Source organism: Thalassophryne amazonica, chromosome 7 (genome assembly GCF_902500255.1).
Source record: "Thalassophryne amazonica chromosome 7, fThaAma1.1, whole genome shotgun sequence".
Classification (NCBI taxonomy): domain Eukaryota; kingdom Metazoa; phylum Chordata; class Actinopteri; order Batrachoidiformes; family Batrachoididae; genus Thalassophryne; species Thalassophryne amazonica.
Window position 1 is genome coordinate 38,555,872 of NC_047109.1, and position 129,629 is coordinate 38,685,500.

At 40.8% G+C, this 129,629-nt stretch overlaps 2 protein-coding genes and 1 long non-coding RNA gene across 4 annotated transcripts; all 3 read right to left on the reverse strand.

Annotated features, from left to right (window-relative positions):
* Nucleotides 1–33,346: 33,346 nt before the first annotated feature.
* On the reverse strand, nt 33,347–35,258 carry LOC117513424. The gene has a single exon (XM_034173609.1). The coding sequence runs from the start codon at nt 34,880–34,882 to the stop codon at nt 33,347–33,349; it is 1,536 nt and encodes a 511-aa protein (XP_034029500.1). The 5' UTR covers nt 34,883–35,258.
* A 3,142-nt stretch (nt 35,259–38,400) lies between these two features.
* On the reverse strand, nt 38,401–38,701 carry LOC117513261. The gene is made up of 2 exons (XR_004561519.1): nt 38,651–38,701; nt 38,401–38,522 (listed from the first exon to the last, which is right to left on the reverse strand). It is a non-coding gene; the product is annotated as an uncharacterized LOC117513261 (long non-coding RNA).
* A 20,049-nt stretch (nt 38,702–58,750) lies between these two features.
* On the reverse strand, nt 58,751–118,949 carry si:ch211-79k12.1 (uncharacterized protein LOC568891 homolog). 2 transcript variants are annotated; one of them, XM_034174033.1, is made up of 7 exons: nt 118,796–118,948; nt 115,920–116,041; nt 112,982–113,180; nt 107,305–107,450; nt 105,326–105,470; nt 89,798–89,942; nt 58,751–59,548 (listed from the first exon to the last, which is right to left on the reverse strand). In XM_034174033.1, exons 1-7 carry the CDS (start codon nt 118,842–118,844, stop codon nt 59,461–59,463), a joined length of 894 nt encoding a protein of 297 aa, XP_034029924.1. In that variant the 5' UTR covers nt 118,845–118,948; the 3' UTR covers nt 58,751–59,460. The 2 variants fall into 2 exon arrangements, with proteins under 2 accessions (XP_034029924.1, XP_034029923.1); XM_034174032.1 differs by lacking the exon at nt 58,751–59,548 and adding an exon at nt 84,624–85,352 and having other exon boundaries at nt 118,796–118,949.
* Between the last annotated feature and the right edge of the window lie 10,680 nt (nt 118,950–129,629).

Consider the following 129,629-nt stretch of genomic DNA (forward strand, 5'->3'; position numbering starts at 1 on the left):
AATGGTAAATGGACTGCATTTATGTAGTGCTTTTCCATCTATATCAGAAGCTCGAAGCACTTTACAGTAATGCCTCACATACACACACCGATATCAGGGTGCTGCCATGCAAGGCGCTCACTACACACCGGGAGCAACTCTGGGAATTAAGGACCTTTCCCAAGAGCCTTTAGTGACTTTCTAGTTAGGTGGGGATTGAACCACTAGACCATCATCTCACCTAACCAAATCCTGATTTATTATCAAAAAAATCCAGCCTGGAATTCTTAATGTACGCAAGATGAAAAAGGGGAACTTTACCCTTCTTCTTCATCTCCACCCTCCATCCCTCAATGCCATGGGCCCCATCTCTCCCAGCCCCTGTCAGTGTGGCTAGATTAATGACAGTGATCAGTGAGTAGCCCCCAGCAGAGGCTCCCTGTAACTCAGGCAAAAAACAGTTCTGCAAGCAGCACACACACGCTCCATATGCACACAATACAGAATTACATGTAATACCAGTGTGGCAAATCCAGCAAACTCCAATCTGTCTAACATAGGAATGCCTGCACACTCAAGCATATAAATGCACAACTGCACACATGCAACCGCACACAGGGCAAAGAATCAATACTCTGTGATAAGGTTGGCTGTATCAGTGCAGCTTGGACAAGGGCTACAGGATAAGGAATGCTCCCTATATACAGGAAGCTAGCAGTGCCGGTCCATACCATATTATGTTTTAAACACCTGGTGGTATCGGGCATTTAAAACGCCAACTGAAATTTGAGAGCAGTATGATGGATTAGTGGTTAGCACTGTTGCCTCACAACAAGAAGGTCATGGGATTGATTCCCACCTGTTGCCTTTTTGTGTAGCGTTTGCATGTTCTCTCCGTGTTTGCGTGGGTTCCCTGTGGGTGCTCCCACATGCAAAGATATGCACGTTAGGTGGATTGGAAATTGGAAACACAAGATTGTGTGCCAGTGCGCAAATTTGTGCAAGTGTCAAGGTGCCTTAAGGAACCCCCTAGGGTCCTGGATGGCAACCACCCAGGCAGACAACTGGTCCATCCCTACCTATAAAAAGTGCAAGTGATATTCCTCATCTTAATCTCCTAAATACCTGTTCAGTTGACACAATGTCATTCCAGCGGTACCCAAGGAACCTCCAAAGACACTGAGTACCAAAGACATCCTTTGGCTCTATTCTTAGGCCCATCCTCTTCTCTTTATACATGCTCCCTCTTGGTTTAATTTTTAAAAAACATGGCATCTCCTACCATTTTTATGTGGATGACTCCCAAATTTACTTGTACCTTAAGAAAAATGACAAGAGCTCCCTAATGCCCTTACTAGAGTGTCTAAAGGACATCAAGGCATGGATGGTTTTTAATTTTTTAAATTTAAATGAAGAAAAAACCGAGGTCATGGTGTTAGGACCCAATCGAGCCTGTGATGTCTCTTCTATAGAACTGGGCTCCTTGCTCCCATATGTAAAACCCCTTGTCACAAACCTTGGTGTTAAAATGGACAGTGATTTTAAACTTGAAAAACAGATAAACTCAGTAGTTCATTCATTCACCTTCTACCGCTTAGTCCAATTAAGGGTTGCGGGGGGCTGGAGCCTATCCCAGCAGTCGTAGGGCGCAAGGTGGAGTACACCCAGGACAGGACCCCAGTCTGTCGCAGGGCCAAACTCAGTAGTTAAAACCAGTTTTTATCATCTGAGGCTTTTATCTAAAATTAAATCTGTTGTATTTTTTAATGATTTTGAGTGTTTGATTCATGCTTTTATCTCGACCCTTTTGGACTACTGTAATGCACTGTACACTGGCATTAGTCAGGCCTCCATTGCCCGCTTACAGTTAAACCAAAACGTGGCTGCTCCTCTTTTAACAGGTACTCATGAGCATGATTCCATCACCCCCATTCTCGCCTCTCTCCACTGGCTCCTTGTCCGTTTTAGAATAAATTTTAAGATTTTATTGTTTGTTTTTAAGTCACTAAATGGCCTGGCACCTCAGTATATTGCTGATCTTATACATATCTATGCCCCCACGAGAGTACTGAGAGCCGTTGATCAGCTACGTCTTGTGCCAAAAAGCAGACAAAAGACCGGGGGGGAACCAAGCTTTTTCAGTGGTGGCTCCTAAATTATGGAATGTGCTGCCCACTCATATCAAAATGGCCCCCATCCTGGATACGTTTAAATCTCATTTAAAAACTTGTTTTTTATTCTATGGCATTTAATACTGAATGGTCTTCTGTCTCTGTTTTTATTGTATTTTTATCTTGTATTGTTTGATCTTACCTGATATCTTCCTTTTGTTTTTATATGTTTTTAATCTACTGTATTTTAACTTCATTTTATTTTTTTATATTTTATCTGTTGTGCAGCACTTTGGTAAGCTTGTTTCTTAAAATGTGCTATACAAATAAAGATGGATTGGATTGGATTGGATTGGACATCCAGTCATTGCCTTTGGTCTAAAACCACACAGTAAGACAGGAAGCAAAAGGACTATAAATACTTGGACTTTTTTCTCTTGTAAAGATATCAGCATTTCCAAACACCTCTGTCCAGCCACTTCAGCACTCCATAAGTTCTTTGTGAAGTGGACAAAGTTAATTTTATGGCAGAATCATCAAGTGTTACCAAGGGCATATTTAACAATTCTGATCAATTGGCCACTTGAAAAGCTGGATGTGAGAAACCAATTTTCCCATGGTGATTTTTCATGTTTATTTGCTCTGTTTTTGTAATTGCTTCATGTTGAATCTGATAACTTCAAAAATTACAAAGCAGTGTTTCTTCTTCATTGTTCATTTGTTGTTTAAATGTAATATCAAGGCTCTGTTATGACATTAAAGTCCAATTCATGATAATAAATTATTTTTGTACATCTATTATTCTTTCTTTGAGATGACAAGGTTTTTTATTTACATACTACTACATACTAAAGGTTTGAGGTTGAGAGAGGAGTGATGTCAGGAAATAAAACAATTTTTGCCTTTATTCTGGTATAATTTTACAAGAAACAAGGTTCTGTTCGACTTCCCATTATGACAGCAACTCATCTCCAATTCAAATTAATATTACCTTACTCATTCTGAAGACTTTAGCCATGAAAATTACATTGTTATATGGGAGAAACTTAACAGTTTGCGTTGGTGGCCAACTTAAAAAATAGCCGACGTCTTGGATTTTTGAGTGCCTAGTCGATCCACTTTGTCATGAACATCAATTATGCCAAATTTGGTGCTTTTATCCACATTTGCATGATTCTTCTGTTATCTGCTGCACTATCTTCCCAAGTATCTCACAGAATGAATGGCACCATCAAGATAAGTATGCTACAAACTGTGAATGCAAAATGTGAACTGGTATACGGCCCACCACTACAAGTGGCACCATCACCGCAGCACAGGTCCGACCGTGACAACAACATGCCGAGCATTTAATTCCGTCACTGCTTCAGGACAATATCAACAATGGCGCACTCGTACATTTATGTACAGCAGTGGTGTCAAACTGGTGCCCTGAATGATTGTGGCCTCATCCTTTATCATTAAATACAGCTCAATTAAAGGTCATAAAAGCAACTGTTGGCGATATGCCACACTGATTGGATCATCCCGTGGCAGCTTTGAGCTCAGCTAATCAAGGCTAACAACAGCGATTGTGAGGAAAGACTGAAATTGTGGATAATTTGGCAAAAACCAGAAGAGGAAATACTCAATCATTCTGTTGGATATATCTGTGGATTTATTTTGTTTGTTTTTTTTCATTTTGTAAGTAATCGCTTTACTTAAAGGATCATATCGTCACCTTCCTAAAATAATGGCCTAAATCATGTTTTGGAAAATATGACTTATTTTAGGAAGGTGACAATATATTTTTACGAGTCTGTTATCTGCTTAAACATGCATGTAGAACTGGATTTAACTGGTTTTTGCGCTTAGAGCAAAGAGAATCCAATGAACATAAGTTTTGTCTTTGCACAGGTTTTGGGCACGGGTTTGGACCTCCCTCTATGCCCGCGGGAGACCAGTAAGAGAAGGATTTGCAAAATAAAGTCCTCCTTTTTGTCACGCCCATATTGTGTTTTATAAAAACTGTTTCAGTTTCTTTGTTCAGCGTTCTGGATGAGTGGATCTCCTGCGAGAGAGAAGTTCAGGCCTGTTTCTCACCGTGACTTTGAATGAATTTAATCTGAGAAATAGTTTAACTTAGGGGAGCGCCCAGCCACCCTAAGATCCTCTGGGTGAGGAGCTCCACTCGGGAGGAGCTCGGAGTCGAGCCTCTGCTCCTCCACGTCGAAAGGACTCAGTTGAGGTGGCTTGGGCATCTTTTCCGGATGCCCCCTGGACGCCTCGCTGGAGAGGTGTTCCGGGCACATCCCATTGGGAGCAGGCCCCGGGGAAGACCCAGGACACGCTGGAGGGACTACATCTCTCGGCTGGCTTGGGAACACCTTGGGGTTCCCCCGGAGGAGCTGGGGGAGGTGTGTGTGGATCGGGAGGTCTGGGCAGCTTTGCTTGAGCTGCTGCCCCCGCGACCCGACTCCGGATAAAGCGGAAGAAAATGGATGGACGGATGGATGGATAGTTTGACTTTGCACTTTATAAGGACAGTATAACAAAAAGGACCGAGGTAAAACTAACAATTCTATCAGCAACACTCAGCAAAAAAAAAAAAAAAAATGCTTCAACCATCATGTCAGTCAGCATCACCTGTTTTGTGCTTTTTGGGAGAAAATTCATGCAGAAATATATGGTACTTATAGTTTCATAGAGTGGTTGCTTCTTTTTGCTTTTCTTTGTGCAACTGAGAGCAACCAAACCTGCAGCTGCCCACATATCCTTGCACACAGGTGAAATGATGACAGCACAACACTTTTTTTTGTATATCTGAACAACCAAGAAGCCCAGATGATCTACAGCATATACTGATCAGCAAAATGTTTATGACTGATTGGTACATAATAAAATCACCAGTGTAAAACTCACACTGATAGTGTTAAATTAACACTATGTGGTCCTACTCTGGTCAGAGTGGGACCATTTGTTCACTGTCCGTGTTCATTTAACATTGGTGATATTGCTGTGTATGGAATCATGCAGAAGTCATATGATGAAGTCATACATTGTCAACAACACCATTACAGACATATATGTGTATTTACTTGTACATTTATGTTGTAGTGTGCAGAGAGGGCAGAGTGTACATTACTAGATACATAAGCTCTCTGATGCCTGTCATTTGAGTTTGAAACACAGAACCTACAGCTGCTCCATCAGTGCCATCATCATTCATAGTGCGCAGACACAACACGGCAGCTTTGGTTCAAAATGAACTGAACCAACGCAGACTGCGCACCACACCACAGCCGAGCCAACTCCTCGCGTCCAAAACGCACGATCTCTACGCGGGACAATCCCGCCGTGAGCGTGCGTGCACTCCGAGGAGGCTCACTTTCGGTTGTTCAGTGTGTGTGTGTGTGTGAGGGAGAGAGAGAGAGCGAGAGACAGAGAGAGACAGAGACAGGTCCTGTGGAGTGTCAGGCTGCTGTGTGACACTGCGGGCTTTCTTCAATGTGTCACAGTGAATCCCCCAAAAAACAACAACAAAATCCGTGACGGAGAGGTGGGGGGGGTCAACAGTGCAGCAGCTATGAATCCATAAAATATGTGCGTGTGGACAAAAGTGACCCAGCCAGTGCGTGCTTTCACTTTTCATTGCGCATGAGGTCTTTTCCCAGCTTCCCACTTTCGATAAGTACAACAATAACACACTCAACACGCACGGAGGAGAGCTATGCGCAAAGGGCTCCAAGTCCACTGTGTTCCACAACCCGACGCACGTACACCAAAAAGCAGTGCGCACGGCGGCGCATCGGCACGTGTGCCCTCCTGCACCTTCTTGCCGCCACGGGGACTCTTCAACAAACTTGCACACGCGCGCACACACACACACACACTCCTTCACGTCACACTCATCACCCGGTGCCGCACGCACAGCGCCTTACCGGTGCGCGCGAGGCAGGCGACGGTGACGATGGCGAGAGGGACGCGGTAGCTCCACACGGCGGCGAAAGCCATGGCTGATTATTCCCCCACCGGGCGATCGCTTCCTCGGTATTCCTCTTCCTCGGAGAAATCACAGTGACATGAACCCGCAGGTTCACTCCTCCGACGAGCGTGTTCAAGTGCGTGTGGACGAGTGCGCGTTTAACCAAGCGCGCTCAGCGCAGCAGCAGCAGCAGTAACGCGCTGTTTCTGTTTGTCTCTCTCTCTGTCGCTCTCTTTCTGTCTCACACACAGGCACGCGCGCGCGCGTGCACACGCCTTGTGAATGCAATGACGGTTTGGCCGGTTTTTCTTGGTTACTTTACATTGTAAATATATTTAAAAGCTTGCCAGCAGGGGCGCGTCTGCGCGCCTTCTGGCCAATTGCAGAGCGCAGGAGCAGGCGGAGGGTGTGCGGAATCGAACGGGGAGGGAGGGGGGAGGCTTTAAATGAGAGAACCGGCAGGACGGCGAGGAAGGGAGACGGGACGCGTCCCGTTCAGTCAGATCAAGTCTGTCTAAATGTGATTGATAACCGACATCATTTCGACTGCAGCTGAATAGAACGTCCGCCGAATGGCACAAGCATAAAGATGGAAGAAAAAAAAAGCAGATGTTCACTGCGTGAGGGGACAGTGATCACTGAAATGATCACGAAAAATAATGTGCTGATGTTTTATCTTCTGTTATTTTTTTATTCGATTGGTTTTGGCAATATAAGTTACATGTACACATTCTGCCAACTCCGCAACTTTTTTTACCTTGTAAGAAATTTCAAGGTCAAAGTCCTGTTAGAAGTGGGTTTTCATAAGCTCAATTAGATTTGTTCAAATGTCAGGAGTGTGTATTAGTTCATGCACCTGATATTTTTTCTTTTTTGTGGTGGTGTCGGTTTTTTTGTTTGCTTGTTTTCTTATTTTTCGGTTTCTGAATTCTTTGTCAGTTTTCACAGAACATTGGTTATCTCTGCTATGCGCAATATCTCATTGCTTTTTGGCACTTGGTTTCTGACTGATTACTGGGAGACTGCCAAACAAGTGTAAAATTGGAACCTCCATTAAATTTTGGTGGTGTAGGTAAATGCATAACAGAAAAATGAGAGTGATTGAGGCAGTTTTGATTGAGATAATGCAAAATTGTACACCAGTTCCAGATCAAACGTTGTCAAGCAATAGTGAGTGCCAGTCTGCACCTCACTTTCAAATATGAGAGTGATTGGGGCATGTCATAATGTATAATAGAGCACCGCGCTCATACAGTGCAAACCTCCGCCAACACTAGTTTCCAATTCCACAAATGTTTAGCTTGGAAAAAAAAATTCAAGGTCAAAGTCCTGCTAGAAGTGTCTCTTCATCAGATAAAATATAATACCAAATATAGATTAAAGGGGCTTTTCAATGTTAAAATCAAAAATCCGTTAAATCCGCAATATGGAGCCGGTGCAGATCAAACTTAGTCTATTCACTGAGAGGGCCAGTTTGCACCTCATTGTCACAAATGAGAGTGATTGAGGCACTTTTGAATTATACTCAACAAAAATATAAACGCAACACTTTTGGTTTTGCTCCCATTTTATATGAGATGCACTCAAAGATCTAAAACTTTTTCCACATACACAATATCACCATTTCCCTCAAATATTGTTCACAAACCAGTCGAAATCTGTGATAGTGAGCACTTCTCCTTTGCTGAGATAATCCATCCCACCTCACAGGTGTGCCATATCAAGATGCTGATTAGACACCATGATTAGTGCACAGGTGTGCCTTAGACTGTCCACAATAAAAGACCACTCTGAAAGGTGCAGTTTTGTTTTATTGGGGGGGGGGATACCAGTCAGTATCTGGTGTGACCACCATTTGCCTCATGCAGTGCAACACATCTCCTTCGCATCATCCGTGAAGAGAACACCTCTCCAACGTGCCAAATGCCAGCGAATGTGAGCATTTGCCCACTCAAGTCGGTTATGACGACGAACTGGAGTCAGGTCGAGACCCCGATGAGGACGACGAGCATGCAGATGAGCTTCCCCGAGACGGTTTCTGACAGTTTGTGCAGAAATTCTTTGGTTATGCAAACCGATTGTTTCAGCAGCTGTCCGAGTGGCTGGTCTCAGACGATCTTGGAGGTGAACATGCTGGATGTGGAGGTCCTGGGCTGGTGTGGTTACACGTGGTCTGCGGTTGTGAGGCCGGTTGGATGTACTGCCAAATTCTCTGAAACGACTTTGGAGACGGCTTATGGTAGAGAAATGAACATTCAATACACGAGCAACAGCTCTGGTTGACATTCTTGCTGTCAGCATGCCAATTGCACGCTCCCTCAAATCTTGCGACATCTGTGGCATTGTGCTGTGTGATAAAACTGCACCTTTCAGAGTGGCCTTTTATTGTGGGCAGTCTAAGGCACACCTGTGCACTAATCATGGTGTCTAATCAGCATCTTGATATGGCACACCTGTGAGGTGGGATGGATTATCTCAGCAAAGGAGAAGTGCTCACTATCACAGATTTAGACTGGTTTGTGAACAATATTGGAGAGAAATGGTGATATTTTGTATGTGGAAAAAGTTTTAGATCTTTGAGTTCATCTCATACAAAATGGGAGCAAAACCAAAAGTGTTGCGTTTATATTTTTGTTGAGTGTAGATATAATGCAAAATGTACACCAAATAGGCCTTTCAGTATTGAATTCAAATGTCCGCAAAATTCCACAATCCGGATAAGATCTGGATTAAAGTTTGTCAAGTGATTCTGAGTGCAAGTCTGCAACTCACTTTCAAATAGAGTGATTGAGAGCAATTTTCAAACATGAGAGTGATGGAGGCATGTTTGATTAAGATATAATGTAAAATATACATCAAATGGGGTTTTCAATGTTAAATTAAAATGGCGACAAAATCTGTAATCTGGGTCAGATCTGCAACATTGTCATTCAATAAAGGATACCATCCTACATAACACTCTCAAATATGAAAGACATTTGATCCTATTTGACAGAGTTATTAATTTTTGAAAATTTATTCAATAATAAAGGATAGATTTTTCTAATTTTCCAAGATTTTTCCTTTGACCTTTGACTTATGACCTTGAAAATCAGATCAGTTCTTGCGTATCAGGATATGAATCCTCTGTAAAAATGTCATAATGACATATGAAAAAATGTGGGCTACAGGCTGTTCACAAACAAACAAAACAGGGGCGAAAACATAACCTCCACCCAACTTCGTTGGCGGGGGTAATGAGCCATTGTCATGACGGAAGTGAGAGCAAGAGTCTGAAATTGTATTACAAGATTCTTCCAGACATGAATATGGGAAATATACTGTAATTCGTATTTATGATTACAGGTTAAGAAGGATATACAAAGGATTTGGAATCCTCACCCTTCAAACTGTTATACCGCCTGTAATTCAAACCAAGAATCTCATAATACCTGGTGCACTAGCTTGCTAACATGGGCACAATTTGGTGGGGGATAGGGCGGACATGTCACCCCCACCTTTTCAACCAGGGGGGACAGAATATGGTGTGTCCCCCCCACCTTCTGACATATATGTGTGTACTTGAAACATGCTATGTCAGTCTTATGCGCAAAACCATGTCAGAATAGTATCTTTGTTTCTGCAAGTTTGTATTTTTAGCAGCATTGACTTGTTTACGACACCTGTTTCTTGTTTGTCACATTCGGAATTTTCTGGGACTGCATTTGCCCAGATTTGAAACCAAAAATAGTTGCCTCTAGGGACTAGTGTCTACACATAAGTATCAATATGGACCATATGCTAATTTACTAAATTATGAAAGTTAGAAAAGGAAATCAGAAAAGCTATCTGGGACCTCAGAAAGCACATCTGCAATTATTTCTTGATCTCCAAAATCAGTCTATGCATGCAAAATTACGTTCAGTATGAGTGTTGTCATTAGTGCCACTTCGAAAATTAAATTCATGATAAGTAATTTATCCTAAACTTATGATCTGTTGTTTTTTCAAACTTATGCAAAAACAAATGTTGAGAAAAAAATACAGTATGCGATAGTTAATAATTATTAAGAGCCTGTTCTTTCATATTTATGAATACATTTTACCACATTGCAGTTGTCTTTTTGACTTCTACACATGTGGTGATACCTTATTTACACCAGGATGTTAATAAAATCAATGCTGTCTATTCTCAGAATAAAATACTTATATCCACAGTTTCAAATTGCATAAGTCAGATGGTGTCCACTTTATGGTCTTCTCAAAACATTAAAATTACTGTTCTGGATGCTCAGAATGCATCTGAGCTTATCTAGAAACTGTTGGCTTCTGGGGGCCTAAAGTGGCCCCCAGGCCCCCGGCCTATGGGCTTCGGCCCTGTGGACCTCGCACTTTGTCCCCCCAATTTCTAGTTCTAAATTGCGCCCTTTCTTGCTAAGAAAGAAAATAAATATCAATCCAAATTCAAATAGTCTTCATTTTGAGGTCACTTAATAGTGAGGTCACGTGATTGTTAAGTGGCTGCTTGGGATAACGTTTTATTGCTCACCTTGTCACGTCGTCACTGACAGCTGTTACAGCTGCTCCACTGGCTGTTTGGGAAACTGAGGGCCATGTGTTTCCTGATGTTATGCTTTGCTTGGTAATTTTGATGATCTTCAAAGACAGGGTTTGATTGTTATAATGTCATATTACATGATAACTCTGACAATTAATTTATGTTATACAATACAAATATGCCCCAAACCACATTGTTGGCTTGCTACCTTTAGCCAGATATGAGATTAAATCATGGTTAAATTAATGTTTTCCCTCACTTTCCTTCTTTTTGATTTTTTCATTTTAGTACTTTGATTTCACTTTCATGTAGAAAGATACAGTCATATATTTGGATGGTGATGCAGTTTTCTAATGTTGGCTCTGTATACCTTCCAGTGTTCAAATGAACCAATCAAGATGCTTTAAATTGAGGAGTTAATTCAAGCATTATCCAGAAAGGAATTAAATTTTGGCTACAGTTGGCCAGAAATTGCATGGGAGATTCCCACAGAAGTGTATAAATTCCTTCACAGCTGTTTTGGGCTTCTTGGTGGCTTCCCTCACTGTCTCCTTCTTGCACTGTCACTTAGTTTTTGAGAACTACCTATTCCAGACAGATTTGCTGGGCACTACCATTGTGTTTGTATTTCTTGTAAAGAGCCAGGCTTTAGCTTCATTGATAACTGGCCTTCTTTTGGGGGTCACCGTGGCACGCTGATGCTGGACAGCTTTCACCCTACCAGGGAAGGCACAGCCATCTTATCTGCCAATATAGATTGAGCTCTACAGGGAGGGTAACATTAGGACTCTACAACAGACCACGGAGCAGGTGATTAGAGAACCTGCAGAGCTTACAACTAATGTGGACGTGAAATCCATTATCTTAGTGGGGAAATTAGCACAGAAAACCCACTATAATGATAGTGCAGTTTATGTGGCAGGGAGGGAAATTCGTCAAGTTGAGACTGGCCTGTTTCTGCAGACGTGCCCATAAAAAGCATAGAGCGATATGTTTTGCAAACTTAACACCCATTAATAAATTGGATGACATTAAACTTGAGGATGCCGCACTGGCTGTTCCCGCAACATCAAATATTTTGTGTCTGCAACCTACAACCTGTGTGGTACTTCTTAAACCTAAACCTAATTTTAGGCATCTGGAACCACCCCCAAATCCCATAGTCCAGTTGTCAACCTCACTGAGGTCCTTAGTTTGGGTCTCATTAACATAAGGTCACTGTCCTCAAAGTCACTGTTGATAAGCAATCTAATTATGGAACGCTACTCAGATATGATTGGTGTATGTGAAACCTGGCTTAAACCGACTGCTGTCCTACCCTGATGCCTGCCCACTTGCATACACATTTAGTCACATCCCTCGTGATATGAAGCAAGGTGAGGGTGTTGCTGTAATGTATAAATCTGGGTTTAGTTTACAAGCTATGTATAGCATAGGTCAGAAGAATAAAAATCAACTATTTTGTCAATGTATATAGGCTCCCGGGTCCATATTCTGAATTCTTAGATGAATTTGGTGAGTTTATCTCTAACTTGGCAACCCATACAGAGAACATTCTGATTGTTGGTTACTTCAACAGTCATATAAATAAGCCTTCTGATCCCCTCTGCAAATCATTTATGAACATTATGGATGTATTCGGATTCCAGCAATGCCTTTAGGGTTCGATACACATTAGAGGAAATACCCTGGATTTGGTCCTTGTTCAAAGTATCACTGTCACAAATATGGACATCACACCTCTTGCGTCAGTAGTCTCCGATCACTTTACTTATTAAGTTTATAGTCTCTTTACCCTCTTTACTGGAACAAGAACCTTATTTACCATTTCTGTGACACATCAACTCTACAATCAAACTTGGAACCAGACTATCTGATATTTTAGCGTCACTTTTGGAAAATGACCATTCAGTAGACAGTCTTGTGAACATCTTAAACTCAGTGCATGATGCTATCTTAGACTATAAGCATGCACTACTGGCTAGAAAGCGGACTTATTACTCTGATTTGATTAACAAAAACAAGCATAATTCAAAGTTCTTGTTTGACACAGTGGCAACACTTATTCATCATGAACCTCCTGTAAGTCGGTCTCCTTTTACAGCCCAAGTTTTTTAGATTACTTTGAGAAGAAAATAGACGACATTAGGTTAAATATATCCCAGCATGCCTTAATCCAGCCACTACACCCTGTTATTGAGGTGGGTGCCATCACTGAGGTATTACCCAGATTTATCGAATTTGATAGTATCTCACTGGGTACGGTGTCGAAACTTGTAACGTCTGCAAAAAGCATAACCTGTTTATTTGATTCTATACCAACAAAACTGTTTAAGGACCTGTGGCCCACTCTTGGGCCAACTGTGCTGGAAATTATTATTCTCTCATTAACCTCTGGCTCTGTTCCTAAATGTTTCAAATCTGCAGTGATTAAACCATTACTTAAGAAATCTAATCTTGACTCTAATGTATTGAAAGACTATAGGCTGATCATTTTGCTCTAAAATTCTGGAAAAAGTGGTTTCATAGCAGCTTGTGGACCACCTTACGGATAATAATCTCTTTGAGCCACTGCAGTCTGCTTTTAGAAAATATCATTCCATGGAGACAGCCCTCACTAAAGTGGTGAATGATCTTCTGATTGCAATGGATTCAGACACCACTGTGGTTCTGGTGCTGTTGGATCTCAGTGTTGCGTTTGATACCGTGGATCATCATATTCTACTTGATAGGCTGGAGAATCATTTTGGGATTACTGGGAGTGCCCTTGCGTGGTTGGCGTCATACCTGACCAGTCGTTCTCACTGTGTTTTGTACAATAACATGACCTCTAACCTTAGTGACATGAAATTTGGTGTTCCACAGGGGACCATCTTAGTCCCCCTGCTTTTCTCCCTTTATATAGCACCCCTTGGGCACATATTACAGCATTTTGGGATTACCTTTCACTGCTATGCTGATGATACTCAGTTATACATGCTGGTAACTGCTGGTAATCTCATCCACATAAAATCCTTAGAAGATTGCCTTGCATCAGTGAAAAGCTGGATGTCTAGCAACGTCTTACTTTTAAACTCTGATGAGACTGAAATGATGGTTCTTGGTCCAGTGTGACATCAGCATCAATTTGACCAGCTAACGCTTAGCCTCGGCTCAGGTGTCCTACATCACACTGACAAAGTGAGGAACCCAACCCAGTATCATGGCATGTCGTGATTCAGCAGCACGAAATATACATTAATCTATTGCTTTGTGATATTGTCATGAAAAGCGTCAAATTTTTGTCACATCAGCACAAATTCATTCTAATTCATTCCATGATGGCTGCACAAAATTAAAAGTGAAGTGGGGGTCGATGTGGTTATGGTTAGGGTTGGGGGAAGGAGTAGGGTTAGGCTATGGTTAAGGTTAGGGTTGGGGGTAGGAGTAGAGTTAGTAATAGTGAATTTTAAAAAACAGCCCGTCATGAAAATTTGACTCATTATATGACGAGACCATGAACAAAAAAACGTGAGACTGGGCTGAGGAACCTTGGGGTAATTTTTGATCCTATGTTGTCCTTTGACCTCCACATTAGAGATATTATGTGCAGAAAGTTCTCCGGATTCTCTGAATCTTATGCAGCGCCGCCGTTCGGCATAAGCAGACTACGCAGCCTGCGTGGGGCACCAACCATGTTGCATTAGTTTGCAGGGCCTCCAATTGACTGAAAAATGTGTTGAAATTATTACATTATTACATTTCAAAATCAATATGAATTATTTATGAATAGGCCCATCGTTTTTGTCTTTAAACATTGTGTAGGCCCCTACCCCATTACTTAATTGGGGCAAATTAACAGTTTTTTTGCCTAATATAAAGCCCCCATCCACCCCCGCCCCGATTCCCTGAAATGGTACAGCCCTGTTTGTGTCTATCTCTGTTCGCTGTGCCGCCTAACCAGGGTTGCCAGATGTGACGATTTCCAGTCCAATAAATGAGAGAGTAGAGTGCACTGTAGAGTGCTCCATTCCCCCTTAGGGTAAGGAAAGGGTGACACCTGCTGGTAAACTTTAGCATTTGTTGTGGTTGTGTATGGTTTCACAATGCGAGATATCGGCATCAATTTGATCAGCTAGCATTTAGCTTAGGTCCGTGTGTTATACATCATACGGATAAAGTGAGGAACCTTGGAGTAATTTTTGATCCTGCGTTGTCCTTTGATCTCCACATTAGAGACATTACAAGGACTGCCTTCTTCCATTTGCGAAATATAGCGAGGATTCGTCCTGTTCTGTCTATGGCTGATGCTGAGACTTTGATTCATGCGTTTGTCTCTTCTAGATTGGACTATTGTAATGCTCTATTCTCTGGCTTACCGCAGTCCAGGATCAGGGGTCTTCAATTGGTTCAGAATGCTGCCGCCAGACTTTTGACACGGAGCAGAAAGTTTGACCACATTACGCCAATCTTGACGTCCCTGCACTGGCATCCTGTTTCTGCAAGATCGGATTTTAAAGTACTGATTTTAGTTTATAAAATTGTTCATGGACTTGCACCTCCCTATCTGGCTGACTTGATAAGCCCCTATGTACCAGCTCGGGCCCTGTGTTCTCAGGGTGCAGGACTTCTGTGTGTTCCCAGGGTGAATAAAAAGTCTGCCGGTCACAGAGCTTTTTCCTATCGTGCCCCAGCTCTGTGGAACGATCTGCCGGCACACATTCGGCAGTCGGACACTGTGGAGACCTTTAAATCACGTTTAAAGACTCATTTATTTTCCCTGTTTTATCATTAGTGTTATGAAGTGTTTTTAATCTTCTATTCTTTTACTGCTGTCTTTCTTTTATGGTTGTTTTTATTGTGTTTTAAATTTTTCATTGTTTTTTATGTTGTGAAGCGCCTTGAGACGATGTTGTCGTGAATTGGCGCTATATAAATTAATACATTTAAATTTGAAATTTGAATGCCACCACTGTTTTGCTTGATGTGTAGTATTAAGCATTTTAATATTTAGGTATTTTTCTATGTGTCCATAATTTAATATAATATAATGGTTTCATGTAGTTTTCCTATCATTCCCATACACCGGATACTAGATAACATAATATAATGAAGTGTTTTACAGTTAAACAGAAAACCTAAACTGATGCATATTTTATGCACTTGTTATCCTATTATGAACAATGGTACAACATGGTATTTTGTTAAAAAAAAATTGTCAAAAAATCTTAATGTTTTGGTATTTTTGTTTAGCATTACTAATGATTTTTTTATTTAAAACATTAAATAGTAACGGTTTGAGTAGAACTTGTGTGTGGGGGGGGGCCTCCCTGACCAGTTATGCTTAGGGCCTCCAAAACCTTAGCAGCGGCCCTGATCTTCTGATTATATTATGAACTGTAGATGATGGAATCTATAAATTCCTTGCAATTGAATGTTGAGAAACATTGTTCTTAAACTGCTGGACTATTTTTTCATGCAGTTGTTCACAAAGTGGTGATCCTCACCCCATCTTTGCTTTTGAACGACTGAGCCTTTTGGGAATGTTTCTTTTATACCCAATCATGACACTCACAATTAGTGTCCTCAGTTCCCAAACACTTATTGAGTGTTGTTAGAAGGAAAGGTAATGTAGGTAAGGTAACTGTCCCAGCTTTTTTGAAACGTGTTGCAGACATCCATTTCAAAATGATCAAATATTTGCACAAAAACAATAAAGTTTATCAGTTTGAACATTAAATATCTTGTCTTGAATTGAATATAGGTTGGGAGGTGATCTGGATCCCAATTATGGATCAAGATTTCCCTTTATATAGGCTTTGAAGGATTACGTCAAAACTAATTCACGGATTCTCACCAAATTTGCACCACAGATAGATATTAAGGCATGGCTGACTCCACTGAATTTTGGATGGTGATCCAGATCTGGATCAAGACTTCACTTTATATAGGCTTTGAAGGATTACGTCAAAATTACTTCACGGATTCTCACCAAATTTGCACCACAGATAAATATTAGGTCATGGAAGAGTCCACTGAATTTTGGAGGCGAGGCAGATCCAGATTGGCAGACGTCATAAATATTTGATTACTCTTGTTCATAAATGTGAATATTTTTTGTCAAAATTAAGCTATATAACCAAGCTAGCTGGGTTAGTGACATTGCTTAGTAAGACATCATATTGACTGAATATGCTAGTTAGCTTCCTAGCAAGCTCCATTACCTTGTGAATCATATTTTAACAATTGCGCAAAATCTAATTTTTCCTTTCCTTGTGTTTGTTTTGAGCTATTTTGAGCTATACACAGCATCAGGCCAAAACACGGAAGATGACAGCATGCAAAAATGTGTATACATTTCAGTTTTCTGAAGAAACTTTTTTGTTTTAACCTTAACCTTCCTGTACATTTTGAAGTTAAAAAGTTTAATACATGGGAAAACTTTTAATTAAAATAGTTTTAAGTAAAAAAAAATATATTCTTCATAAATCTTTGTTCATCTGTTGTTGTTTTAGATGAGATAATTTTTTGATTGATTAACATCATAAGGACATTTATTTTTAGACAAATAAAAATCGCATGAAAAGTAATGTGTACATTTTTTTATTTAACCTTTATTTAACCAGGAAAGTTCCATTGAGATTACCAATCTCTTTTTCAAGGGAGTCCTGGCCAAGACAGAGGCACAGATCACAACAATTCAGGACATTACAAGCAATTTCATAACAATTTCATAAGACTATTTAAAAACACTTACAAACCATGGCTTTCATTTCCAAACCTTTGAGCAAAAGTTTAAACTGGCCTATTGAAACTAGTTCCTTTAATTTCCAGTCTTTTTATAAATTGTTCCATGTTGTGGCGGCAGAATACTGAAATGTCACCTTACCAGCTTCTGTACGGACACTTGGTACAGACAATAGCAGTGCATCTTGTGAGCGCAAAGACTACAGTCCAACCGCTTTTGGTTGAATATATTCACACAAATATGAAGCAGGCACAGAATACCCTTATAAATGAAGACATACCAGTGAGTGAGTATACGATTCTCCAATGTTGGCCAGCCCACACATGCGAAAAGTCCACAGGGGCAGCGCCGTATATAGGAATGTGAAAGGGGGGGTTCAAATCCTTGAGCTGGGGGTCCAGTGGGCTGCAGGGCCCCTGGTGGGGTCAAGGGGCAACGCCCTTGTGGGGGGCTCAGGGGGGCAAAGCCCCCCAAAGCAGAAGCTTTTTGAGGATTTCAAGGGGTAAAAAGCTACATAAATTTCATTTGAAACCCAAAATGTATCATTTTAGGAAATACATTTTTATATACAAATAGTCCTTGCTTGGGATTGGATCAGTTGCCATAAGAACCACCCAGGAAGAACCAAGATAACATTAATGCAAACTTTATACCTGCCTGTCGGTTGCGAATGACGCAACCGACAGGCGTGAAAAAACTCACGCATGCGCACGAAGGTTCAAGCTTGGCTGATGCAAGCGTACATGATTCAAATCCATATAGTTTTTGCAAAAAATAAAAAGGTCGGATAGTTTTCTAACAGACCTCGTATGTGTTTGAACTTTTGCTGCTGTTCCATTGTTGCCTCACTCCTAACAGCACCTCTGCCTCACAGACAGTATTTAGCGGTATTAATATTCGCGTTTACATTATGAATATGTACGTTATGTATTAAAATAGCGGTATTTAATTTGGCGACCTTGTTTAACTCGTGAAATTCGCATAATAAATCCCACGCGAATATTTGCACCTTTACAGTATTTGCAACAGGAAGGAGAAGCTCCTTTTATTTCTCAGATTATACATACAAACATGTTTTTACAAACCAGACAAGTGTAATTGTGTGTCTACATGGGTATTTACAAGCCTACTAATCTGTTTGATATCAGAGGAGGATAGGGACCAGGGAGCAAAAATTCTCAACCCCCATGGGAAAAGTTTATCTAGCAGTTTCCCTTTTCATCACTTAAGGGATTACTCTGGCAGAGGAAATTGAAACTTGAGGGTGTGTGATAATAGCTGTGTAACAGTTAGTGCTTGTTGCTTATTATCAATGAAAAGAAGATACACAACATTGATATCCAGATCAGAAAAAAATCAGCAGAAAAAAATCAGCAGAATTCTCGGGGGGGAGGTTCGGTTGAACCCCCTGAACCCCCTCTATATACGGGCATGAGGGGTGTGTGCGAGGTTTACAATTTGTAATAAACCGCAATGAAGCATGATGAACAGAATCCAGTAATTTCAATACTTGAATTGGGGCATTCATATAAATGAGGTCACCATAATCCAGAATGGGTAAAAATGTTGCAGCGACAAGTTTCTTTTTTGCATTGAAGGAAAAACAGCCTATTTCTGAAGTAAAAAACAATTTTCAGCCTCAGTTTCCTAACCAAATGTTCAACATGTCCTTTAAAGCTAAGATTGTCATCAATTAAAATACCGAAATATTTAAAAGATTTAACTCTTTCAATTTCTGTTCCTTGAAGAGTGACAATTGGAGGACTTATCAGCAGATTGCTTTTTGTTTTTGAAAATAGCATCAACTTGCTCTTATTTGCATTTAAAGAAAGATCCAGTTGTAAAAACATGTTTTGAACTATGTTAAAAGCATTTAGTAATGTAAAGACACAAGCACTAAGAGTTTTTGCAAAACTGTAGATAACCATATCATCAGTGTAAAAATGGTAATTGGTGTCCACAAGATCCTGGCCAACATTGTTCACATAGATAGTAAATAGGAGTGGCCCCAAAAGAGAGCATTGGGGCACTCCTTTAGTTAATGAAATAATATTAGAACAAATATTATCTGATTTCACACATTGGGACCTGTCAATGAAATAATTACAGATCCATCCAGCTGCCTTTTCAGACAGTCCATTTTTAAGTCTGGTAGATTTCATTCATTCATATCTGCATTTCAACCAGGAAAAAAGACACCATAAATAAATATAGATATTTATTATAAACACAACAGGAGACGATGTAACAATGACTGCAGTGTGTCTGTTAATTGGCATTTCTCAATGTGACATAAACCTCATGATATAATTTTTTAATTAGTCAACATTTAATTACGTCCCTGTTGACTCTGTGATTACGTTTAATGTTGTAATCAGGACAGAGCAATTAACCGGAAAGGCGGTTAAAGATGAGTGAGTGAGTGAGTGAGATGTTTGTCTGCCGTCGGTTTGTGGCTTTTTACGACAACGGTTTGTGGCTTTTTCCCCACTGGGGAGATTTTTTGTGCCATTTCCGGTTTGTACCTCCGTCTACCATAGAGCGAGCCTCGCGCTGCTGCGTAGCGCTCCGCTTGTATAAATGAGTATCATCAGCATAGCAATGAAAGGTAATTCCAAAATGCCGCAATATGTGCCCAAGGGGTGCTATATATAGGTAGAACAGCAAGGGGCATAAGACGGACCCCTGTGGAATCCCAAATTTCATGTCACCAAGGTTAGAGGTAGTGTTATTGTGCAAAACACAGTGAGAATGACTGGTCATGTATAATGTCAACCATGCAAGGGCATTCCCAGTCATCCCAAAATGATTCTGCAGCCTACGAGCAGAATACAGTGATCCACTGTATCAAATGTAGCACTGAGATCTAACAGCAACAGAAACCATAGTGGTGTCCAAATCCATTGCAAGCAGAAGATCATTCACCACTTTAGTGAGAGCTGTGTCTATGGAATGATATTTTCTAAAAGCAGACTGCAGTGGCTCAACAAGCTTATTCTCAGTAAGGTGGTCCACAAGCTGCCATGAAACCACTTTTTCCAGAATTTTAGAGCAAAATGATAGATTTGGTATCAGCCTATAGTTTTTCAAGATTAGATTTCTTAAGTAATTGTTTAATCACTGCAGATTTGAAACATTTAGGAACAGATCCAGAGGTTAATCACAGATTAATAATTTCCAGAACAGTCGGCCCAAGAGTGGGCCACAGGTCCTTAAACAGTTTTGTTGATGTTGTCATGATTCACAGGTAGGCTGGGCACAGCAAGTGGTAGGGAGCAAAATGCAGACACACAGGCAGGTGGTGGATTAGGAAAAAGGCTTTATCGATAATTCAGGCAGGGTCAGGTACACAGAATGGCAGTCAGCATTGCGGAGGTACAGGCAGGTGATAAGCAGAGGCGTTGTCAAAAACAGGCAAGGTTCAATACCACAGAAAACAATGTAACATGGGCAAAGACAAAATCCAGATCCAGAATACACGTGAGGTCGAGAAGAATGTGAGAGCAAAAAACTGTGACGAGACGGCCAGGATGAAGATAATGAAATCAACGAGCAAGCGAAGGAAAAGAAAACATGCAGGACTTAAACACAGAGTTAATTAGGAAGTGATATGGAGCAGGCCTGATGTGCAGGCAGGAGGAGGGCGTGAACTAACAGAGAGGAGAGGCTGTGAGACAAGAGAAGGCTGTGATAGGTGGACAAGGAAGTGACACAAACAAAACTGTGCATGGCCAACAGAGCTGAGAAGGTGATGGACAAGAGTGGAGTGATCCGAGGACGTGACTGTGATCCAAATGAAACTGGATGTGAAAATATGAGAACTGAGACAAAGGAGTGCAGTGACGAGATGAACATGACAAAAGATACTAAAATATTCAAGACAGCAGAGAAACTAAACATGAACAGAATTGGGTTGGACAACAAGAAAATCAAAAGCTAAAACTAGAACGGAACTGACATGAATAATATAACTGAAGACAAATGTGGTAAAACTGACAAATAAACTTAGTGACACAAGTAATCAAAAGCAATCAAAAACAGTGGATCAAAACTAAACTAAACCAGAACAGAACTCAACATGTGACTGAAGTGTGGTGAACAGAAAACAAGCTGTGACAAAAGCAGTGATGAACAAAAATCAAATATGGTGGTTCAAAGACTAAAATAAACTAGAACGGAACTCAAGATGAGGCAATGGTGTGATGAACAGCAAACAAGTAGCTGTGACAAAAGCACAACTAGAAGCACTCAGAGAGTGCAAACCTCCGCCAAGGCCATGGGGTCACTGACGCCATAACATCTACACGCGGTGGAATCACTGAACCTAAAAAAGTCTAACAATGATATTTGCTCAGTAGTAAAAAAGTTTCTTCTGCTATGACTGGATAGCATGTATCCTTAGCGCTTGGCATCACAGTTTATTGCAACTTGCACCTTTCCCAGAAGCTACTGTCATCTGAGCACTGATATTGATATTGCATGTGCTTATAGACAAAAACAAATAAGAGACAAAATTCAATTTATTATTCAACTAAAATGCAAATATATGAATTTTTTAACATTTATGAAACACTTCTCTACACAAGGCCATAGGGTCACTGACCCTAAAGAGATTCCCTCCTTGGCACAGTGATCTAGTCAACAATTCAGTGTTACAACCAAAACTATGATACATACACTTTTCTTTCCTTTATATTTGACATCCTTGACCATGAAAACATACCACTAGAACTTGGAATCACTTTTATGTCTTTATTAGTTCAAAAGTTATTGTATAAAAACTATTTTTCAGTAATGGCGGTTTTCTTCTGGATCTAGCTCCATAACATTTGAAGCTACATCAAATCTGATGACACCTTACTGAATCAGTACAGATTCAGCTACAATTTGGTGTTAGTTGTGCATCTCTAGCTTCATTTGCCACCTCACACTGACACATTTTCTATTTTCCCTATATTTTTGCATATTCTGAATCACCAGATCCGGAATCCGGATCCGATCATCACCAAACTTTGTTGTTTGATAGAGTATTTGACCATGTTACACCCTAATTTTTTTTCAAGCCTTTCTGCCTTGTTTTTGTGGAGTTAGAAACTAGAATGTCAAAATTCTCCCTATCCCGCAATGGTGAAGAATCCTTTAAAAAAATCCTGGATCCAGATCGTGATCCGGATCACCACTAAAATTTAATCACTTGTTCCTGTTGTCATTTCCAACCACTCCACAAAATTTCAACAAAATCCGTTCAAAACTTTTTGAGTTATCCTGCTGACAAACAGACAGACAAACAAACAAACGCGACCGAAAACATAACCTCCTTGGCGGAGGTAATAACCAGATTGTCAAAAAACCAGACAAAAGGAAATCAATAAAGAGACTGACAACAAACATAATGGATGAGGACCGAGCAGGGGCAAGACCTGACAGATATGGGATCAAATAAGCAGGTTGTGCTTTTTGTAGCTTCGTCAGCACACCTAGTGAGATACTATCAAATTCTGTAAAACTAGGAAATACCTCAGTGAAGGCGCCCACCTCAATAGCAGGGTGTAGTGGCTGGGTTAAGGCATGCTGGGATGTGTTTATCCTAATGTCGTCTACTTTATTGTCTAAGTAATCCAAGAAAACCTGTGCTGTAAAAGGAGAAGGATTTACAGGTGGCTTGTTGGTTTTAGTTCAGTGGAACTTTTTCTTCTTCCAGGTGGGCTTCATCTGAGACCATTTAAGCTGCCAGCATGTTACAACTTGTAACCAAGCTATCAGTCCATTGAAACACAAGATAATATCAAAAATGTTACAACTTGTATTATAGAAACAGAAATGTAATCGAAAACAAATGTGAAAATTCTCTCTTGGTTACACAAAAGTTATCCCAATCTGTTACATACTAAGAACTATGATATTATTTTTGACTTTAGTTCGTAATCACTCCAGAAAGTACAACTGTAGTGAGCATTTAGTTGAGTCAAACCACACTGGTTTTGTCCGAATGTTAGCTTTCTTATATGAATATTATCTTATTTTCTGACAATGGTAAATCCAGAAGACCATGTTTTGCTACTTCAGCATATATTAGAAACACTGTGGACATCACACATCATATTTATCCAGTGCCAAATCATTATCAGATGATAAAATGATGGATACATTTATAATATCCATTTGATGTGTTATTTCCTGAGATCGAGAAAAACCACAAAGTCATAATGTTGATCAATTTCTCTTGACATTACACTCATTTGGCACATACACAGTGGCACCTATAAAGGCTGATGGACATTTCATTGTCTCATAATAAAAGACCCTTAATTTCTTTCCGTATAATTTGCTGTGATCTGTAGATGTATGCATATCTAACCCAGGAGGCAGGATGTTTGTTCAAGCAATCCCTATGAAAATGTCACAAATTCTGTTTTGTAGGCATCCATTTCAAAATGAGCACATATTTGACCCAAAACAAAAAGGGCCATCAGTTTGAACATTAAATATCTTGTCTTTGTGGTGTATTCAATTGAATATATGTAGAAGAGGATTTGCAAATCAATGTATTCTGTTTTTATTTACATTTCACACAACGTCCCAACTTCATTGGAATTGGGGTTGTATTAAAATATGAATTTGCCTATTTTAGTGATTGTGAATGCTTTGAAATTGTGTGTAGTAGGGGCGGGGCAAATGTCTTTTTGACTGAACTTTGACTTCATGGACATGTTTAATGTTTCATTCATTTTTAATTTAACGTTAAAATGTAAAAGGAAACAGTATTTTTTCAAATGATAAAATAGTTGCTCTTTAAAGAGCCTTGGTTTTATTTAGAAGTGTAGCAGCAGGTGTTGGTTTTCAGAGACAACTGGTGAGCTGGACCCTCAGGACATTTAACCAGATGAAGCTCTCCTCCACAACTCCAACCTCTTGGTGAAGTGATGGAGGCACTTTCCTCACATTTTGAAGAGCAGAGATGTCCTCTTTTTCCTTCTGGAATTCAGATTTTGGTGTTCAGCTCCATCACTGGAAGTTTACGAAGTGTATATGCAGTGGTGGGCACAGCTACCCAAAAAGTTAGCTTTGATATCTGCTAATCAACTAACTGAAAAGTCAACTTTTATAATGCTAAACCGATAAACCACTAAAAACTTAGCGAAAGCTACAGCTAACCAATAACTTTCAGTATTGTCTCCCATATACTCAGCTACTGACAGGCCGGTTTTGAGTTTAAACACCACCAATGCTTCTGATCAAAATCAAAGACGATCACAAAACAAACACGACCAACGAGCCAGCGCTTCCAGCCCAGTTCAAGGTTTTTTCATCCTCCTGTTACAAAATGATTCAAATTGTCGTGACGGGGTTTTTTTTAACTCACTATTACTAACCCTACTCCTACCCCGAACCCTAACCTGAACCATAACCTAACCCTACTCCTTCCCCTAACCATAACCATAACCACCCGGACCCCCCCCCCCCCCCCCTACACATATAATTACGTGCAGCCATTACAGAATGAATTAGAATGAATTAGTGCTCCCATGACAAAAATTTGGCACTTTTCGTGACAGTATGACAAACTAATAGATTAATGTATATTTTGTGCTGCTGAATCACAACAATCTGTGAGACTGGGTTGGCGTTTCAGTCTTTTTGCTCACTGCTCACTGCTCACTGCTGTAAGGACGCATCATTTCCATTCACAGGATACAGCAGTTTAGCCGTGAGGCCGAAGTCCTTTCCTTCCTTCCTTTCCTCAAAAGGAAAGCAGGTTTGACTTATGGTTTTGATTTATAAACCAAATTAATTCAGATAGTTTAACTACATTATTGTCAAGTCAATGTAAATGAGTCCACCCACCACTTTAATCATATCTTAGATCTTGGTCTGACTTATGGTATGGAAATTGAAGACTTAACAGTACTCCCTGAAAACTCCCTTCTGTCTGATCATTTCTTAATAACATTTACATTTACTCTGATGGACTACCCAGCAGTGGGGAATAAGTTTCATTACACTAGAAGTCTTTCAGAAAGCGCTGTAACTAGGTTTAAGGATATGTTTCCTTCTTTATGTTCCCTAATGCCATATACCAACACAGTGCAGAGTAGCTACCTAAACTCTGTAAGTGAGATAGAGTATCTCGTCAATAGTTTTACATCCTCAATGAAGACAACTTTGGATGCTGTAGCTCCTCTGAAAAAGAGAGCTTTAAATCAGAAGTGCCTGACTCCGTGGTATAACTCACAAACTCGCAGCTTAAAGCAGATAAGCCGTAAGTTGGAGAGGAAATGGCGTCTCACTAATTTAGAAGATCGTCACTTAGCCTGGAAAAAGAGTCTGTTGCTCTATAAAAAAGCCCTCCGTAAAGCTAGGACATCTTACTACTCATCACTAATTGAAGAAAATAAGAACAACCACAGGTTTCTTTTCAGCACTGTAGCCAGGCTGACAAAGAGTCAGAGCTCTATTGAGCCGAGTATTCCTTTAACTTTAACTAGTAATGACTTCATGACTTTCTTTGCTAATAAAATTTTAACTATTAGAGAAAAAATTACTCATAACCATCCCAAAGACGTATCGTTATCTTTGGCTGCTTTCAGTGATGCCGGTATTTGGTTAGACTCTTTCTCTCCGATTGTTCTGTCTGAGTTATTTTCATTAGTTACTTCATCCAAACCATCAACATGTCTATTAGACCCCATTCCTACCAGGCTGCTCAAGGAAGCCCTACCATTATTTAATGCTTCGATCTTAAATATGATCAATCTATCTTTATTAGTTGGCTATGTACCACAGGCTTTTAAGGTGGCAGTAATTAAACCATTACTTAAAAAGCCATCACTTGACCCAGCTATCTTAGCTAATTATAGACCAATCTCCAACCTTCCTTTTCTCTCAAAAATTCTTGAAAGGGTAGTTGTAAAACAGCTAACTGATCATCTGCAGAGGAATGGTCTATTTGAAGAGTTTCAGTCAGGTTTTAGAATTCATCATAGTACAGAAACAGCATTAGTGAAGGTTACAAATGATCTTCTTATGGCCTCAGACAGTGGACTCATCTCTGTGCTTGTTCTGTTAGACCTCAGTGCTGCTTTTGATACTGTTGACCATAAAATTTTATTACAGAGATTACAGCATGCCATAAGTATTAAAGGCACTGCGCTGCGGTGGTTTGAATCATATTTATCTAATAGATTACAATTTGTTCATGTAAATGGGGAATCTTCTTCACAGACTAAGGTTAATTATGGAGTTCCACAAGGTTCTGTGCTAGGACCAATTTTATTCACTTTATACATGTTTCCCTTAGGCAGTATTATTAGACAGCATTGCTTAAATTTTCATTGTTACACAGATGATACCCAGCTTTATCTATCCATGAAGCCAGAGGACACACACCAATTAGCTAAACTGCAGGATTGTCTTAGAGACATAAAGACATGGATGACTTCTAATTTCCTGCTTTTAAACTCAGATAAAACTGAAATTATTGTACTTGGCCCCACAAATCTTAGAAACATGGTGTCTAACCAGATCCTTACTCTGGATGGCATTACCCTGACCTCTAGTAATATTGTGAGAAATCTTGGAGTCATTTTTGATCAGGATATGTCATTCAAAGCGCATATTAAACAAATATGTCAGACTGCTTTTTTGCATTTACGCAATATCTCTAAAATTAGAAAGGTCTTGTCTCAGAGTGATGCTGAAAAACTGATTCATGCATTTATTTCCTCTAGGCTGGACTATTGTAATTCATTATTATCAGGTTGTCCTAAAAGTTCCCTGAAAAGCCTTCAGTTAATTCAAAATGCTGCAGCTAGAGTACTGACGGGGACTAGAAGGAGAGAGCATATGTCACCCATATTGGCCTCTCTTCATTTGCTTCCTGTTAATTCTAGAATAGAATTTAAAATTCTTCTTCTTACTTATAAGGTTTTGAATAATCAGGTCCCTTCTTATCTTAGGGACCTCATAGTACCATATCATCCCAATAGAGCGCTTCGCTCTCAGACTGCAGGCTTACTTGTAGTTCCTAGGGTTTGTAAGAGTAGAATGGGAGGCAGAGCCTTCAGCTTTCAGGCTCCTCTCCTGTGGAACCAGCTCCCAATTCGGATCAGGGAGACAGACACCCTCTCTACTTTTAAGATTAGGCTTAAAACTTTCCTTTTTGCTAAAGCTTATAGTTAGGGCTGGATCAGGTGACCCTGAACCATCCCTTAGTTATGCTGCTATAGACTTAGACTGCTGGGGGGTTCCCATAATGCACTGAGTGTTTCTTTCTCTTTTTGCTCTGTATGCACCACTCTGCATTTAATCATTAGTGATTGATCTCTGCTCCCCTCCACAGCATGTCTTTTTCCTGGTTCTCTCCCTCAGCCCCAACCAGTCCCAGCAGAAGACTGCCCCTCCCTGAGCCTGGTTCTGCTGGAGGTTTCTTCCTGTTAAAAGGGAGTTTTTCCTTCCCACTGTCGCCAAGTGCTTGCTCACAGGGGGTCGTTTTGACCATTGGGGTTTTTACGTAATTATTGTATGGCCTTGCCTTACAATATAAAGCGCCTTGGGGCAACTGTTTGTTGTGATTTGGTGCTATATAAATAAAATTGATTGATTGATTTGAACAAAGTGAAATTATAACACACATCTTTTAATTTTAAAATAGTGCACTAATTCTGAACTTTTGAACATTAACACACAGATGCCAAACTGCATTATGGATAAACTGAGCCTCAATTTCAATTCAATTTATTCACTTGATATAGCTCCAAATCACAACAGTGTTGCCTCAAGGCACTTCACACAAAACAATTCAGAAAACAAAATAAAATGAACTAAAAGATTAAAAAGCATAGTAAAAGAGTAAAAAAAGTAAAACGCATAGTAACATAATATGCCAGTATGTAATATGCCATCCAGTAGATGGGTCAAAATGCATGATGCCCGGTTATATCATACGGTTGTTGCTGCCTGAATTACAACTTAAACAGAATTTTCAGTTTTGCAAATGCCTTTTTTTAACAAATGAAAAAAAATGACATATTTTCCCAATACACATTTATTTGGAGAAACCAACACACACGTTAAGTTGTGTGTGTGTTGTTGTTTTTTTTTTTTTACATATAATGAATCAACAAATCAGTGATCAGTGAATCAGTTTACCCATAATGTGGTTTGGCATCTGTGTGTGTTAATGTTCAAAAGTTCAGAATTAGTGCATTATTTTAAAATTAAAATATATGTGTTATATTTTCACTTTGTACAAATGACAGACTTGACATTAATGTCATTAAACTATCTAAATTAGTTTGGTTTATAAATGAAAACCATAAGTCAAACCTGCTTTCCTTTTGAGGACTTCGGCCTCGCAGCTAGACCACTGCATGTTGTGAAGGGTAATGACTTTTGTTTTTTGTTTTTTTTTCCTTTTGAAGCGCTCTGGCAGCCAGGCTCCGTTTGATGGGGTTTAGTTGAACTCAGCTCTTCTCAGCTGCCTCACTGCTGCAAAATATGTAGCAGACTGGAGCTAACAGAGTTTAAAATGTTTTTCAGCATTACTAACTATGTAAATAAACATCAGTGGTTTAAAAGTTATTGGAACAAAATTTATTGGAAGCTAATTGGTCTGCTGATGGTTTTTGAAGTTAGCTAAAAAGCTAATCTGCTAACAAAAAAGTTAGCTTTGATAATTAGTGGTTAGTGGATGAGGGGAACTGTGCTCACCACTGTCTATATGTATTAAGATTCTCTGCACAGCAAATGTTCAAATGTTCCTGATGTGGGACAAGTGAAGAAATATATTTTTTAAAATGTAAAGAAACACAAAACAGTGCTGTTCTATTTTCCTTAAGGTTGAATTACTAGCTGGTTTTAAAAAATTAATCTAAAAAAATTTAACTTATTTAAAGTTGAGACTTTTCTTGCAGTCACAGCAGTAATTATTAAAAAAGGCAGTGGATATTCATCCGAGGCAGTAATAGGACTTACGTTTGTATTTGGGGAGGTGATGGTCTAATGGTTGTGCTTGAGGCCAAAGGATTCTCGGTTCAAACCCCATGCCTGACTGGAAAATCATTAAGGGCCCTTGGGCAAGGTCCTTAATCGCCAAGTTGCTCCCGGTGTGTAGTGAGCGCATTGTATAGCAGCACCAACAATGACAATGGGGTGAATGTGAGGCATTATTGTAAAGCGCTTTGACTGTCTGAACCAGATGGAAAAGGGCTATATAAATGTAGTCCATTCATTTTCTATTCTGTAGCTCTTTTACACAAGCAAGTAGATGTAATCATCCTTATGAACTAAAGTACCGATGGACACAGCGGACATCCACATTCTCATCACAACATGCAAATGCTATGTTTGCATGTTTCAAATTCATTTACAGTACAAACCACTGAAGGACCACTGAAATGAAACAAGGAACAATGTCAGTAATTTCTAAGTTTTAAAATAAAAATATATTATTCAAACAGTAATCTATCAATGAATAGCTCACGAAAGTGGCTCACGTGGGTCATCGGGTGACGTCATCTCAACCAGTCACAGCGATGTGATGATGTCATTGTGCTTGACCAATTACAACGTGTCCCAGCTCGAACAATCACAGTGTATTCAGGAGAAATAACACAAGAAAGTCCTCTTCCTGGCTCAGACAAATATCCACTGTGTTGTAGGCAATTATAGGCGCTTTATTAAAAAAATACACAGAGCAGATCACCATGCTTCGCAGGTTGCACTGTAAAACCCAATAACTTAATTTAGTTTAAAACAATATCCACTGCAATTAAAAATCTGTGTAGCTTTATTTGGTAAAAATAGACTGAACAATTTACAAATATAAAACATACGCTCAGCTCAACTAAGTGATTCTGCAGCTAAAGACTATAAAGCTAACCTAACATTAGCTGATAAATCTTCAGTACTGCACTATGTCACATTTTATTTTCAATTACTCACTCACCTCAGACAAATTTGCAGAAGCTCCGTTGCTCAAACTGGGTGTGTGTATATATCCAAAAGTGAAGAATTTCAGATTGAGTGTGTCTGCTTGATCAAACTGTCTGCTGTGTCTCACTCTGCCTGGGTCTGTGGCCTGAACACTGGTCACTTTAGCTCTGCCTCACTCTGACCAGTCGCTGAAAAAAGCTTCTCCCAGCAGGGTGATGTCCATTACGCTTTCTTCTGCTTTTTTCTCTTAACATTGTTGTTATGACTGGCAGACTGAGTGTTCTGTTTTTTCTTGTCGCAAATCCATGATGACTGTTATCCATGTTGTTCACCGGGCCCTCGAACAGCCAGATAGTGATGTAGAAATCTCCAACCACTCTGCGTGTCATTGCCGCGTCCAATGCTTCCAACACGTTCAACACAAGCGAAGGCATCATAATGATCATCCAAAGCATTCAATATGAAAGACCCTTTCCCTCTTTTTTCAAAAATGTCAGCTGTATCAAGACAGCTTTTTTGGGGGGGGGGGGGCTGTATGTGAAAGTTCATCAAAATAGAATTTGTGACATTTTCGTACGGATTGCTTGAACAAACATCCTGCCTCCTGGGTTAGATATGCATACATCTACAGATCACAGCAAATTATATGGAAGGAAATTAAGGGTCTTTTATTATGAAACAATGAAATGTCCATCAGCCTTTATAGGTGCCACTGTGTATGTGCCAAATGAGTTTAATGTCAAGAGAAATTGATCAACATTACAACCTTATGTTTTTTCTTGATCTCAGGGAATAACACATCACATGGATATTATAAATGTATCCATCATTTTATCATCTGATAATGATTTGGCACTGGATAAATATGAAGTGTGATGTCCACAGTGTTTCTAATATATGCTGAAGTAGCAAAACATGGTCTTCTGGATTTACCATTGTCAGAAAATGAGAAGATAATATTCATATAAGAAAGCTAACATTCGGACAAAACCAGTGTGGTTTGAGTCAACTAAAGGCTAACTGAAGTCAAATATAAATGTACATTTGGTCACTACAGTTGTACTTTCTGGAGTGATTACGAACTAAAGTCAGAGATAATATCAAAGTTCTTAGTATGTAACAGATTGGGATAACTTTTGTGTAACCAAGAGAGAATTTTCACATTTGTTATCGATTAAATTTCTGTTTCCATAATGCAAGTTGTATCATTTTTGATATTATCTTGTGTTTCAATGGACTGATAGCTTGGTTACAAGTTGTAACATGCTGGCAGCTTAAATGGTCTCAGATGAAGCCCACCTGGAAGAAGAAAAAGTTCCACTGAACTAAAACCTCCAAGCCACCTGTAAGTCACTCTCCTTTTATAGCACAAGTTTTCTTGGATTACTTGGATTACTTAGACAAGAAAATAGACAACATTAGGTTAAACATATCCCAGCATGCCTTAACCCAGCCACTACACCCTGCTATTGAGGTGGGTGCCATCACTGAGGTATTACCTAGATTTACAGAATTTGATAGTATCTCACTAGGTGTGCTGACGAAACTCGTAACGTCTACAAAAAGCACAACCTGCTTATTTGATCCTATACTAACTAAACTTTTTAAGAACCTGTGGCCCACTATTGGGCCGATTGTGCTGGAAATTATTAATCTGTCATTAACCTCTGGATTGGTTCCTAAATGTTTCAAATCTGCAGTGATTAAACCATTACTTAAGAAATCTAATTTTGACCCTAATGTATTGAAAAACTATAGGCTAATATCAAATCTATCATTTTGCTCTAAAATTCTGGAAAAGGTGGTTTCACAGCAGCTCGTGGACCACCTTACTGAGAATAATCTTGTTGAGCCACTGCAGTGTGCTTTTAGAAAATATCATTCCACAGAGACGGCGCTCACTTAAGTGGTGAAAAGATCTTCTGCTTGCAACAAATCCAGACACCACTACAGTTGTGGTACTGTTAGATCTCAGTGTTGCGTTTGATACCGTGGATCATCATATTCTACTTGATAGGCTGGAGAATAATTTTGGGATTACTGGGAATGCCCTTGCATGGTTGACATCATACCTGACCAGTCGTTCTCACTGTGACTTGTACAGTAACACTACCTCTGACCTCAGTGACATGTAATTTGGGGTTCCACAGGGGTCTGTCTTACGCCCCCTGCTTCTCTCCCTTTATATAGCACCCCTTGGGCACATATTGCGGCATTTTGGGATTGCCTTTCATTGCTATGCTGATGATTCTCAATTATACGAGTGGAGTGCCACGCAAGGCTTGGTCTACGGTAGAAGGAGGCACAAACTGGAAATGGCACAAAAAATCTCCCCAGTGGGGAAAAAGCCACAAACTGTTGTCGTAAAAAGACACAAACCGATGGTAGATCAACATAGAAATAATAAAGAGGAGTAGACGCCACATTGGTTGCTGTGGCGCAAGAAATGCAGCCGCCATCACAAGGCACAGTGAAGGTTTGATTTTATAATCTTTTCTTTTTAATCTTTCTAGCATAATATGTGTGAAATACCAAGTGTTCCAGTACTTTTGGAGGGCACTCTATTAGGGGTTGGTGTTAGCACAAATATTGTGAAATACCCCATTTAAAATATGGAGATGGTCATTATGAACCAGAAAATACAAACTATTGTCCAAATGATTGATTCTAACCCCCCTGTACATACCCCCTGAAATCACAAACCGCCAAATTTTACATTTTTCAATCAAAAATGCTGTCCGGCAATAATATAAGGGCCTGTAAACCAACATGAAATTTTTTTAGTAACATTTTCTTTAATAACACAAAAAATACTAATACAGCAATGCTTTGGTTCAAATAATAATCAACATTTAAGGGTGAGTCCATGGAAATTTGAAGTCCCACAGCTAGTCTCGGTCAGCCAGAATTGTATCCATGGCTTTACTAAAGTCATCCAAAGTCACATCTGCATTTGAGGTAATGTTTTTGAGGTACAGTTTCAGATTCACTGCATATGTGTTCATGGGCAGCTTCTTGTGGTCCTTCATGAGGCGAAAGAGGTCAAAGTCGTGATTGACAAGTCATGTCATGCAGTCAAGAGCTTGTTCAGTGACACTAGTTGCTATTTGTTGTTGCATTGACAAGGAAGTTCGAGTAGATCTTGTCTCTACCCAGTGTGTTCTCTATTTCAGCCCACTGCTTGGTGATGACCCGGTTGAACATCAGAGTTGGATGTACATTGCAGAAAAGGTGGTCTGGGATGTGCTCGGATTCTAGACTCTCTGCTACCAGCTCGTCCACATGGATATTGTGTGCTGTCTGATCTGTTATCACAAAGTCAATTTTCTCGAACAGACTTTTGGATGGGACACCACTTGCTGCCTCCAGAATCTCAAGGACTGCCAATTTGAGAGCTGCTAAGTTTTTCCTGGACTCCGAAGCAATGCTCATGGTGGGTAGTGCCCTGTATGTTCCATTGATCATGATTCCCTGCACAGAAAATGACCCAGCACCCTGTTTTTTTGAGCCATCATCAGAGTAGGTCACCACAACTTGTTCATCAGAGTTCATGATCTCCTTGACAATCTCATCTAGTGCCAGAACTTCAATGCTCTTGCAGGCTTCCCTGATACTCTTGGATTCTGGCAGAGTGTCTAGATCAATTACTTCTGGCTCATCATGTGGCTTCCAGTTTCGTCCAAACATCCGGTTACCGACCGTTATGACAGATGCTTCAGCCTGGGCTTTGGACATGTGATAACAGCTCTTCAGTTTATCAATAGTCTCATAAAACTCTGGCCTAACTTTTCTTATGCTCTCACGGATGTGCTGGTATTTTAGAGGCAGTTCGTCTCCTGGTTGAGTGAGAGTGACTGTGGAAGACAACCTGCGCTTCTTTGTCTGAGTCTCCTCAGTCTCAGCTGCACTGGAGCATTCATCACAGGATGAGAAGGCCGCATCTATGTCCATACTGTGGTCACCTTCCTCTGACTGGTCACTGTCCTCAAAATAGGCAACTGGCTTGCTCAGCTCCTTTTCTTTTTCAGCGTCTTCTCTCATTTGATCAATGGCTTGCATCTCCTTTTGCCTGCGCTCCATTGTCTTCATCCATTTGCGGTCAACAAAGTCTTCACAGTACATTTTCCTTTCAGCTCTCTGATCACTGAGAAAGTTCCACTCCATGTCACTCATCTTTACACCATGCTTCAGCTCCAGTTTCCTGCGTATTACAGGGTCCTGACAGAAGATGTCAAACACCTCCAGTGTTCGACTGTTGAATGTCTCTGCTCTTTTGGAGAAACTATCATTTTGTCGCTGTTTTCGTGTCTGAACCAGAGTCAGAAAGTCACCATACAGCTTCAAAATGTGCTTCTTTATGTGCCTGGTGTGGATGGTGTACAGGTTGCAAAACAGCCAGTGTTCCTGGACCAGTTCAGCAAGCAGCTGAGCTGCTGCATCCCTTGATCGTTGGGCCTGGCCGGCCCGCTTTGGCCGCAAAAGATACAGCATGTTCTGTATGATGTCCTTGCCTGTTGGAAGCATTCCACTTGGAAACTCTGCCTTCTCTATGTAGTCCACACCACAAAGTGTCTTTTTGGCCTGTGATCTTGTAAAGGGTGTACTACTACTACTACTACTACTAGAAGCCATTTTTTCACTTGCGACAAGTTGAAATGTTCAAGATCTGAAATAGGGAAATGATATTATTGATAAACTATTATTACTGTTTATGCCTGGGTTTCAATTCTGCAAATTGTGCTGAAAATGAAAATGAATCTGTGCATACAACTTATATTTAAAGTTATAACCACACTTTTCAACAGTTTTCTGTACTGAATATATCCGCAAAAAGGATAAAAATCATATTTTTGGCATTTTTTGAGGGTACTCACATTCACAAGGTATGTACATGGGGGTTAGGTTGGATAAATTTGTCACAACTTAATACTTTCATGTTCAGAAGATCTGTCCCCATATTTTTAAGGGGGTAATACACCACAATCTTTAATTTTGCAAAATAGTACCACCCCCTAACTCTATCCTAACCTTATGATGAGTGCAAAATGTGTGGTATTATTTCGGTTTTGTTTAAGAATGTTTAATTTTTACTGTTGCTGCACTTGTGTAAAATCATATTCATATCGTATATCATATTGATATGACAATATTGCGATATGATAACGTGGCCATATTGTAGGCAAAAGTAAATAAATAAATAAAAATTAAAAGGCACCTTTCACCTTCTGGCAGAAGGTGAAAGGCAAAAATAAATAAATAAATAAAATAAAAGGCCGGGGGTCTGGGGGGTGATGTCATACATCACAAAGTGAGGAATCTTGGGATAATTTTTGATCCTACATTGTCCTTTGACCTCCACATGAGAAATATTACAAGGACTGCTTTCTTCCACCTGCAAAATATAGCGAAGATTCGTCTCATCCTGTCTATGGCTGATGCTGAGACCATAATTCATGTGTTTGTGTCTTCTCGATTGGATTACTGCAGTGTTCTGTTTTCTCCAATTGGTTCAAAAGGCTGCAGCTAGACATTTGACAGGAAGCAGAATATTTGACCACATTACACCCATTTTGGCATCCCTTCACTGGCTTCCTGTCCCAGTGAGATCAGATTTTGAGGTTCTGCTACTAACCTATAAAACTGTTCACGGACTGGCACCTCCCTACCTAGCTGACCTAATTAAACCCTACATACCGGCCCGGGCTTTGCCTTCTCAGGGTGCAGGACTACTTTGTGTCCCGAGGGTGAATAAAAAGTCTGCGGGTTACAGAGTTTTCTCTTATTGTGCCCCTGTTCTGTGGAATGATCTCCCTGCTTCAATAAAACAGTCAGATTCTGTGGAGACTTTCAAGTCCAGACTTAAGACGCACTTATTTTCCCTTTCGTATGGCTGACATACTGGCATAGTATTTTACTATGCTTTCTACCCTTTTAAATTAATTTCATTAGTAAACAGAGCGGGCCGCGGCCTCAACTTTATTTAAAGTCTGGGTCTTTTAGTGAAGCTTAGGGCTAGTGGCCGGCGATCACCTTAGTATTTCTTCTGTTTTTCTTGTTGCTTAATGCTGACAAATTATACTGTATTTATTGTCTTTCTGCTGCCTCATTCTGTTTTTTTCTCTCTGTTTGAGGTACGGCTCCATCGAGAGATGGGAGGGGTGTGTCCTTCTGCAGGCCTCCTGTCCTGTGCACCAGCATGGACTCCTAAAATTTCCCCAAATTTCCTTTATATTTGTGTTGTCAATTATGTCAGTAGCATGGCCCAAGCAGAGGGTCACCTCTTTGAGTCTGGTCTGCTCGAGGTTTCTTCCTCAAATCATCAGAGGGAGTTTTTCCTGACGACTGTCACCTGTGTGCTTGCTCTAGGGGGTGGGTAAGGTTAGGCTTTACTTGTGTGAAGCACCTTGAGGCAACTTTGTTGTGATTTGGTGCTATATAAATTAAATAAATTAAAATTGAATTGAGGCTGGCTCTAAATGCAAACAGGTTCCATTCAAGTCTATGGTAAAATGTCCATCTTAAGAGCAGAAATAAAAATGTTTACATCCTGGTACAAAAAACAGTTTGGGTCTCTATTTTTCTCCTCTATGACAACTGTACGTATGGGTTTTTTTCTTCTAACTGCATAGCTTAAGATGTTTTGAGCCATAAAGCTATGTATCATTTGGGCAGTGGTGGGCACAGTTCCGATAACCAATAATTATCGAAGATAATGTTTTCATTATCGGATTATGTTTTTAGATAACTTTAAAAATCATTATCAGACTAATTATCTTGTGATAAATTTTTGTCCGATAATTTTTAGACCGATATGTGGTAAATAAAGCTGAACAGCTACAAATATTTATAAAACTTAAAATCAGTTGAGCACCTGCCTGTTAAATGTTGCAAAACAGAGAAGAGCTGCTTTAAGAAGAAACTGCTCTACCCTCTGCATCAAAGGAGAACTGGTCCCAAAGAAAACACTAATTTCTTTTAACCCCATACTGATATGAGGGCAATATCACCCAAGTCATCCAGAGGCATACATTTTTAACTTATGGTTCAACTTTTAACCAAACTAATGTCGGACAAGTTATTTAAATTAATGTCATGTCTGAAGTTTTATAAAGTGAAAATATCAGATATATGTTTTAGTTTTAAAGTAATGCGCTAATTTTTAAGGTTTTAGAGTGTATATATGTGCTGTGCCCAGCAGTGCAGTATGGGTAGGATAGGGTAATCTCAGTACATTCACGACATGAGAAATACATTTGAAACACTCTGATCAGGCTCTATGGACAACAGCATTAAACTCTAGTGCCTAAAACTCTAAAACTAAAACTGAATATATTCTCTATGTTTACAGACATTGTTGTTGTGTCTGCATTTATTAAATTCCATGCATCTGAAAAGTAGCAGACACGGATTATCTGGAATTTTGTTTTGGCAAGTTTTCAAGGTCTCTACTGCCATCTACTGGTCAGTAGTGTTCATTCGCCCTATTGATGTATCCCATAATCCCTTGCATGCCAGAGAGTCGCTGCAGTCAAGCAATATAGAGAATCAACACGATGACAGTTGGAAATTAATATTATACTACAAAAATGTATTTTTTATGCTTTTCATCACGTTAATAAGAGACTGCTCCATGATACCCTGAAAACTTGCTAAAACAATTATAACAAATAATCCGTGTCTGTTACGTTTAATCTGTGTGGAATTTAATAAACGCAAACCGAATTTCAGACATATTATATATATTAGTCTGGAACAAAGAGAACAAACAGTGTTGTAAAGAACAATAATCAAAACGTTAAAGAGCAAACTTCACTTTCTTCCAGAACAACATGATCAAGAAGTGAGCGTAGCTCACAGCAGCTCCCATTGAAAATAACAGAGAGACAGCCTGTGATTCTCGCATGTTTACATAAAATAAACACAATAACAACGTCTATAAACCCAGAGAATATATTTACGAGAGTTTTAGGCACAGTATAAAAATAGTTTTACCGTATTTTTCAGACTATATGTTGCACTTTTTCACATGTTTTGGCCAGGGGTGCGACCTATACTCCAGAGCGACTTATAAATGAAAAATATACCGGTAGATTCTCAATTAATTTACAGTAATAAAACAATTTTACATGACAGAGTCGCTCTATGTTTTAAAATGGCCACCGGAAACGGAAATGCAATGCATCATGGGCACTGTAGTATGGCGGCTGCCCTATAGGTCACACTGGTCGTGATAACCAATCAGAGAACAGAACATTGGACGCATATTCCTCACCTCACACAGACAATGATTGTGAAACAGCGTGTGAAGCAGACGAACACGGTGCTTGCTGTTATTCCGGGAGGGCTAACAAAAGAGCTTCAACCCTTGGAAATCAGTGTGAGCAGAGTGTTTAGGTTGACGCTGAGAGCTGTGTGGGAGCACTGGGTGAGCGACGGCGGAGGATTAGCGTCTGCACCTGGAAGGAGCTGACGTCGACACCATGGGGAGGTCATGAGCTGCGCAGGTAGGTGCTGCACAAACATCGGCAGCTGACACCTGGTGTGTACTATGGTCCACAGCGGGTAATATGCTAGAAAAGGCCAATCTCCAACCTTCCTTTTCTCTCAAAAATTCTTCAAAGGGTAGTTGTAAAACAGCTAACTGATCATCTGCAGAGGAATGGTCTATTTGAATAGTTTCAGTCAGGGTTTAGAATTCATCATAGTACAGAAACAGCATTAGTGAAGGTTACAAATGATCTTCTTATGGCCTCAGACAGTGGACTCATCTCTGTGCTTGTTCTGTTAGACCTCAGTGCTGCTTTTGATACTGTTGACCATAAAATTTTATTACAGAGATTAGAGCATGCCATAGGTATTAAAGGCACTGCGCTGCGGTGGTTTGAATCATATTTATCTAATAGATTACAATTTGTTCATGTAAATGGGGAATCTTCTTCACAGACTAAGGTTAATTATGGAGTTCCACAAGGTTCTGTGCTAGGACCAATTTTATTCACTTTATACATGCTTCCCTTAGGCAGTATTATTAGACAGCATTGCTTAAATTTTCATTGTTACGCAGATGACACCCAGCTTTATCTATCTATGAAGCCAGAGGACACACACCAATTAGCTAAACTGCAGGATTGTCTTACAGACATAAAGACATGGATGACCTCTAATTTCCTGCTTTTAAACTCAGATAAAACTGAAGTTATTGTACTTGGCCCCACAAATCTTAGAAACATGGTGTCTAACCAGATCCTTACTCTGGATGGCATTACCCTGACCTCTAGTAATACTGTGAGAAATCTTGGAGTCATTTTTGATCAGGATATGTCATTCAATGCGCATATTAAACAAATATGTAGGACTGCTTTTTTGCATTTATGCAATATCTCTAAAATTAGAAAGGTCTTGTCTCAGAGTGATGCTGAAAAACTAATTCTTGCATTTATTTCCTCTAGGCTGGACTATTGTAATTCATTATTATCAGGTTGTCCTAAAAGTTCCCTGAAAAGCCTTCAGTTAATTCAAAATGCTGCAGCTAGAGTACTGACAGGGACTAGAAGGAGAGAGCATATTTCACCCATATTGGCCTCTCTTCATTGGATTCCTGTTAATTCTAGAATAGAATTTAAAATTCTTCTTCTTACTTATAAGGTTTTGAATAATCAGGTCCCATCTTATCTTAGGGACCTCATAGTACCATATCACCCCAATAGAGCGCTTCGCTCTCAGACTGCAGGCTTACTTGTAGTTCCTAGGGTTTGTAAGAGTAGAATGGGAGGCAGAGCCTTCAGCTTTCAGGCTCCTCTCCTCTGGAACCAGCTCCCAATTCGGATCAGGGAGACAGACACCCTCTCTACTTTTAAGATTAGGCTTAAAACTGGGCTGGATCAGGTGACCCTGAACCATCCCTTAGTTATGCTGCTATAGACGTAGACTGCTGGAGGGTTCCCACGATGCACTGTTTCTTTCTCTTTTGCTCTGTATGCACCACTCTGCATTTAATCATTAGTGATTGATCTCTGCTTCCCTCCACAGCATGTCTTTTTCCTGGTTCTCTCCCTCAGCCCCAACCAGTCCCAGCAGAAGACTGCCCCTCCCTGAGCCTGGTTCTGCTGGAGGTTTCTTCCTGTTAAAAGGGAGTTTTTCCTTCCCACTGTCGCCAAGTGCTTGCTCACAGGAGGTCGTTTTGACCGTTGGGGTTTTTCCGTAATTATTGTATGGCTTTGCCTTACAATATAAAGCGCCTTGGGGCAACTGTTTGTTGTGATTTGGCGCTATATAAATAAAATTGATTTGATTTGAATTGATTTGAAAAGAACCGTTTAGCGATGGTGCGGGTTATGGTTCGGCTCGCAATGTGGTCTGCAAAATACAAACATATCCGTAGGTAAAATGCAGCTCACGAGAGGGCACTAAGGCTTGTGTGACTGTTCCTGCGACTTCTGACTACCACAGAAAAATAAAAATTTCAACATTACTGATAACTTAACAAGACAATGGAGAAGGCCTGAAAAAATGCCACCAAAAAGAAAATCATACTCTGCAGATTACAAGTTGCGACTGGTGAAATATGCATCCAAAAACGGTAGCCATCACAATATTATTATCTGAACTTTTCATGTTAAGTTAACATACCTGTATGTCCATGCGAGTTATAGTCCAGTGCGACTTATTTATGGTTTATTTTTCGTTATAATGGATAAAGTGGCTGGTGCGACTTATACGCCGGTGCGACTTATAGTCTGGAAAATATGGTATGTTGCGATGATAATGGTGTTGTCTGTGTGCAGCGGTTAGTGCAGCATGATCAGAGCATCTCAATGCAGTAGTTCTCAATGTTACTGAGATCTCGCAGAGCGGCGACCTCTCCGAGGTTTCGCAGGATTTGAAACATCAATAGGGCGAATAGTCAACATTTAAGTCTCAAGACAATATTGAGTGTATGTTTTACAATATAATAAAACGTGCGCACAACATCATAAAACGTGCGCACATCATAAAATGTGCACACAATATAATAAAATTAACTCCACATGCAAAACATTTTGTGATGACACTTCTAGGGCTCCATAAAAATGCCTGTTTTTACAAATAAAAAAAAATGGAAATTTTACAAAAGTACATTTATCTGTAAACACCAACACATGACACACGTCACATTAACGTGTTGGTTTACATAATGAATGACTGAACCAATCCGTGTTTAGCAGAGGCACATTTTACCAAGAATCCTTTACGATCTGTCTGTGTTTGTTACAAAACCTCAGAATTAGTGCAATAGTCAACATTAAAACATAGATGTTATATTTTAACTTTGTACAAATGACAGAATTGATATTAATGGAATTATTCTATCGCTATTAATGTTACTTAAAAAATCAAAACCATAAGTCAGCACTGCTTTATTTTCCAAGACCTCCGCCTGACCGGAGCGTTGTGATTGGGTAGAGAGCTGGGCTTTGTGGCTGCTTTTAGCTTAGCTGGAAGCCTTGTAGTAAACAAGAGCTTCCAGCAGAGGGCAAGATCTTCAAAGACAGAAGTGTGGGCTCATTGTTTGGGTCTGTTGTCACTATGGATGCGACCAGAAGCGATTGTGGTGTTAAAACTCAAATTCAGTTTGTTAGTAGTTGCAGATGTACCAGAGACAATACTGGAATTTATCGGTTATCGGTTATCTGTAACTTCCGATACATTTTTGGGTGTTTTATCTTTGGTTGTCCATTCAGCTGCTCACGTTTTGTGTTCGGGGTCACCACAGCGGATACAAAGAAAAATTTTCAGTTATCTGATTATCTGTTATCGAAGTTAATTTTTTGGTTATCTGTGCCCACCACTGCCTTTGGGGCATGGTTGCTTTGAGTGACAGCTGCTGAGCAAAGCTCTGCCTGCCTTAGAGTATGTAACACAAAGAACAATCAATGTAGCCACCAGCTGTTGTGAAGGGCTGTCTTTCAATTTAAGCAATTTCTAACAAATACCTAAAATAATATGGCTTGTTGTGTGGTGAAATTGTTATGTGTCGACGCGGGTTGAGGAGCGAACCTGCGTCTGATGGAACCCAGCGCTAAAATAACCAGAAAGCGGTTCCAATAACAAAAACAATTTATTTTTTCACCCTCTGGTGCATAATAAAGTGTAGAAACTAAAACAGCATCATTCTGGTGGAGTGAAGGCTGGCACGCTCTCCAGCGCCCAAAAGGATCGAAGCCCGGCGCTTCTGGACTCACTGTTACCGCCAAACACCCCCCAGGTGGACATGACAAACCGACTCTCTGCGAAGGATAGAAGAGGTGAGGTAAGTCAGCAGTTACAACCAATATCCTTCAAAAGACACACACCATCAGCAACACATTCAGGTCTGTATTTTAAGCTTTATGCAAATGAGCAGCTTCTCACAACAGGTGGAGGATCACCGGTCCGCACGCCACGGCAGTGAGAAGCGAGCTGCACAATTCTCATCACAATTCAAATATACTGCGTAACAAAATACCAAGTTACTATCAACAATTAGTCAAATAATTAATCACCTCTGATGTGTGCTGACAGCATGTGTCCCTCACCCTTCTTCCCTCAGAGGCACGATGTGTCAAACCCAGGCGCGGTCCTCAGCGTCTCACAAACGAACATCACAAGGTCGAGTTCCCGGCAATTCTGCTTGAATCACACATGGCTTAAATGCAGAACGCCATCTAATTATCTGCTTCAGCTGAAAGTCTTTAAGGTTGCATGTGAGCACCATCCACAGGTGCTGCACATAATGTTGATGAGGGTGAAGGATTCTTCAGCCAGCACCTTCTCCACAGACAAATCAGTTTTCATACCACCTGGAGAGCAAAGAAAAGAAAAGAACACCAAAATGTCCAGCCACACCCCCCCAACACACAACAGAAATGTCCTAAGGGATCATCCCTACGGCAATGTTCACACTCAGTGAAATTCACTGTCTTATTTAATGCTGTTAGCAGCTATTGGTAGGTTGATCTGATGCATCACTCTTCATACACATTTTAAAAATATGATTTATTAGCTAGTTTGGATTCGAAAATAGCAACCGCCAACATGGTGATGCCCAGATACAAACTGTATCAGCTCTTCTGGGTTGCTATAGAAAACCTGTGGCTGACATCACACAGGGTTTGTCCAGTAAATATACAATTTATACCTTGAGTACCTTAAGTCTCTGGATGTTGTGGGACTGTCTTGGCTGACACGCCTCTGCAACATCGCATGGCGATCGGGGAGAGTACCTCTGGATTGGCAGACCGGGGTGGTGGTCCCTCTGTTTAAGAAGGGGGACCAGAGGGTGTGTTCCAACTATAGGGGGATCACACTCCTCAGCCTCCCCGGTAAGGTCTATTCCAGAGTACTGGAGAGGAGAATTCAACCGATGGTCGAACCTCGGATTCAGGAGGAGCAGTGTGGTTTTCATCCTGGTCACGGCACACTGGACCAGCTCTACATGCTCCATCGGGTGCTCAAGGGTTCATGGGAGTTCGCCCAACCAGTCCACATGTGTTTTTTGGATCTGGAGAAGGTGTTCGACCGTGTCCCTTGGGGCACCCTGTGGGGAGTGCTCCAGGAGTACGGGGTCCGGGGTCCTTTGCTAAGGGCTATCCGGTCCCTGTATGACCGCAGCAGGAGCTTGGTTCGCATTGCCGGTAGTAAGTCAAACCTGTTTCCAGTGCACGTTGGCCTCTGCCAGGGCTGCCCTTTGTCACCGGTTCTGTTCATTATTTTTATGGACAGAATTTCTAGGCGCAGCCAGGGTGTACAGGGGGTGTGGTTTGGGAACCACAGAATCTCGTCTCTGCTGTTTGCGGATGATGTGGTTCTGTTGGCGTTGTCAAATCAGGACCTTCAGCGTGCACTGGGGTGATTTGCAGCCGAGTGTGAAGCATCCGGGATGAAAATCAGCACCTCCAAATCCAAGGCCATGGTTCTCGACCGGAAAAAGCTGCTTTGCCCTCTTCAGGTCGGTGGAGTGTCCTTGCCTCAAGTGGAGGAGTTTAAGTATCTTGGGGTCTTGTTCACGAGTGAGGGACGGATGGAGCGTGAGATCGATAGACGGATCGGTGCAGCATCTGCAGTGATGCGGTCGCTGTATCGGACCGTCATGGTGAAGAGAGAGCTGAGTAGAGGGGCAAAGCTCTCGATTTACCGATCGATCTACGTTCCAATCCTCACCTATGGTCATGAGATTTGGCTCATGACCGAAAGAACGAGATCGCGAGTACAAGCGGCCGAGATGAGTTTCCTCTGCAGAGTGGCTGGGCGCTCCCTTAGAGATAGGGTGAGAAGCTCGGTCACTCGGGAGGAGCTCGGAGTTGAGCCGCTGCTCCTCCACGTCGAAAGGAGTCAGTTGAGGTGGGTCGGGCATCTTTTCCGGATGCCCCCTGGACGCCTCGCTGGAGAGGTGTTCCGGGCACATCTCATTGGGCGGAGGCCCCAGGGAAGGCCCAGGACACGCTGGAGGGACTACATCTCTCGGCTGGTTTGGGAACGCCTTGGGGTTTCCCCGGAGGAGCTGGGAGAGGTGTGTGTGGATCGGGAGGTCTGGGCAGCTTTGCTTGAGCTGCTGCCCCCGCGACCCGAGTCCGGATAAAGTGGAAGAAAATGGATGGATGGATGGATGGATGGATGGATGGATATACAATTTATGCTTGGATTGGTGATTTCTGACAGCCACTCAATATGAGGCAGGGGAGGGTGGGAGGGGACAAGCAGTTTTGGTGCAGATATATTTCCACAACAATTTATGGCTTTTCAAAAAGAGATCAAGAATGCCTTCTGGGCTGTCTATCTTTGGCTGAGGCAGAAACATTGATGCCTGTTTTATTTTATCAAGCACTGACAAATGTAATGTATTTTGCCACAAACAAGTACCAAAAGTCTTCATTTGGTTAAGAATACTGCTGATAGAGTTATAACCAGGACAAAAATGTAATCACAGTTCTACCCCAAATGTAGTGTCACTTCATTGACTTTCTGCTGATATGAGGTCATATTATTTTAAAGTTTTGTTGCTGTCTTAAAAAAATGTAAATGCTCTAATGGCTGGTTATCTGGTAGATCTTGTAAAACCTTACAGTTTTTTAAAAAATCATACACTGTGATTTCCGGATTTTTTTTTTAGATTATGTCTCTCACAGTGGACATGCACCTAAGATGGGCTCAGGAACACTTCAGAAAATCAAAGAAAAGAGGAAAAAGACCATCCAGACTGTTACCAGCACAAAGTTCAAAAGCCAGCATCTGTGATGGTATGGGGGTGTGTTAGTGCCCATGGCATGGGCAACTTACACATCTGTGATGGCACCATCAATCCTGAAAGGTACATCCAGGTTTTGGAGCAACACATGCTCCCATCCAAGCAACGTCTTTTTCAGGGACGTCCCTGCTTATTTCAGCAAGACAATGCCAAGCCACATTCTGCACGTGTTACAACAGCGTGGCTTCATAGTAAAAGAGTGCAGGTACTAGACTGGCCTGCCTACAGTCCAGACCTGTCGCCCATTGCAAATGTGTGGTGCATTATGAAGTGCAAAACACGACAACGGAGACCCCAGACTGTTGAACAACTGAAGTCGTACATCAAGCAGAAATGGGAAAGAATTCCACCTACAAAGCTTCAAAAATTTGTGTCTTCAGTTTCCAAACGCTTATTGAGTGTTGTTAGAAGGAAAGGTGATGTAACACAGTGGTAAACATACCACTGTCCCAGCTTTTTTGAAACATGTTGCAGGTTGTGTGTATGTAAGTTTCATCGTGTGACATGATGGCTGTTTATGGTTAGTTTTTTTTTTTTTTTTTTTTTTTTGTCTTATGCTATTCATTTTAATTGTAATATTTATATTTATACTGTTTATTGTTAGATTATATCTGTGCTAAGTCCTTATTTTATGTTAGTTATCAACTATTTGCTTTTGCTATTTGATTGGAAGTCTCTTGAATTTGGTTTAACTTTTAAACATAAGAGTTAAGTTGTACTTCCATCATTTATGTCTTTTAGATACAGGGAGGGCTCCCCCTATCTGTGACATCCAGTAACATTAGAAATGTGAGACTAAACTACCCCCTTTGTAAATGCACACATTGTATAAAAAGTGTTGTATGACCCACTTTCTGGGCATATCACAATTTCCAGATCCAGTTTTCTTTGTGACCTGTAATAAATCCAAAATGAGGAATACAATGGTTTGGTTCTTCGAAAGGGGCAGTAAATTACATAAAGGGCCAACAGAAATTACAACCCCTGGCAAAAATTATGGAATCACCGGCCTCGGAGGATGTTCATTCAGTTGTTTAATTTTGTAGAAAAAAAGCAGATCACAGACATGACACAAAACTAAAGTAATTTCAAATGGCAACTTTCTGGCTTTAAGAAACACTATAAGAATTCAGGAAAAAAAATTGTGGCAGTCAGTAACGGTTAATTTTTTAGACCAAGCAGAGGGAAAAAAATATGGACTCACTCAATTCTGAGGAATAAATTATGGAATCACCGTGTAAATTTTCATCCCCAAAACTCACACCAGCATCAAATCAGAGCTACTCGTTAGTCTGCATCTAAAAAGGAGTGATCACACCTTGGAGAGCTGTTGCACCAAGTGGACTGACATGAATCATGGCTCCAACACAAGAGATGTCAATTGAAACAAAGGAGAGGATTATCAAACTCTTAAAAGAGGGTAAATCATCATGCAATGTTGCAAAAGAAGGTTGGTTGTTCACAGTCAGCTGTGTCTAAACTCTGGACCAAATACAAACAACATGGGAAGGTTGTTAAAGGCAAACATACTGGTAGACCAAGGAAGACATCAAAGCGTCAAGACAGAAAACTTAAAGCAATATGTCTCAAAAATCGAAAATGCACAACAAAACAAATGAGGAACGAATGGGAGGAAACTGGAGTCACCGTCTGTGACCGAACTGTAAGAAACCGCCTAAAGGAAATGGGATTTACATACAGAAAAGCTAAACGAAAGCCACCATTAACACTTAAACAGAAAAAACAACGTTACGATGGGCTAAGGAAAAACAATCGTGGACTGTGGATGACTGGATGAAAGTCATATTCAGTCATGAAGCTCGAATCTACATTGGGCAAGGTGATGATGCTGGAACTTTTGTTTGGTGCCGTTCCAATGAGATTTATAAAGATGACTGCCTGAAGAGAACATGTAAATTTCCACAGTCATTGATGATATGGGGCTGCATGTCAGGTAAAGGCACTGGGGAGATGGCTGTCATTACATCATCAATAAATGCACAAGTTTACGTTGATATTTTGGACACTTTTCTTATCCCATCAACTGAAAGGATGTTTGGGGATGATGAAATCATTTTTCAAGATGATAATGCATCTTGCCATAGAGCAAAAACTGTGAAAACATTCCTTGCAAAAAGACACATAGGGTCAATGTCATGGCCTGCAAATAGTCCGGAATTTAATCCAATTGAAAATCTTTGGTGGAAGTTGAAGAAAATGGTCCATGACAAGGCTCCAACCTGCAAAGCTGATCTGGCAACAGCAATCAGAGAAAGTTGGAGCCAGATTGATGAAGAGTACTGTTTGTCACTCATTAAGTCCATGCCTCAGAGACTGCAAGCTGTTATAAAAGCCAGAGGTGGTGCAACAAAATACTAGTGATGTGTTGGAGCGTTCTTTCGTTTTTCATGATTCCATAATTCTTTCCTCAGAATTGAGTGATTCCATATTTTTTTCCCTCTGCTTGGTCTAAAAAAGTAACCATTACTGACTGCCACAATTTTTTTTCCTGATTTCTTATAGTGTTTCTTACAGTCAGAAAGTTGCCATTTGAAATTACTTTAGTTTTGTGTCATGTCTGTGATCTGCTTTTTTTCTACAAAATTAAACAACTGAATGAACATCCTCCGAGACCGGTGATTCCATAATTGTTGCCAGGGGTTGTACATTATGATATATAAATAACTTTGAAATTCGCCATAGGTGTGCGTGCAGGTGTGGATGTGTTTGTCTATCTATATGTGGCCCTACGAGAGACTGGCATCCTGTCCAGGGTGTACCTTGCCTCACCACACTATGACTCCTGGGATAGACTCCAACACCCCCCCCCCCCCCCCCCCCCCCCAGCATGATATTGGACCCTTAAGTGGAGTAAGCAGGTATAGAAAATGGATGGATGATGTGTAAATGTTCCTTTCAGGGGTACATAACACCAACAAGCTAGTTATGACCTTGGGCAGTGTCTGGGACGGTACTTCTCTGTAGCTTACCTGTTTTTTTTTCCAGTAGCTATGTCCCTTCTCGGCTTAGTTGGGGGTGCAATATGTATGTAACACATTACGGTCCCCAAAGATGGAGCAGAGTTGCTGAAGTTGGTGAGTGGGCTAAGATGGTAATACTCTGGGTCCCAATGCACTGCAAGGTGCATTTGAAGGATATTTATGGCATTTATGATGTGTAAATGTTCATGCAAAGCACTTTGAAATGTACAGAAGAAGGGTCTTTATTGTTATTGCACATACATACAATGAAATGTGTCCTCTGCATTTAACCCATCCTAATGGAATTCAACTTCTAGGAGCAGTGAGCAGCCATAGTCCAGTCCCAGGGATCAATTCCAGATGTAGAGACACTGCCTTGGTGAAGGACAGAGAAAGAAGCAGACCCTAAATAAGCATGTTTTTGATTGGTGGGGGGACAAATTCCACACAGAAAAGACCATATGGAAAGCAATTCCAGGACCTTCTTGCTATGAGGCAGTAGTGTTAATCACTAAGCCACCTTGCTGCCTATAAGATGAACTGAAAGTACACCACAAATAAATATATTATTATTACTGATATTATTATTACTACCTTATTGCCGTGGGGGTTCACAAGCTCTAGATTGGGTAGTGTTTATAAAATAGGTAGCTGAATATGATGAGTTGGAATGGCATGTGAGTCCAGAATGTTTTTAGAACTTTAGGCCTGAGACGTCAACAGTTTTTAGAAGAAGAATTCAAGCATTTTATTTCTTGTTAATTACGTAACTTTTTAATGTTAATTTATTGGCTTAATGTATTTATAAATTGTTTAGGTTCTTGTTATCATAAACACAATTTTATCGTTATCATGATTATTATTGTTATCAGTATTAATATTATTATTATTATTACTTCTATTTTGTCAACTGATTTTTAAATGGACCACAAGGAAAATCAGTGTTTTCACTTTCTTGTGTCATCCATGTATTTTTAATGTATTTACAATTATATTATGTACTTACATTAAACATACTAAATAAAATCATGCATTCATGTATGCACTCACACACTCATGCTTTTAATATAAAGATAATTTACCGCCTCCTGCAGGAGTGGCGTGAGTCCAGAATGTAGTTAGCAATGCCCATTGTCCAATGTTGTAAGGTAATATCCGTAGTTTCTTCAAAAATATTAGTCCTATGAAAGGTCCATTTTGATGGTGTTCATCCTTGACCCAAAATACATAAATGGCAAATGTCAGCTCTCCACAGTTAGTTTGTGATTTAAGTTACACGCATGCACGCACGCATGTGCAGCTTTTTGTCTCTTCTGCATTCGGCTGCAAGCAGGTGCTTTTAATTTTACACACCTTCAAATAGAAATGGTGGTGGAAGACATCAAACGCAGTACAGTTTTCATTCATGGCAATGGCAACATGACACTTAACTCACTCATGGTAACTCCAACATTCCACTTAACTAAACTGACTAAACTAACTGAACTACGAAAACACAATAAATCAATAACACTAACAACACTGTTAAACTAACATGAACCACAATAACAACACTTAAAACCCCAAAACCCCAAACTCCCATGGTGCACTGCAGCACAATGTCCATTGTTCACTGTTGTTTACCTCATATCACTAATTTCTCCAAAAATATTAGTCCTATCAACTTTCCATTTTCGTAGCATTGATCCTTAACCCAAACAAATAAGCATACAAAATGGCAAATGTCAGCTCTCCCCAGTTTCTCCTTGATCAAAGCCATACATACGCACACACGCATACACACACACAGAGGCCACTTAATAATATAAAAGACTGCCAGCAATTTTGCAATGTTTTGGCCTACTTGGTGTTCAAAAGAATCAAGGTTATATTTTTACGCATTTTTCACTGCAGGACTCGCCAAGGAGAGCAGGGCTTGAGTGTGTTGGGTGAAATCACCATTCAGAATGATAGTAATGGCCTGGAACAAAAACTTGCACTTTGGACAGCCCAGTGTTCCTGCTCATCAGTAGTCTGGGCCTATTAAGTCCCAGTAAAGGAGCATTTAAATTTACCCTCATGCTGTGGTCACAGTTTGCCCATAATTGTGTTTTCCAGTCAGGGAGCACTACTCCATTATGAAAATTGTTTCTCTTTCTACAACTCTTTTTTTCCCCCCCTTAATGTAGTGTTCGACCATGGCTTTGCAGCCTCCAAGGCTTGAAGGCATCCCTTTGGAAACTGTTTCTTTGCTGCCTCCCTCAGGTATTACAGGGGATAACATTATATGTGTCAAACAAACACGCTGAACATTTTCATGTCTTCAGTCCCTTCAGGAACATTAGTCAGTTTGATTGAAATATCCACTTATTCATCACAGCAGCTTCTGCATCTACAAATGTTAATTTGAACTAATCCAACTACATCTGACCTCTACAGACTTTTATTTAAAAAATCAGCTCCAGAATATTCCTTCTCAGTGATTTTCTGCATGATCAGTTTTAAACTTGTTGTTGTGGTGAGGATAGTATCTGCCCCACTCATTCCCCAAATCCCATCCCATTATTCCCTGTCAGCCTCTCTGTGATTGTTTGTTCCCCAGTTGGCAGGGAAAACAGTGGTTGCAGCCTCCTCCACCAGATGGGGCATTGTCAGGAAGTAATGAGGGGGAAACACCTGCTTCTCCGGGAAACTTCACTCCATCTTCAGCCGTTTGACACAACATATGCACGATTCACATAGAAAACCAAGTGAGCGTGAAGTGAACAGCAGTGGGTGATGGCATGCAGTTATAAATGCTTGGCTCTGTGGTGTGTTGGTCAATTAGGTGTCATGTTTTGTATACTGCAACTTTACAGGTTGGCTAATACTCTGGGAGCTGGCCCGACCGCATGCTGAGAAGTCTACTGCAAAAATGTCCGTCCATCTGAGCCAGCCTGCCGCGTAGACAATAAATCAAAAACAATAAATAATATAATCACAGACAACATATTCAAAACTGATCAACTCTGATGCACCAGATCAATATAAAAGCTAATTTGTTTAGCCTATGTCCAGTCACACACTGAGACAGAACACAAACTTTTCACTGATGGTTTTGTGCCATCTTCTCGAGTCTGTATCATTTGCAACTTTCTCCACAATCATTCATGGCTGCTGATACGTTGCTTTATTAGTGCTTGGTCAGTTATCTTCCATAAGTCTTTATTACATCTGCCAAGAATGTAATAAAATCATCAGCATTCATTTATTTGTCTGTCTGTTTGTCCAAGATTCCCATACTGTTTGTATTTCTTCATAGATGATGTCCAAAACATATTTTGTGGCAGCTTTATCATCAGAGAAAATAAAGAGCTTCATCCACAACTACCACAAAAGACTCCAAGCTGTCGTTGATGTTAAAGGGGGCAATGCACGGTATTAAGGACTGGTGTATGTAAACCTTTGATCAGGGACATTTGGGTAGTTTCTGTTGTCATTATGATTTAAAAAGAGTAAACACAGTTGTTTGACAATAAATGGCTTCACACAATTTTGTGTTATTATTCATATTTGCTGAAAAATGGGGGGAAAAAATCTAAAATTCTGCCAGGGTATGTAAACGTATGAGCACAACTGTATGGAATGTGAGTTGAATCCACCTATTGGTAAACACCGAATAGAGCAAAAAGACCTTTTGAGAAGACTTGTCAGTGTATCACTGACATTTTATTTGTGTGATTGTTTGTTTAAAAAAATTCCCTTCATATTATATTGTTGTCATGATGAGTTTGGTGTCTTGATATGGATGCAAGTTGGAATTCCACCATATGGGCAATAGAAGATGTGTGCATGCTTATTTTTTCATGTACATTGCTTTGTGTTATGTTAATGAGCATGACTTGGATTTTTCTTGATTGTGTTGGAACATATCGTCCTGGGATGTTGGCAGTTTGGCTGTAAGGGTTTAAATGTGTGAAGGCCTGAGGTTCAGTCTACATCTTTTTGGTCATGAGCACAATAAAAGAAATCAATTTGTTGATGACAATGAAACCCAGGCGTGATGTTATTGTAAACAAACAATATGGTTCCAAATATTCTTTTTTAAGACTTATCTGTTCCAGTATTTTTGCTCAGGTGTGGGCATGTATTCTATGTTGACATTTTGAATTCAGTGTATTTATAGTCCACCAAAATCACAAGTAATCTCCAAGTGCTATACACCAGTTAGGTCTAGACCTTACCCCCTGATAGTTACAGCTAGATGTTTTGGTGACCCTGGTTGTTCAGGGTTGCTGCATCTGGATTTACCGCTGTTAAGTATGGCGTCCCTCATGGTTTGTGCTTGGCCCATTGTTATCTTCCCTGGGAAAGCTAATTCATAGCTTCAGACTGAACTTTCATTGTTATGTGGAAGATCTGCAGTTGGATTTGCCAGTGTTTGCTTAGATGGGTCTAATATTACTATCATGACTTGATATCATCTAATGTTCTACTTCTCAACTCAAATAAGACAAGATGATTGTCAATGGGCCAGTGAAATTAAGAGACCTGTTTGACCCTTCCACTGGACAACGTGTATTTCCGCACAGTGAGACTTTGAGGAATCTAGGTGATATTACTGATGAATCTCTCTTTTTTGATGCTGCTTCATTATGGGGTTTGTGACTTAAAAGCTTTAGAGGTCTCCAGATGATCCACAAAGCAGCTGCTCATGTTTTGGCTCCAACATGAAAGTTTGATCACATGCCCCCAGTTTTTGCTTCTCTCCATTGGTTGCCTGTTCACAAAGTGTGGACTTAAAGTTTTGTTGCTGACTGATAAGATTTTGCATGGCTGTGCGCCGCATTGTGTGTCTGATTGGATTCGGCCATGTGTGCCGGTGCGTGCTTTGGGATCACATGAGGATGACGTGGTGTGTTTCAGAGGTTAAGAAGAAAGCAGATGGTCAACATTTTGTATTTCGTACACCGTGGATTGTGGAACAAACCATCGACTGAGATTAGACAGTCGAGTTCTATCGACATCGAGAATAAAAACAGTCCCCCCCTTCACTACTTACAACTGTTGATGATGGGATATTTTTATTATTTATGTTTTATTTCTGTTTTATGTACTTTGAGTTCATTTTCTAATTATTCATGAACCAGTGGTTGTTGTTTTTGTGTTTTGTTAAAGTGCAATATAAATTAAATTAGTATTAATCATTATTATGACCATTTTTGTTCTTATTGTCTCATCAGGCTAGGGAAAAGTATGGTTTCATTGTCTTTTAATCTTGTGTCATGCAGCAGTCACAGTTTTAAAGTAAAAATTCAGAGCATTCTGGTGTAATCACTGAATAGTGTTGTTGCATTCCAAATGCTTGATCTCCATGTGGTTTTGTTTGTATGTAGTATGGCAGTTCTCCTCAGCAATAATTAGTGCTTTACATCAAACTTCTATCAACCATAAGCTTGCCTCTCTAAACTCAAAGCCACCACACAGGAGATACAGCGGGTGAAATAAGTATTGAACACATCACCATTTTTCTCAGTAAATATATTTCTAAAGGTGCTATTGACATGAAATTTTCATCAGATGTCGATAACAACCCAAGTAATCCACACATACAGTAGTGTTCAGAATAATAGTAGTGCTATGTGACTAAAAAGATTAATCCAGGTTTTGAGTATATTTCTTATTGTTACATGGGGTGGTGGCCAAGTGGTTAATGCGCTTGGTTTCAGTTCAGAAGGTTCCGGGTTCAAATCCCACCCCTGCCACATTTCTCCATGTAATGTGGAGTTGCATCAGGAAGGGCATCCGGCATAAAACTTGTGCCAATTCAACATGCAGATCCACCTTGGATTTGCTGTGGCGACCCTGAGTGCAAACAAGGGAGCAGCCGAAGGGACTTACTTACATGGGAAACAAGGTACCAGTAGATTCTCACAAATCCAACAAGACCAAGCATTCATGATATGCACACTCTTAAGGCTATGAAATTGAGCTATCAGTAAAAAAAAAAGGTAGAAAAGGGGGTGTTCACAATAATAGTAGCATCTGCTGTTGACGCTACAAACTCAAAACTATTATGTTCAAACTGCTTTTTTAGCAATCCTGTGAATCACTAAACTAGTATTTAGTTGTATAACCACAGTTTTTCATGATTTCTTCACATCTACGAGGCATTAATGTTGTTGGTTTGGAACCAAGATTTTGCTGGTTTACTAGTGTGCTTGGGGTCATTGTCTTGTTGAAACACCCATTTCAAGGGCATGTCCTCTTCAGCATAAGGCAACATGACCTCTTCAAGTATTCTGACATATCCAAACTGATCCATGATACCTGGTATGCAATATATAGGCCCAACACCATAGTAGGAGAAACATGCCCATATCATGATGCTTGCACCACCATGCTACACTGTCTTCACTGTGAACTGTGGCTTGAATTCAGAGTTTGGGGGTCATCTCACAAACTGTCTGTGGCCCTTGGACCCAAAAAGATCAATTTTACTCTCATCAGTCCACAAAATATTCCTCCATTTCTCTTTAGGCCAGTTGATGTGTTCTTTGGCAAATTGTAACCTCTTCTGCACAAGTCTTTTATTTAACAGAGGGACTTTGTGGGGAATTCTTGCAAATAAATTAGCTTCACACAGGCGTCTTCTAACTGTCACAACACTTACAGGTAACTCCAGACTGTCTTTGATCATCCTGGAGCTGATCAACGGGTGAGCCTTTGCCATTCTGGTTATTCTTCTATCCATTTTGATGGTTGTTTTCCATTTTCTTCCACGCATGTCTGTTTTTTTTTTTTTTTTTCCATTTTAAAGCATTGGAGATCATTGTACCTGCGTATAGGTTTTCCCCTCTCCAATCAACTTTTTAATCAAACTACGCTGTTCTTCTGAACAATGTCTTGAACGTCCCATTTTCCTCAGGCTTTCAAAGAGAAAAGCATGTTCAACAGGTGCTGGCTTCATCCTTAAATAGGGGACACCTGATTCACACCTGTTTGTTCCACAAAATTGATGAACTCACTGACTGAATGCCATACTACTATTATTGTGAACACCCCCTTTTCTCCTTTTTTTTTACTAATAGCCCAATTTCATAGCCTTAAGAGTGTGCATATCATGAATGCTTGGTCTTGTTGGATTTGTGAGAATCTACTGAATCTACTGGTACATTGTTTCCCATGTAACAATAAGAAATATACTCAAAACCTGGATTAATCTTTTTAGTCACATAGCACTACTATTATTCTGAACACTACTGTACAAAGAAACCAAACAAATAAGTCCAGAAATTAAGTTATGTGTAATAAAAGGGAATGACAGGGGAAAAAAAAAAAAATATTGAACAAGCTCACTGAAATCTATGTAATACTTCATACAAAAGCCTTAGTTGGTAATGACAACTTCAAGATCCCCCCTGTATGGACAAATTAGTCCCATGCATTGCTCAGGTGAGATTTTGGCTCATTCTTCCGTAAAACAGTCTTCAAATCTTGAAAAATTCACGGCCCTCTACTGTGAACTCTGATCTTTAGTTCTTACAATAGATTTTCTATTGGATTCAAGTCAGCTGATTGGCTGGGCCATTCTAGCAGCTTTATTTTCATTCTCTGAAGCCAGTTGAAAGTTTCCTTGGCTGTGTGTTCTCCTGCTGAAATTTCCAACCTCATTTCATCTTCATCACCCTGGTAGATTTTTATGAAGAATGTCTCAGTACATTTTTTTATTCATCCTTCCGTCAATTATATGGAGTTTTCCAGTGCCGGATACTGACAAACAGCTCCACCCCATGATATTCCCACCCCCAAACGTCACTGTTGGTATGGTGTTTTGGGATGATGTACATTTATGGTATGTATTATGGCATCAAAAGATCTGTCCAAACTATAACCTCCCAGTATTTCACAGGTTTGTTGGGTATCAAACTTTAACCCCTTCTAAGCCTGTATATCCCATCGATGGGAAATTTCACTTTTTATTTGTGAGATACGGACAAGCCAAAATGAGGGGGGTAATCTTCAACATGCGTTTTCTTCAGTAATGGAGTCTTGTGTGGTGATTGTGCATACAGGCCATGGCGGTTGAATGCATTACTTATTTTCTTTGAAGCACTTGGACCTGGTCCATGGCTCCCGGACGACTCTTCTGATAATTATTTTCAGTTGTCTCTCAGTAATCTTGTGAGTAGCACCTGCTTGTGGATGGTTTATGGTGAAATAACGTTTCTACTTTCAGATTATGGCCCACTGGTACATTCAAAAGTTTAAAAATCCTTCTGTAACCAATGCCATCAGAAGTTATTGCAACAACAAAGTTGCAAAGATCTTAAGAAAGGGCTTTGCTTTTACCCATCATATTTGTGTGACACCTTTATATAGTCCATCAGTTGGGACTGAACTAGCTGGTATTAATTTGAACTGACAAGGGGCAGGACAGCTAATTACTGATAGATTTCAGCCGGAGTGTTGCTTTCAATGTCTTTTTGCACCTCCCTTTCTTCAGGTGTTCAATACTTTTTACCTGTGTAATTTCACATTATTACACATAATTTATGAACACCTATGATTTGATTTCTTTGTATGTGGATTACTTGGTTTGTTACTGACATCTGGTGAAAATATACCAATAGCATCTTTAGAAATATATTTTCTGAGAAAAATGGTGATGTGTTCAATACTTATTTTACCCACTGTAAATACAGTCTGCTGAACTGAATTGTGCTTGGACCAAGAATTGCCAAAGGCACAAAATTTCTTTATTATGCTTCTGTTTGTCTGAGGCAGGATATGAGAAAACATTAATCAAGAAGATTTCAATAAAATTTGGTGAAGAGGTAGGCCTAGAGCCTAGGCACAATTTATATTATGTGTTGGGCCTTACTGGCAGAATTATGTACTCTTTTGCACCTTCTACTTCAATTTGCAAACTGCAGGCACTGGCACTCATGAGAAACTCAGATTTCAGGTAAATGCAAAGAAACAGTCACCAGAAGACGAGACATTTGTTGAATTTCCTGTGACAGATTTGTCTTGTTGGCCTACTGTAGTGCCCTGCCTGCATCCCTGAAACCTGCAAAACATTGTACCTGCTCTGTATTCCTTGCACAGTTTCTGCACTGCTTGCAGGCACTGTCTGGTGGTGTATCCATAAGGTATTACCAAGGTCAAGGTGTCACTGTAAGCTACACTTCATTCTACCTACACCACCAGCTCAGGGACAACCCCATTGTGCGCAATGATACAGAATCGTGTCATTGCTGGACAACCTGTTGAACCCACGGGACAAAGGCCCAGTAGGGCGTGTATGGCTTTTTACTCTGACTGACTAGAAGGCCACCACAGAATGCGTCTCACTGGCATTTTAAATTTACTGAGTTGTTTTGTTTGGTTGGTTTTTTTTCCCTTCTCCACAGAGCGTGACAATATATTTTTTTTTTTTAAAGTCTTTCTCTTTGTTACTCCCTATCCATTGTCTCTATTCCTGAGTTTAACCCAACACATAAAGAAGTTGGAGGTTTGTAGAGTTGCAGAAGAAATACAAGTAGTCTGTAAAACGCCAGACGAAAAATAGCTGCAGCGAAGGCGAGCTGCACACAGAGAGCTTTGAATAATCAGTTTAATAACATTATCCTGGCTGTGCTCTGTGGCGCATGCACCCGTTAATGGAGTGTCATTGTTAAACTGCTGCTTCGCCTATTATTAACGACGGTCTACGGTCAACCACACAGCCATAATAAAACCACGTAAATGCCAACATAACTTCAATGGACAAGTATAATGAAACTCTCTGCATTATGAGCACAGTTACGGTAATAAGTGATGGTGCTACAGCATGCCGTTAAGGGTTACAAGGCAACAGAGGAGAAAATTAAAAAGATGAAGCTGTAGTCTATGATGGTCACTGGTGGGGGGGAATTACAATGGACTAAATCCAGATTAAACTAGAACGTGCCTGCTCTTATAACCAGGCGGGATACTTTCAAGGTTACTTGACATTACTATATGGGAGTACAAATTCTGTGTGCGTTCAATGAACTGACTGTGACGAGGGTTTTTGCTTACGGGCAAGCAGCGAAAACACAGTGAGCACAGGCGGCGTTACTGTTTTGTAAAGGTCACTGCTGGGCCTCACCGACAGAAGGCTGATAAACAAGGTTATGCAAGCCGGAGACGACACTGGATCGAGGAGATGCGCGGCCAAGCGAGCGTACATGTTGTCGATACTCCCCCCCACCTCTTTTGCCTCTCAGAAAAGCAAAAAAAAAAAATCAATGACAAAAGGAGAGGACAGTAAACAATATTTTCTCAAAGCCATTTAATATCAAAGAAATCTAAGGTGCAGTGAATTACATAGTAAGAGTGCAATGTGCCCGAGTGGAGCCACAGTAAAGCGTTTAGAATGACCTTTTCATTGATTCTTTCAGCTGGCCCTGCTTTGGATAAGATGCTGAAAAGGAAACAAATCAACAGAATGAGACCTTGTCCTCTCCCACAGCTCATTCGTAGTACACAGCAGAGCAGTTATGTTTAAAAAAATAAAAAAAAAAATCCAAAAGACAGAATAGCTACGAGCCTTTGACAGCTTTTATACTATGCACGATAAATCCCCTTTACTTTGACATGAGTACAACTCCCAATTTTCTAGCTGCAGAATAAATTAAGTGAAAAGTGCCATTTTTTTGTGCAAGACACACAAATGCAGTTTACGCTCACAAGTACAGTAGCTTCTGCATGACAAAAAAAAACAAAAAAAAAAAACAGAAATGAAGGCCAAATGATTGGTTTAAACGCCCATTTTGTTACTGATTTAGATTTTTCTCCACAAGCTTTATTCACTCTGATCCTCCATCCCTCCACCCCCACAGAGACCATCCATAACTCTACACAATCTCCTCCCCTTTTAAGTATCACCACTATGCCATCTCATTTTCTGGCCACCCACTCGATCTTCCTCCTCTCCCGCTCCAGCTTCCTGCCCCTCCTCACCCCTCCGCCTGCCTGTGCAGTCACACCAGAGGTTGTTTGTCTCCGCAGGCGGAGGGTATGGACTCTGCGCTGCTTCTGTAGATGGGCTTTTGTTGAGACCGGTCATCACTGGAGAGAGGGAGACAGGGGAAGAAAGAGGAGTGCGATTACCAGAATATTGATTTCTCAATATCACTTCTCTCTGGGCACTGGAAAAGTATAAGCAATGAAATTATCGAAGGGAACTATGCGATGGAGTCACACCTGGTTGTTAATGCGATTCCCTTTTTATTGGTTTCTTGTGCTTTTTGTACTACAGCACCATATACACGCAGAAGAAGTAGGTTCTCATGGAATATCAGTCTTTGAAAAACTCAGATTTCACTCCATATCTAAAATGCACAGTGGCACCTTTGCCACTTTTTTAAGTTCACCTTTCTAACCCTTCTTTGGCTACAGAATGGCCTGAACCTTCATGGAACTGATTTAGCAGGTTAAGTCTGGAGGTATGTGCTGGTGCTGCAAGTCACTGCATCAGCCACTCTATGTAACTACCTTGGGTGGCAACCACTCAGGCAGACAACTGGTCCATTTCCATCTATCAAAAATAACCATCTATTTGCCAAAGCGAAGTACCCTTTGCCTTTTCCAGTTACTGGGGTCCTCAATGTTGAGGGAGCTGCATTGCTGGAATATATTCAGAGAGGTATGTACATACTTAAAAATTTCGTGCAACTGATATGCTTTAATCAGAGTGTCCTTAACTAACTGTTTGTTTTACAGAAAGTTATTGCAATGGTACCCAAGGATCCTCTAAATCAGTGGTCTCCAAACAATTCCAGAAAGGGCGGAGAGGGTGCAGGTTTTCTTTGCAGCCACTGACTTCAGCAGGTGATTTCACTGATTAACATACCTTTGAACAGGTGGGATGAGTTCATCAGTGAAATCACCTGCTGAAGTCAGTGGCTCCAAAGAAAACCTGCACCCTCTTGGCCCTTTCTGGAATAGTTTGGAGACCAGTGCTCTAAATAGACCTATCACCAAAGACATACAGTTAATGCCTTAAGATTGAGCAACATGCTAGAAAATGTCCATATCAACATTTAGCATTACATACATAGTTGTCAGCTGTATATTCATGAAACATCTGTCTTGTTACACCACAACAGAAGAGCTCTCCATGGCATTGACATTGAGTAACAGTGGACACTATTGGAGTACTCTGAATTCATAGCCATGTTTGTGAAAGCCCCTTGCTTTGGACATGGAGTGGATTTTCTCTGGACGTAGCCCTGCTTTAACATACATGTGGTGTCAAGATTGGTAAATGTTTCAAGGAGTGCTAGTATTGCCACAAGCTCTGTGGGGAGATTTATCCCTGTAGATTTTAACATCACATCCAGGATGGGACAACTTGAATCTCAGCATCTTGGCCAAGGACACTTAGACACATACAACAACAATATGCAGGATTCAATCCATTGACACTTTGGTTTGGGGACAATCCAACCCTAATCAATGAGTATTTTACTCTAGCTGCCAAAAGAATATTCTACACCTCCTTACACCACTCACACCAGTAATGCAGGATGGGATTTTTCCAATGTTTACCCCAGTTTTGGTGTGCTTCTGCTCACTCTCAGCTCTGCTCCATGTTTGTAAATGGCAGGCTTGTATGTCACTTTGGTTATCTTTATCAGCTGTTCTTGTTATGCTCTGTACATAATGCTGTTATTTCACATATTATTTTGGTTACTGCATCCTTCTTTTCCATCTCTGACCCGCTTTACCAAGGTGTCTGTTTCTAGTTTCATTGACTTGCGCCATTCTGCAACTTTTATGCTGATGATACTCACCTGTATGTTCAACAGGTATGCCATTATATATGACTGCCTTTTCTCAATTGAAACTCAGATGACATTAAATCTTCTTCAGCAAAATCATATTATATAAGCATGTAAATACATGTACTTTGAGCTAAGGTGTTTTCATTTATTTAACTTGCTTCGGTTTTCCCACAAAAAAAATGACAGCACCCATGGCCAGTATTTACAGACTTTTTCAAACAGCTTATTTTCTGACTAATACAATATAGTCACTGCATTTACTTATTTTTTAATCTTTTGCATTATGCATTCGAACCAACAGGTAGTTCTGCTAATTATGAGAAAACAGTCATCTTAATTATTGGCAAAATTATTCACAAATTTAGTTAGAAATATTAATCAGCACTTCAACCTTGAACACATGAACTTTCTACCTCATATTTGTTTTATCTCAGCTTAGAATTATATTCTGCTCTGTATCACTCTGTTGTCAAGATAATTATGCTTTGATAACAATAACTTTTCTTGTCACAGCCACTCTTGAGCGAATGCAACTTAACATGCCAAAACAAAAATCAGAAACAGCCACAGATTTCACTTACCCTCTGGACTGGTATCTTTACACAGGCTGCATGTGAAATACAGGACAGTTCTGCTTGTGAACTGCTAAAATACCATGGATGGAAACTTAACTAAATGTCTGAAATTGATTGTTTTTTTTGGGGTTTTCTTCAGTTACTAGCTAACGCATGAGCATGTTCAAATAGGCTCCAGCTCCCCCGTGACCCATAATCATAATCGGAGTAAGCGAGTACAGAAAATGGATGGATGGATGAGCATGTTCAAGCACTGTGATTCTTGTATGGAGAGTTGTGAAGTGCCACATAGACTGTGAGGTGTGTAGGCTATGGGCTAGCATGGTGCCGCGTGCAACCCCCCCGCCAGCACACACACACAACCGTATAAATTTGGTACCATTAGAAAACTTAGGATGTCTAGATTACAAAAATAACTGCAAACAGTAAAAATCCTCGGCCTCACGATGACATGACTACACGGTCATTGACCACCCTATTAAGGAATACAAAACTGTCAAAGAATACCTGCGAGCAGCAGAAGTTGCCACACATGAAGTAGGTCAAGAGGATGTCATTACAACCTTTGACATGGGGGTTTGTATGACGGCAAACCCCCTGATCTGAACAAGAAAGCTGTGCACATAATTCAGAATGTACTTGGTGTACCGCTTTCATTTGGTGTCTTATATGTCCCATTTGCTTAAAAGATGATGATTTGGTAACTCTTTATGTTGTGCGGAAAAAAAAAAAAAAAAAAAAAAAAAAAAAAATCAGATGGCATAATTGGACATTTTCTTTTGGCTTGGGTAGGCCAATAAAAGTGCTCACATGTCATAGTGAGGCCCAGAATTTTTATTGCTACCAGTTATTTTTGTAATCTAGACATTCTAAGCTTTGTAATTATATCAAATTTATAGGGTGGGGGGGGGGGGGGGAGTTGCATGCGGGACGATGCTGGCTACTGGCCTATGGTCCACCTCTTATGCATGGAAAGTTTAATTCTTAAAGGAAAAGAGCAGAATGGAAAAAAAAAGCAGAAATTGAAATTGCCCGATATTACAATCAAAAGTTTTTGTTTTATTCGGAAGCAGCATTAATGCCAAGGTATGAAACACACAACACTCAATTGTTAGCAGCAACTGCTAAATTTCCTTTTGACCTTGATTCACATGTTCCCTCCCAGAAATTTGTGCACTTGGATGGACACACCTGAAATTGCATATGCATGTGCACCATTTTGCACATTTGAGAGATGCTACTGTTAGTAACTCAGCATGCAGGTGAATTTATAAGTATAATGGTGTCTGTGCACTTTTTTATTTTTGCAGTTTAAGAAAATTAAGTAAATCAGGCCCTAAGATGAGGCGTATCAGTTGCATTATGAAGGAGTGTCGGCTTGGACACTCTGGCCATGTGGCGCATTTCTCTGTGCATGATCCAGCACATTGGTGCCTGAGTGTTGAGGACCCCAGTGGCTGGAGAAGACCAAGGGGATGCCATGCTTCACCTGCAGCATATAGATGGTCATTTCAGAGATGTGGAGATATGTCCGAGGAGAACGTACCAACTGGGGTAAGCTGGTATAGAAAATGGATGAATTTTAAAACCTTTCTGTACAGACAAGCTTTTAACTGATTATGTTCAATCCGTGGCCAGCGCATTTATCTAGTTATTATTTCCTTCTAACTATAAAGCTTGTTGTGTCTGTTATTCCTGAAAAATGTTGAACTAACACCCATTACTGTAACATTCTCTGTAGCAGCTGTTGAGTTTAAAAATCCCAGGTGAAATTTTCTGATACACCCAACAGTTGTACCTACTGCATTAAAGTAGCAACTCAATACATCTTAAAGAACTGCACTGCTTGAGGTCATAGCATGCATTAATTTGCTGTTTGCATGCAAATTTAATGATACTTCCACTATTGATCTTATCATTACTGTAGTCTTTTTTTCCCTTCACACTCAGCCTCACAGAATTTAACACTTGCATCCAGTGTGTGGAAACATGGGAGACATATATCAGACTTGCTGACAGTTCACTGTGGATTGTTACTTCTGAATTACCATAAATAAGCATGTAGGTCATTCGTAACAGCTTCAACAGTGTTGACCGGGATTTGAGATGAAGACCTCAAGTAAAGACTGTTAAAGGTACAAACAGAGTTCATCCTTACATGGGTCCTTTGGTGGTTTTGGTCTGCTTGGCCCTGCGGCACAGGAAGATGGTCACGGAGACGATGAACACCATGATAACCACGAGCACCGCCGAGGTTATTAGTATGAGATGGCCATTAATGGTCTCGTACCAGGGGGCATCCTCTGCGGGACAGAAGGCAGGCACTCAGAATATGAAATCAGCAAAGCCTCAAAGGTTTCCTCCTGCAGGCAAAGTTTCTAAAGGTTACCCTCGTTTGTTGGTTAAAGAAAAGAGTGGAGTTGTGATGCTTGTGCAGCACTGATTTGATTAGATTTTTTTATTTTTAAGTTTGCCTTTATTCCCCTTCTGGTTGATAAAATATTTCATGGACTTTCTGAATACCTATTTTGATGCGAATGACAGAGTATCCATTTAAACATTAAGGCCAGCAGGGTTTGTGACAGCTTCAAGCACATGCTTTTTTGTATCCACATGTAAAATTGAATCTTTGAGTGTTCAGGTGTATTTTGACAGCTGTAGACACCAAGTTTAGCTTCAAGAATATTTGCACTGCCATCAACGTCAAAGTAACAGCAACAACGTGCACTGATAGGGCACACTCAAAAAAATAACTTGCCCAGTGAACATAAAAAAAAAATATGTAAAGTATTTCCACCCAAGTAAAATGTGTTAATGTAGCCAGAAACAATTTTGCTGAGTGACCCAAGTGTAAATTTGTTGGGTCAACATGATGAATTTGCATTACTGTTACCTAATTACCATGGTTTAAGCCCCTTTCACACCGGGGAGCTCCCGGGTGCTCCCAGTTGCGCCGTGCGACGACGCGTGGAAGCAACTCAGTGCCGAGACGATGCAGCTCGGCACCACAACAGCACGAGGGCGCAAAGGAGGAAGCAAGTCGGGCGCTGAAAAAATTAAACCTGTTTAATTTTTTGGCCGTCCTGTGCTCGACGCAGCAAGGAAGTGGTTCCAGCGCAAGTCGGGGCAAAGAGGCGTTACCCAGCGTGACTCGAAGCCAATTTATGATTCCTGCTGTGTTCCACTGTTCCCGCAGTATAAATCACACAGGATTGTTTTTATACAGTGTAATTAATGCAGTAAAAACTACACGCTGAAGAAAAAAAATGCAGACTGATTGCCAGAATATCCAGTAAAATGTCCGGACATCTCTAGTCCACTCATGGACGCTCGTTCACATGCGCACATGTGAACAATTAAAAGAAAAAAAAGTCTGGCTGCAGGCATTAGTTCCTTGTTCTCTGCTCAAACTCTCACATCACAGTTAAAAAAAGGACAAAAAAGGACATACGTCCTGAGACAGGACATGTCAACATCAAGTAGAACTCCAGACATCTCCACATTTGCTTGACGGTTCGTGCGCACGCATCTCGCGGTCAAAGGAGGAAAGAAAAGAACAAAAAATGTCTGCAGGTAGTTAGTTCCTTTCTCTGCTCAGACTCTCTCATCACAGTTAAAAAAGGATATAAGTCCAGGACATGTCAACATCAAGTAGAACTCCAGACATCTCCACATTTGCTTAAGGACGGGTCCGTGCACCGCGCATCTCACGGTCAAGGGAGGAAAGAAACTATAACGGAACTCAGCGCAGCCCTGCAGCTCAGCACAAGTAGAAGAGAAGTCAGAGTGCACAGTCTGTCTGCAACCAAACTGTGCACTCTGACGTCTCTGTGCAGAGAACCTGCAGGCTGCGTTCTCACCTCCTCTCTGCCCCCTGCTGCGCGCACCTGACGCAGAAATTCCTGCGTCGTCATGACACCACAGGGAGCAACTGGGAGCAGCTCCGGTGTGAAAGGGGCTTCAGACCAAATACATTTATAAGAGTAAATGTAACAAAAATAAAAAGTAAGTCCCTTCAGCTTCTCCCTTGTTCATGCTCAGGGTCGCCACAGCAAATCTGAAGTGGATCTGCATGTTGAATTGGCACAGGTTTTTACACCAGATGCCCTTCCTGATGCAACTCCACATTACATGGAGAAATGTGGCAGGGGTGGGTTTGAACCGGGAACCTTTCATACTGAAACCAAGTGCACTAACCCGTGGCCACCACCCCTGCCCTGTAAGTAGTTACAACTACTTTTAAAATAGTGCAGTTACATGTCAACTTAACTTTCCTATGTTGGATCAGCACAATTTGTGCAGAGTCACCTTGGATTTGCTGTGGCGACCCCGTGCGCAAACAAGTGAGCAGCCAAAGGGACTTACTGTTTTTTTTTTTGTTTGTTTGTTACATTTACCCTTACAAATTTAGTTAACCTAAACCATGGTAACTGAGTAACAATAATGCAAATTCATCATGTTGACCCAACAAATTTACATTTAGGTCACTCAGCAAAATTGTTTCTGGCTATGTTCAAGCATTTTATTTGGGTGGAAATACTTTTGATAATTTTATTATGTTCACTGAGCAAGTTAAATTTTAAGTTGTTGCATGTTATGTTAAAACTACATGATTTGAAAGTGTTCACCCATAAATCTTGATTTTATATCGTAGAAGCTACTTGTCAGATTTACATTAATGTAACATAAAAATAACACCCATTTTTTTTTTTTTTTTTTTTTTTTTTTTTTTTTGAGTGCACCACAGTCTTGTTTGAACCCTTGCTTGATAGCGCGGGATTTGACCGCTTCCGGGGATAGCCTCTTGATGTGCAATACTAACACAACATAAATTTACACAGATTAAGGGAAGGGAAGACAAGGCAAAAGGGCAAGAGCGCGTCAGTAAGTGTTAGCCTAGCCTTCCGGGAACAGAAACAATACTTTCTTTGAGTTATTGGGCAAATTACATGGCAACAAAGTGAAAATGCAAAGAAAAAGTGGTGATGCAGTGGCAAGTGAACATGTGTTGTGGTTTGTTTATGACCTGGAGCTCAAACATGTTGAGGCGGTTTGTAGGCAAGAGAAAACAGCTACTCTGGTTAGCTGTGTAGGCTAACTCTTACCGACACGGACATCTTCCATTTGCCTCGTCTTCCCTTCTCCACTGGAAACCGATGTGATTGTAGCCAAAAAACAAAACAGCACCCCATTTTCTTGTGTGAAGTTACGCTGAGTATATACTGCGCAATGGGAGCAGCTGTCCCATAAGTGTTCAAATCCCATGATATCACCCAGGATTCAAATGAGACTGTGCTGCCCTATTGCTCACCATCAATGGAAGTGTGTACATTTTTCAGTATTGCAGTAAGTATTACATTTGTAATGAGTACGTCTTCCAGAGATGATACACATCAGAGTGGTGATCCTACAGTCAGTTGCAGCAGTAATAAGGTAACACCACCTTAACAAATAACATGCATTGGCTTTATTGCAGTTTTAGATGTTGCATAATTTCAGCAACAGAATTCCCTGGGTATCAGACTCTTACTGGGTGAGAGGGCAGTGCATGAACAGTGTGTTCATCTCACAGGTCACTACTAACGATGATGACAGAGGAAGTGCTGCAAATTGGATTGGCTGTAATGTTGTAATGAAATTAGCTCTAAACTTGAAGAGAAGCTTAATTTTTTTTTCCTGAAACATAAAGCAGTTTCTCAGTCACAGACAGAGAAACACCAGAGCCCTCCTTCATCAACATGGCATAGAAAAGCTTCTGAATTCACATACAAAGAAAATTTAGAATGTTCAAAGGTATAAAGAAATTGGTAATTCGGTATGCAGTTAAACAGTATATAAAGTACACTGGTGTGAATTTGCCTGACCATATGGATTTTGATCATACCCTAATAACAAGTAAGATAAACTGACATCATCAGCCTGCAGGAATTATTTTTCTAGAAAACATCAGGGCAGCGTGTGGTGGTTTTTTTTGTTTTTAGACTCGCCTCCACTCTGAGACCTCCACCATGGGAGAAGATTCATTGATTTGTTTTGGCTTCTGTCTTCTTTTTTTTTTGCTAATGGTCACCATGTCTGCTTGTCAATTTTGCACAACTTGTTGCGTGGTCAGCACAAATCACTATGGACACACTACCATGAGCTTTTCTTCCTGTATTTTTTCCAGTCATGACAGTAGGGCCACCCGCATGGGACCCATGGGCCACCCTTGGCACTTTCTCCTTTGGTTTTAAAGAGTACCACTTTTTATTGTTTTGAAATGTTATTTTAGAATGTATAACACAATTATAATATAACTGTATGAAAGCAATTCACAAAAGATGAGCGTTTACTTTTGTCCTTTGGCCCTCCATCGCATTAATTAATGGCCCTTCAACGGAAACAATTTGGGTTCTTCTGTGTTTAAGGGCAAAAGAAAAAATTGAACAGATCCATGAAATACAGCATGCTTCATACAGCCTTTATTTTCAGACTATGCAGGGCTGTTCCTGCAACTCGGTCACTGATGACAAGCAATTTCTTTCGTCATTTTGCCTAACGATTTTTGCAATGTCTATGTCTAAAAGGTGTTATCTTTTCCTCTTTATTCCAGTTCTATTTTTTCTATTTATTGTAGTTTTTCGACAATAAATGTTCTAAAATGCTTCAGTATAATGTAAACATCTCCTAGTAATATTGTTACAAGAACAGTAATAGCAGCCAAGCGGCCACAGCACTCAGTCAAATTTGGTATTTATTGCAAGCTTGATTTCCACACCCACCTGTATATATTCTTGTCTTGCTAAATTGCACATTCACTAAACCACAGTAACAGTCTCACTTTGCCCTACCACTTCACCCTTTTGTTCAAAATGAATGTAGGGTAGAGGGAGAGTATTGGGAATGGGCCAAAGCTTCATTACATGAAGATTCGCTCTCAATGACTATTTATGGTAACAAACCTTCCCTTTGCTATCAAAGTTCCATTTCTGGGTTGGACAGGTTTGTCTCCTTTGATTTTGTTTCCATGCTGCCAGACAGAAAACCCTAAAGCCCCTTTCACACCGGGGGGTGCTCCCAGTGCAGCATGCGTCATTATGACGACGCCGTGTGGAAGCAACTCAGTGCAGAGACGATGCAGCTCAGCGCCACAACAGCGCAAGCAAGGGATGCAAAGGAGGAAGCAAGGAGGAAGCAAGTTGGACGGCGAAAAATTAAACCTGTTTAATTTTTTTGGCGTCCTGTGCTCGACGCAGAAAGGAAGTGGTTCCAGCACAAGTCGGGCAAAGAGGTGTAACTCGGAGCAAAGAGGCGTTACCCGGCATGACTCAGAAGCTAATTTATTATTCCTGCTGTGTTCCATTGTTCCTGCAGTATAAATCATGCAGGATTGTTTTAATACCATGTACTCCAATGCAGTAAAAACTACACGCTTAAAAAAAAAAAAAAGACCACAGGAAAAAAAAAATGCTGATTGCAGCTCAGCTCCTCTCTGTGTGGAGCTGTCTGGTGAAGAGGCCTGTGAGGCAGCAGCAGCTTCTTCTCTCACAATGTGTTTAGATAAAATCCATAAAAGTCCTGCTCACACACTGATTGTCAGAAATATCCAGTAAAAAGTCCAGACATCTCTAGTCCACTCATGGACGTTCGTTCACCGCGCGCACATGTGAACAATAAAAAATTAAAAAAAATAAAAAGTCTGGCTGCAGGCATTAGTTCTGTTCTCTGCTCAAACTCTCACATCACAGTTGAAAAAAGGACAAAAAAGGTCGTAGTCCTGAGACAGGCCAGGTCAACATCAAGTAGAACTCCAGACATCTCCACATTTGCTTATTACGGAATGTGTCTGCATTATTATGTGTGCGCGCATCTCGCGGTCAAAGGAGGAAAGATAAACTATAACAGAACTCAGAGTGCACTGTCTGTCTGCCGCCAAACTGTGCACTCTGACTTCTCTGTGCAGAGAACCTGCAGGCTGCGTTCTCACCTCCTCTCTGCCCCTGCTGCGCACACCTGATGCAGATATTCCTGCGTCGTCATGACACCACAGGAAGCAACTGGAGCAGCCCGTTGTGAAAGGGGCTTTTCTGCGTCGAGCACAGGACGCCAAATAAATTAAACAGGTTTAATTTTTCGCCGTCCAACTTGCTTCCTCCTTTGCACCCTCGCGCTGCTGTGGTGCCGAGCTGCATCGTCTCGGTACTGAGTTGCTTCCACGCAGGCATCGTCATAATGACGCATGGGTGCAATTGGGAGCGCCCCCAGTGTGAAAGGGGCTTTAGGTTTTCTGTCTGCAGCATGGAACAAATCAAAGGAGACAACCTGTCCAACCCAGAAATGGACCTTTGACAGCAAACAGAACAAAACAAGTAATACTTTAACCCTTATACCCCATCACACTAGAGGCCAAATGAGCTCGAATCCCTGTCCAAATGAAAATTCAACCACATTGCAGAGGTGTCGAGGTGCATTTGCAGCCACTGGACAGCATTCTGAGCACATTCTAAACAATCGGTCACAATTGTGCGGCCGCCTCAAATGTTTTGCACATGTTCAAAACATCCGTGCCGCAGTCAAAGTGGAAAAGCTATCGAACGGCAGTCGAAGTCCCATCTGACCGCAGTCTAGCTGCATTCTAAACCATCAGATGGCATGAAAACGGCATTTGTGGCATTCTGATCACGTTCGCGGAGACATTCAGCATGTTTCTGCCAGAGTCGAATGTCCCAAATGCACCTTAATCATATCCTGCCAAACCGCAATCGTACATCTTGTAAATGCATTTTTATTGTTCTTACTGCAATCTGGCAGTTGGCAGAGGCTCATGCGCATGGCACGTGTACGAATCAGTCGGGGTGGGTCGGAGCACAGTCTGGGTATTCGGATGGCTTATCCCCTCAGATGTGGCACAAATCCTGTTTTTTTTTTATACATTCTGCTTGATTCGGTTTGGCTCGTGCTCATGCATACTAAGTGTGATGGGGTTTTAGCAATGGCTTAAGAGGAAAAAAATGCCTGAGAGCCTGTCCTGTCCTCGTAGTCACCAGGTACTCTGATAATGGGCAGCCTCATACTCACCACTAACATAACTTTTAACATCCTCGTTTGTCCTCGTACACAAATCGCCCCACGCTAATTTTTGCTACATTTTGAAATTAGTGCCACACTCAGAAATGAGCCTCATTAGCTGAATAATCTGCCTCTAAGAGCCTCTATTCTCCTCATGTTTCTTGAATAACTCCACTCGTACTAAAACTTAAAAAAAAAAAAACAACAACAAAACACACACACAACAACAACGCTACGTGGCTCATTATTCTGTCTGACAAAGTGCAACAGCAGGAGGGCAATGTGATGCTTCATGATCTATTTTGTGTACATGTGAATGGAACCCCAATCAGAAAGAAACCGCACATATTGTTTACATGACCATAATTAAAATGATCAGATAAGATACACATTTAGGTGTTCTGCAAAACAGATTGGTCATTTTGATATATGCAAAAATCAGTTCCTTTTGTGACCTTCACCACCAACCCAAAAAATGTATTTAAATAGACACAAATCGTATTTTTTTCCATAAAGAGAATTTATCTTCTTAAAGAAAGCATCACAATAACACCCATGTCATTGTGCACGTTCTACTCCCACTTCTCCCTTTACCTTGTGTTTAATTGTCCCAAAGGTCCCCGGATTATCTCATTGTCTTATGTCATTATGCAAGTAATAAGCATGCACAGAGTGTTCTGCCTGTGGAGAACAATCTGAATGGGGCTTAACATGGCTAATATTTTACAATGTAATGAATTGTACCACTTGTTGAGCAACAGAGTTTAATGGACCCTAATAACCCATTAATAGTCACAATGATTGGGGTTCTGAATGAAAACATCCCACATAATGTTTCTGAACAGGACGAAAGTGGTGGATCTGATCAGAAATCTGGTCAGATTAACAAGACTGACTCAATTATTTTAATTTTTTTTCCAATAGGAAAATATTAGTTCCTATAAGCCATGTAAACACCTGATTGTATCAATCTCTATACCCTATACTAGCTCAATACTTACATAATGATGTAAGATGGGATGAGGGAACCAACCATCAGAAAAAAAGCTTTAAAAAAAATGAAAGGGGGCAGGCAACAACTATGGAGATTTTCAAAGTTTAAAAGACTTTAGCTACTTCAATACCCAGAACCAAACAGAATGCTGCACTGTTGGGTAATGGGCATGAACGACCAGCTCCAGTTCCAGAGTGTAGTCCGAGGGAGAGAAAGGTAGAAGTAAAAAATAAAAGCAAATGATGTGGTGTGATTCTGCTGCTTTCTTCATCATAAAATCTCTCAAGTTGCAGTTTAAGAAGTGAAAATACAATAACTTGGGTTCATTATTGAAATAAAATTGCAGGCATAGTGGTGGGTGCAGGGTGGCAACATGAGCTTATTTTTAAGCTTATCAAACAGCCAAATAAAATCAATTTAAATAACAAATATAAATATGTATATCTATGCGATCACAGTTACTATGGCCATATAAATCACCTGTGTGTTCAGCGATCAGAGGATTCCTTTCCGATTAGATTTTATTAAGTTTGGAATCTTCATAAAAAAGTAGCTGATCTGATGAGATTTCTGATCAGATCTGCCCCTTTCATTCTGATTGGACACTAATACCCCCGTCACATATAGCCGGAATCACGCAGAGTGGTGTCGGACTTATGAATTGGTGCACATCTGAAAAGTGTCAGATTTCAGTTCCAAAACGGTCTGGCAGCCATCTGTGGAAGTCGACACAGTTGGTCAAAATTGGTCGGCAGCCCTGAGTGTGATGCACATGTTGAAAACTCTCCGGGTGCTGTCAAGATGGGACACCTATCCGACGGCGGTCCATGTGTCATCTACATGCGCTCTGGATGCGATCTGACAGGTGTGGACGAGGCTGTCTGCACTCCGACACTGTAGACCATGCCTCTTTTCCCCTGACTGCATGGGATTATGGTAATATTTGCCATATCGGGCATGTTTCCGGTACATCCTTGCTATGTGTGATGGGGGTTTAAGAGACATTTCCATTCAGATTCTTCATTATTCTGATTAAAAACAGATTATTAGGGTTCATGTAAAAGCAAGTGTCTGTCACTGACATCATTAACAGAACTGGAAAGACTTCAGAGTTGCCTTTCATAGTATTTAATTAAACTGCCTCCAACCTTGTACCCTGCTGTCTTTGTAATTCACTTTATTATTCTATTACACTTAAATAGTTTCATGTTTATGAATTTGATAGCACCCTGAAAAAAATGATTAGAACCTTAATTGCCTTTAAAGAAATCCATGAATATTAATGGTTAGCCTTTTTTTCTTCACAGACTATGATTTGGTCCAGTATATCAATCCTTTCTCCATTTAATGGATGGCATTTCAGCTGCACACTGACTTTTCTGCCACAAGGAGTTGTGCATATACACGGTCAAATGTCGGGATACATTTACACACTTTCTCAAGTGCAAACTGAAGAATCCTATACTTTGCGTACCAAATGGTTTATGAACATTTTGCAACATCGATGAATGAGGGCTCAGAATTTTAAAAAGGTGCCTGGTGATTTCAATTTAAGCACATTAAAATAATGAGTGTACTTATTCATGACAGTCAATTAACCAAGACCCCTTGCTGTATCTCAATAGATGTTGGATGCACTTCTTATGTCTCATGATTCTTTAGAGTTGTGCCATGAGGTGCTGCACTGTAATACCAGAAATGCACTGTAGCAAGGATAGACTGTAAATGGTAAATGGACTGCATTTTCGTATAGCGCTTTTCCATCTGCAACAGACGCTCAAAGCGCTTTACAAATAATGCCTCACATTCACCCTGATGTCAGGGTGCTGCCATACAAGGCGCTCACTTAAACACCAGGAGCAATAAGGGATTAAAGACCTTGTCCAAGGGCCCTTAGTGATTTTCCACTCAGGCTGGGATTTGAACCCAGGATCCTCTGGTCTCAAGCCCAGCGCCTTAACCACCAGACCATCCCCCCAACAACAGTTGATGATGGGACAAATGTGCCCCATCTCTGGAGATGCATATCCATCTTATGGCACTATCAAATGATAGATCAGAGAAAATGACTCTAAAGCAGGCAGATTTGGAACTGTATCTTTAAAGGAAAATATGGGCAACGTGCACTACATGGCACAGGGAAATGGTCAAATATGTTTTCCTAAAACAGAAGGAAAATACACATTTGTGGAAAATAGCAAAACCATGTGAAAAATATTTGTACAAGATGGATTACAAGAATGGTTGGTTGACATTAATGAATCCATGTGACTGTTGAACAAATTTAGTCTAAACCATGACTAGTTCCACTTCAAAGATAATTAGAACCAAAAAGTAAAAAGGAATCTGTGAAATGGAAACACCTTGGATCTCAGAAGACCAAGATGTTCAAAGAATCAATATCCACAAAGAAGGTTTTGTTCTTGTTCTGGGATACTCAAGACACCATTTATAGTGACTACCTGTCTGAGGGATGTGCAGTGAATGGTGGCACTGAAACTGACCTTCTACAGCATCATAACCAATCAATGAAGAAGCAGTTTAGAGGTTAAATCCATTTTGCAGTCTTCCACTGCCAAACCATTCCACATCAATCAAACGGACATGGCAGCTGGACAAGACTGTATGAACTCTTATAAATCAACTACCACATGCTTGCAAATCTCAAACATTTGTAGATGAAGCTTTGCTGATGATAGTCAAGTTATATTTTAGAGGATGCTGTGCTGCATCCACACAGAACTGATGTGGGTTGTGTCTGGAAACAACCCGGGAAGACTGGCAGTTAATCATCTCCTAAAACGTAACCATCTAATGCAGGCAAGCACTACAATGGGTGCTCCCTTGTCCTGGGTCCAGTTCCTGGGGTCCTGCATGTTAGATCATGGTCAGGACCATGTTCCATATGGCTGTAGTGTCACATCTAGTATAGTTTATTTTACATAAAGTCACTCCAGTGGTTCTTGAGGATTCTCCAGTTAGTCCAAACACTGAAGATGTCCAATTCTAATCTCACATTACTGACTGGTATACAAATTTCACACAACCACTTAGTACGAGCACCGGGGTCCCAGTTTTACAGTACTGCTAACAAAGAAATATTCAGAAACCATATGTGCATTCTATGTACAAGTGTGGGATTAATGGATTTGTATGTAAAGTTAAAACCAAGGTAGGGTAGGATTACTTCGAAAAATACATGTGGATTACATGTATGTATGTACATGCATTTGGATTACTTAATCCTACGCAGCCTTGGTTAAAACATACCACTGACACCAATTTATTGTAGCAAGACCAATCTGCTAGTGGAATGAAAGCCAAAAATAAATACATGAATAGTTTATTTGCCATATTTACCTCTCAAAAAATGGCTCAAAGAGGAAACAAAACAAAACACGTATACAAGTTGCACGGGAGTATAAGTTGAACCTTTTTTCTTTATTAGTCATTAATGTGGGATTTTTGTGCACTACTTTTACTACTGCCATTTTTTTTAAAGATTATTTTGTTTAGTGTTTTTGGTTCTTTTGAAACCATATATAAATAGATATTACTGCAACATTCATTTTTTCTGTCCATTTATTCCAATTAAGGGCCACGGGGGGACTATTAATTAATCCTTTGGAAGATACGGTATGTATTTTTTTTTTTAATAGACTTTCCTTCTTGGTTTATGCAGGATGCTACCAGTTTAAACAAGAGACCTTGTAAGATTAGTTGAATAATAGTCACTTTGAGAGCCACTGTAATGTAAGTTTGGAGGCAATTTTCGATATACCAGATCATTTTAAAAAGCCAACACTGGGGTCTCTCCAATTCTTCTTCCAAAGTGTTTGCCCACAGCAGACAGAAAAGATTCTGCCATTCTCCTGTTGCACTTGGATTCCTTTTAAGGAGCAAAAGTTTTTTTTGTCTTTTCTGCATACATTTCCAAATGAAACCATTTCTTTGAGCTTCACTCAGATGAAGCAGAATTTACCGCAACACCAATGTGCTCCAAGCAATTTCTTTGACTGCTGATTTTTCCATGTTGCTGGACAGAAATGTCGAACATTTCTTGCAGGTATAAAAGGAAGATTTGTAACCAGAAATGGTCATTTACAGACATTTTATGTAAATGACACTTCACACAATGAACTAAAGCAGTGCTTTAGTCTGACTGATCAAGGCAGAATACTTTGAAGTCTGTGTAAATCAGGCATAAGAAGGATTAATGAGTACAGATGTCACTGTACAAGCAAACCTTCTCAATATTCTTCATAGCAGTAAATGTACAAGTGTTCCTACGTCACACTGATCAACGAGGACAATAGACAACTTTGCATATGTCTAGACATTAATCATGATAGTCCATATGATTAGAATACTATTTTGGATTGTATTTGGTGTTTATGTGTTCACATTTTAAAAAACAAAGATTTTTTGAAAGTTTTACATTTTGCTCAAAGAGGGGTCAGTTTGAAAGGCTGCAGAAATCAAGAAGCTAAGTGATATTGATTACTATTATGCTAAAATTAACTCTAGCAAAATATAGCTTTCAGAAAAATATACTTGGCATTTGCTCCCCCCCACCCCACCCGCAAGTGTGGCAGAGGTGGGACGAAGTCACTGTCAAGTCATCAATCAGCAAGTCCCAAGTCAAGTCCCAAGTCATAATGACCACCAATTGTTTGCAAGCTGACTTGAGACTTGCAGATTGATGACTTGAGGGGACTTGATGGTGACTTCTTCCCACCTCTGAGTGGTATTAAGGCTCCTCCTAGCCAATACAATATATGAGCAGAAAGGAACTGGGCACTGATCCATCATTTGTGTTACTACCATGCAGATCAAAGAAATTGGTTATATATATATATAATATATATATATATATATATACATATATATACACACATATACACACACACTATTCATTTCACTGACCATTCAGAGATAATGTGACACTTTTATTTACAGCGGCAACACGGCCGTTTTGCATAGTTAGCAGCAATTTACATTTGTAAAGAAGATTATATGTTCACACTTGTCACTTCAGTTGTTGTTTGTCTGCTTATTAGTAGGATCACTCAAAATACTTTCAGACAATTTTTCACAAAACGTGGACAGACTGATCTTATCAAAAAGAACAATTCATTTGCCGTTGAAAAGGTCCCAGATGCAAAATCTGAATTGTTTAATATGTTCTTTTACAAAGCATTTCCAGCACTAACCCACTGATGTTAATGAAATCATCAGTCATGTGTATAACTCATGTCAGGTAATCAGCAAGTGAAATTTAATACAGTTCAGGATCAGTATACAAATCAGTTTGTGTGAAATATCCATTTGGGGAGATGTTTGGTTTTGGTTGGGGGTGTTCTCATTCATGCTCTGCCAGCTACGATTCACTTTACATCTGGGGACATTAACACTTGAAAAGCAGAGAGTGCAAATTAAAGTGCACACCTCCACCAACGCCTTCATCAGTCTGACTTTCAGACTTTGACAAGGACGCTGCAAATACCATTTTATTTTATCCATTTGTCCAGCAATATTTTGGAATTCTAGACAGTCTGTAATGTTGCTGTGTAATATCTGATTGAATTTATTGAAATTTTCCAGTTTCTTATATCTCACCCATTCATAAACATACTGAAGTTAAAGAAAGCGATAAACAGGATCCTGAAACCATGTGAATCTGAATCTTAAAGCAACTCTTAACTGTTTTCAACCAACAGCTCCCCATCTATAAGCATCACTCAGAGACAAAGGAGTGACTGCATAAAATCCACCTTGTTCTGCTGTATGTGGTTCTGATGATGCAAGTGCACTGTAAACACCCAATACTGACACCCAAAGACTCAGAAACAGGAAATGCAATAGTGTCATTTGATCTGGGGATGACAACACATGAATTTCCCAACCATGTGCAGTTAAATAGAATCATAAGCCCGTTTCACAGAAAAAAGGAAGTGAATGCTACTTTTTAATTTTCTCTCAGTCTGCACAAAGGACAAATTTTATCTTTGACTTTAAATGTGAGTTGAATCCACCTATTGGTAAACACCGAATAGAGCAAAAAGACCTTTTGAGAAGACTTGTCAGTGTATCACTGACATTTTATTTGTGTGATTGTTTGTTTAAAAAATTCCCTTCATATTATATTGTTGTCATGATGAGTTTGGTGTCTTGATATGGATGCAAGTTGGAATTCCACCATATGGGCAATAGAAGATGTGTGCATGCTTATTTTTCATGTACATTGCTTTGTGTTATGTTAATGAGCATGACTTGGATTTTTCTTGATTGTGTTGGAACATATCGTCCTGGGATGTTGGCAGTTTGGCTGTAAGGGTTTAAATGGTGAAGGCCTGAGGTTCAGTCTACATCTTTTTGGTCATGAGCACAATAAAAGAAATCAATTTGTTGATGACAATGAAACCCAGGCGTGATGTTATTGTAAACAAACAATATGGTTCCAAATATTCTTTTTTAAGACTTATCTGTTCCAGTATTTTTGCTCAGGTGTGGGCATGTATTCTATGTTGACATTTTGAATTCAGTGTATTTATAGTCCACCAAATCACAAGTAATCTCCAAGTGCTATACACCAGTTAGGTCTAGACCTTACCCCCTGATAGTTACAGCTAGATGTTTTGGTGACCCTGGTTGTTCAGGGTTGCTGCATCTGGATTTACCGCTGTTAAGTATGGCGTCCCTCATGGTTTGTGCTTGGCCCATTGTTATCTTCCCTGGGAAAGCTAATTCATAGCTTCAGACTGAACTTTCATTGTTATGTGGAAGATCTGCAGTTGGATTTGCCAGTGTTTGCTTAGATGGGTCTAATATTACTATCATGACTTGATATCATCTAATGTTCTACTTCTCAACTCAAATAAGACAAGATGATTGTCAATGGGCCAGTGAAATTAAGAGACCTGTTTGACCCTTCCACTGGACAACGTGTATTTCCGCACAGTGAGACTTTGAGGAATCTAGGTGATATTACTGATGAATCTCTCTTTTTTGATGCTGCTTCATTATGGGGTTTGTGACTTAAAAGCTTTAGAGGTCTCCAGATGATCCACAAAGCAGCTGCTCATGTTTTGGCTCCAACATGAAAGTTTGATCACATGCCCCCAGTTTTTGCTTCTCTCCATTGGTTGCCTGTTCACAAAGTGTGGACTTAAAGTTTTGTTGCTGACTGATAAGATTTTGCATGGCTGTGCGCCGCATTGTGTGTCTGATTGGATTCGGCCATGTGTGCCGGTGCGTGCTTTGGGATCACATGAGGATGACGTGGTGTGTTTCAGAGGTTAAGAAGAAAGCAGATGGTCAACATTTTGTATTTCGTACACCGTGGATTGTGGAACAAACCATCGACTGAGATTAGACAGTCGAGTTCTATCGACATCGAGAATAAAAACAGTCCCCCCCTTCACTACTTACAACTGTTGATGATGGGATATTTTTATTATTATGTTTATTCTTTGTTTTATGTACTTTGAGTTCATTTTCTAATTATTCATGAACCAGTGGTTGTTGTTTTTGTGTTTTGTTAAAGTGCAATATAAATTAAATTAGTATTAATCATTATTATGACCATTTTTGTTCTTATTGTCTCATCAGGCTAGGGAAAAGTATGGTTTCATTGTCTTTTAATCTTGTGTCATGCAGCAGTCACAGTTTTAAAGTAAAAATTCAGAGCATTCTGGTGTAATCACTGAATAGTGTTGTTGCATTCCAAATGCTTGATCTCCATGTGGTTTTGTTTGTATGTAGTATGGCAGTTCTCCTCAGCAATAATTAGTGCTTTACATCAAACTTCTATCAACCATAAGCTTGCCTCTCTAAACTCAAAGCCACCACACAGGAGATACAGCGGGTGAAATAAGTATTGAACACATCACCATTTTCTCAGTAAATATATTTCTAAAGGTGCTATTGACATGAAATTTTCATCAGATGTCGATAACAACCCTAATCCACACATACAGTAGTGTTCAGAATAATAGTAGTGCTATGTGACTAAAAAGATTAATCCAGGTTTTGAGTATATTTCTTATTGTTACATGGGGTGGTGGCCAAGTGGTTAATGCGCTTGGTTTCAGTTCAGAAGGTTCCGGGTTCAAATCCCACCCTGCCACATTTCTCCATGTAATGTGGAGTTGCATCAGGAAGGGCATCCGGCATAAAACTTGTGCCAATTCAACATGCAGATCCACCTTGGATTTGCTGTGGCGACCCTGAGTGCAAACAAGGGAGCAGCCGAAGGGACTTACTTACATGGGAAACAAGGTACCAGTAGATTCTCACAAATCCAACAAGACCAAGCATTCATGATATGCACACTCTTAAGGCTATGAAATTGAGCTATCAGTAAAAAAAAAAGGTAGAAAAGGGGGTGTTCACAATAATAGTAGCATCTGCTGTTGACGCTACAAACTCAAACTATTATGTTCAAACTGCTTTTTTAGCAATCCTGTGAATCACTAAACTAGTATTTAGTTGTATAACCACAGTTTTTCATGATTTCTTCACATCTACGAGGCATTAATGTTGTTGGTTTGGAACCAAGATTTTGCTGGTTTACTAGTGTGCTTGGGGTCATTGTCTTGTTGAAACACCCATTTCAAGGGCATGTCCTCTTCAGCATAAGGCAACATGACCTCTTCAAGTATTCTGACATATCCAAACTGATCCATGATACCTGGTATGCAATATATAGGCCCAACACCATAGTAGGAGAAACATGCCCATATCATGATGCTTGCACCACCATGCTACACTGTCTTCACTGTGAACTGTGGCTTGAATTCAGAGTTTGGGGGTCATCTCACAAACTGTCTGTGGCCCTTGGACCCAAAAAGATCAATTTTACTCTCATCAGTCCACAAATATTCCTCCATTTCTCTTTAGGCCAGTTGATGTGTTCTTTGGCAAATTGTAACCTCTTCTGCACAAGTCTTTTATTTAACAGAGGGACTTTGTGGGGAATTCTTGCAAATAAATTAGCTTCACACAGGCGTCTTCTAACTGTCACAACACTTACAGGTAACTCCAGACTGTCTTTGATCATCCTGGAGCTGATCAACGGGTGAGCCTTTGCCATTCTGGTTATTCTTCTATCCATTTTGATGGTTGTTTTCCATTTTCTTCCACGCATGTCTGTTTTTTTTTTTTTTTTCCATTTTAAAGCATTGGAGATCATTGTACCTGCGTATAGGTTTTCCCTCTCCAATCAACTTTTTAATCAAACTACGCTGTTCTTCTGAACAATGTCTTGAACGTCCCATTTTCCTCAGGCTTTCAAAGAGAAAAGCATGTTCAACAGGTGCTGGCTTCATCCTTAAATAGGGGACACCTGATTCACACCTGTTTGTTCCACAAAATTGATGAACTCACTGACTGAATGCCATACTACTATTATTGTGAACACCCCTTTTCTCCTTTTTTTTTACTAATAGCCCAATTTCATAGCCTTAAGAGTGTGCATATCATGAATGCTTGGTCTTGTTGGATTTGTGAGAATCTACTGAATCTACTGGTACATTGTTTCCCATGTAACAATAAGAAATATACTCAAAACCTGGATTAATCTTTTTAGTCACATAGCACTACTATTATTCTGAACACTACTGTACAAAGAAACCAAAACAAATAAGTCCAGAAATTAAGTTATGTGTAATAAAAGGGAATGACAGGGGAAAAAAAAAAAAATATTGAACAAGCTCACTGAAATCTATGTAATACTTCATACAAAAGCCTTAGTTGGTAATGACAACTTCAAGATCCCCCCTGTATGGACAAATTAGTCCCATGCATTGCTCAGGTGAGATTTTGGCTCATTCTTCCGTAAAACAGTCTTCAAATCTTGAAAAATTCACGGCCCTCTACTGTGAACTCTGATCTTTAGTTCTTACAATAGATTTTCTATTGGATTCAAGTCAGCTGATTGGCTGGGCCATTCTAGCAGCTTTATTTTCATTCTCTGAAGCCAGTTGAAAGTTTCCTTGGCTGTGTGTTCTCCTGCTGAAATTTCCAACCTCATTTCATCTTCATCACCCTGGTAGATTTTTATGAAGAATGTCTCAGTACATTTTTTTATTCATCCTTCCGTCAATTATATGGAGTTTTCCAGTGCCGGATACTGACAAACAGCTCCACCCCATGATATTCCCACCCCCAAACGTCACTGTTGGTATGGTGTTTTGGGATGATGTACATTTATGGTATGTATTATGGCATCAAAAGATCTGTCCAAACTATAACCTCCCAGTATTTCACAGGTTTGTGGGTATCAAACTTTAACCCCTTCTAAGCCTGTATATCCCATCGATGGGAAATTTCACTTTTTATTTGTGAGATACGGACAAGCCAAAATGAGGGGGGTAATCTTCAACATGCGTTTTCTTCAGTAATGGAGTCTTGTGTGGTGATTGTGCATACAGGCCATGGCGGTTGAATGCATTACTTATTTTCTTTGAAGCACTTGGACCTGGTCCATGGCTCCCGGACGACTCTTCTGATAATTATTTTCAGTTGTCTCTCAGTAATCTTGTGAGTAGCACCTGCTTGTGGATGGTTTATGGTGAAATAACGTTTCTACTTTCAGATTATGGCCCACTGGTACATTCAAAAGTTTAAAAATCCTTCTGTAACCAATGCCATCAGAAGTTATTGCAACAACAAAGTTGCAAAGATCTAAGAAAGGGCTTTGCTTTTACCCATCATATTTGTGTGACACCTTTATATAGTCCATCAGTTGGGACTGAACTAGCTGGTATTAATTTGAACTGACAAGGGGCAGGACAGCTAATTACTGATAGATTTCAGCCGGAGTGTTGCTTTCAATGTCTTTTTGCACCTCCCTTTCTTCAGGTGTTCAATACTTTTTACCTGTGTAATTTCACATTATTACACATAATTTATGAACACCTATGATTTGATTTCTTTGTATGTGGATTACTTGGTTTGTTACTGACATCTGGTGAAAATATACCAATAGCATCTTTAGAAATATATTTTCTGAGAAAAATGGTGATGTGTTCAATACTTATTTTACCCACTGTAAATACAGTCTGCTGAACTGAATTGTGCTTGGACCAAGAATTGCCAAAGGCACAAAATTTCTTTATTATGCTTCTGTTTGTCTGAGGCAGGATATGAGAAAAACATTAATCAAGAAGATTTCAATAAAATTTGGTGAAGAGGTAGGCCTAGAGCCTAGGCACAATTTATATTATGTGTTGGGCCTTACTGGCAGAATTATGTACTCTTTTGCACCTTCTACTTCAATTTGCAAACTGCAGGCACTGGCACTCATGAGAAACTCAGATTTCAGGTAAATGCAAAGAAACAGTCACCAGAAGACGAGACATTTGTTGAATTTCCTGTGACAGATTTGTCTTGTTGGCCTACTGTAGTGCCCTGCCTGCATCCCTGAAAACCTGCAAAACATTGTACCTGCTCTGTATTCCTTGCACAGTTTCTGCACTGCTTGCAGGCACTGTCTGGTGGTGTATCCATAAGGTATTACCAAGGTCAATGGTGTCACTGTAAGCTTACACTTCATTCTACCTACACCACCAGCTCAGGGACAACCCCATTGTGCGCAATGATACAGAATCGTGTCATTGCTGGACAACCTGTTGAAACCCACGGGACAAGGCCCAGTAGGGCGTGTATGGCTTTTTACTCTGACTGACTAGAAGGCCACACAGAATGCGTCTCACTGGCATTTTAAATTTACTGAGTTGTTTTGTTTGGTTGGTTTTTTTTTTCCCTTCTCCACAGAGCGTGACAATATATTTTTTTTTTTTTAAAGTCTTTCTCTTGTTACTCCCTATCCATTGTCTCTATTCCTGAGTTTAACCCAACACATAAAGAAGTTGGAGGTTTGTAGAGTTGCAGAAGAAATACAAGTAGTCTGTAAAACGCCAGACGAAAAATAGCTGCAGCGAAGGCGAGCTGCACACAGAGAGCTTTGAATAATTCAGTTTAATAACATTATCCTGGCTGTGCTCTGTGGCGCATGCCACCGTTAATGGAGTGTCATTGTTAAACTGCTGCTTCGCCTATTATTAACGACGGTCTACGGTCAACCACACAGCCATAATAAAAACCACGTAAATGCCAACATAACTTCAATGGACAAGTATAATGAAACTCTCTGCATTATGAGGCACAGTTACGGTAAATAAGTGATGGTGCTACAGCATGCCGTTAAGGGTTACAAGGCAACAGAGGAGAAAATTAAAAAAGATGAAGCTGTAGTCTATGATGGTCACTGGTGGGGGGGAATTACAATGGACTAAATCCAGATTAAACTAGAAACGTGCCTGCTCTTATAACCAGGCGGGATACTTTCAAGGTTACTTGACATTACTATATGGGAGTACAAATTCTGTGTGCCGTTTCAATGAACTGACTGTGACGAGGGTTTTGCTTACGGGCAAGCAGCGAAAACACAGGAGCACAGTCGGCGTTACTGTTTTGTAAAGGTCACTGCTGGGCCTCACCGACAGAAGGCTGATAAACAAGGTTATGCAAGCCGGAGACGACACTGGATCGAGGAGATGCGCGGGCCAAGCGAGCGTACATGTTGTCGATACTCCCCCCCCACCTCTTTTGCCTCTCAGAAAAGCAAAAAAAAAAAATCAATGACAAAAGGAGGGACAGTAAACAATATTTCTCAAAGCCATTTAATATCAAAGAAATCTAAGGTGGCAGTGAATTACATAGTAAGAGTGCAATGTGGCCCGAGTGGAGCCACAGTAAAGCGTTTAGAATGACCTTTTCATTGATTCTTTCAGCTGGCCCTGCTTTGGATAAGATGCTGAAAAGGAAACAAATCAACAGAATGAGACCTTGTCCTCTCCCACAGCTCATTCGTAGTACACAGCAGAGCAGTTATGTTTAAAAAATAAAAAAAAAAATCCAAAAGACAGAATAGCTACGAGCCTTTGACAGCTTTTATACTATGCACGATAATCCCCTTTACTTTGACATGAGTACAACTCCCAATTTTCTAGCTGCAGAATAAATTAAGTGAAAAGTGCCATTTTTTTGTGCAAGACACACAAATGCCGTTTACGCTCACAAGTACAGTAGCTTCTGCATGACAAAAAAAAAAACAAAAAAAAAAACAGAAATGAAGGCCAAATGATTGGTTTTAAACGCCCATTTTGTTACTGAGTTAGATTTTTCCTCCACAAGCTTATTCACTCTGATCCTCCATCCCTCCACCCCCACAGAGGACCATCCATAACTCTACACAATCTCCTCCCCTTTTAAGTATCACCACTATGCCATCCTCATTTTCCTGGCCACCCACTCGATCTTCCTCCTCTCCCGCTCCAGCTTCCTGCCCCTCCTCACCCCTCCGCCTGCCTGTGCAGTCACACCAGAGGTTGTTTGTCTCCGCAGGCGGAGGGTATGGACTCTGCGCTGCTCTGTAGATGGGCTTTTGTTGAGACCGGTCATCACTGGAGAGAGGGAGAGACAGGGGAAGAAAGAGGAGTGCGATTACCAGAAATATTGATTTCTCAATATCACTTCTCTCTGGGCACTGGAAAAGTATAAGCAATGAAATTATCGAAGGGAACTATGCGATGGAGTCACACCTGGTGTGTTAATGCGATTCCTTTTTATTGGTTTCTTGTGCTTTTTGTACTACAGCACCATATACACGCAGAAGAAGTAGGTTCTCATGGAATATCAGTCTTGAAAAACTCAGATTTCACTCCATATCTAAAATGCACAGTGGCACCTTTGCCACTTTTTTAAGTTCACCTTTCTAACCCTTCTTTGGCTACAGAATGGCCTGAACCTTCATGGAACTGATTTAGCAGGTTAAGTCTGGAGGTATGTGCTTGTGCTGCAAGTCACTGCATCAGCCACTCTATGTAACTACCTTGGGTGGCAACCACTCAGGCAGACAACTGGTCCATTTCCATCTATCAAAAATAACCATCTATTTGCCAAAGCGAAGTACCCTTTGCCTTTTCCAGTTACTGGGGTCCTCAATGTTGAGGGAGCTGCATTGCTGGAATATATTCAGAGAGGTATGTACATACTTAAAAATTTCGTGCAACTGATATGCTTTAATCAGAGTGTCTTAACTAACTGTTTGTTTTACAGAAAGTTATTGCAATGGTACCCAAGGATCCTCTAAATCAGTGGTCTCCAAACAATTCCAGAAAGGGCGGAGAGGGTGCAGGTTTTCTTTGCAGCCACTGACTTCAGCAGGTGATTTCACTGATTAACATACCTTGAACAGGTGGGATGAGTTCATCAGTGAAATCACCTGCTGAAGTCAGTGGCTCCAAAGAAACCTGCACCCTCTTGGCCCTTTCTGGAATAGTTTGGAGACCAGTGCTCTAAATAGACCTATCACCAAAGACATACAGTTAATGCCTTAAGATTGAGCAACATGCTAGAAAATGTCCATAGCAACATTTAGCATTACATACATAGTTGTCAGCTGTATATTCATGAAACATCTGTCTTGTTACACCACAACAGAAGAGCTCTCCATGGCATTGACATTGAGTAACAGTGGACACTATTGGAGTACTCTGAATTCATAGCCATGTTTGTGAAAGCCCCTTGCTTTGGACATGGAGTGGATTTTCTCTGGACGTAGCCCTGCTTTAACATACATGTGGTGTCAAGATTGGTAAATGTTTCAAGGAGTGCTAGTATTGCCACAAGCTCTGTGGGGAGATTTATCCCTGTAGATTTTAACATCACATCCAGGATGGGACAACTTGAATCTCAGCATCTTGGCCAAGGACACTTAGACACATACAACAACAATATGCAGGATTCAATCCATTGACACTTTGGTTTGGGGACAATCCAACCCTAATCAATGAGTATTTTACTCTAGCTGCCAAAAGAATATTCTACACCTCCTTACACCACTCACACCAGTAATGCAGGATGGGATTTTTCCAATGTTTACCCCAGTTTTGGTGTGCTTCTGCTCACTCTCAGCTCTGCTCCATGTTTGTAAATGGCAGGCTTGTATGTCACTTTGGTTATCTTTATCAGCTGTTCTTGTTATGCTCTGTACATAATGCTGTTATTTCACATATTTATTTTGGTTACTGCATCCTTCTTTTCCATCTCTGACCCGCTTTACCAAGGTGTCTGTTTCTAGTTTCATTGACTTGCGCCATTCTGCAACTTTTATGCTGATGATACTCACCTGTATGTTCAACAGGTATGCCATTATATATGACTGCCTTTTCTCAATTGAAACTCAGATGACATTAAATCTTCTTCAGCAAAATCATATTATATAAGCATGTAAATACATGTACTTTGAGCTAAGGTGTTTTCATTTATTTAACTTGCTTCGGTTTTCCCACAAAAAAAATGACAGCACCCATGGCCAGTATTTACAGACTTTTTCAAACAGCTTATTTTCTGACTAATACAATATAGTCACTGCATTTACTTATTTTTTAATCTTTTGCATTATGCATTCGAACCAACAGGTAGTTCTGCTAATTATGAGAAAACAGTCATCTTAATTATTGGCAAAATTATTCACAAATTTAGTTAGAAATATTAATCAGCACTTCAACCTTGAACACATGAACTTTCTACCTCATATTTGTTTTATCTCAGCTTAGAATTATATTCTGCTCTGTATCACTCTGTTGTCAAGATAATTATGCTTTGATAACAATAACTTTTCTTGTCACAGCCACTCTTGAGCGAATGCAACTTAACATGCCAAAACAAAAATCAGAAACAGCCACAGATTTCACTTACCCTCTGGACTGGTATCTTTACACAGGCTGCATGTGAAATACAGGACAGTTCTGCTTGTGAACTGCTAAAATACCATGGATGGAAACTTAACTAAATGTCTGAAATTGATTGTTTTTTGGGGTTTTCTTCAGTTACTAGCTAACGCATGAGCATGTTCAAATAGGCTCCAGCTCCCCCGTGACCCATAATCATAATCGGAGTAAGCGAGTACAGAAAATGGATGGATGGATGAGCATGTTCAAGCACTGTGATTCTTGTATGGAGAGTTGTGAAGTGCCACATAGACTGTGAGGTGTGTAGGCTATGGGCTAGCATGGTGCCGCGTGCAACCCCCCCGCCAGCACACACACACAACCGTATAAATTTGGTACCATTAGAAAACTTAGGATGTCTAGATTACAAAAATAACTGCAAACAGTAAAAATCCTCGGCCTCACGATGACATGACTACACGGTCATTGACCACCCTATTAAGGAATACAAAACTGTCAAAGAATACCTGCGAGCAGCAGAAGTTGCCACACATGAAGTAGGTCAAGAGGATGTCATTACAACCTTTGACATGGGGGTTTGTATGACGGCAAACCCCTGATCTGAACAAGAAAGCTGTGCACATAATTCAGAATGTACTTGGTGTACCGCTTTCATTTGGTGTCTTATATGTCCCATTTGCTTAAAAGATGATGATTTGGTAACTCTTTATGTTGTGCGGAAAAAAAAAAAAAAAAAAAAAAAAAAAAATCAGATGGCATAATTGGACATTTTCTTTTGGCTTGGGTAGGCCAAAAAAGTGCTCACATGTCATAGTGAGGCCCAGAATTTTTATTGCTACCAGTTATTTTTGTAATCTAGACATTCTAAGCTTTGTAATTATATCAAATTTATAGGGTGGGGGGGGGGGGGGAGTTGCATGCGGGACGATGCTGGCTACTGGCCTATGGTCCACCTCTTATGCATGGAAAGTTTAATTCTTAAAGGAAAAGAGCAGAATGGAAAAAAAAGCAGAAATTGAAATTGCCCGATATTACAATCAAAAGTTTTTGTTTTATTCGGAAGCAGCATTAATGCCAAGGTATGAAACACACAACACTCAATTGTTAGCAGCAACTGCTAAATTTCCTTTTGACCTTGATTCACATGTTCCCTCCCAGAAATTTGTGCACTTGGATGGACACACCTGAAATTGCATATGCATGTGCACCATTTTGCACATTTGAGAGATGCTACTGTTAGTAACTCAGCATGCAGGTGAATTTATAAGTATAATGGTGTCTGTGCACTTTTTTATTTTTGCAGTTTAAGAAAAATTAAGTAAATCAGGCCCTAAGATGAGGCGTATCAGTTGCATTATGAAGGAGTGTCGGCTTGGACACTCTGGCCATGTGGCGCATTTCTCTGTGCATGATCCAGCACATTGGTGCCTGAGTGTTGAGGACCCAGTGGCTGGAGAAGACCAAGGGGATGCCATGCTTCACCTGCAGCATATAGATGGTCATTTCAGAGATGTGGAGATATGTCCGAGGAGAACGTACCAACTGGGGTAAGCTGGTATAGAAAATGGATGAATTTTAAAAACCTTTCTGTACAGACAAGCTTTTAACTGATTATGTTCAATCCGTGGCCAGCGCATTTATCTAGTTATTATTTCCTTCTAACTATAAAGCTTGTTGTGTCTGTTATTCCTGAAAAATGTTGAACTAACACCCATTACTGTAACATTCTCTGTAGCAGCTGTTGAGTTTAAAAATCCCAGGTGAAATTTTCTGATACACCCAACAGTTGTACCTACTGCATTAAAGTAGCAACTCAATACATCTTAAAGAACTGCACTGCTTGAGGTCATAGCATGCATTAATTTGCTGTTTGCATGCAAATTTAATGATACTTCCACTATTGATCTTATCATTACTGTAGTCTTTTTTTCCCTTCACACTCAGCCTCACAGAATTTAACACTTGCATCCAGTGTGTGGAAACATGGGAGACATATATCAGACTTGCTGACAGTTCACTGTGGATTGTTACTTCTGAATTACCATAAAATAAGCATGTAGGTCATTCGTAACAGCTTCAACAGTGTTGACCGGGATTTGAGATGAAGACCTCAAGTAAAGACTGTTAAAGGTACAAACAGAGTTCATCCTTACATGGGTCCTTTGGTGGTTTTGGTCTGCTTGGCCCTGCGGCACAGGAAGATGGTCACGGAGACGATGAACACCATGATAACCACGAGCACCGCCGAGGTTATTAGTATGAGATGGCCATTAATGGTCTCGTACCAGGGGGCATCCTCTGCGGGACAGAAGGCAGGCACTCAGAATATGAAATCAGCAAAGCCTCAAAGGTTTCCTCCTGCAGGCAAAGTTTCTAAAGGTTACCCTCGTTTGTTGGTTAAAGAAAAGAGTGGAGTTGTGATGCTTGTGCAGCACTGATTTGATTAGATTTTTTTATTTTTAAGTTTGCCTTTATTCCCCTTCTGGTTGATAAAATATTTCATGGACTTTCTGAATACCTATTTTGATGCGAATGACAGAGTATCCATTTAAACATTAAGGCCAGCAGGGTTTGTGACAGCTTCAAGCACATGCTTTTTTTGTATCCACATGTAAAATTGAATCTTTGAGTGTTCAGGTGTATTTTGACAGCTGTAGACACCAAGTTTAGCTTCAAGAATATTTGCACTGCCATCAACGTCAAAGTAACAGCAACAACGTGCACTGATAGGGCACACTCAAAAAAATAACTTGCCCAGTGAACATAAAAAAAAAAATATGTAAAGTATTTCCACCCAAGTAAAATGTGTTAATGTAGCCAGAAACAATTTTGCTGAGTGACCCAAGTGTAAATTTGTTGGGTCAACATGATGAATTTGCATTACTGTTACCTAATTACCATGGTTTAAGCCCCTTTCACACCGGGGAGCTCCCGGGTGCTCCCAGTTGCGCCGTGCGACGACGCGTGGAAGCAACTCAGTGCCGAGACGATGCAGCTCGGCACCACAACAGCACGAGGGCGCAAAGGAGGAAGCAAGTCGGGCGCTGAAAAAATTAAACCTGTTTAATTTTTTGGCCGTCCTGTGCTCGACGCAGCAAGGAAGTGGTTCCAGCGCAAGTCGGGGCAAAGAGGCGTTACCCAGCGTGACTCGAAGCCAATTTATGATTCCTGCTGTGTTCCACTGTTCCCGCAGTATAAATCACACAGGATTGTTTTTATACAGTGTAATTAATGCAGTAAAAACTACACGCTGAAGAAAAAAAATGCAGACTGATTGCCAGAAATATCCAGTAAAATGTCCGGACATCTCTAGTCCACTCATGGACGCTCGTTCACATGCGCACATGTGAACAATTAAAAGAAAAAAAAGTCTGGCTGCAGGCATTAGTTCCTTGTTCTCTGCTCAAACTCTCACATCACAGTTAAAAAAAGGACAAAAAAGGACATACGTCCTGAGACAGGACATGTCAACATCAAGTAGAACTCCAGACATCTCCACATTTGCTTGACGGTTCGTGCGCACGCATCTCGCGGTCAAAGGAGGAAAGAAAAGAACAAAAAATGTCTGCAGGTAGTTAGTTCCTTTCTCTGCTCAGACTCTCTCATCACAGTTAAAAAAGGATATAAGTCCAGGACATGTCAACATCAAGTAGAACTCCAGACATCTCCACATTTGCTTAAGGACGGTCCGTGCACCGCGCATCTCACGGTCAAGGGAGGAAAGAAACTATAACGGAACTCAGCGCAGCCCTGCAGCTCAGCACAAGTAGAAGAGAAGTCAGAGTGCACAGTCTGTCTGCAACCAAACTGTGCACTCTGACGTCTCTGTGCAGAGAACCTGCAGGCTGCGTTCTCACCTCCTCTCTGCCCCCTGCTGCGCGCACCTGACGCAGAAATTCCTGCGTCGTCATGACACCACAGGGAGCAACTGGGAGCAGCTCCGGTGTGAAAGGGGCTTCAGACCAAATACATTTATAAGAGTAAATGTAACAAAAATAAAAAGTAAGTCCCTTCAGCTTCTCCCTTGTTCATGCTCAGGGTCGCCACAGCAAATCTGAAGTGGATCTGCATGTTGAATTGGCACAGGTTTTTACACCAGATGCCCTTCCTGATGCAACTCCACATTACATGGAGAAATGTGGCAGGGGTGGGTTTGAACCGGGAACCTTTCATACTGAAACCAAGTGCACTAACCCGTGGCCACCACCCCTGCCCTGTAAGTAGTTACAACTACTTTTAAAATAGTGCAGTTACATGTCAACTTAACTTTCCTATGTTGGATCAGCACAATTTGTGCAGAGTCACCTTGGATTTGCTGTGGCGACCCCGTGCGCAAACAAGTGAGCAGCCAAAGGGACTTACTGTTTTTTTTTTGTTTGTTTGTTACATTTACCCTTACAAATTTAGTTAACCTAAACCATGGTAACTGAGTAACAATAATGCAAATTCATCATGTTGACCCAACAAATTTACATTTAGGTCACTCGGCAAAATTGTTTCTGGCTATGTTCAAGCATTTTATTTGGGTGGAAATACTTTTGATAATTTTATTATGTTCACTGAGCAAGTTAAATTTTAAGTTGTTGCATGTTATGTTAAAACTACATGATTTGAAAGTGTTCACCCATAAATCTTGATTTTATATCGTAGAAGCTACTTGTCAGATTTACATTAATGTAACATAAAAATAAACAACACCCATTTTTTTTTTTTTTGAGTGCACCACAGTCTTGTTTGAACCCTTGCTTGATAGCGCGGGATTTGACCGCTTCCGGGGATAGCCTCTTGATGTGCAATACTAACACAACATAAATTTACACAGATTAAGGGAAGGGAAGACAAGGCAAAAGGGCAAGAGCGCGTCAGTAAGTGTTAGCCTAGCCTTCCGGGAACAGAAACAATACTTTCTTTGAGTTATTGGGCAAATTACATGGCAACAAAGTGAAAATGCAAAGAAAAAGTGGTGATGCAGTGGCAAGTGAACATGTGTTGTGGTTTGTTTATGACCTGGAGCTCAAACATGTTGAGGCGGTTTTGTAGGCAAGAGAAAACAGCTACTCTGGTTAGCTGTGTAGGCTAACTCTTACCGACACGACATCTTCCATTTGCCTCGTCTTCCCTTCTCCACTGGAAACCGATGTGATTGTAGCCAAAAAACAAAACAGCACCCCATTTTCTTGTGTGAAGTTACGCTGAGTATATACTGCGCAATGGGAGCAGCTGTCCCCATAAGTGTTCAAATCCCATGATATCACCCAGGATTCAAATGAGACTGTGCTGCCCTATTGCTCACCATCAATGGAAGTGTGTACATTTTTCAGTATTGCAGTAAGTATTACATTTGTAATGAGTACGTCTTCCAGAGATGATACACATCAGAGTGGTGATCCTACAGTCAGTTGCAGCAGTAATAAGGTAACACCACCTTAACAAATAACATGCATTGGCTTTATTGCAGTTTTAGATGTTGCATAATTTCAGCAACAGAATTCCCTGGGTATCAGACTCTTACTGGGTGAGAGGGCAGTGCATGAACAGTGTGTTCATCTCACAGGTCACTACTAAAGATGATGACAGAGGAAGTGCTGCAAATTGGATTGGCTGTAATGTTGTAATGAAATTAGCTCTAAACTTGAAGAGAAGCTTAATTTTTTTTTCCTGAAACATAAAGCAGTTTCTCAGTCACAGACAGAGAAACACCAGAGCCCTCCTTCATCAACATGGCATAGAAAAGCTTCTGAATTCACATACAAAGAAAATTTAGAATGTTCAAAGGTATAAAGAAATTGGTAATTCGGTATGCAGTATAAACAGTATATAAAGTACACTGGTGTGAATTTGCCTGACCATATGGATTTTGATCATACCCTAATAACAAGTAAGATAAACTGACATCATCAGCCTGCAGGAATTATTTTTCTAGAAAACATCAGGGCAGCGTGTGGTGGTTTTTTTTGTTTTTAGACTCGCCTCCACTCTGAGACCTCCACCATGGGAGAAGATTTCATTGATTTGTTTTGGCTTCTGTCTTCTTTTTTTTTTTGCTAATGGTCACCATGTCTGCTTGTCAATTTTGCACAACTTGTTGCGTGGTCAAGCACAAATCACTATGGACACACTACCATGAGCTTTTTCTTCCTGTATTTTTTCCAGTCATGACAGTAGGGCCACCCGCATGGGACCCATGGGCCACCCTTGGCACTTTCTCCTTTTGTTTTAAAGAGTACCACTTTTTATTGTTTTGAAATGTTATTTTAGAATGTATAACACAATTATAATATAACTGTATGAAAGCAATTCACAAAAGATGAGCGTTTACTTTTGTCCTTTGGCCCTCCATCGGCATTAATTAATGGCCCTTCAACGGAAACAATTTGGGTTCTTCTGTGTTTAAGGGCAAAAGAAAAAATTGAACAGATCCATGAAATACAGCATGCTTCATACAGCCTTTATTTTCAGACTATGCAGGGCTGTTCCTGCAACTCGGTCACTGATGACAAGCAATTTCTTTCGTCATTTTGCCTAACGATTTTTGCAATGTCTATGTCTAAAAGGTGTTATCTTTTCCTCTTTATTCCAGTTCTATTTTTTCTATTTATTGTAGTTTTTCGACAATAAATGTTCTAAAATGCTTCAGTATAATGTAAAACATCTCCTAGTAATATTGTTACAAGAACAGTAATAGCAGCCAAGCGGCCACAGCACTCAGTCAAATTTGGTATTTATTTGCAAGCTTGATTTCCACACCCACCTGTATATATTCTTGTCTTGCTAAATTGCACATTCTAAACCACAGTAACAGTCTCACTTTGCCCTACCACTTCACCCTTTTGTTCAAAATGAATGTAGGGTAGAGGGAGAGTATTGGGAATGGGCCAAAGCTTCATTTACATGAAGATTCGCTCTCAATGACTATTTATGGTAACAAACCTTCCCTTTGCTATCAAAGTTCCATTTCTGGGTTGGACAGGTTTGTCTCCTTTGATTTTGTTTCCATGCTGCCAGACAGAAAACCTAAAGCCCCTTTCACACCGGGGGGTGCTCCCAGTTGCAGCATGCGTCATTATGACGACGCCGTGTGGAAGCAACTCAGTGCAGAGACGATGCAGCTCAGCGCCACAACAGCGCAAGCAAGGGATGCAAAGGAGGAAGCAAAGGAGGAAGCAAGTTGGACGGCGAAAAATTAAACCTGTTTAATTTTTTTGGCGTCCTGTGCTCGACGCAGAAAGGAAGTGGTTCCAGCACAAGTCGGGCAAAGAGGTGTAACTCGGAGCAAAGAGGCGTTACCCGGCATGACTCAGAAGCTAATTTATTATTCCTGCTGTGTTCCATTGTTCCTGCAGTATAAATCATGCAGGATTGTTTTAATACCATGTACTCAATGCAGTAAAAACTACACGCTTAAAAAAAAAAAAAGACCACAGGAAAAAAAAATGCTGATTGCAGCTCAGCTCCTCTCTGTGTGGAGCTGTCTGGTGAAGAGAGGCACTGTGAGGCAGCAGCAGCTTCTTCTCTCACAAATGTGTTTAGATAAAATCCATAAAAGTCCTGCTCACACACTGATTGTCAGAAATATCCAGTAAAAAGTCCAGACATCTCTAGTCCACTCATGGACGTTCGTTCACGCGCGCACATGTGAACAATAAAAAATTAAAAAAAAATAAAAAGTCTGGCTGCAGGCATTAGTTCCTTGTTCTCTGCTCAAACTCTCACATCACAGTTGAAAAAAGGACAAAAAAGTCGTAAGTCCTGAGACAGGACAGGTCAACATCAAGTAGAACTCCAGACATCTCCACATTTGCTTATTACGGAATGTGTCTGCATTATTATGTGTGCGCGCATCTCGCGGTCAAAGGAGGAAAGATAAACTATAACAGAACTCAGAGTGCACTGTCTGTCTGCCGCCAAACTGTGCACTCTGACTTCTCTGTGCAGAGAACCTGCAGGCTGCGTTCTCACCTCCTCTCTGCCCCCTGCTGCGCACACCTGATGCAGATATTCCTGCGTCGTCATGACACCACAGGAAGCAACTGGGAGCAGCCCCGTTGTGAAAGGGGCTTTTCTGCGTCGAGCACAGGACGCCAAATAAATTAAACAGGTTTAATTTTTCGCCGTCCAACTTGCTTCCTCCTTTGCACCCCTCGCGCTGCTGTGGTGCCGAGCTGCATCGTCTCGGTACTGAGTTGCTTCCACGCGGCATCGTCATAATGACGCATGGTGCAATTGGGAGCGCCCCCAGTGTGAAAGGGGCTTTAGGTTTTCTGTCTGGCAGCATGGAAACAAAATCAAAGGAGACAAACCTGTCCAACCCAGAAATGGACCTTTGACAGCAAACAGAACCAAAACAAGTAATACTTTAACCCTTATACCCCATCACACTAGAGGCCAAATGAGCTCGAATCCTGTCCAAATGAAAATTCAACCACATTGCAGAGGTGTCGAGGTGCATTTGCAGCCACTGGACAGCATTCTGAGCACATTCTAAACAATCGGTCACAATTGTGCGGCCGCCTCAAATGTTTTGCACATGTTCAAAACATCCGTGCCGCAGTCAAAGTGGAAAAGCTATCGAACGGCAGTCGAAGTCCCATCTGACCGCAGTCTAGCTGCATTCTAAACCATCAGATGGCATGAAAACGGCATTTGTGGCATTCTGATCACGTTCGCGGAGACATTCAGCATGTTTCTGCCAGAGTCGAATGTCCCAAATGCACCTTAATCATATCCTGCCAAACCGCAATCGTACATCTTGTAAATGCATTTTTATTGTTCTTACTGCAATCTGGCAGTTGGCAGAGGCTCATGCGCATGGCACGTGTACGAATCAGTCGGGGTGGGTCGGAGCACAGTCTGGGTATTCGGATGGCTTATCCCCTCAGATGTGGCACAAATCCTGTTTTTTTTTTATACATTCTGCTTGATTCGGTTTGGCTCGTGCTCATGCATACTAAGTGTGATGGGGTTTTAGCAATGGCTTAAGAGGAAAAAAATGCCTGAGAGCCTGTCCTGTCCTCGTAGTCACCAGGTACTCTGATAATGGGCAGCCTCATACTCACCACTAACATAACTTTTAACATCCTCGTTTGTCCTCGTACACAAATCGCCCCACGCTAATTTTTGCTACATTTTGAAATTAGTGCCACACTCAGAAATGAGCCTCATTAGCTGAATAATCTGCCTCTAAGAGCCTCTATTCTCCTCATGTTTCTTGAATAACTCCACTCGTACTAAAACTTAAAAAAAAAAAAACAACAACAACACACACACACAACAACAACGCTACGTGGCTCATTATTCTGTCTGACAAAGTGCAACAGCAGGAGGGCAATGTGATGCTTCATGATCTATTTTGTGTACATGTGAATGGAACCCCAATCAGAAAGAAACCGCACATATTGTTTACATGACCATAATTAAAATGATCAGATAAGATACACATTTAGGTGTTCTGCAAAACAGATTGGTCATTTTGATATATGCAAAAATCAGTTCCTTTTGTGACCTTCACCACCAACCCAAAAAATGTATTTAAATAGACACAAATCGTATTTTTTTCCATAAAGAGAATTTATCTTCTTAAAGAAAGCATCACAATAACACCCATGTCATTGTGCACGTTCTACTCCCACTTCTCCCTTTACCTTGTGTTTAATTGTCCCAAAGGTCCCCGGATTATCTCATTGTCTTATGTCATTATGCAAGTAATAAGCATGCACAGAGTGTTCTGCCTGTGGAGAACAATCTGAATGGGGCTTAACATGGCTAATATTTTACAATGTAATGAATTGTACCACTTGTTGAGCAACAGAGTTTAATGGACCCTAATAACCCATTAATAGTCACAATGATTGGGGTTCTGAATGAAAACATCCCACATAATGTTTCTGAACAGGACGAAAGTGGTGGATCTGATCAGAAATCTGGTCAGATTAACAAGACTGACTCAATTATTTTATATTTTTTTTCCAATAGGAAAATATTAGTTCCTATAAGCCATGTAAACACCTGATTGTATCAATCTCTATACCCTATACTAGCTCAATACTTACATAATGATGTAAGATGGGATGAGGGAACCAACCATCAGAAAAAAAGCTTTAAAAAAAATGAAAGGGGGCAGGCAACAACTATGGAGATTTTCAAAGTTTAAAAGACTTTAGCTACTTCAATACCCAGAACCAAACAGAATGCTGCACTGTTGGGTAATGGGCATGAACGACCAGCTCCAGTTCCAGAGTGTAGTCCAAGGGAGAGAAAGGTAGAAGTAAAAAAATAAAAGCAAATGATGTGGTGTGATTCTGCTGCTTTCTTCATCATAAAATCTCTCAAGTTGCAGTTTAAGAAGTGAAAATACAATAACTTGGGTTCATTATTGAAATAAAATTGCAGGCATAGTGGTGGGTGCAGGGTGGCAACATGAGCTTATTTTTAAGCTTATCAAACAGCCAAATAAAATCAATTTAAATAACAAATATAAATATGTATATCTATGCGATCACAGTTACTATGGCCATATAAATCACCTGTGTGTTCAGCGATCAGAGGATTCCTTTCCGATTAGATTTTATTAAGTTTGGAATCTTCATAAAAAAGTAGCTGATCTGATGAGATTTCTGATCAGATCTGCCCCTTTCATTCTGATTGGACACTAATACCCCCGTCACATATAGCCGGAATCACGCAGAGTGGTGTCGGACTTATGAATTGGTGCACATCTGAAAAGTGTCAGATTTCAGTTCCAAAACGGTCTGGCAGCCATCTGTGGAAGTCGACACAGTTGGTCAAAATTGGTCGGCAGCCCTGAGTGTGATGCACATGTTGAAAACTCTCCGGGTGCTGTCAAGATGGGACACCTATCCGACGGCGGTCCATGTGTCATCTACATGCGCTCTGGATGCGATCTGACAGGTGTGGACGAGGCTGTCTGCACTCCGACACTGTAGACCATGCCTCTTTTCCCCTGACTGCATGGGATTATGGTAATATTTGCCATATCGGGCATGTTTCCGGTACATCCTTGCTATGTGTGATGGGGGTTTAAGAGACATTTCCATTCAGATTCTTCATTATTCTGATTAAAAACAGATTATTAGGGTTCATGTAAAAGCAAGTGTCTGTCACTGACATCATTAACAGAACTGGAAAGACTTCAGAGTTGCCTTTCATAGTATTTAATTAAACTGCCTCCAACCTTGTACCCTGCTGTCTTTGTAATTCACTTTATTATTCTATTACACTTAAATAGTTTCATGTTTATGAATTTGATAGCACCCTGAAAAAATGATTAGAACCTTAATTGCCTTTAAAGAAATCCATGAATATAATGGTTAGCCTTTTTTTCTTCACAGACTATGATTTGGTCCAGTATATCAATCCTTTCTCCATTTAATGGATGGCATTTCAGCTGCACACTGACTTTTCTGCCACAAGGAGTTGTGCATATACACGGTCAAATGTCGGGATACATTTACACACTTTCTCAAGTGCAAACTGAAGAATCCTATACTTTGCGTACCAAATGGTTTATGAACATTTTGCAACATCGATGAATGAGGGCTCAGAATTTTAAAAAGGTGCCTGGTGATTTCAATTTAAGCACATTAAAATAATGAGTGTACTTATTCATGACAGTCAATTAACCAAGACCCCTTGCTGTATCTCAATAGATGTTGGATGCACTTCTTATGTCTCATGATTCTTTAGAGTTGTGCCATGAGGTGCTGCACTGTAATACCAGAAATGCACTGTAGCAAGGATAGACTGTAAATGGTAAATGGACTGCATTTTCGTATAGCGCTTTTCCATCTGCAACAGACGCTCAAAGCGCTTTACAAATAATGCCTCACATTCACCCTGATGTCAGGGTGCTGCCATACAAGGCGCTCACTTAAACACCAGGAGCAATAAGGGATTAAAGACCTTGTCCAAGGGCCCTTAGTGATTTTCCACTCAGGCTGGGATTTGAACCCAGGATCCTCTGGTCTCAAGCCCAGCGCCTTAACCACCAGACCATCCCCCCAACAACAGTTGATGATGGGACAAATGTGCCCCATCTCTGGAGATGCATATCCATCTTATGGCACTATCAAATGATAGATCAGAGAAAATGACTCTAAAGCAGGCAGATTTGGAACTGTATCTTTAAAGGAAAATATGGGCAACGTGCACTACATGGCACAGGGAAATGGTCAAATATGTTTTCCTAAAACAGAAGGAAAATACACATTTGTGGAAAATAGCAAAACCATGTGAAAAATATTTGTACAAGATGGATTACAAGAATGGTTGGTTGACATTAATGAATCCATGTGACTGTTGAACAAATTTAGTCTAAACCATGACTAGTTCCACTTCAAAGATAATTAGAACCAAAAAGTAAAAAGGAATCTGTGAAATGGAAACACCTTGGATCTCAGAAGACCAAGATGTTCAAAGAATCAATATCCACAAAGAAGGTTTTGTTCTTGTTCTGGGATACTCAAGACACCATTTATAGTGACTACCTGTCTGAGGGATGTGCAGTGAATGGTGGCACTGAAACTGACCTTCTACAGCATCATAACCAATCAATGAAGAAGCAGTTTAGAGGTTAAATCCATTTTGCAGTCTTCCACTGCCAAACCATTCCACATCAATCAAACGGACATGGCAGCTGGACAAGACTGTATGAACTCTTATAAATCAACTACCACATGCTTGCAAATCTCAAACATTTGTAGATGAAGCTTTGCTGATGATAGTCAAGTTATATTTTAGAGGATGCTGTGCTGCATCCACACAGAACTGATGTGGGTTGTGTCTGGAAACAACCCGGGAAGACTGGCAGTTAATCATCTCCTAAAACGTAACCATCTAATGCAGGCAAGCACTACAATGGGTGCTCCCTTGTCCTGGGTCCAGTTCCTGGGGTCCTGCATGTTAGATCATGGTCAGGACCATGTTCCATATGGCTGTAGTGTCACATCTAGTATAGTTTATTTTACATAAAGTCACTCCAGTGGTTCTTGAGGATTCTCCAGTTAGTCCAAACACTGAAGATGTCCAATTCTAATCTCACATTACTGACTGGTATACAAATTTCACACAACCACTTAGTACGAGCACCGGGGTCCCAGTTTTACAGTACTGCTAACAAAGAAATATTCAGAAACCATATGTGCATTCTATGTACAAGTGTGGGATTAATGGATTTGTATGTAAAGTTAAAACCAAGGTAGGGTAGGATTACTTCGAAAGAATACATGTGGATTACATGTATGTATGTACATGCATTTGGATTACTTAATCCTACGCAGCCTTGGTTAAAACATACCACTGACACCAATTTATTGTAGCAAGACCAATCTGCTAGTGGAATGAAAGCCAAAAATAAATACATGAATAGTTTATTTGCCATATTTACCTCTCAAAAAATGGCTCAAAGAGGAAAACAAAACAAAACACGTATACAAGTTGCACGGGAGTATAAGTTGAACCTTTTTTCTTTATTAGTCATTTAATGTGGGATTTTTGTGCACTACTTTTACTACTGCCATTTTTTTTAAAGATTATTTTGTTTAGTGTTTTTGGTTCTTTTGAAACCATATATAAATAGATATTACTGCAACATTCATTTTTTCTGTCCATTTATTCCAATTAAGGGCCACGGGGGGACTATTAATTAATCCTTTGGAAGATACGGTATGTATTTTTTTTTTTAATAGACTTTCCTTCTTGGTTTATGCAGGATGCTACCAGTTTAAACAAGAGACCTTGTAAGATTAGTTGAATAATAGTCACTTTGAGAGCCACTGTAATGTAAGTTTGGAGGCAATTTTCGATATACCAGATCATTTTAAAAAGCCAACACTGGGGTCTCTCCAATTCTTCTTCCAAAGTGTTTGCCCACAGCAGACAGAAAAGATTCTGCCATTCTCCTGTTGCACTTGGATTCCTTTTAAGGAGCAAAAGTTTTTTTTGTCTTTTCTGCATACATTTCCAAATGAAACCATTTCTTTGAGCTTCACTCAGATGAAGCAGAATTTACCGCAACACCAATGTGCTCCAAGCAATTTCTTGACTGCTGATTTTTCCATGTTGCTGGACAGAAATGTCGAACATTTCTTGCAGGTATAAAAGGAAGATTTGTAACCAGAAATGGTCATTTACAGACATTTTATGTAAATGACACTTCACACAATGAACTAAAGCAGTGCTTTAGTCTGACTGATCAAGGCAGAATACTTTGAAGTCTGTGTAAATCAGGCATAAGAAGGATTAATGAGTACAGATGTCACTGTACAAGCAAACCTTCTCAATATTCTTCATAGCAGTAAATGTACAAGTGTTCCTACGTCACACTGATCAACGAGGACAATAGACAACTTTGCATATGTCTAGACATTAATCATGATAGTCCATATGATTAGAATACTATTTTGGATTGTATTTGGTGTTTATGTGTTCACATTTTAAAAAACAAAGATTTTTTGAAAGTTTTACATTTTGCTCAAAGAGGGGTCAGTTTGAAAGGCTGCAGAAATCAAGAAGCTAAGTGATATTGATTACTATTATGCTAAAATTAACTCTAGCAAAATATAGCTTTCAGAAAAATATACTTGGCATTTGCTCCCCCCACCCCACCCGCAAGTGGTGGCAGAGGTGGGACGAAGTCACTGTCAAGTCATCAATCAGCAAGTCCCAAGTCAAGTCCCAAGTCATAATGACCACCAATTGTTTGCAAGCTGACTTGAGACTTGCAGATTGATGACTTGAGGGGGACTTGATGGTGACTTCTTCCCACCTCTGAGTGGTATTAATGGCTCCTCCTAGCCAATACAATATATGAGCAGAAAGGAACTGGGCACTGATCCATCATTTGTGTTACTACCATGCAGATCAACAAGAAATTGGTTATATATATATATATATATATATATATATATATATATACATATATATACACACATATACACACACACTATTCATTTCACTGACCATTCAGAGATAATGTGACACTTTTATTTACAGCGGCAACACGGCCGTTTTGCATAGTTAGCAGCAATTTACATTTGTAAAGAAGATTATATGTTCACACTTGTCACTTCAGTTGTTTTGTTTGTCTGCTTATTAGTAGGATCACTCAAAATACTTTCAGACAATTTTTCACAAAACGTGGACAGACTGATCTTATCAAAAAGAACAATTCATTTGCCGTTGAAAAGGTCCCAGATGCAAAATCTGAATTGTTTAATATGTTCTTTTACAAAGCATTTCCAGCACTAACCCACTGATGTTAATGAAATCATCAGTCATGTGTATAACTCATGTCAGGTAATCAGCAAGTGAAATTTAATACAGTTCAGGATCAGTATACAAATCAGTTTGTGTGAAATATCCATTTGGGGAGATGTTTGGTTTTGGTTGAGGGGTGTTCTCTATTCATGCTCTGCCAGCTACGATTCACTTTACATCTGGGGACATTAACACTTGAAAAGCAGAGAGTGCAAATTAAAGTGCACACCTCCACCAACGCCTTCATCAGTCTGACTTTCAGACTTTGACAAGGACGCTGCAAATACCATTTTATTTTATCCATTTGTCCAGCAATATTTTGGAATTCTAGACAGTCTGTAATGTTGCTGTGTAATATCTGATTGAATTTATTGAAATTTTCCAGTTTCTTATATCTCACCCATTCATAAACATACTGAAGTTAAAGAAAGCGATAAACAGGATCCTGAAACCATGTGAATCTGAATCTTAAAGCAACTCTTAACTGTTTCAACCAACAGCTCCCCATCTATAAGCATCACTCAGAGACAAAGGAGTGACTGCATAAAATCCACCTTGTTCTGCTGTATGTGGTTCTGATGATGCAAGTGCACTGTAAACACCCAATACTGACACACCAAAGACTCAGAAACAGGAAATGCAATAGTGTCATTTGATCTGGGGATGACAACACATGAATTTCCCAACCATGTGCAGTTAAATAGAATCATAAGCCCGTTTCACAGAAAAAAGGAAGTGAATGCTACTTTTTAATTTTCTCTCAGTCTGCACAAAGGACAAATTTTATCTTTGACTTTAACACCAACAGTGCATGCAGGGGTGTCGTTTTTCGGTACTCAAGATATGAAGAGAATAACTCAAACAGTTTTATCCAAATTGGAACAAACTTGGTAGAATCACTGAGGGTCAGCCAACAACAAAGTGATTTGATTTTTAGGGGGGGGGACAACAGTAAAATTCAAAGATCAAGGTCAATATTTTGGCCCAGTGCTTACAGGGGATATTTGGAATGGCTGTTGAAGAATTAATCACAGACACACCTGTGATTACGAAGGAACTATTGTCGACCATGAAAGATCACACTGATTGTTTTCATTTCAACCAAACGTGGTGGAATGATTGTCAATCAGCAAAATCAATTACAAGTAAACTTCCCAGGCCAAGGTCAAAATGTTTGGCCCTGTACTTTTAGGGGATATTTAGAATGGCTGTTTTGAGGAACTGGTTATAGACGCACTTCTAAAACAACTAATATGAAGTCATATCGCCTTTCGAATAGTCACATCACCTTTGCCTGGAGGAGACCTTGAAAGTTCAAACTCATTGTTTTGATTTGGACTAAACTTGGTGGATGGTTGAGGTTAAGTCAAGGACAGGAGGTAAAAGTCAAGCTCACATGCCAAAGTCAAAATTTGGGCAAAGTGCTTTCAACAGAGAATATTTAGAATGACTATTCTGAATAACTGATTTAAGATCAAATTATGCTTACTAATAAAAACACATATAGCATCATATCACCTTTCTATTCATCACATGACCTCAACAATTCACATTCAAGGTTATAACCATTTAAGGGTGATTCTTAGACTACGGGCACTTATTATGTCCTTTGATCATATTGTATGAAAAACAGAAGGGGAAATTTCACACTTTTATAGTTATCTTTACAATGAAAGTGTGTTAAGAAATTTGTTCTAGTAGTCTATGATGACTTTCACCTTTTTTCAGCATCGTTATATGCAAATATTGCCGTTTTGTGCTTGTCCCACACCCAGACTTTTGATCTTCAATGATAAAAATGAATGGTAAAGAAACGTTTTTTCTAATGTTTTAAAATATCTCTGAATAAAATATCAGTAAAATAATCAAAACATAATTGGGGTATTCAATGTCATACAACTGTTGATTTTTTTTTTTAAACAAAATGTAGTTGTCCCACACTATTGCCGTAATTTCCACCACAACACTGTAATGTCCCTTTAAACAGTTTGTATGAAAGATTGTTTGGGTAGTTTCTATGGAGATAAACAGTGACATCAGAGCACATGTATAAAGCGCCAAATCACAACAAACAGTTGCCCCAAGGCGCTTTATATTGTAAGGCAATGGTGTGGTGGAAATTACATTTACAAGGCCAATAGTGCCCGTAGTTAAAGAATCATCCTTAACTTTGGAGTGAAAGTCAATTTACCATGTTACAAGAGTTGTGGGTTAGTTAGGGATAAAGTGCTTCAATTATGGACCGAATTGCTCAAATATCAAGGCCACACAGAACCATATACTGAGTGTCACTAAATCACAAAGAGTGATGTGTTCAACATATAAGGCTGCATTCTGAGTGTCCTTTCCTGTTTTTTCTCTGTCTCACTCTCTCTCTCTCTCTCTCTCCAATCAAAGCATTTTCTTACCGGGCACCACAGTGATGCTGATGGAGCGCGTCTTGTAGAGTGAGTCTACAGATGGATGCTTGGCCACGCAAGTGTACACTCCTCCATCCAGAGCAGTCACCTTCTGCAGCAACAGCTTAGAGGAAGGTAAGATCCAGTCGTCACCCTGACGCAGGTGAGAGAAATGAAGAGACCAGCGAGTTTAGGATAGCGAAGGTAGAAAACGACTTTATTGGCCCGAGTTGTTTCACCTCTGACGGGATCAACAAACTCCTACAAATTAAAACCACGCTTAGATGGAGAGCGCCGGTTAAAGTAGTAAAGGAAGACAGTCGAGAATAAAGAATGCAAGTAGAAAAAGAAACAAAGCAGGGCAAGAGTGTTCTTAATGGGGGGGGGGGGGGGGGGGACATCGTTTATACAAGACAGTGGAACGAGCGATGAAACTTAACAAGGCAAAGAAAAAGTAAGACAGACTGCCGGCAGCAGGGGAACAGAGAGAAAGACAGAAATATGTTCTGGTTTTCCCAAAGTCCCAAATAAAGTGTATTTACCTGAGCAAGTAATCCCACTGAATGAGCACACGTCGACACAAGTCAAATAACCCAGATAAGCGCATCACCCGCAACCAACGATGCATACACTGTTAGAGCATAATGAGACGGCAAGGGAGCGGAATGAATTGTTGACACATAAATAGCAGCACCATTATGAGATAGAGATAGACATGGGAGAAAACAAATAAGAGTCCAAATATGAGGGTTGGAAAACAAATGAACATGTTGGGGGGGGGGGTGCTAAGAAAAAAAAAAGAAAAAAAATTATGCCATGCAAATGATTTGGCTCCTGGGAGCTGTGGCTCCTGCCAAGAAAGTCCATTTCAATTTGAATTGCTCTGAATTAAGAGGATTTCCCATAAAGGCCAGGTTTGGCCAAAGCAGCATTTTGTATGCAAATCCACTGGCTCCCAAAGCAGCACCCTGTTTCTGGCTCTGTCTTGCTGTCATTATCAGGGGCCAATGTGTCCACAGTGACTGTCTGTCAAAAACCAGCACCCCCCCCCAATGCTACTTTCTACCCCATATTCCTCGATGTCACACACAGAAAAATACAAACATTCCTTCTTATCTCAGTTTCCTTCGATATATTCCATTTTCCCAGCGATCTTGTGACCTTGATAGGTCAAATACAAGTGTGGAAGTCACAGTTCACCTCTACACCTCTCAATCAAGTTACAAATAACATCTCACTTCACTAGGCAATGTGATGTGTTCAACAAATGACAAAAAGCTAACGTACCATGCACAATCGTGTGAAGGACACCTGGTATTAATAGTGTAAACTGTCCAAAGAAACTGGATTTGGAATTATAAATCCCAGATTAGCAATGACTCAATGAAAAAGCATATTAACCCCGAACCAATTTATCAAGAACAACAACAAATTCGACAATTGTGTTGTGCTGTTCCCATGGTACCTTCATTATTATACAGTTTCACGGCATCAGCAGCGTGTCAGTGAAGATGTGTAATGTCATCTTACCACCACAAGGTGTGTCCCCAGACACACCCACGTGTGTTTTCCCCTCTTTTTTAGACTTCTGCTGTCAGTATTTTACATTGACAGATCTTAATTTCCCTCAGGTGAGAGTTTCGGAGATCAGAAAAGAGTCCTGTTGAATAATTCAGTGCTGTTTAACCAAACACTAAAACAATCATTAGAAATCTATCCACATAATTGTTTTCAGGTTGACTGGCTCTTGTCTAGACCTTATTAAACTATTAATCCTCTGTAAGTGGGCAAGCTGCTATCCTCAGGGAGCGGTGAGCCTAAACTGACCGGTCACTTAAATATAGAGGGCTTCTTCTGTGGAGTGGATGGATGGAGGGAAAACAAGGAAGACCAAGTGTGCTTGACAAAGGCAGGTGGACGAAACAGAGACATGACAGAGGCGAGAACAATTAACGCTTTTGCCGTGCCCGGTCACAGAGCTCTCTCACCTTTCTTTGCCAAAAGTAGTTGGGCTCCTCTGATGAACTGCTGGAACACTGCAAGACCACATCATTACCCTGTCGCACTTTCAGGTCCTCAGGGACACCTAGGTATCGGCTGTAGCCTTTCATAGTCAGTGTCGGCTCTGCCATGTCTACAAGGCAAAGATGATACACGATTGGACAAAAAAATTGGAATGCGACCCGACATAACTGTAAACACTCAGATATTTTTATTTTTCGAGCATAGCCTTGAGTACAATTGCCTACTAGTGGAACAGACTGTACCAAGCAATCAATAACAATGATAATAGGCGTCATCTTATCGAACCCTTTAGGGAGGCAGTGTTGTGAATAATGGCTCATTTTCTCTTCCATCTCAATAGATGGCTCCGGTCCATCCAGTGCCTCCCTCTCCCACTACTTCCTTCAGTCCATTCTAATCTTTGCATCGTATTGATTCCCCCCACGAGGCTGAGGAGCCTATCACACAGCATTATGGTCAATTTGGTGGCCACTAAGAAGACAGACGATACTGATAATCTCACTGTCCATGCAGTTAATACAAAGGTGTATCCCATTCTTTCTAAAACGCATGTCTCACGAGTATAACCCACTCTAATAAAGCTTCAGGGAAAACAATTTTTGCGCTCCTACTGCACTTGTTTGATGGCACAGATATGTTATATTAACTATTAATGTGTTTTCCATCTCTCGGCATGAAATTTTTACTTCATGCTGGATGGAAATACAAGGAGAATCCAAAAGTTTTCTGTTCTGCTGTCGTACCTAAAATTTATCCCCCAATGCACCTTAGGGTGTGTTATGCTTTCTTTTTAGGCAGATTTTATTTGCTGTGCATTTCCTTATTGGAAGGCAAATTGCTTATTCCATGTCAGAGTGGTGGGCAGCAAGATTGCTTCACAGGTAGCACTGTTGCCTCTCAGCAAGAAGGTTGTGGGATCACTTCCTGCCCTTTCTGTTTGGAGTCTGCATGTTCTCCCTTTGTCTGCGTGGGTTCCCTCCGGTTGCTCTGGCTTCCTCCCACATCCATAGACATGCAGATTCGGTGGACTACAAACTTTAAATTGACCATAGGTGTGAGGGAGTGTTTTTGTATGTCTATTTGTGGCTGTTTAATGGACTGGTGGCCTGTCGAGGTTATACCCTGCTGCTCACCCAGTGACTGCTGAGATAGGCTCCAGCCCCCATTGTGACCCTTAATTGGTGTAAGATGGTATAGAAAATGAATGAATAAGATCAAAAAATTGTCCCCCCTCTGCATTTCTTGAAGAAATACAACAGTCTGGTGCTTACCCCCGGATACCATAACATTAAGTTGTTGAGAGTCTACAAGTCACCTTGGACCACACGTTAGTCCATTATACGTTACTTCACCATCAAAAAGCTAGGACAAATTTACAACTGGGTCGACCATGTAATTCTGAGGACATAAACATGCAGTTTGCACTTGCAGTTATAGCAAGTGGGACAACTTTTGGACATTATGTAACATGGGGGTTTGGGGAGTGTGCCTCTCAAAGCCACAGCAGGAGAATTTTCCATTTTTCTCACTGAAAACAACAGAACATTTGGTTTGCCATTCGCCGCCGACCGGTAACATGTGAATGGAGCATAAGTGTAGGACCCCATTAAATTTTGGTATTAATCTGTATAACAATTTTTTTGTTTGTTTTGCCAGATCTCTGCTTAGTCACAAAGCCCTGCAGCCATAGGCAATGACCCTGAGCAACATCACGGCGGTTGCTTCACAGATCAAAGTGCATTACCAAGAGACAACAGGCAGAGACTTTTTGCCATCTATTTTACTATAGTGTAAAATTAAACCTCCATTTGAAAACATTTAAAACTGCATTTGAAGAGTTCATATGCAAAATCCTGCAAATCTGCTTTATTTAATGGAAAAAATGCATTTAAAGTAGACCTGCATTGAAATAAATGTGGTCAGATTTCAGAAAGAAATAGCTGATATGTATTTATAAGACCCTTGTGATTGCAGTAAAATAAATCTGTAAGCACAAATTTGTAATTCAGCGGAGAAATCTTAGTTTAAAAATGACAAATTTGCAGCTAAAATTTAGCCCTCCGTGAAAACAGTTTCTACATCTGGATCATTTCCATGACGTCGGGGATAAGACGGAGTGCTAGCGCCTTCAGTCCAATCCCGCATTGAAATTGATTTTTTCTGTTAGTGATGTTACTGTTATACACATCCTGGTTTCAACATCCAAAAGTAAGCTGCAATGAATGCGAGATACAGCTCTGCATGCTCAGATCAGCGGCGGCATCGACAGCGGGCGCCGTTCTTCCCCGACGCCTCTCTCTCACTGCCTCCGATGCGCTTACTGAGTGCATGCGCTCGTTAAATTCCGCCGCAGGCCACTCACACCCCCGTGTCTGCTGTGCAGCCGCAGACACGGCTCTGTCTACTGAATGGAGGTGCAGCCAACTTGGCACAAGTCCAGAGACTACGCTCGCTGTTTTGATGCGGAGCGGCCGGTGACACCTGTTGCTTGCAAGGACAGACTTCTTGCGGCAAAATCCGCAGCGCCGCACATCTCGGTAATCGGAGCCGCAGAGCTCCGTGGCCGCTGAGAGAGGTTTATATCTTTTTAATGACTTGGATTCTTTGCGGGTCTCGCCTCCGTACCCCGCGACGGTAACACCGGAGGCGAAAGACAGTAGATTTTCAATGCGACACCACTCAATCAAACAGGCGTATGAAAAAGTCCCCAAAAATAATTTTCAAGCACAAATAAAAGAAATGTGTACTCACCAAGCGTACCGCAAGACAATATGACGTTTTAAAAAAGTAGATCCTTCCGTATAAGACAAGAAAAAGGTGCAGATGCAAACTGACGTAAATCCACAAATTTCAGCTGGCGCGCGCAATGCATGCTGGGATAGGGTCTTCTCCCTGACGTCTTGGCAGCGTCCCAGATGTGATGACAGTTTTGCGGAGGGCTAAATTTTAGCTGTAAATTTCTCATTTTTAAATGAAGATTTCTCCGTTGAATGACAGATCTGGGCTTGCAGATTTACTTTACTACATTCAGAAGGCTCTTATGTGTAAATATAAGTCATTTTTTGGTCCAAAGATCTGACTGCATTTATTTCAATGCAGGTCTACTTTAAAAGAAAACGCACATTACCATTAATAAAATGCATGCATGTTCAAATCATTTAATATTTTGCACACTGATAGTTACCTAAGCAGGCAAGTATATGGGTGATTCTTAGACTACGGGCACTTATTATGTCCTTTGATCATATTGTATGAAAAACAGAAAAAAGGGGAAATTTCACACTTTTATAGTTATCTTTACAATGAAAGTGTGTTAAGAAATTTGTTCTAGTAGTCTATGATGACTTTTTCACCTTTTTTCAGCATCATTATATGCAAATATTGCCGTTTTGTGCTTGTCCCACACCCAGACTTTTGATCTTTAATGATAAAAATGAATGGTAAAGAAACGTTTTTTCTAATATTTTAAAATATCGCTGAATAAAATATCAGTAAAATAATCAAAACATAATTGGGGTATTCAATGTCATACAACTGTTGTGATTTTTTTTAAACAAAATGTAGTTGTCCCACACTATTGCCGTAATTTCCACCACAACACTGTAATGTCCTTAAACAGTTTGTATGAAAGATTGTTTGGGTAGTTTCTATGGAGATAAACAGTGACATCAGAGCACATGTATATAGCGCCAAATCACAACAAACAGTTGCCCCAAGGCGCTTTATATTGTAAGGTAATGGTGTGGTGGAAATTACATTTACAAGGCCAATAGTGCCCGTAGTTAAAGAATCACCCATATATTGGCCTCAGCTTACATGTTTTTTTGGAATTACAGTATTTTGCATCTCTCCAAGGTGGAATTTTGCCTTGAGCAACATTGATGCCCATGAGGCTGGTGTTTGGCACGAAGCCGAAGAGAGTCAAAACTCTCCCTGTATACAACAGTATCACAGGTGACTTTCCCCACAAAGTCTGGTATGCATTTACACCTGGATGCACTAGGATGATGTAGATGAAGTGTCTGGTGCAAGTACACAGGAAGGTAGTCTGGAATATAGTGGTAATCCTAAAAGGCTGAGGGGGGATGTTGGTCTTTTAATAATCTGGGGTACAACTGAAACCATTTGGGGGTGCTTCTGTTACAGTACATGGTACAGAAGCATTAAATGAGCCGGATTGGCCTTAAATTATGTTTATAGCAGCAGAATGTGTGTGATGTGACTATGAAATCTCAAATACATGAAAATGTAGTTTAAAAAGTGATTTTGAAGAATAGGAACCCTGTATTAATTACCGTATTTCATTAAGAATTCATTATGAGCAGTTTTCATTTTCAAGCCGGCTTCTTGAACATTAGCCTGAGAGCACAATATCCCCTGCTGGAAAATGCTGCTTTGGTATAAGTGCTTTCTACATTCTGATAACATTTGAAGGACTTGAACCAATTTCCACAAAATTTGTCCTAAATATGTGAGGAGTTGATTTTAGAATGCAGGCACCCACTCGTGAAACTGACGGAGTCTAGATTTGTTAATCAAGAGCCATAATTCTGGTAAAATAGGCCCAGCTCGAACAATATGATAATATGCGTATTACCAACCTATAACAAGGACTTGTACCAAGTTAATCAAAATTCCGCCTGAAAATCTGAGGAGTTGATTTCAGAACACTTATACCCTGTATATACTTTTGGGACAAATGGATAGAAATCACCACAGCATTATCCCCCTTTAGGCCTTCGGTTAGTGGGGTATAAAACTCATTTCATTTATAAATGTTACATCATCTTTGAAATTATTATTATTGTTTACTTTGCCTAAATATAAAGTTATAACAAATGTTGCATAGCATAAGACTCAGATTTCAATGCTTCGATGCAGATTCACCTAATTAGTAACAGCTGGAAGCAGCTGGTTGTTTTTGAGTCATCAACTCATGATCAATAGGAAAAGTAAATGTTATTTAAAATGTCACTTCCAACTCACCTCTCTGCTGCTTGCGTGAAATGCTACGTATCTCCACCCCACTGCCACCAGTTTGTCCCTGTCTGATGCCTTGGGTAGGCTCCACCCCTCCCTTCTTCTGACGACAGGATTTGGGGTCAATGTACCCTTCCACCATTGTGACTGAGACATTCCCCCAAAGACTGTTCTAACACTCTGTATGGTGTCACTATGGATTAAATTTTAAATGGTTTCTAGTCTCCTGAGTGTTCATGGCAGAGATGCAGTTTCTGAACTCTGCTGCTCCTGTTAAGTTACTTCAGCTGGAGATTTGACAGATTTTTACAAACCATTTTAAGAAAATTAAATTTCTGAAATGTTCATACAAATATTGTGTTTGTACAGTTTTAACAAATATGTACAGTGTAAAAGAGCACTGTCCACCTATGTGCAAATGACTGCAGTTCATGCACATAACATTTTAATCAATCTTTCCAAGACACCTACTTCCGCCATCACATCCATATACAGCATCATGTGGACTCTAAGCCTTGCAGCAGTTGCTGTTGGAAAGCAGGAGTTTGAGTTCAGGCATGTGAGTTGGGCCCCTTCGAATTGTGTCACGCACCCTATGCAACAGCGATCACACAGTAAGAAGCAGATGCCTCCATATATTGAGATGTGTATGGTACTCACAATGCACTTTGAATTGCAGTGGGTCAGAGGAGTTGTCTGGTGCAGTGACGTTTTCAGCATAGGATACACATCGGAAGCGGGTGGTCCAGAAGCTCAATGCATGGGGCATCGTCAGGACCAAGCTGTTCGCTTGCTGCTTGATGGAGAATGATGAGAAACACCACCATCGTTCCTCTAACTTAAACCACTGCTGCCTGCGCTGTGGAGGACAAATACAGAAATATGATTTACAGTAATCTGTTTGCAGCTACACAAACCTGACACAACAGATGGAAAGATAGATAGATGAAAATGGATCGATACATACAAGCAGCACAGTAGCAGCAAATTATATAACTTTTTAATGAACTATAGATGCAAATTAAAACATTTATTGATGCAGTACCGAGATTATAGAGAAGCACATTTAAGGAGGTGAAAGGCTGAATTTGCAATTTTGTCAAAACGGTACAGCAACATCCCAACATTTATGTAATCCAAGCAATTCTTCAATTTTGCATTGGTGTCAAAGACATTATGATTCCTGTATTTGTTATGAAGCACCAAAAAAAATTTATATCACTGCTGTACAAATGCATATCTAACTATAATGTATCCAGATATGCACAACATAAACATCACAAAAACCTGAACATGACAGCTCAACTAAAGTGACACTAAGATGTCTCTATTGCACCCTCGTAGCTGACTGGTCAGAAAATCAGTCAAATTAAATTTGAGAGTTTATAAACTCTCAATTTTAATTTCTTTGAAAAAGCAGAACTTTTGCTGTTAAAGATTAATCCAACCATTTTCCATCACATAACCTGAGTCAAAGTGAGAGCAGGTCAAATTATGTAGCTCAGATGTTCCTCTGCCCATCTACATCCCCTACAGTCAGGTTTTTTGTGTACGTTTTTAAGGTTTTGTTGAGATTTGATAAACTATACATTTTTAGAAAGCTGATGAATGAGAAAAACATTTTCTTTTTTTTTTGTCAAAGGTTGTTATGGCGACCAGCTTGGATTTCTAAAAATGAAAACATTTGAAAAAGAATATTTCACTTTCTGGACTTCTGGTTGGCAAGGTTGGTGGCCAAGCGGTTACTGCATCTGTTTCCAGTGTAGAAGGTTCCCGATTCAGACCTCACCTCTGCCCATTCTCCATGTAATGCAGAGTTATGTCAGGAAGGGCATCTGGCGTAAAACTTGTACCAATTCAACATGCAAATCCACCTCGGATTTGCTGTGGTGACCCCCAGTAGAAAAAACAAACCAAAGGGACTTTTTACTTTCTGGACTTCTGGTTAACCTATGATCATGGTTGAAGTGACTAAAGAATCTTTGAGGGCAAAGATTTAGAGATACAAATTACAAAAAAAAAAAAAAAAAAAAATAGTGAAGCTGATGAATAGTAACAGTGTGTGCTGCCATTTTTTATTTTTTATTGCACGTAGCTGACATCAATGACTTATGTACCATACGTCATAGGAACGTGATCCAGATATTTGTAACTGTCTATTGTTTAAAAAAAAAAAAAAAAAAAAAAAAAAACACAAACACACACCTTTGTGGGAATTTGCAATAAAGGTTATGAACCCTTAAACCAAGAATGTTTTTGTTAAGTGTGCACCACAAATTTGACCCATAAATATCCAGTAGTCAACAAAGTGAGTAGTTAGTTGCCAAATTTGGAAATCTAAGATGCTGGCCATGATGACCTTTGGAGCAAAATGCAAACATTGTTTTTTGGATTTCTCATTTCATAAGCTTTTGAAAAATATATAGTTTTCTAAATCTCCAAAATATTTTAACGAGCCTAATTATAACATAAGGAACCTGACTACTAGGTCATCCTGGAGGACTCTAAGGCAGTTCCAGGTCAGATGGGACATATAATCCCCGCAGCATGTTTCAAGTCAACCAGGGATCTCCTCCTAGATGGACTTTCCCAGTAAACCTTCAAGGACAGCATCCCCATCAGATGACTGAACCACCTCAGGTCACTGATTTCAGTGTGAAGAAGGAGTGGTTCTGCTGTGATCTCCTTCTGGATGTCAAGGTTTTCTTCCTCCTCACAGCAAAAGTTTCATGAACACAGGCTGGGATTGGCAGTGACTTAGAGTAACGAAGTTCCTTTTCTTTTAAGTACAGATTTGAGGCAACTGTACTTTACTTGAATATTTGTTTTATGCCATTTTATACTTCTACTATATTACAAGCAAACTTTGTACTCTTCACTCAATTGCATTTATCGGACTTCTTTAATTATTAGTTACTTTGCAGATTCAGATTAACAATACAAAATACAATAAATAAATAAATAAATCATTATTGCAATAAAGCTTTATTGGTCAAAAGGGAACATTCACAAGCTACCCAGCAGAATGTAAAGTAATATAAAATGTATATAAATAAACTAATAATAGCTCCACAGTAATATTACAACTCCCAGCTGTAACATTAAAGTGATGAACATGTTAATGCATCAATAATATAGTTTAGAATATTCTGAAATAGTGCTTTCTGTATAATGAGGACTTTTACACTTGGTACTTTTAAAGCAATCATGCAGGATTTAGGGGCTCATATATACTGCTTATGACAAGAGAAGTCAAGGGAGCATGAATCTCCGACACCAAAGAAGAAGCAAAAATGTGAAGATAAACTATCCCGACCGGCAATGGCATAATGCAACCGCCATCCTCACCACAAGATGACACTTTTACTTGTCATCTGAGTGCTTCTTGCACCACCTTGTTTCTTTGCCGCCCCCCGCCCGCCCCCACACACACACGCGCAACATCTTTCCTGTTAATACAAATTTAACGAGTTAGACCTGTTGATCGCAGAGTTACAGTGAGACAAACTGTCTGGGGTTTTCCTATCAAGCAGTAAAACATTTTTCATTGATATTCCAGAAACGTGACGTGCTTCCCCCGTTTGTTTGTCGGACTCACCTTGGAGAAGTATTCAAAGTGGACATTGCTAATGTTGAGTTCAGAGTCTACGTACTGACACTCCAAGGTCACCTGCTGTCCCTCCACAACGGGATGCTCTGGCCCTTTGATGAGCAGAGTGGCTGCATAGGGACAGATTACAGGCGGAGGTTATTGATCCCATCAGTATCTCGAAGGTGCATTTAGATACAGCATGATACATGTATAAACATTTCAGAATGTCTGAATGCTGGTTCCTGAAAGTTTTGAGTGGTAAAACAAAAAGAAATTTGGTTATAGACCTGCCACATTATTGTCATAACTTTATAAAAAAGAAAATCACAGGCTTGACAAACAATAACCAAACAAGACAATACGATTTTCAACCTTCGTTTCCTAGATTCTCTGACTGATCAGGTGTGATGTAAAACCTAAATAGGTCCTTGTCATTGGTCCTTGTCATTCCTTTCCTTTCCTTGTGAAAAAAGCTAAATCCAGGAAACAAAAGCTCCAATACTCAAAGAGTGAAGGAGAACAGCACCACCTAAACAAGAGCAACCTCTTTCCCAACTCTGCCAGTTGTAGTTAGGTGTCTCACTTTTTTTTCGCTTGCAAGTTTCCCCAAATTATTTTTTGGTCCTGAGAAAAGGGTAAGTATAATTTCCAAACAAGTAGCGATGGGCTTGGTGGCCAGCAGACCTAGGATTTGTAAATTAATGAAATGGACAAACAAGCTCACTTTGAGCTACATGTAGCTTCAAAAACCACACTTACATTGAGCACAGGAGCGATGTCTTCTTCAGCTGGATTCAAACAAAATCCTGTGAACTTGGACCCATATTTAAGTATTAGAACCTAACCACTGTGAATGATGGTTTATTTCTCTGATTTGGTACATTTCTGTGCAGAAACAGTCCATCTCTCTCACTTATAACCACACTTGCTCATCATCCACCATTCATCCAGCAGCAATGTCTATGTGATATTGCATAAAGCAAAACAAAGCTGCTTTTTGGAACAATCCAGTATGCCAAAGTTTACATAACTAACAAGTTTAATTTGTAACAAGCTATTGAATTAAATGGGAGGTGGTGAACTCCTTTAATTCCTCATTCACTGCATTTTATCTGCTGTATACTGTACATGTGAATTCTATAACAATATCTATAAATGGCGTCACTCAAAATCTCCTATAAAACGCATACTTGCACATTTACTGTCCCTTTGCCCTATCACTAAATAACAGTGGTGGGTGGATCAATCCAAATATTGAGAGTATTGATACCAACATTGGTATGGATATTGATCAATACTAGTGTCATAAGATTGATGCTTTAGTTTCACTTTCTTTCCTCTATGCACTCAGAAAAGAAGTGCACTGAAGGGGAGAAATTTTGTTTCATTTTTGAATTGTATTCCCTGAACACACAGTTTAAATTCCACTTGTTTTATAACATTTGTTTGCAGACTGATAATTTTGTATACTTTTATTTAAAAAAAAAAAATCCAGAAAAGAAGTACAACTCCAATTCCAATTAAGTTGGGACGCTGTGTGAGATATAAATAAAAACAGAATACAATGATTTGCAAATCCTCTTCAACCTATATTCACTTGAATGCACCACAAAGACAAGATATTTAATGTTCAAACTGATAAACTTTATTGTTTTTGTGCAACTATTTGCTCATTTTGAAATGAATGCCTGCAACACTTTTCAAAAAAGCTGGGACAGGGACAACAATTGTTGCCCCTGTCATCAACAATTGTGGTGTATTCAATTGAATATAGTTTGAAGGGGATTTGCAAAACATTGTATTCTGTTTTTATTTACATTTTACAAAACATCCCAACTTCATTGGAATTGGGGTTGTACAATGATGGGAAAGATTTTATTATTTTTGTATTGTAGTTTCTACTTGGAAAAAAAGAATTTGGTTTAATTCGTTCTCAAGTGATAATTTTGTTCACTTTTATTTAAGAAACAAAATCTAGACATGACAATATATGGGGAAAATATTGTTTTTGTACTGTGCTAATGCTTCTGAACAAAACCTTTTATTATGACAATAAGTATTTTCTATTTTCCTATAAAATTTGCACAAATTCTGCCCTAGGTTTAAACTAATTAATAATCGGGGGGGGGGGTCACAAAAACACTTAAAGGTGATGAAAATTCATTCAGATTTAGCAGTTTGATGATGATGGTTCCACCTTATTTATTAAATATCAATCAAAAGTATCAATATTGGCGATACTGGCCCTGTATTTACTTGGTATAGGATCTGTACTAAATTCGGCAGTATCGCACACCACTACGAAATACTGCAATAATGCCCCACCATACAACAACAAAAAAAAAGGCTGGAGCCGCCACAGAAACAATCACATGACCTCTGCCCTGGAGGTTAAAAAAAAAAAAGAAACAGAACAAAGACTTCATATCCTGATCAACATTTTCAAACAACCTCTCCCTTTTCCTGGCATTTTGTGTCAGCACACACTGGAAAACTGCCAGCAAAGTCAAAGTCACCCTGTCCACATGACCGACAACCGGTTTTTCCACTTTACTGATGCAAACAGGAAAAAAAAAAAAGGCAAGAAAATATTGCATCACACAAAGAACACTGTTTACTTTGTTGCTGCTGTTGATCTTTTATCTTTCTGCATTTAAGAGATGAAGAAAAATTCTGAAAATTTCATATACATCCCCTCTGCCGTAAGAAAATGATTCACTAAATATTTTTGGTTTCAGTTTGAGATCTAAGCACAGTAAACTAAGAACAGCCGAACAGATGACGCAGGTTCATATCCGGTAGCAAACATGAAGATTAAAACCAACATATTATATATATATATATATATATATATATGAGTGAATTTAAAAAATCATATTTACCATAACTGCCATGAACCAGAACTACGAGTACGGCCAGGAGTACTTTCATGGTGCTGGATAATGTAGTCAAAGTGAGCTAAAACAATGTGTAATCCTCAAACTTCTAATGTGAAGTGAAACTTTTCTCACTATTTATGGAAGAGTGCTGTGGGCGTGGCTATGAGCCGTGTTCAGGAAACTCTGCAGAAAGTGTTTTTAAGCTCGCAGAAACTCGTTCAGATACCGCTTCGATAAATCATTCCACATGCTTTATTATGTGTTCATGATTTAATGGTTAATTTATGGTGCATCAAATACATTTTATGCTGTTTGCAAGGCCACCTACAGCCGCTCCAATCACTAAATTCTCACGTGTTACGTCATTTGTCACTGGGGAGAATCACACGCAGACCTGACACCTTTGTGGATTTTATCATTTCACGGCGTGATATTTGACTCTGAACAAGCAAACAGTTTCTGCTGCGTTTGCTGTGTGATTAATTGGCTGTTAAAAAGAGCTAGCGACACAATGGAAAGTTTTTCGAAAAGCTTCAAATAGCTGAGTGGAGCTTTTATAAAGGCCTTACATCAGTGTTTAATTTGTCCTTATCACTTTTCAGACACTGTGCCTTATGCTACAATAGAAAGTACAACTAGTGCTGGTGTAATTCTACAATGTACCCATCAGACGGTGGAGTTGGTTCATTTTACCCTATCGTTTTCATTTCATTCCTTGTTTATGCTGAAGGACAGCTGGATTTATGTTGACCATCCCCCTCTCTGTGCACCTTGATTTAAATTAACATGGTATGTTATAATTACAGAGAACAGATTATTAAGTTTTGTAAATTAATAAAATAAAGAGTATCACCTGACCTGTTCCTTGTCCTGAGGGGAAGGAAAAACCAGGGGGAATATGCAGTGAATTCAAAGGGAAGTCCCAACAACAAAAACAAATATGGCTGCTCTTGGCCATGAGTCTTGATGTGGCAACTGAAAATTCATTCCTTTTATGGCACAAAATCATGATATGTAACATGGTCAAATGCATTTTGACAAAATGTCAAGTAGAGACTTTTCTTGACATTTGTCACATTTATTTGGAGAAAAGAGGAGGAATTCTTGAAGACAATTCTATGGACCCCAAAGGCACAGTCAGGAGTCCATGTAACTGGACAACAATTTTTATAATTTTGCATTTGGGCCATCAAATGAGATGCTCACACAGGGGAACACACTCTGTTCACAAGATCAACTGCCAACATCACAGAGACCAGAACAATCATATATGCCACTGCAAAAGAAATCCTGGAGATTCTTGAGTATAAGAATAAGAGCACAAGTCACAGATAGTACCCCCCGTGGGGGAGAAGTCTGGATGTTAAAATTAAAGGATGGCTGGAAAGGTAAAAGAGAATGAAAGAGTGATGAAGGACATGTCCTGGCTGAAAAAGATGTGCAGTTGCCCATAAGTGTACTCCTGGAAACTGACAAAAGAAGACTATCAGCTCTGGTGGCAAAGCTGTTGAGATACACTAAGGGAGCAGAGGTCGAGAAAATAATAGGCTCTGCTCCAAAGACCCATCCAGCGTGTGACAAGACACTTCATCTGCTTTGTCCAAGTCCACTCAGCTGTAAGGCAAAATTTTTGACACCCAAAAAACAGTAGGCCAGTAGGTTGGAGGTTTTATTGTTGTTGTTGTTGCTGTTGTTGTTTTTTGTTTTCCCCAACCTCATCCCAGCCATTCATGTAGACCTAGATATATCAGAATTTTTTTAAAATAATTTATTAACATTTCTTCAAGCAACAGTGAACAAATTTAGAAAATCAGTCATTGAATAAAATATAAGAATTGAATAGTTTGAGCCTCAAGGCTGATCCCACTATTTAATAATTGAACTCTGTTTATCACATTATGCCATGTATGATCTCCTGTAATCCATTTTATAATGCCACAAGAAAATTATATATAATACTAAAAAAAAAAGATGATCAGAAACAAAACCAGTCTACTATATGTGTTTTGTGGACTTGGAAAAGGAATTCGAGTGGGTGTCCTGTGCAGGAGTATGGGGTACCAGGATTGCTGTAATGCAAAATCTGGTCTCTGTAAAACCCAAGAAGGAGCTGTGACTGTGTTCTTGGCATAAAATCAGACCTGTTCCTGGTGGGTGCTAGACTCCACAAGGGCTGCCCCTTGTCACCAATCCTGTTTGTGATTTTCATGGACAGGATTTCAAGGTGCACACAGGGATTGAAGGATGTTAATTTTTCTGATTTTAGAATTATATCTTGGCTTTTTACAGATGATGTGGTTCTGTTGGCTTCATCAAACAGTGACCTACAATGTGCACTGAACAGGTTTGAGGTTGAATGTGAAGCAACTGGGATGAGGATCTGAGAACATGGTCCTCTGTTGGAAGAGGGTGGATTATCCCTTCTGGGTCAGGGGAGAGTTATTGCCCCAAGTGGCGTTCAGATATCTCATGGTCCTTTTCACAAGAGGGAGTAAGATGGCTTGCAAGATTGGCAGACAGATTGGGGCTGCATCTGAGGTCCTGTGCACACTACTGGACTGTTAGAAGGCGAGGCTCTCGGTTTGCGTTGTTATCCTCACCTATGGCCATGAGCTTTGGGTAATGACTGAAAGAACAAAGTCGCAGATACAAGCGGCAGAAATGCGGTTCTTCCATCAGGTATCTTCGTGTCTTACACTCAGGGACACGGTGAGAAGCTAAAATATCCAGTAGAGCCGCTGCTCCCTAAGGAGGTCTTCCAGGCATATCTAACTCAGAGGAGGCCAAGGGGAAGATCCAGGATACCTTGGAATGACTATATCTCCCAGCTGGCTTGGAAACGCTTCAGAATTCCCCTGGAAGAGTTAGAATGTCGCCAAGGATAGGCAACTATGGGAGGGGCTGCTTGGTCTGTTATCACTGACACCCGGATCTGGATAAGCAGCAGAAAATAAATGCTGCTCTTGACCATGAGTCTTGTAGTCAAGAGCAGCATTTATCAAATGAATCAGAAACAACACAGAAATAATGTGATTTCATATGTACCTTTTGAATAACTTTGTATCAAACTTAACTGTTAAAATGAAAAACAAACTGTCCACCCAGGTGCACACAATTCTGGGAGGGAACATGCAAGGTAAGGTTTTCACACCAAACATGATTTATCAAGAACAAAAGAAAATTTGTCTATAAATAGAATAATAATTTCAACCTGTGTGCACATACTGTATGTGTGTTTTGAATCTAATAAGCACCTTGTACAAAATTGCCATCTTTGTTTCGATTTTCTTGTTGTTGTATCTCCATTCATCATTAGTCCATCCTCTATCCTCTGTAACATAAACATACACAAATGCTGTGTGCAAAAAAAAAATGCACAAAACCACACACACACACACACACACACACACACACACACACACACACACACACACACACACACACACACACACACACACACACACACACACACACACACAGGAAAACAGTCTGTGGATAGCTGCCTTTTCTCTAAGGATTTCTCAACTTACAAAACAATTAATCACTCCAAAATATATATATTTTTAAGGTATCATTCCATTGATTTTCACCTTGTTTGAAACAGATGACACCTGAACAAATTAACAACTGTGATTGGAGACTCAGATCCCACAATATATGAATGAACTAAGCATTATCCATCCAGATTTCAAATCCACAAAATACTGAAAACACAGTATTGTTTTTAAAAGCCAGGGTTTTTTTCTTTTTTTTTTTTTTTTTGGCGGGGGAAGGGGCAATTTTGGAAGATATTGGGTAGAGAGGTTTGGTGAAACAACTTTTTTTTTTTTTTTTTTTTGGCCAAAATGGGTACCTGTTCTGACTGTGGAAGTAATGTGATGGGCTGGCATCCCATCCATTGGGAATCATCAACTCTCTAGCTCCACACTACAGAAAGGGATAAACACTGGCCCCAGTGGACCTCAGGGCCTGTATAAGACTTACTTCTGTAAACCGAACCAGTATTGGGAATATCAAAAATAAACAAAAATTATTGGCCAATGAGTGGTTTCTTCTGCAGAAGGTATCTTGCTTGCGTTGTAAAGGAATATCAGTAACATCACTTTGGCTATGTGGAATGTTTTCTTGAGCATGATGTAGGCCAGAGTTGCCTTGGTACTGAGGGACCAAGGCAACTGGACCAGGTCAAGAGGATACACACGTATCAGCTGGCTGTGGGAGAGAGGGATGTACCGCAGGTATGACTATGGTTGCTAATTAGGACCGGCAGCCATTCTGGAGTGCTGTGAGTGTGGCAACAAGCAGTTTCAGCACATGCTCCTAGAATTGTCCTGGCCTGACCTCTTGAAGGCTGCAGATCTAGATGCCATTTAGACCTCTGCAATGACCATCAAAGCAGTTTCCCATCATTTGTATTCTTCTGCCTTGCAGCAGCAAAAATGCCAAATATCATTTATGTGTTCATGTTCCATCTGTAAATTAATTTGTTTATGGCCTTCACAGTGAGCTCCCATTTAAGTTCTCACTAGACTTCATTTATTGATTAGTTTAGTGCTCATTATTCTGTCCCTAGTCAGGTTTTTCATTTGAGCCCATGAAATATGGACAACACGACCATTCATCCATATTATATGGTCTCCAGTGAGTAACTGGTTTCAGGACAGAATAATAAGTATTAAAAGAATCAATACATGAAGTCCACTGAGAATGTTTTTTGATGAAACATCACCAGTGTGTGAAGTCTGAAGGTATGTTTTTTCCACTGGGTTCATTAAAGCTTTATGACAGTATGAATGACACGAGAATGTAAATTACAGCTACAGTATCATCAGTTCCAGCCACAAACAGATTCAACTTGGCAATAGTAATAAAAGTTTAATATGTTGACAATTTGATTTGATCAAACATCAGTCAACAATAAGGTGTATCCAGAAAATATTCACATCGCTTCACTTTTTCCACATTTTGTTATGTTACAGCCTTATTCCAAAATGGACTAAATTCATTTCTCAAATTTCTACCTGCAACATCCCATAATGACAACATGAAAAAGTTTTTTGGAAGTTTTTGCTAATTTATTAAAAAAAAAAAAACACACACAAAATCACATGCACATAAGTATTCACACTCTTTGTGTTGTGTGGGCCGCCAGAAGAGGTACTGCTGGCCCACCACCAAAGGGCGCCCTGCCTGAAGTGCGGGCTTCAGGCACGAGAGGGCGCTGCCGCCACGGACACAGCCGGGAGTGACAGCTGTCACTCATTAATTCCTGACAGCTGTCACACATTCTTCATCATCACACTCCATAAAGACCAGACGTCATCTCCACCTCGTTGCCGAGATATCGTACTTCATTGTAGGTAATATCCTCAGCCTTTTTGTGTTTATCTGTAATCTGTACATTGTGAGTGTTTGCAGGCGTACCGGTCCCTTGTTTTGTGGAAGCTGAGTGAGTGCAGGACGGCACTCTTTTTCTCTGAGGGATCACTGCAAACACATCAGCATATTGAGTGAGAGGTGGAGGTGGCATTCCCACCGTTATTGTTACTGGGTGTACACACACCCACACTTGACTGTCTTTGTTCTCGCCAGCAGTACCAGATCCGACAGTCGGGGACGGTGATCACCTGGGAATTCGGGACTTGGCGGCTCCAGTATTCTCTGGGTTCGGTGGCGGAGGAAATCGTGTGGTTCCGGTTCATCTCAGGACAGACGTCTTCTATCCTCGAGCCTGCCCACACGTCACCTTTGTGATTTGACTGTAATTATATTCTGAGATTGTCTGTATATTCATTGTGCACGTTTCACAACATTAAATTGTTACTTTTTGGCTCATCTATTGGCCGTTCATTTGCGCCCCCTGTTGTGGGTCCGTGTCACTACATTTTCACAACAGGATATCTCGGCCAGCGTCATGGACTCCGAGGGGCGTCACCCGGTTGTTGAACGACCAATGGGAGAGCAGGGAGCGCAGGCGTCTGCAGGAGACGTGATTGGTGAGCTGCAGCACATTCTCACCGCCTTTACGGCTCGGTTGGATCAAATGACTGAGCAAAACATCCTCCTGAACCGCAGAGTGGAGGCTCTCTCCGCACAGATGGCGGCGAGCGCTCAGGGCGCTGCTGAAGCTCGTCCTCCTGTCGACCCTGTGCAGGATATGAACGTTCCAGTGGTGGTTCAACAACCCCTCCCACCATCCCCTGAAGCATACATAAGCCCTCCTGAGCCGTACGGAGGTTGTGTGGAGACGTGCGCGGACTTTCTTATGCAGTGTTCGCTCGTCTTCGCACAACGTCCCGTCATGTACGCGTCAGATGCTAGTAAAATAGCTTATGTGATTGCTCTGCTTCGGGGTAAAGCACGCGCCTGGGCTACGGCGCTCTGGGAACAGAACTCACGGTTGTTATCAGCATACACTGGGTTTGTGGGGGAGTTCAGAACAGTGTTTGATCACCCTAACAGAGGAGAGACCGCTTCAACAGTGCTGCTGTCAATGAGACAGGGACACGAAAGCGCAGCCGCTTATGCAGTCAACTTCCGCATCGCGGCTGCGAGGTCCGGCTGGAATAACGTTGCGCTCCGCGCCGCCTTCATAAATGGACTGTCGTTGGTTCTAAAGGAGCAGCTGGTAGCTAAGGAGGAACCGCGGGATTTAGATGGGCTTATCGATCTCGTTATACGGTTAGACAATCGGTTGGAGGAACGCCGTCGGGAGCGAGGCGAAGGACGTGACCGGATACGCGCCGCCCCTCTCCCTTCCGGGTTCGAAAAGGCGCCGCCCTCCCCACGCTCCACAGCCACAGCGCTCCGTGGGGCAACAGCTCCCCCTGCTGACGTTGTTAGAGAAACGCACAGGGCCAAAATGAGGAGGCTGATCCGCGGGGAGTGTTTTCTCTGCAGCTCAACTGACCACACACAGAAAAACTGCCCCAAAAGGCCAAAACAACAACACTCGCCCTTAGAGAAGACTGGGCTAAGGGGGGGTCAAAACATTCAAGTGAGTCACACACAGATTGCCACACGACTCCCAGTTACAATCCTGAGCGGGGATTTAACCCTTCAAGCCCCAGCACTGGTGGACACGGGGTCAGAAGGGAGTCTGCTACACAGCAGATGGGCAAGGGAGGTAGGGCTCCCTCTGGTGGCGCTTCCTTCGCCAGTGCAGGTGCGGGCACTAGATGGCACCCTCCTCCCTTTAATCACACACAAGACACAACCAGTAACTCTGGTGGTGTCTGGAAACCATCGGGAGGAGATTGAGTTTTTTGTAACTCCTTCTACCTCCCGCATGATTTTGGGCTTCCCATGGATGTTGAAGCACAATCCCCGGATTGACTGGCCCTCTGGGGTGGTGGTTCAGTGGAGCGAAACCTGCCATCGGGTGTGTTTAGGATCCTCGGTTCCCCCCGGTTTACAGGCTAAGGAGGAGGTCAAAGTCCCTCCCAATCTGACGGCAGTGCCGGTTGAGTACCACAATCTTGCTGACGTCTTCAGCAAGGATCTGGCACTCACCCTTCCCCCGCACCGTCCGTACGATTGTGCCATTGATTTGGTTCCAGGCGCTGAGTTTCCGTCCAGCAGGCTGTACAACCTCTCACGACCTGAGCGCGAATCAATGGAGACCTACATCCGGGACTCATTAGCTGCCGGGCTGATCTGGAACTCCACCTCCCCGATGGGGGCAGGTTTCTTTTTTGTGGGCAAGAAAGATGGCGGACTCCGTCCATGCATTGATTTCAGGGGGCTGAATGAGATTACGGTTCGCAACCGATACCCGTTGCCATTGTTGGATTCCGTGTTCACCCCCCTGCATGGAGCCAAAATCTTTACTAAGCTGGATCTTAGAAATGCGTATCACCTGGTTCGGATCCGGAAGGGAGACGAATGGAAGACGGCATTTAACACCCCGTTAGGTCACTTTGAGTACCTGGTCATGCCGTTCGGCCTCACCAACGCCCCCGCGACGTTCCAAGCCTTGGTTAACAACGTCTTGCGGGACTTCCTGCACCGATTCGTCTTCGTATATCTGGACGATATTCTCATCTTTTCTCCGGATCCTGAGACCCATGTCCAGCATGTACATCAGGTCCTGCAGCGGTTATTAGAGAACCGACTGTTTGTGAAGGGCGAGAAGTGCGAGTTTCACCGCACGTCTTTGTCCTTCCTGGGGTTTATCATCTCCTCTAACTCCATCGCCCCTGATCCGGCCAAGGTTGCGGCGGTGAGAGATTGGCCCCAACCAACAAGCCGTAGGAAGCTGCAACAGTTCCTCGGCTTCACTAATTTCTATAGGAGGTTCATTAAGGGCTACAGTCAGGCAGTTAGCCCCCTGACAGCCCTGACCTCTCCAAAAGTCCCCTTCATCTGGTCGGATCGGTGCGAAGCCACGTTCAAGGAGTTGAAACAACGGTTCTCTACTGCGCCAGTTTTGGTGCAGCCCGACCCTAGCCGCCAGTTCGTGGTTGAAGTGGATGCCTCTGACTCAGGGATAGGAGCCGTGCTATCCCAGAGCGGAGAGACCGATAAGGTTCTTCACCCGTGTGCCTACTTTTCTCGCAGGTTGACCCCAGCTGAACGGAACTATGACGTCGGCAATCGAGAACTCCCTGCAGTGAAAGAGGCTCTTGAGGAGTGGAGACACCTGTTGGAGGGAGCGTCTGTGCCATTCACGGTTTTCACTGACCATCGGAACCTGGAGTATATCAGGACCGCCAAGCGGCTGAACCCCAGGCAAGCCCGCTGGTCACTGTTCTTTGGACGTTTTGACTTCCGGATCACCTATCGCCCCGGGACCAAGAACCAGAGATCGGATGCCTTGTCCCGAGTACACGAAGACGAAGTCAAAACGGTGCTGTCGGATCCACCGGTGCCCATCATCCCGGAGTCCACTATCGTGGCCACCCTCACCTGGGACGTGGAGAAGACCGTCCGGGAGGCCCTGGCACGGAGCCCGGACCCCGGAACCGGTCCGAAGAACTGTTTGTACGTCCCACCAGAGCTGCAGTCTTGGACTTCTGTCACGGTTCCAAGCTCTCCTGTCATCCAGGGGTGCGAAGGACCGTGGCAGTTGTCCGGCAGCGCTTCTGGTGGGCGTCTATGGAGGCCGACGTCCGGGAGTATATCCAGGCCTGCACCACCTGTGCCAGGGGCAAGGCAGACCATAAAAGGTCCCAAGGACTTCTTCAGCCGTTACTCGTGCCTCATCGCCCCTGGTCCCACATCGGCCTGGATTTCGTCACGGGCCTCCCGCCGTCCCAGGGCAACACCACCATCTTCACGATAGTGGACCGATTCTCCAAGGCGGCCCACTTCGTGGCCCTCCCGAAGCTCCCAACAGCCCAGGAGACAGCAGACCTCCTGGTCCACCACGTCGCCCGTCTGCATGGGATACCCACCGACATCGTCTCAGATCGTGGTCCCCAGTTCTCCTCACACATCTAGAGGAGCTTCTGCAGGGAACTGGGGGCCACCGTGAGCCTCTCGTCCGGGTACCATCCACAGACGAACGGACAGGCAGAGCGGGCCAACCAAGAACTGGAACAGACCCTCCGCTGCGTAACATCCGCGCACCCGACGGCCTGGAGTAACCATCTGGCCTGGATCGAGTATGCGCATAACAGCCAGGTGTCTTCTGCCACTGGTCTCTCCCCATTTGAGGTGTGTTTGGGATACCAGCCCCCATTATTTCCCGTGGTGGAGGGAGAGGTCAGTGTGCCCTCAGTCCGGGCCCACCTTCGGAGGTGCCGTCGGGTGTGGCGCACCACCCGTTCTGCCTTGTTGAAGGCCCGGACAAGGGCCAAGACCCATGCAGACCGCCGGCGGTCCCCGGCCCCTGCATACCAGCCCGGGCAGGAGGTGTGGTTGTCGACGAAGGACATCCATCTACAAGTACAGTCACCAAAACTGATGGACAGGTTCATTGGACTCTTCAAAATCCTCAAGGTCCTCAGCCCTGCCGCAGTGAAGCTCCAGCTCCCGGCTTCACTGCGGATCCACCCGGTGTTCCATGTTTCCAGGATCAAGCCTCACCACACCTCACCCCTCTGTGCTCCCGGTCCGGCGCCGCCTCCTGCCCGGATCATTGACGGGGAGCTGGCTTGGACTGTGCGCCGGCTCCTGGATGTCCGTCGAATGGGCCGGGGGTTCCAATATCTGGTGGACTGGGAAGGGTATGGACCCGAAGAACGGTCCTGGGTGAAGAGGAGCTTCATCCTGGATCCGGCCCTCCTGGCCGACTTCTACCGCCGACACCCCAACAAACCTGGTCGGGCGCCAGGAGGCGCCCGTTGAGGGGGGGTCCTGTTGTGTGGGCCGCCAGAAGAGGTACTGCTGGCCCACCACCAAAGGGCGCCCTGCCTGAAGTGCGGGCTTCAGGCACGATAGGGCGCTGCCGCCACGGACACAGCCGGGAGTGACAGCTGTCACTCATTAATTCCTGACAGCTGTCACACATTCTTCATCATCACACTCCATAAAGACCAGACGTCATCTCCACCTCGTTGCCGAGATATCGTACTTCATTGTAGGTAATATCCTCAGCCTTTTTGTGTTTATCTGTAATCTGTACATTGTGAGTGTTTGCAGGCGTACCGGTCCCTTGTTTTGTGGAAGCTGAGTGAGTGCAGGACGGCACTCTTTTTCTCTGAGGGATCACTGCAAACACATCAGCATATTGAGTGAGAGGTGGAGGTGGCATTCCCACCGTTGTTGTTACTGGGTGTACACACACCCACACTTGACTGTCTTTGTTCTCGCCAGCAGTACCAGATCCGACAGTCGGGGACGGTGATCACCTGGGAATTCGGGACTTGGCGGCTCCAGTATTCTCTGGGTTCGG

Coding starts and splice junctions, on each gene's coding strand:
- si:ch211-79k12.1 (XM_034174032.1), bottom strand. CDS start 118,844: ATGAAAGTACTCCTGGCCGTACTCGTAGTTCTGGTTCATGGCAGTTAT. Junction 116,042..118,795: donor TCTGGTTCATGGCAGTTATG/GTAAATATGATT, acceptor GTCCCTATGCAG/CCACTCTGCTCATCAAAGGG. Junction 113,181..115,919: donor ACTTTGAATACTTCTCCAAG/GTGAGTCCGACA, acceptor TGTCCTCCACAG/CGCAGGCAGCAGTGGTTTAA.
- LOC117513424 (XM_034173609.1), bottom strand. CDS start 34,882: ATGGCTTCTAGTAGTAGTAGTAGTAGTAGTACACCCTTTACAAGATCA.